This window comes from Euleptes europaea, chromosome 8, assembly GCF_029931775.1.
Source record: "Euleptes europaea isolate rEulEur1 chromosome 8, rEulEur1.hap1, whole genome shotgun sequence".
In the NCBI taxonomy this organism is placed as follows: domain Eukaryota; kingdom Metazoa; phylum Chordata; class Lepidosauria; order Squamata; family Sphaerodactylidae; genus Euleptes; species Euleptes europaea.
In genome coordinates, this window is record NC_079319.1 from 28921151 (window position 1) to 29038125 (window position 116975).

General features: G+C 43.7%; 1 protein-coding gene across 1 annotated transcript; it reads right to left on the reverse strand.

Moving 5' to 3' along the window:
• Positions 1-16183: 16183 nt before the first annotated feature.
• Positions 16184-102097, reverse strand: SLC26A7 (solute carrier family 26 member 7). The gene is made up of 18 exons (XM_056854552.1): positions 101899-102097; positions 87119-87229; positions 79821-79993; positions 67312-67476; positions 53673-53825; positions 49326-49408; positions 44543-44690; positions 43417-43530; positions 38200-38277; positions 36088-36183; positions 30846-30952; positions 29675-29741; positions 28409-28549; positions 26372-26420; positions 21951-22054; positions 19918-19972; positions 19719-19822; positions 16184-16219 (listed from the first exon to the last, which is right to left on the reverse strand). The coding sequence occupies exons 1-18, from the start codon at positions 102089-102091 to the stop codon at positions 16184-16186; spliced, it is 1977 nt and encodes a 658-aa protein (XP_056710530.1). The 5' UTR covers positions 102092-102097.
• Between the last annotated feature and the right edge of the window lie 14878 nt (positions 102098-116975).

Genomic DNA, 116975 nt, shown 5'->3' on the forward strand with positions numbered 1-116975 from the left:
TTCATCCTTTCTGATCTCCACTGTATAGTTTAATGGCCACCCATTCCAACAGGCTCATACTCGTGCTGCAGGGATTGAGAGCCAGGATGGTGTAGTCTGTAGTGGTTAAGAGTGGTGGACTCCAATCTGGAGAACCAGATTTGATTCCCTGCTCCTCCATATGAGTGGCAGACTCTAATCTGGTGAACCGGGTTGGTTTCCCCACTCCTACACATGAAGCCAGCTGGGGGACCTTCGGCTAGTCACAGTTCTCTCCGAACTCTCTCAGCCTCTCCTCCTCCTTCTTCTTAAGGAAAATATAGCATTTGAAAACATATTGCCACCTGCAACACACCCAGAATAGGCCATGGTTGTGTGTCAGAGCTGTCACCACTGCCAGCAACACAGAGAGCCGATGTGCAAAGGCTGCATGTACTAAGAGTGTCTCAAGAACACACAGATGGACACATACACAACTGCTTTTAACATATTACATTGACTGTGGGAGTTTTTAGAGCTGTCATGTGATGTAACATCCAAACATGTCTGCCTGAAGAAGAGCCTAAGGCGCATATGCCGCTGTTTAGCAAAGCCTGCTAGACGGTACTTTTTCCTCAGGGCTTTTTGCTGACTCGGGGTTATTTGATCCGATTTTTGTCCCTGCTGATTTTTGGCTTCTTGGAACTAGTTTTGCAAAAATAAAGCTCCTGTGCTGTAAATTTGTCACTAATTGTGTTGCATTTGATGCAATGTTGCTTGCTGTTGGTGTAACGACCAGTCCAACTATTGCAGTCATCTTCAGGGGCCCTGCTCCAGGTGCCCCTGTCATCTCAGGCTAGATGGATCGCGACCCTCAAAAAGGGCCTTCTCGGTCATGGCACCAATGAAAGCAGAGCTGAGTCTGTGCACAGCAGAATTCTATCGTTTGGCTACTTGAGGAATAAGTTCACACTCAGGCTTATAACTTTAGAAAAGAAATAGAAGTTCTTTATTGTAGGTGAACTCCATACTGGATAGGAAAGACAGAGTAAAGGCTTCTAGCTAACTATCTAAGCTAAGATGGAGAGAGATTGTAGAGCACATGTCCAGGCCTCAAGGTGGACAAAAGGGACAAAGAAGGAAGGAACTGGAAGGAAGAGGAAACCCCTAAGAGTAGCGTTCTGGGTAACAAAGGGACAGCCGTGGAAGTGGTTAAAAGGAAAAAAGGTCCTATCTACCCCTATACTCTCCACTTCCCTCCCCTGTAGCTCTAAGGCCTGTGCTAGCATTAAGCGACACTGCACAGTCCATTCCTTCCAACAACCAAAATGATGGAATTCCCTTCCCAGGGAGATTTGTTTGCTTCCTTCTGTCATTGTTTTCCATCAGTGAGTGCTTTTCTGTTTTGCTTGGCATCCCCTCACCGACACCCCTTCCTGGGCCATGTCTGCGCTTACCATTTGGGGCGGCGGCTTCCGCGGGCTTGCCTTGCATGTTCCCACTGCAACTCACCCGAAGGATTCCGAGGACGTCTCCAGAGCGCAATTTCGCCGCGTTAAGCGCATCCGCTTATACGGCGAATTAAAAATAATAATAAAATGTCCTCCGCACCCGGTGCCTTACAGTGGGAACATGCAAACTGTGTCCGATCCATTTCCTGCTGCCAGCCAAACCCCGCACTCCCCCCCTCGCCTCCCTTACTTATGCTGGACCAATCACCGTCCTTGCTTGGAGAAGCCGACTAGGCATGCGTGGGAGCATGCCGGTCTGGGCTTATCAAAAGCAGCAGACAAAGGCGGCGCGGTGGGAACAGAAATTTAAACTCGTCTTGGATGCTTTCGTACTGGACGCGTGTAAATAGCGAGGTAAGTTGCTGGTGCATTCACGGGCCTGGTTATGTGTTTTAATTGCTTTAATGCTTTGACTGTTCACTGCCTTGGGGACTCTTAAGTCGGGTAAAAAGAAGGCATCAAAGATGTTTCAAATAAATAAATTAAATTAATAATTAAATGGTTTAGTGAGTTTTTGTGTGGTGGATTATCGTGCTTGCCGCTTTACATTGTTCTAAACAAACCTTTTATTAACTTTAGAGGACGACAATTATGCATGGTTTGGAGAGAGTGGACAGGGAGCTTTTCTCCCTCTCTCATAATACTAGAACGTGGGGTCATCTGCTGAAGCTGGAGGGTGAGAGATTCGAGACTGATAAAAGGAAATATTTCTTTACACAATGCATAGTTAAATTGTGGAACTCCCTGCCCCTGGAATGTGGTGATGGCTGCCAACTTGGAAGGCTTTAAGAGGGGAGTGGGCATGTTCATAGAAGAGAGGAGTATTCATGGCTACTAGTTAAAATGGATACTAGTCATGATGCATACCTATTCTCTCCAGGATCAGAGGAGCATGCCAAATATATTAGGTGCCGTGAAACACAGGCAGGATGCTGCTGCTGCAGTTGTCTTGTTTGTGGGCTTCATAGGCTTTTGTGTTGGGACCGGTGCTTTTCAACCTGTTCATCAATGACCTGGAGTTGGGGTTAAACAGTGAAGTAGCCAAGTTTGCAGATGACACCAAATTATTTAGGGTAGTTAAAACAAAATCGCACTATGAAGAGCTCCAGAAGGATCTCTGCGTACTGGAAGAATGGGCATTAAAATGGCAAATGAGATTCAATGTGAGCAAGTGTAAAGTGATGCATATTGGGGCAAAAAATCCCAACTTCACATATACACTGATGGGATCTGTGCTGGCAGCAACAGACCAAGAAAGGGATCTTGGGGTGATAGCGGATAGCTCAATGAAGATGTCAACCCAGTGTGTGGCTGCTGTAAAAAAGGCAAATTCCATGCTGGCCATAATTAGACGAGGAATAGAGAATAAAACTGCTGATATCATACTGCCCTTGTACAAATCTATGGTGAGACCACACTTGGAATACTGTGTACAGTTCTGGTCACCACACCTAAAAAAAAGGATATTACAGAGCTTGAGAAGGTGCAGAAAAGAGCAACCAAAATGATTAAGGGACTAGAGCAACTGTCCTATGGGGAGCGGTTAAGACACTTAGGGTTGTTTAGCTTGGAAAGAAGGTGGCTAAGGGGAGACATGATCGAGGTCTATAAAATTATGCATGGTTTGGAGAGAGTGGACAGGGAGAAGTTTTTCTCCCTCTCCCATAATACTAGAACACGGGGTCATCTGCTAAAGCTGGAGAGCGAGAGATTCAAAACAGATAAAAGGAAATATTTTTTCACACAACGCATAGTTAAATTGTGGAACTCCCTGCCCCAGGATGTGGTGATGGCTGCCAGCTTGGAGGGCTTTAAGAGGGGAGTGGACATATTCATGGAGGAGAGGGGTATTCAGGGTTATTAGTTAGAATGGATACTGGTCATGCTGCATACCTATTCTCTCTAGTATCAGAGGAGCATGCCTATTATTTTGGGTGCGGTGGAACACAGGCAGGATGGTGCTGCTGCAGTCGTCTTGTTTGTGGCTTCCTAAAGGCACCTGGTTGGCCACTGTGTGAACAGACTGCTGGACTTGATGGGCCTTGGTCTGATCCAGCAGGGCCTTTCTTATATTCTTATAGAGGCACCTGGTTGGCCACTGTGTGGACAGACTGCTGGACTTGATGGGCCTTGGTCTGATCCAGCAGAGCTTGTCTTATGTTCTTATGTAAATATTTTCAGTAAATGACATTAAATGCAGTAGTAACTGTTCCTGGTACTTCAGCAACCTTCTTCTGCTCAGCCTGTAGGGGTCTTAAGAACCACAACCATAATCTTGATGAAAGCCAAGTACTCTGTATGCAGCCATGCATTTAGCTCCCCCTCCCACTCTGTAACACCTATTAGAACTTTCATCGTGTTAGAATATCACAGAATTCTTTGTTTCCCCCATTCCTTCCATACATCATTGGTTGCTGGTACAGGGCACATGGAAATAACATCACAATATGGGTAGATAGTATGAGACATTAAGGAAAGAGATGGAAGAAGATGAACAAGCAGATGTTGTTTTAAGGGGCAGCTGTGCATTTTGGCCTGATGATGCTGGTGGCACAAAAGAACTTATATGTGTGTCTTTGCATATGCCCAGGGTCTTGTTTGAACTGAGGAATCACATGCCAAAGAACCATTGCCCAAACGGGTGCTGTTCCGGTGTGCCAACACTGCACATGTGAACCCTTGAAATGCATAGCAGCCCAGTTTAAATGAAACACTAGGCATGTGCAAAGTGACATAGGTAAGTTATTTTGTCCTATGGGCATCAGGCTTAAGCTAGGTCCAAATTTAATGGGTTCACTGGTTCATCAAGGTATAGCATTTTGACAATCTCATTTTCTAATTCTCCCCTCCCTCAGTGTTGAGTTTGTGATGATTTGCATGTCTACAGGTAAGTAAGAATCAGCAAGCACTGAAAGAGTTCTTAAAGGGACACGATGCTAAACTTCGCGGCTGAAGCTGCCGTGTAGTCCCGTTTAAAGAGACGCTTGAGAGCAGGGCACTCACTTGGCAAACAATTACTTCAGCAAGCACTTCAATTCCAATGAAAGTGGAATGACTTATGCAATTAGCCAACTGTGGCACAAGTGGAGTTTAAGGGAAGAGAGTTCCTGGCGTGTAGGATGCACTGCCCAGGATCCCGATCCGCAGGTTGAAACTGACAAGATTCCAGTAAATCTTGTTTTGAACAGTCTTCTTCAGATAAGTTAATGCATTAATCTAGTGGACCATGATTTTCAAAGGCTCCTGAGCTTCGGACTCATATGTCCCTATTTGTATGGAATAGCCAATTTGGCAATTGGACTCTATGGCATTGAAGTTCCTTCCCAAACCCTGCCCTCCTCAGGCTCAGCCCCAAAAACCTGCCACCAGTGGCAAGCCAGGTAAACTGGTACATCCTAGAACTATTCTCTGTCATTTCCAAGGTTTTTCCGGACGGGACACTGTGATGCAGCCAGTCAGCTTTTTAACACACACACACACACCGGTGCTAGTTGCAGCAGTGGTGGGCAGCAGAACTTGGGGGCAAGGCATCCCCTCACCTGTGTTGTGTCTCCACCTGATTGTGAATCCTTCCCCTGCTCACAAGGCCTCCCATTGTCTGCACTGACAGCCCTCTGCGCCACCTTTCCCCGACAGCACAGGCTGGTGCACAGAGCTGGTAGTGCCGCTGCTGTGGCTGCTGGGAGTGCTGCCACTGTGCACCACCTGCATGCCCTTCCCCATCAATGCTGGGAAGCTGGAAGCACGATTGGCAGAGCGCTTGCCAGCAGATAGGCAGAGAATGGCACATGGAAAAGCAGCAAGGAGGTGAATGTGTGTGTGTGGGGGGGAGTCAGTGACGGTAGCTCCTCTAGAAGCCCTGGGCTCTGGCAGCTGCTCCCGCCCCCAGATAGAGTTGCCAGGTCCCTCTTTGCCACCAGCAGGAGGTTTTTGGTACGGAGCCTGAGGAGGGCGGGATTTGGGGAGGGACTTCAATGCCATAGAGTCCAATTGCCAAAGCGGCCATTTTCTCCAGGTGAACTGGTCTCTGTCAGCTGGAGATCAGTTGTAATAGCAGGAGATCTCCAGCTAGTACCTGGGGGTTGGCAACCCTAACCTCAGAGTATGCTGATACCAGCCCTGTGTGCCAATCAATAATTTAGCTGATGCCCAAGAACAGAATTTCAAGCTGAGCAGGCATTTGGAGCTGAGGGTCCTCCATGCAAAACCAACATTCTCGGCCCTGCACCAAAGTAATAGCAGCTTTATATTTCCCCCCAGCTTTCAGCCGGCTGCTCTTTGCAGAAAAGCGATAAACATTAAAGTTCCATAAAGAATGATTATCTTGAGAACACCAACTGGAAGAGCCCTGGAAGGAATGGCGGAAAGGGGGGCTCAAGATATGCAGAATAAATACAAGTTCCTCCTATTTTTATTGGGGCAGACGGTATAATTTGAAGCTTTAGACTAATGGCAATTTCAGCCTATGGATCCTTGCGATGTGGCTGATCGATCATGGGCAATAGCAGCAGATGCTTCTTTCTGACTCAGTTGCTGAAATGCCACGGGAAGCATCCCCAATTAGGAACCGAGGCCATTCACACATCAGCTAAACTGCTAACTGGCAGACATAAAACATCGAGACTCATAATGCACACAGAAGACCTACACGGAAATCAGCAAAACGTCCGCACTGGGTGGGGAGAAAGAAAACGAAACAAAATATTTTGTTAAAAACCACGTGGTCTTTCCTTTAAATGTCAAACGAGTGTGCCAGTTGACTGTCTTGGCCTGCTTGGAAATGCCTCAGAGAACTGAGAGAGGCATTTGGCCTTGGTGGGTCTGTGTCAGAACTTGTATGTCCTGAGGAGAAAAGTGGCTGTTTTGAGAAGCTATAACACAGCAATGAACAGACAAATGCTTGAAATGGCTGAGTTAAATTTTATGGAACAGATGTTGCGTCCCAGAGTTCCATAGCTGCCTCGGGCTTTGTCTGGTGTCAGCCCTTTGGTAAATGGGTTTTCATAATGAATTTAGCTGCTAATTTGCACATAAAAATCTATGTTAATGTTAAGGGACTGCCTTAAACCTACAAAAGCCATACAATTCAGGATAAATGGCTTCACCTGTTTCTGCAATCAATGCGTTTCCCAGGGTATTGTAGAAGGCACTAGCGCAAGGAAAGTTTGGATGGTCTAGGACTCCTTCCCCATGTGAAAATGCTTGAGGTAGCGGCACCGCTGGAAACCTCAGGTTGGTTTCATACACGAGGCTGTGAGAGGTTTTTTGGTTTCGTTGATTTCTAATGCAAATGTAAAACCTACATGGGCCAGAATTCTCTATCTGCATTGCAAATGCCAGCTGCGCTCCTTCATTTATATAAACAGCCAGAAAGACTTACAGCTCAATTAGAGTTGCCAGCCTCCAGGTACTATTTCAAAAAACAGCACGAGGGCTCAATATTGCAATTCAAATTTTTAATATGCCCGTGAACGCACTAGCAACTTACCTCGCAATTTAAACGTGTCCAGTACACAAGCATCCAACACAACTTTAAATTTCTGTTCCCACCCCACCGCCTTTCTCCGCTGCATTTGATAAGCCAGGATCAGATGAAGACCGGTGCGCTCCCACGCATGCCCAGTCGGCGCTTGAAGCAAGGACGCCAGTTGGTCCAGCGTCAGTTAGGGAGGCGGGGGGGAGTGTGGGTGGGTGGGCTGGCAGCAGGAAGTGGGCTGGCAGTAGGAAGTGGATTGAACACAGATTGCATGTTCGCACTTTAAGGCTCTGGGTGAGGAAGACGTTTCATTTTATTAATTAAGCGGATGCTCTTAACGCGGAGAAATTGTGCTCTGGAGACGTCTCCGGAATCCTTCGGTTGAAATGAAGTGCGAACATGCAAGGAAAGCCCGCAGAAATCGGAGCTGCAAACGCGCAGTGCGGCATGGTCTATATCTATTGTAACCACATTCATATAATACTCTATATCAATTCTATCTACTATTAATATCCTACAATGGGACTCACAATAGGACTACAGGAACCCACAGAAGTCTTTAGAGGGATCTATAGGAACCATTGATGGTCAACTAGATAGTTCATTGTGAAGCTTTTACTGTATTACACCTCCGTCATTCAGCTGAAGCTTTAAGCTGGAGCAAGCATGCCGCGGAGAAATTGACAAGCCATCCTTCTGGTGGAAATTTATATTAATAACCAACAAGCTGAAGAAGCCAGCAACAAAACTTGTGCATAATCTAGAGGACATGTACTCAAATTCACAGTTTGAGTGGTAAGGTCCGTTGCGGTGCGGCACTTCCAGGTGTAAAACGCACCGCAATGGGCCGTTTACCATTTGAGTGGTAAACAGCCCCTTGCGATGCAGCGCTTCCGGGTGTAAACTGGAAGTGACATGTCGCCGCGGGCAGGCACGCATGCACACATTGCCCACCGACCCTCAGCTGGTTGGCGGGCAGCCAGGTGGATTGGTGGGGGTTTGCCCGCCACCACCTGGCACTTGGCAACCCTACTTTATACCCACTGAGATCCCTGTCCTCCCCAGGTTCCATCCCCAAATTTCTAGGCGTTTCCTAACTTGAATCTTACACACTAGTCCCCCATCCCCTCCTGGTGCCCAGGGGGGGCCTGGCAACCATAAGATCAGTTATAATTCTGGGAGACCTCCAGGCCCCACCTTGAGGTAGACAACTCAAAAGAAGTGTGATATGGTTTTATTTCAGGGGACATTTGTGGAAGGGTAAACTGTTTTGGCATATCTGGCTTTCTTTTTTAAATGTACATTTGTATCGCTGCTTTGTTAGCCATCTTGGAAGAGATTAAGAGAACGGATGGATGTGATGTAGTGGTCAGAGGGTTGCATTAGGATCTGGGAGAGCCAGGTTTGAACCCCCACTCTGCCACGGGAATTTGCTGGATGACCTTGGGCCATTCACTGTCTCAGCCTAACCTACCGAAAAGGGAGGTTGTTGTGAGGATGAAATGATGTAATCCGCTTTGGGAAGAAAAGTGGATATAAATGAAGTAAATAAATAAATAAGGTAGAATGTAAGTATTTTAAATAAATAAATTGTACAGATTGTTTTATCCCTGGGGCAGGGGCATATACAACTGCCAGACATATCGATGGATATAGTATTACATCATTTTAAAGGGGCATTTGGGAACCTTCCACAGATTGGCGACATTTGGGGGGATTAGTCTAAAGGTCTACAACTTACTGAGAATACTACTAAAAAAACTTTGTCCACAAGAAAGAGAGAAATCTTACAAAATATGTATGATGCCACACAACTATCGTGTCATAGACTGCAGACTTCACAACTGCCACACATTGAGATGGATGTTTGTGTGAACACTCATTTATATATGAAACTCAGACCACTGATACATCCAGCCCTAGACCATCTATTCTGATTAGCAGAATCTTTCAGAGTCAGTGGTGTCCTCTGTGACCTGAGGTGCTTGTAACCAGAGATGATGAACCTGGGCAGTGCTGCAAAACATTGTTACTCTGCCCCCAAGTTACGACCACAGTCACCTTGAAGTGTGCTAAGATTATATAATGATTGTCTATCTAATTTTGAAGTTATATTTATCCAATTTTCTTTATTTTAATTTGGAAAGTGGTTCTTAACGCTGATATTGTGAACATTTTCCCATTTGAGGGGAAAGATAGGGCTGCCAACCTCCAGGTGGGGGAGGGAGATCTCCCGCAACTACAACTGATCTCCAGGCGACAGGGATCAGTTCCCCTGGAGAAGATGGCCACTTTGGACTCTATGGCATTGAAGTCCCTCCCCTCTGCCCACCCTCCTTAGGCTCTACCCCCAAATCTCCAGGTATTTCCCGACCCGCAGCTGGCAACCCTAGAGAAAGATATGTTATAACAATTCGTTTATTTGAGTGGTAAATAAAGGAAATTCTTGAAGTTAATGTTTCAAAATGTTTTGAGCATGCTCCACCACCTAGGCCATATGGATGTGCTTTCCACATGTGACTTAGGAGCAACCATGCTATGTTCACTCAATTGGTCATGTAATGTAGAGCAATTGTATTCATTTTTCCCCTTCAGATAACATATAATTTAGATCCTGCATGGTGGATTCACCGTTTGGATTTTATCAGACCCTATTGAAAAGGAAAAGCCAATTACTTAAACCCTTGCTGGGATTTTGTGCTCCTTTAAAAAGAAGAAGAAGAAATGTTTATGCAAAGTATAGTCTGAAGGCAATCCCATTTTTTTTGTATCTTATTATCACAAAAAAATTATATACTCAAGTTGACAAAGTCGCATGAACACATGAAGCTGCCTTATACTGAATCAGACCTTCAGTCCATCAAAGTCAGTATTGTCTACTCAGACTGGCAGCGGCTCTCCAGGGTCTCAGGCAGAGGTCTTTCACATCACCTACTTGCCTAGTTCCTTTAACTGAAGATGCCGGGGATTGAACCTGGGACCTTCTGCATGCCATGCTAATGCTCTACTACTGAGCCACAGCCCCTCCTTTACTATGAGTGAAATCATATGTGCATTGTATCACTTGCCAATCTAATGTTGGGAAGGAGTTGCCACAAACAGAGAACTCGGCACTGCGACGTCTTGCAGAACTAACCTTTCCAGATCTGCAAGTGGACCAAACCACAAACATGCATTTATTTAAAATATCTACAATCCCTTCTCCTTGACATGAACTTGGGGGTGGCTGGATCATTTAGCACAGAATGTTAAAGGGGGAAAAACTTTAACACAGTACTATCAAAAAGAAAACGACCCATTCTTCCTTCAGTGTGAAAATTACCTCACATTGCAATTTATTTCTGTATAAATTTATTATTATTGCATATGCTAATAACAAACAGGAAAAGAACAAATGAAACACATTGTTAAACATTCAGAAATGAGCTGATAGTCTAATCCTTGCTAAAATCCATTTGAAGGATGAAAGCACCATTTAACAGCCAGTCCAGAACTGTTCCTCTTTATAAGGACATTTTTGGTTGATAGAGAGAGGTATCCTCTCCTAGGGAGTACATTCTTTTCAAACAACTCATTAGTATGTTTTGCAAGCCAGTAAATGTCAAACAATATTCACAAATGCTTTTTGGCACATTAAAGTTTTCATGAAACAAGGAAGGTATCCTAAATTCTAGATTTATACCATCCAACTCTGTCCTGACATCCAATAAATTATAATAAGGTAGCGAAAGCCAGACTTTTTGACACCTAATATACGGATTCGGGGAGAAATAACCTTTAAAAGGAAAAGCACGTGATGAACATTAGGGACATTCAATTTGCATAGCAATGATCTTAGCAGATCTCCCTCATTACATATTTTATGCATTATTTATGATTGTCACCAACTTTGTTCTTTAACACTGTACTTGAGTTCTGTTTTGTGGACTACCTTTTCCTAGTAGATATGTAAAACTTTACAGCTCATGGGTGGTGGATCCAACCAGCTTTTCTGATGATGAAAAGAGGAGTGTTGGATTTCCCTTGATCACCACAAATGCTATGCTGGGGATCACAGAACCTGTAGGGATAAAAGCCATGTGGGATGGCTGCTGTAGTAAAGGGTGAGATGGAGTGAAAATGCTGACTGGATCCAACACTTGGCAGCTAAGGAGGCCACCCTTGATTTCAGTACATCAGCACAGACATGCATATTCGAGCATTTGCTGATTAAGTGAACTGTGGGCTCCTCCCTATGGTTTGAGCCCTTCTTACACTGTCCTCTTGTCTCCCCTAAAGTCTTAGAATAGGTTATGATGGAAAATAAGTATCCAGTTTCCCCACCAGGACAATTACTAGCACTCTCAACTGAGTACTGCGGCAGCTGATAAGGAACCTGTGTACTGGTCGATGGATATTGGAAAGAAAGAAAGAAAGAAAGAAAGAAAGAAAGAAAGAAAGAAAGAAAGAAAGAAAGAAAGAAAGAAAGAAAGAAAGAAAGAAAGAAAGAAAGAAAGAAAGAAAGAAAGAAAGAAAGAAAGAAAGAAAGATGCAATTTATGGGTACTAGAAATAAAGGTGTGTGTCTGTGTGTATGTGCATGCGTGTGTGTGCGTGCACGTGTGGAAAGTGCTGTCAAGTTGCAGTCAACTCATGGCGACCCCAGTAAGGGGCTTTCAAGGAAAGTGAAACGCGGAGGTGGTTTGCCATTGTCTTCCTCTGCAAAGTCTTCCATTCAAGTACTAACCCTGCTTAGCTTCCCAGATCTGAAGAAATCGGGCTATACCATGCCCTCTTCTGTCCGCTGGCGACAACCAGTGTGGTGTAGTGGTTAAGTAGGGTTGCCAGGTCCCTCTTCATCACCGGCAGGAGCTTTTTGGGGTGGAGCCTGAGGAGGGTGGGGTTTGGGGAGGGGAGGGACTTCAATGCCACAGAGTCCAATTGCCAAACCAGCCATTTTCTCCAGGGGAACTGATCTCTATCAGCTGGAGGTCTGTTGTAATAGCAGGAGCTCTCCAGCTAGTACCTGGAGTTTGGCAACCCTATGGTTAAGAGTGGCAGATTCTAATCTGAAGAGCCAGGTTTAATTCTCCACTCCTCCACATGAAGCCTGCTGGGTGACCTCAGGGCAATCATAGTTCTCTCAGAACTCTTTCAACCCCACCTACCTCACAAGGTGTCTGTTGTGGGGAGGGGAAAAGCAAGCCACTCTGAGACTCCTCAAGGTAGAGAAAAGCAGAGTATAAAATTCAACTCTTTATCTCCTCCCATTAGCTTAGATACTCATTCTCAAAAGAATTGCCCAGTTTCGTGGAGATCAGCCAAATCCTTAGAACCTCCTGGCTCAGCAGTCCACCTCCACATTAAAAGCTGGGAGCAAACAGCAGGGACACCTGTCTCCATCACACCCTGGTTATGGGATTCTGCACAGCATCTGTCTCTTCACTTCTGGAGAATGTGCTGGAACTCACAGTTCTACTTTTCTGGTAGTATGAGGTTTGGAATAGATCTCTTAGGAGGTGATAGCAAAATGTGAAATTAATGCAATAGCTGAGAAAGTACACTACTGCTGGAAAGACTATTGCTGGGAAGTAAAACAGACAACTCAGTGCTTTCTTTAAAGTGCCAGATGAAAACAAAAAAAATAATGAGCAATAGTATCGCTGAGTTATACCACATCGAACCAATGGAGAACTCTGTGAAAAGGACAAACACTTCCAAAATTCTCTTCTTCTGAAATCTTCCTTGATTTTGAAGTTTCAAATTATCAGGTCTTGTAACTAAAGCAAACCACTAGGAATTAATTCCCTGTTGCTCTGTTTTTTAATTTCTGAATTTTATACAGAACATCACATGCTATTAGTTTCATCTTCCAGTTCCTTAAACTTTCATCTTCCTTCCAGTTCCAGTGCAAGCACCAGGTCATTCCTGACCCACGGGGTGACGTCACATCCTGACATTTCCTAGGCAGACTTTTGTTTATGGGGTGGTTTGCCAGTGCCTTCCCCAGTCATCTTCCCTTTACCCCCAGAAAGCTGGGTTCTCATTTCACTGACCTCGGAAGGGTGGAAGGCTGAGTCAACCTTGAGCCGGCTACCTGAAACCAACTCCCATCAGGATCAAACTCAGGTCGTGAGCAGAGCTTGGACTGCAGTACTGCAGTTTACCACTGCGCCACGGGACTCCTAAATTCATTAAATTAATTAGCACCCTTTTAAACCTTCTGATGCTGATACACATTGATAAAATACCACAAAAGAGAAACCTTGACCTGATTGTAGGTAGGGTTGTATAAAACCTCTTCCTGTGGTTCCCCCCCACCCGCGCCCCCAACACATATATGTGCATCAGGAAAACACCAACACAGAGAATGTTAATGCAATGGAATGTAAAATTGCAATTTAAAAAGAGAGTGGGAACTTGCAAATTGTTGAGAATGCATGGAGATCAAGCCCCCCACCCCACCCCCAGGCACAAATGAACAAAAAAACACCCCAAAATCTAACTGTACAGACTCCAGTTCTGCAATTTTTTGTAACTTTCTAAATTAAACTAGATTTAAGGAAAGTAGAGCAAAATGCAGAGAATGATTCCAGAGGGGTAGCTATGCTGCAGCAAAAAAACAAAGCAAAAAACAGAAATTTGGTGGCAGCTGAAAAAGTATGCTAGCATCACCTTTCGTGGGCTCCAGTCCACAAATGCTTATGCTGAAATAAAATCTTATTAATCTTTAAAGGGTCACTAGACTTCTTTTTGTTTTTACAACGCCAAGATAAATTTGGAAACAACACGAGAACAGAACCAGGGAAATCTGTTCATATCCAGTAAAAAGAGGCTAACATTAAGTGGTGATCGCTGGCTTCAATCGTTTCAGCTGCGTTGCTCTCTAGGGATTCAAAGACAGCCATCCAATGAACAGTGGTTGTCTTCAATAGGATTCATGTGACCAGTTCACAGAATCAGAATACTAAATGGCCTGAACAAACCTAATGCTAAGAGCTGCTATGCTAACATGGAAGTTCAAGATCGTAACATCCATGCACAGTGACTTGCATGCAGGCCCCACAAGCATTCACACCAGCACAGGTGTCTAAGTAAAGTGCCAGTCTTTCCTTGTTCAACCACCAACACTCACTGTGCCTCCCTTTGAAATTCTTTGAAAGGTTAATTAATGACAACCAAGACTATCACAATTTTGATTCTAAAATAATGCTACCTTTTAGGGATGAGATACACCCCACTCTTGATTTTCGGGTTGAAACTAGTAATCACAGTAGACATTTCTGCCAACGTGGTGCCTCTGTTTCCGCTGCTGTTTCTTTGGTCCCGTTTCCCACCCTGTTCGGGTCTTGTTATCTTTCTTAGAATCATAGAATAGAATCATAGAATTGGAAGGGACCACCAGGGCCATCTAGTCCAACCCCTGCACAATGCAGGAAATGCAAAGCTACCTTCCCCACACACACACACCCAGTGACCCCTACTCCATGCCCAGAAGATGGCAAAAAACAAAAAAACCCTCCAGGATTCCTGGCCAATTTGGCCTGGAGGAAAATTGCTTCCTAACCCCAAAGTGGCGATCAGCATTATCCTGGGCAAGTAAGAAAGGGCCACGAGAGCCAAGCTCTGATACAACCTTTCCTGCCCTCCCTCTCATGATCTGCCTAAGTTCACAGAATCAGCATTGCTGTCAGATGGCCCTCTAGCCTCTGCTTAAACACCTCCAAAGAAGGAGAGCCCACCACCTTATCTGAGTCACGTGACTGGTTACACTAAATCAGGGATCATCTAGTGAATGGAATCATGTACGAATTCTACACAGCCAATCATCTCTGACTGTATGATGCCATTTTACGAGTGATTTACAGGCAAATGTAGAAAATCTGGGGGAAATGTAGTTGTGTATACTTTTCATTTCTTACTTTATTTCTTCATATGTTGCTATAAATGAAGGTCTGGACAATTGAGAACAATCCCGTATTGCTGTACAACTCTGTACCATTTGGCAATGATATAAAGAAACCTGGAGCATGCTTTGTGAAGCTAATTCCTAATGTCTAAATCCATATCAAACTTCTGTGCACAAATCTATGCAAATCTTCCTCTTTGTATGCAAAGTATTTCATAACTGCAGCCGCGCATGCATGCACCCACACACACAAACTGCACACTCCCTCATGCAAATATATTATTTTGTAGCAGATTTCATTATAAATTTGACCTGGAGAACCAGGTTTGTTTGCCCACTCCTCCACATGAAGCCTGCTGGCTAGTCACAGTTCTCTCTGAACTGGCTAGTCACAGTTCTCTCCGAACTCTCTCAACCCCACCTACCTCACAAGGTGTCTGTTGTGGGGAGAGGAAGGGAAGGTGATTGTAAGCTATTTTGAGACTCTTTAAAGGTAGAGAAAATCAGGATATAAAAACCAACGCTTTTTTCTAAATGTAGGGCCTCCCTTTTAAAATCTGCTACACAATAAGATATTACACATTTCAACTCACTGTAAACAAAAACTATCCTGCTGAAGGTAATGTAGCTATCTCAGTTTACATATGTGTGTGCAAAGGTCAAACTGGAGAATCTTGGCATCAAATGCTGAACTGCTTCTACCACTGAGATCGTAGCAGGTGGTGATGGCTATTGGGAACAACCAAACAAAAACAACACTATAAAATCACGAGAAAATAAGCACGAGACAAGTGATACTTGAAACAACCAGTGAATGCAGTGACTTTGACCAAGTGGGACAGTATCAACACACTAGAGTTGTGAGCCCCAGCATGATTTCTCCAATGTGCACTGAAGGTATTTAAGAACTGATCTTATATCACTGTTGGTATGTTCAGATACTATCAATTGGGATCAGATACCATCAGCTGTAGAACAAAATTCAATAACTCTGTATTCTCTCACACACAGAAATGATAACACTAAGTTACAACAGGACAGAGCTAAAGCAATATACATCACTGTAATAAAGTAATATCCTAAATTGTTTTCTATTTTTTTAAAAAAACATAAATGCATACAAAATATGTAACCACTAAAGATCAATCCAGTTTATGGGAAAAAAGTCACTTGTGGTAGTATAGAGGGAACCCCTTCAGCACCTGCGCACCAGTAAACACTGTCGCTACTGGGTTTGATGGATATTTGGCATACAATTCATCACCAACAAATCTTGTGCTTAAAGATCCAGGGAAACACTGGTGTTGATCCGTCTGGAGGTGAGCAGATCAATGTACAAGTCTGGAAGGCATCAGACCTCACTGTGTTCATTAAGCTTGCAGAAATTCTAAAATTGAAAAGACAAAGACACCTTAACCTCATGGATATATATTTCAAGAATATAACACACACAGCATCTGCATTTGCATACGGACCGGTAATAATCCAGGCGCTTAACCTGGAAAACATATGAGAGGGGATATGATAACCATCTTCAAGTACTTGAAGGCCTGTCACACAGAGGAGGGTGCCGAGTTGTTTTCTGTTGCCCCAGATGGTCGGACCAGAAACAATGGGTTGAAATTAAATCAAAAGAGTTTCCGTCTGGATATTAGGAAGAATTTTCTAACAGCTAGAGTGGTTCCTCAGTAGAACAGGCTTGCTCGGGAGGTGGTAAGCGCTCCTTCCCTGGAGGTTTTTAAGAAGAGGCTAGATGGCCATCTGTCAGCAATGCTGATTCTATGACCTTAAGCAGATGATGAGAGGGAGGGCATCTTGGCCATCTTCTGGGCATATAGTGGGGGTCACTGGGTGTGTATGTGTGTGGGGGAGGTAGTTGTAAATTTCCTGCATTGTGCAGGGGGTTGGACTAGATGACCCTGGTGGTCCCTTCCAACTCTATGATTCTATGATTCTATATCTTGTGCCGACAAACACCAGGTCTGGTCATTGAGGATTGTGACCATATGAAGCTACTATATAGTTCACAGAGTCAGAATCAAGCCCGATACTGTCTACTCTGAGTGGCAGCAGCTCTCCATGTTATAAGGAGAAAGTCCGTCTCAGACTTGCCACCTGAGATCTTTTATCTGGAGGTCCCAGGACTGAACCTGGGATAATGTTCTCATATTGAACTATGGCTCCTTTTATGACTGAGATCCAGCTAATAGCATATTGCAATTTGGATTGCATGGATATGTTAATCATCTTCAAGTACTTGAAGGGCTGTCATATAGAGGATGGTGCCGAGTTGTTTTCTGTTGCCCCAGAAGGTCGGACCAGAACTAACGGGTTGAAATTAAATCAAAAGAGTTTCCATCTAGACATTAGGAGGAACTCTCTAACAGATGAAGCGGTTCCTCAGTGGAACAGGCTTCCTCAGAAGGTGGTAAGCGCTCCCGGAGGTTTTTAAGCAGAGGCTAGATGGCCATCTGTCAGCAATGTTGATTCTATGAACTTGGGCAGTTCATGAGAGGGAGGGCATCTTGGCCATCTTCTGAGCACTGGGTGTGTGGGGGGGAGGTAGTTATGAGTTTCCTGCATTGTGCAGGGGGTTGGACTAGATGACCCTGGTGGTCCCTTACAACTCTATAATTCTATGATTAATTTGGGCGGCGGGGGGGAGAGGTATAGACTTGATGGGTTATTGCCCACTTCTGCATTATACGTCTAGGACAGATAGAGACAGCTACAGGATGGGCAAAAGGAAGTACTTCTTTAGTCTATGAGGAATTGAATTTTGGAATTCAGTGCTAATGAACATAGTGATGGCTGCTAGCATTGATGGCTTTGAAAGGGAATTAGATAGGTTCATGGAGGAGAGATCCATCAAACTAGCCATAAAGGAACCTTCCTATTCAAAGGCAGCAAGCCTCTGGATAACAGTGCCAGGAGGCAGCATCCGGGGAAGGGCCTTAGCCTCCTCGCTGTTAGTTGGCCCTTTTGGGTTGGCTGCTGAGTTGAAACAGGATGCTGGACTAGACATAACACTGGCCTGATCTAGCCGGGCTCTTCTGATGTTCTTACGTGCTTTTCCCCCCTGTGCTGCTCAGAGAAGATTCATGAAAATCGTTTGTCTCCAGTGAGTAATTATTTCCGCCAACTCCACATGAAAGGAAGTCTGTGGAATCAGGCTGTTTGAGATGGTCCAAAGATCCCACGGCCACCTCAGTTTGGACCAAGCTGTGAGCCGTTCACTGCCTGAAGTCAGAAGGCAGGGAGATTCATTGCATGTGGGACCGTTGAAACCATGTGGTGATTGTAAAAGTTGAGGGGGAACAAACAAAAACCTCTGGTTGTTCAAAAAGACCAAAGTCTGTAAACAGTGACTCAAACAATGCATATGTTTCAAACAGCTAAATGATTGTGTTTCCTCCTTTCTGCAGCGGAGCTAAGCTCATACCCCCAGCCTTGCCTAGTTCAGTCAATCTGCCTAGAGCAATTTGGGTGGGAAAGAAGGAGGAAGCCTTTCCTAATTGAATTACCCAAAGTGGCTGTTCATGGAAATCGCGGGGAGACAGAAACAGAAAACAACAGCCCATTGACTATTTTGACTTTAATCTGTCTTGGAGGGGATTCTGTCTTGGGCTCTGGCCAAGTCTGTAGTCAGGCATAAAACAATGGAAAGCCAAACGCCATACACTGCCTCAGCATTTGATTTAAGAACCGCTGCAGCTGTATGCAGCCTCCAGTGAAGCGGAGGGGGAATGGCGGAGAGAGCCACAGCTGCCGCAGGTGACCCTCACTGATTCCAGCTATCCATAAGCCCAGATGTGCAGGCTGCCTTTGTTTCCAGATACTGTATGTGGATTCTGCATAAGCAGACTAATTTGCCAGGGTCTTGTGGAGTTGTTTGACTTAGAAGCGAAGAATCATTGAGGGCAGGAGAAAGCCTGATGTAAACTTCGGTTCGCCTGGGCAGTACAAATAAGAACAGAGCTACTCACCTCTCTCAATGTGGAAGTTCTCAGGTCATCCCAAGAAATTAGCAGGCAAGAGAAACCAAAGCGAAATGCTTTATAACATAGCCTATAATTCACCCATGTGCTTCTTTGCTACAGGTCTAAAGGCCACTTACGGCAGAAGTTTTTTTAAAAATACTATCAGTGGCAACGGACCACAAGATGAGGCAGAAATGGCACATTGCACAGCTCTCCAGTACCTGTGCAATGTACTTGAGAATGAACCGTGAGGGGCTGTGGCTCAGTGGTAGGGCATCCGCTTGGCATGCAGAAGGTCCCAGGTTCAATCCCCGGCATCTCCAGTTAAAGGGACTATGCAAGTAGGTGATGTGAAAGAGCTCTACCTGAGACCCTGGAGAGTCGCTGCTGGTCTGAGTAGACAATATTGACTTTGATGGACAGAGGGTCTGATGATTAAGAACATAAGAAAAGCCCTGCTGGATCAGACCAAGGCCCATCTAGTCCAGCAGTCTGTTCACACAGTGGCCAACCAGGTGCCTCTAGGAAGTCCCCTAACAAGACGACTGCAGCAGCACCATCCTGCCTGTGTTCCACAGCACCTAATAGGCATGTTCCTCAGATACTAGAGAGAATAGGTATGCATCATGACTAGTATCCATTTTAACTAGTAGCCGTGAATACCCCTTTCCTCCATGAACATGTCCACTCCCCTCTTAAAGCCTTCCAGGTTGGCAGCCATCACCACATTTGGGGGCAGGGAGTTCCACAATTTAACTATGTGTTGTGCGAAAAAATACTTCCTTTTCAGTATAAGGCAGCTTCACGTGTTCATGTTTTCAACCAAGGTTGGCCGTGGCACCTCTTTTGAATTTCCCAGAGGCATTTGATTTGGCAGTTCTTATCCCTTTATATAGTTAGACTCACCCTGTTTAGTTGAATGGCACCAACAGCTGAAGAAAGGGACTCAAAGAAGACGGGGCTTTCAGACTCTAGTTTTCCACTGAGCTTCATTGCCTTTATCAACGAAGCTGTAATAAGACGTTACATGTGAATGTTTTGACTTTTTCAGCACATCAAAAAGTGCGAGTTGTTAAATTTATATCCGCAGCCAACCGATACTTGCCTTTGCAGTTTGCTAGCAAAACATCAATATTTCTTTTTTTAGAATCCATGCAGATCTAAAAGAGTGCAAATATTAAACATCTTACCAAAGAGAACACAGTATCAAATTCAAATGAAAACATTGTCTCTCCCACCCGCTACTCCCCATAATTGGGTTTTGATATCTGGTGGCTTTTAAATTAATCCAGCCAGATGTACTACACATGAATATACATATGGAAATTAGCAAGGCACATTACCCCTCCTCCCACTGCATTAGAATAAGACACCATTCCTACTTGTAATTAATATGCATTCAAAGGCTAAAACCAATAAGGATTTTTTAGCAAAAATATCCATGCTATATTGAAAGTGGCCACTAGAGAGAGCTGTTCCATAATAGAAGCATTCCACTCTCCAAACCTATTCCAGTTTTGGAGTATCCTGAAACTAATAATGCCACATGGAAAGTGTTTGATGGTGCTAAACTGGCATGTGCTCACTTTGATCTGATCATTCACGATATAGACTGCAGAAGAAAAATCAAAGGTACATCCTATCTGATCAATATTAAAACAAGGGCACACTGCCATGTCCACGGGAAAAACGGACTAATGCTAAGAATGTTTTGCATGCAAGGGTTAAAATCAGGTTTTGCTGAATTTGGTGTATAGTTAGGGTTGCCAGGTCCCTCTTTGCCACTGGTGGAAGATTTTGGGGGAGGAGCCTGAGGAGGGCGGGGTTTGGGGAGAAAAGGGACTTCAATGCCAAAGCGGCCATTTTTCTCCAGGTGATCTGATCTCTATCGGCTGGAGATCAGTTAAATTAGCAGGAGATCTACTACTACCTGGCAGTTGGCAACCCTATGTATAGTGCAAATATTAACAATACATTGACAACAGTACAGTCAGTGGTGTTGGTTAGAATGTGCGTTCATTGTCGATTCCTAACAATCAACATGAATTTTCTAAATGGTGGATAGCATTCTGAGGATGAGGCTTCTAAAATTGTTGCATGGAGCATGGTAACCACTGGATCTTATAGAAGCTGCTTTTTCAGCACATTAAGTTTCTCTACCCCATTATGAATATCTCCATCAGGGAATACATTGGCTTTTCTCTAATAAATACTGGATAAGGGAGAAACATTTTTTTTTAAATGGTGAAAGGCCTTCCTGCCTTTTCTGTCCCATGGTATTCATGTGCTTCGCTTAAACATTTTTTCATGGCTGTAGCATGATGCATCTAGAACTCTTTCACTTCTGTAAAGGGTGAAAAATTAACTGGAAAATGGCAAAGATGATGCATGATTACATTTACTATCCTCTTTTTGTCCCTATCTGGTAATATTGAAGCATCCCAGAGAAACTGCCAAGCTCTGCTTTAGAAGAAGAAGAGTTGGTTTTTATATTCCCCTTTTCTCTACTTTAAGGAGTCTCAATGTTGCTTACAATCACAGTCCCTTCTTCTCCCCACAACAGGCACCTTGTGAGGTAAGTAGGCCGAGAGGTCTGTGAGAACTGTGACTAGCCCAAAGTCACCCAGCAGGCTTCAAGTGTAGGAGTGGGAAAACCAACCTGGTTCACCAGATTAGAGTCCGCTTTGGATTTGCTGCTGTCTAGATGCACATTTTCCCCATCCAAATTCTCAAAACTCAAAAATAAGCCCCCATGCAGAGTTTTGAGAATTCAGATGGGGGAAATGTGCATATAGACAGCGGCAAATCCAAGGCAAAACCTCCCATGCATAAATGGCCCAACTCTTCTTCTCTTTTTCTGATTGCCCTCTGATGGCTATTTCAGACAAGCAAACTATCACTTAATGGTGCAGTCATCTCATGGCAAACGTGCACATAACAACTCGCTCTGAAATTTTAAACGAATTAAGGAATTCTGCAAAGATTGGTAAAACTGATTAAAGAAATGGCTTGGTAAAACTGATGAAAGAAATTATGGTTTATGCCTATAGACTCTTTTTGGAACATATTGAACATATAGTAGGACTGCCCAAATAGCACACCTAAGTGGACAAAAACACATAAAGGGATCATAAATACCTGAGTGAGCGCAGAAAGGCCAGTGTAGTCAAAGAAAGTCAGGCCACTGCAGTCTAATATTAGGGTGAGCCTTTCACTGGGAGGCTGCTGTGCTGAGGACTCACCTATATGATTGGTAAAAAGGTTGTTTTTGGTAAAGCAACACTTGTTTCTCAGATAATTTTCAGATTTTGATATGATCAAGCTTACTTTGGATAATCAGCAAAAAGAAACCCAGATCTTTTCTTCAAGCTCTGCTATATTAATAGGGCTGCTAGTTTCACATGAACACATGAAGCTGTGTTACACTGAATCAGACCCTCGGTCCATCTAAGTCAGTATTGTCTACTCAGACCAGAAGTGGCTCTCCGGGGTCTCAGGTAGAGGTCTTTCACATCACCTACTTGCCTAGTCCTTTTAACTAGAGATTGAACCTGGGACCTTCTGCATGCCAAGCAGATGCTCTACCACTGAGCCACAGCCCCTCCCCTAACTGGCTATCGATCAGTTCCCTGGTTATCACCTGAACAGCATTTCATGGCCTTGGGCCAGCAACAGCCTTGGCTCATCTGGACAACACCCTCTGAAGGTGCCATCCTGCAAATGGGTTACACCAGTAGCTTTCTCTGGTGGGGACCCTGCCTCATGCAATGACATGCCTGATGTGGTCAGGAAGGCGCATGCACTTCTACTGGAGCTGACATCATGTGATCACCCAACAGCACCCCCCATGTCCCCACCCTCATGGACTGCTACCCTTTCAAAGTATGTTAATCAAACTCTTGATGCTCCTTGGAAACTTATCTGGGTTTTTTTCATTGACAAGATTAGAAAGACCATTTGTCCACCACCAGAGCCCATGGATTTCCCCACTGGGTTTAAATTAGACTTGGCCAACATCTACTGGGAGGAGAGATCTTGAAAAAAAAGATAATCTTTCGTCCCCCAAGCCACAGTTTGTAATTAGGTAATGATTTCTGGGGAACCCAGAAGTGACATCACACCATTGAACTGAGGCTGTACAATTCATCAGAAACTATGGCTTTACCATAGAGTTTCCACTGAATCCTAGAGTGTCTTGCCAATGGCAATTTTCGCCTCATTTTTTCTACTGCCACTCTACCAAGTGGCAATGGAAGTCAGGGCTGCCGCTTGGAGGTCTCCCACTATAGCAAGAGACCTGGCATCCCTGTCTGGTTTTGAAACACACGGGCGCACACCTAGGGTTGCCAGCTTTAGACTGGAAAATACCTGGAGATTTTGGGGGTGGAGCCTGAGGATGGTGGGGCTTGGGGGGAGGGACTTCAGTGGAGTATAATGCCATACAGTCCACCTTCCAAAGTGGCCATTTTCTCCAGGTGAACTGATCTCTGTTACCTGGAGATAAGTTGTAATAACAGATCTCCAGCTACCACCTGGAGGCTTGGCAACCCTACACACACCCCTTCTAATTTCAGCATCATTATTCATTAGAGTGAGAAATTTATTTGTATGTGGCCATAGGCCTTCACAAAACATCATCCACAAAGTAATACAATATTTAAAAAAGACGTGTACAAGAAAATAAAATCTAGTAGGGTTAACATGGAACATTACTCATTATTACTGGTCTTCTCTTGAAAAGTGCACCCCAAAAAGAATGTTAGATGTGTTTTAGGTTACATTCTTAGTTAACATGGAACAGTGGGTGAGATCCCTCAAGGCTAACCAGTGCCAGGCATGAATGGATTTAAAGGCCTAGTGTGTAACACACACACACACCGAATCCTCTGCAATATGCAGAGGTTCTTTGGCATTCCAGTTGAACCAGCCCAAAAACACATCCTCACAGAAAAGTTTCAATAGTATATGTAATTGTTTGTAATTTAGCAGTCAATCAAGATGATTAATCACTAATACTATATTTTGATTGTTACATTTTCTAAGTATCTTTAGGAGACCGTGCCAACTGTTGAACCTTAAAAAAGCAGTTTGGTCTCAGGATTGGCTTTCCACTACACTACAAAGATCTCACTCATGGCATTTCAGATAAGTGTGTTTGCTGTCTTCCAACAAATACTGGAAAGAGGTACAGGTGAAATGATCCATTATGTCAGAGCCATTTTTAGGACACTAAAGGCCAGACATGAAGGACATAAGAAAAGCCATGCTGAATCAGACCAAGGCCCATCAAGTCCAGTGGTCTGTTCACACAGTGGCCAACCAGATACCTCTAGGAAGACCACAAACAAGATGACTGCAGCATTATCCTGCCTGTGTTCCACAGCACCTAATATAATGGACATGATCCTATGTCCTCAGGACATACACGTGCAAACCTTTTAACTATTAGAAACAACAAAATACTGAATAAAAGGGTGGCAGTACAAAAGAGAATGGTTTAAACTAAATACTTTTGACAAAGACTATAAAGAGATTTTAAATTCTCCAAGAGACTGAGGTGCCATCCCTATATGGCTTTATATCAGCGGTAATCCTTCTCACAAAGTAGTCAAAAATCCAACACCTTTTGAGTTTGTGGCTCCAGAGATTTATTGGCTTACTTGACGCATAAGCATAAATATATTGCAGGGGGACAAAAAAGAAAAATATCACAGAAAGTAACTTCCAGTCCAGTGGTGACTAAGAACAGACTTAAAAGGAGGGCTAGGTTTTAATACAATCCTCTTGACAGCCAGTACAAAAAGAAAATCCAAGAGAAAAGGAAAATCTTTGCCACACAGAGATTATAAAATGCCAACAATTATAGAAGAGGACATCAAAAGCTTTGAATAGTCCCCCCAATATTTATTCTTCCATCTAGTTATAGATTTACTGAAATAAAACCCATACATAGAAATCACTGTTGACATTGCAAGGTCTCTAAGATTTCTTCCACAGCCTCACAATATTTTATGGGTTTTCTAATCATTTAGAGTAAACAACTGTTACTTTGTGCACAAACACCGTCTTTGGGTATGGAAGTCAAGGGCTTCTTTGGCCCACCAGTTGCTCTGAGCATACTATAGCAGTTGCCCTGCTCACCTAGGGACTTCTAGGCTCAAATCGAGCATCTGTCCCTTGAAAGCCTTCTCCTTTCCCCTGGAGCAACCTGTGTGCCTGATGCATTCCTTGAAGCAACCCCTGCTAGTTGTGCCTTTGATGCAAACAGCATCTCTTCTGCAGCCTGTTCATCCAGGGCATCTGTTTTATCTGTTGGAAGTGGTATGCAAGGCACCACCTCTACCTGCTTTACAAGATATCTGGACTGCTTATGCCTGCTTCTAGAAGAAGGAGGAGAACAGTTGGTTTTTATATGCCGATTTTCTCTACCTTTTAAGGAGACTCAAACTGGCTTACAATCACCTTCCCTTCCTCTCCCCACAACAGACACCTTGTGAGGTAGGTGAGGCTGAGAGTTCAAAGAGAACTTTGATGAGCCCAAGGTTACTCAGCTGGCTTCATGTGTAGGAGTAGGGAAACCAACCTGGTTCACCAGATTAGAGTCTACTGTTCATGTGGAGGAGTAGGGAATCAAACCCAGTTCTCCAGATTAGGGCAACTGGTTGGCTGCTGTGTGAAACAGGATGCTGGTCTACATGGAGCACTAGTCTGATCTAGTAGGGCTTTTCTTATTTTCCTACCCAGTTGGTTTTGAGGGGGAAATGGGGTTGCCAACTCCAAGTTGGGAAATACCTGGAGATTTTTGGGGCAGAGCTAGAGGAGGGTGGGGTTTGGGGAGGGGAGGGACTTCAATGCCATAGAGTCCAGTTGCCAAAGTGGCCATTTTCTCCAGGTGAACTGATCTCTATTGGCTGGAGACCAGTTGTAATAGCAGGAGATCTCCAGCTAGTACCTGGAAGTTGGCAACCCTAGGGGGAAAACATTCTCAAAGCACCAGATAGCCATGAGATGGTTCTTTCCCCACACACTCCAAGTCTGGTTAAAAACAGACCCTGCAATACACATGAATGAGAGGAAGCCTAAATCATGGATCTTGCCATGCCTATTTGACCCTCACTCCCATCAGGCCCTTCATCCCATCCCATCCCATCCCAAACAGGTGATTAAGTAGCTGGCAGAGAGATGCACCATCTGTATTTTATTGGGGGTTACCGCATTATGTATTCCCAGAGATGTATTAAGAGTTTGAAAATGTTATAAAAAACATCGCTTTAAAAGGGTTTTTGGATGCCACAGCTAAAAAATGGTTGGAAGACGTCTTCACAGCTAAAGGGGCCAAACAAAGTGCGAACGGTATTTTTTGTAACATTTTCAAACTCTTAATACATCGGTGGGAATACATAGAAAGTGCTAACAGTATTTTTTATAACATTTTCAAACTCTTAATACATCACTGAGAATACATAATGTGGTAACCCCCATTGTTTAAAATGTATTTTAAAAATATGAATAGGAAAACTGAAGAAAAAGTATATTGATATATTAAGTAGTACACTCACCATGACAATTTCCATTTGGTAATGGATTAAGCAGTGTGTTCTGTTCACACTGAAACAAAAGCAAAAGAATGGTGTTATCTAAGTACAACCTTTCCAATTTAAATGGAGCACAGGATGAAATCTACTGTCTCCCTGCCCATCCATCCATTCATCTTTATCCTGCCTTTCAAACATGTCAGGGTGATCTACCTGGTCCCCCTTCCCCACTTTATCCTCACATCAATCCTGTTACATTACTTATGCAGACAGAAATGACTGGTCCAACTTCATGGGTGAATTGGGATTTGAACCCTGGGTCTTCCAGATCCTACTTTGACACTCTAACCACTACACTTTTCTGGTTCCTTCTCATCATTGGGCATATATTTTGCAGCAAGTAATAATTGGAGGACAAAGGTCCAATACACCCAGCTCAATTTAACTGCTTCCTCTAATACAGTGGTTCATTTTTTTCTCAGGAGGGAGACGTGGGTGTGTCTTTCAAGCCAGGGTCATGCCTCAGTTATCCGCTGGGTAGGAAATATAGGCTGATAATAAGATCCTGTCTAAAAGCTATACATAATTTATTCTGGGATATTTTTTTACATCAAGAAATGTTTCAATCACAGATTAGTATGTCATTTTTTTACTGTTTGTTGTCAAAACTTTAAAAAGAAAAGGTCTGATAACCATCTGTTTTTTTAACTACTTATGACAGAAACAAAAAGGGAAGGGTTATTTATTTTTAATCCTGACCACAAAATTGTTAAGCCCCCAGAACAAAAGAACTCCTATTGTATAGTTAAAAAACAAAACAGAATACAGTGATGGTGAACATTCCCACTTGTGGAGAGAGGGGTTCATTTTTACCCCAGTTCCTTGTTTAGATACTCCTGTGACGACTCCTATCACAATGGAACAGCAGGATATAAAAGTACAACAGCATAGCAGACATTCAAATTATCTAGGCCGTTAAAAGGTCACTCTGGTCCGCTTGACCCATGATCATCTTTGTCTCTGTGCACTGATCACAGAATTGGCCCCCGTGCTGGCTTGCAACATAATTTGTAGAAATCTTGATTTCTTGCGCACCACTCATTTTCTGCTTGTGCCAGGCTTGTCTGTACAGTATCAGGGCTACCTGGCTTTATTTGCTGGCCCATTTTGTATCCTGGTTCCGATCACTGGCATGTGGATTCCTAGCTCAAAACAGGTTTCTGTTTTCTTAAGCCTGTGCCAAGGTTATTAATTTGGACCAATTCCAGAGTGTCAAAGGCTGATCTCCAAAGGGGCTGAGCAATCATATAATCAAGGGCTTTGTATAGAATGATGGATGATCATCTGTACCAACAAATCAAACTCTTGCTTCCTTAACCAACTCTAACCAAAATCAGTAAAAGGGTGCTGCCAGTACAACAGTAGAATTTGTGCTTTTTTTTTTTTTTTGCCAGATCACACACTCTTGCTAAGCAGAGGGAGAACATATATAATTTAGTGTTCCACATTCCCCATTCGAAGTTTCATAGCAATTTACAGAACCAGTTTCCTTAGGAAAGGAGAGAAAGATGAAAATATGTGACATTTCTGTAGAATCAGTTTTTCTGTAAGTGTACAGGATGAGCAGGTAGAAAGCAAATAGACACACAAAGAAAGCCCAAAGCAGCATTCATCCCCAAAGGCAATAGCAGAATCCCTGAAATCACAATTGCCTTGCTCTAGGTCTAGATTTCCTGCACTAAGAGATTGCACTAGTTGTCCTCTTCCAACTCTAGGACTCTAAAAGTTCTGTCAATCTTTATTTCCTGTAGGAAGTCTTAAATCCTGCATCCTAGGGACTCAAGAGCATTTTCTGAAGAGTTATTGCAGAGATCAGATCTGAAATGTCATTTACAGAAAGTGTCCTCTACTCCCAAACTTCTTCCCAACAAGGTTAAAAAAATCCTACTGTAAAACTGGATATTCAGTTTCTTCTTTGTCCCATGATGCAGTGCTATGAAATCCTACGAGTCACGACAACATATGCAAACAATGACCACAATATTATTAAGCACACCGTACCTTGTTCGCATCTTCAGGCAACTGCTGGGCACCTGTGCTCTCCTTCTGGATTATTTCTAATAGGTCAACATGAAACCTCTTCGCGTTCAGAAAGACCAGTGGGTTGTTCACTGACACTATTTTTACCAATTGCGAAGGCTCCTTTGGGTTTAGAAAAACAGTTTGGAAAATAATAATGCTTTTTTAAAACAACCAGACATAGCACCCTGGAAATTTAGCAATTCTGCCTCTAAAAATGCACACACACACTGAGCTCCTAAAAAAAATCCCATAGACAACAGCCTTAGGAAAGCTGAAGGCCAAACCAGCTGAATACCTATTTGGCTGATTTGGCCATTGGCTATCTGGCTTAGGTTTTATTCTCTATTTCAATATTCAGCCCCAAAAGCCAAAATGCCTTTTTTCGGGTTTATTTTCGGGTCGGTAAACCCAATATGCACAATCCTACTGGAGAGCCATTACCCATTTGAGTAGACAATGCTGACCTTGACAGACCAATGCTGTATGAGTCAGTTTCATGAACCCAGCTGTGTCCTCCAGAGCATGTGTAGAAGCTAACACTATGGAGTGTGTAAGGAATGGTCTGATAGAGGTAGAGTTTCCATAGATTCAGGGTAGATGCAAGGGACTCTCCTTGCACGAACCCTGAAGTTTGGGTCAGACTGTCTGACTTTATGGGCCCCAGAAGGGGTCGCTCCCTTCTCCATAGAAAATCGGAACCCCTGACCCAACTTTACCAAACTTCAGGGTTCATGCAAGGAGAGTCCCTTGTAGCTACCCTGAAAATTTGGAAACTCTGCCTCTAAAAATGCCCCCCCACCCGGAACTTCAAAAACCATTCCCATAGACTAAAATGGTCCTGAATTTTTTCAGGAAAACCTTGAAAAAGGCCAGAATACCAATTTTTTTTCAGGAAAACCTTGAAAAAAGCTGGAATGCCCATGGGTCCAATAAACCTGAACCTGAAATTTACCGATTTTTTTATTATTATTATTATTTGCACAGCCCTTCTCTCTCTTAGTCAGAAATCTTTCGCTTCACCAGCTACCAGATCCTTTTGACTGGAGATGGCCAGAAAAAGAACCTGGGACCTTTTGCATGCAAAGCTGATGCTCTATTGCTGAGCCACGGCCCCTCCCTTTCAATGCTCAATGTTCATGTGCCCACAAAGAACAAATGCAGATGGAGAAAAGAACAGGAAATCTCCTCAAACTGAAATTAAGCTTTCTTTTGATATAGCAGAACATAAAAAAACATTAAGCTTACAGAATCTGCTTCTGGCTTGAACCTGCATTCCGCTTCTTTCATCTGTTTCAAACTTAGGGTTGTTGCTCTAGAACAGAAACATGAAAGCAGCAAAAATAACAGCACATATGTTGAATGCAAATAACTAAAAAAAACCTTTCAAAAATCATTTTTCCTCAGGGCATCTGATTAGTCCAGTGCTCCGAATTCTGCAAATAATTAACTTCATGAAGGCATACCACTGAACATTTAAAATTGCAATCATCCTAAGAATGCACCCACACTAACCCTAGGTTCCAGAGTGCTTATCTAATTTTTTTTGCTAATGATGGGAGATGAAGCTTCTTTAGTGGGAGTTTATGTGTACTTTGGAGACAGCATGTCCCCCACCCAGGGAAGTTCTCATTGTTAACCCATTGTTTGCCCTTGAATTGAACTAGAGGAGGATCACGTTGCAGCTCCCACATTCCTGGTCTGGTGCTGCAGGAAGCAAACAGCTACACAGAGTGGACTTGAAAGGGCAGGTACATCCCCTAAAATACCCTCCACACACACCAACAGGGAACATGCTGGGGTTGGGCAATTCCTGGAGAATTGGGGGTGGAGCAAGGGGAGAGAAGGGTTTGGGGAGGGAAGGGACCTCAGCGGTGCATGGTGCCATAGAGTCTATCCTCCAGAGCAGCCATTCTCTCCAAGGGAACTAAGCTTGCCAGGTCCCTCTTCGCCATCGGTGGGAGGTTTTTGGGGTGGAGCCTAAGGAGAGTGGGGTTTGGGGAGGGGAGGGATTTCAATGCCATACAGTCCAATTGCCAAAGCGGCCATTTTCTCCAGGGGAACTGATCTCTATTGGCTGGAGATCCATTGTAATAGCAGGAGATCTCCAGCTAGTACCTGGAGGTTGGCAACCCTAAAGGGAACTGATCTCTGTAGTCTGGAGATCAGCTGTAATTCTGGGAGATCTCCAGGCCCCACATGGAGGTGGCAAACTACACAGCTGGAGCCGGCTGAAGACATTTGGCTGCCCGAGGCCACCCTCAGCCCCACAGCCAGCTCTCCTCCCTAGGAGCTGCGGCAGCTCTTCCTCCGTGCCTTCCCTCCCACTGCTCTCTTAAAAACAACAACAGAAAAGCAGCACAGCAAACCACCAAAGTACAAAACGATTTGCTGCCAGAACTAGTTTCAAATGCCTCACCTTGGAAAACGGAAAACCACGATAAGGATAGTGCAGATGACACCGTATAACAATCCCACATTGGCAGCAAAGCAGATTGTAAATACGTAAGTGCTAACCCATATGCTCTGTAGGGAACAAAACAACCCCAAAAAAGAGAATTAATAGGGGGGAAACCCTGTATTCATTATCCTATTATCCATATAATTGACATTAATATTTTTAACATATGTATGTAAATTCAATTGGAATGATCAGGGATAACACCCAAAGTCACCCAATGGGTTTCATGAGTCCAAGTTCATCGCGTGATCTCCCTCCCCATCGGCAAAGACACAACAGAGCACTAAGTAATCAAGGCTAAAACAGGGCTAGGCAAATTATGACCAGTGGGAGCTTTTCTTCCAGCCCTTGATCTGCATTGTTTTACAATACTATGCGGAGAGCAGGGCTGGTTCTATGTTTTTGTAGGCCCTGAGTAGGAGACTATTATTGGGGGCCCGTTGGGAGACAATGGGAGGTGGTTTGCCGTTGCCTGCCTCCGCATCACCCTGGTGTTCCTTGGAGGTCTCCCATCCAAATACTCGCCAGGGTCAAGGTTGAGAGTGTGTGACTGGTCAAGGTCACCCAGCAAGCTTCCATGGTGCTAGTGGGGATTCGAACCCGGTTTTCCCAGGTCCTATTCCAACACCCTAATCACTACACCACGCTGGTTCAATATTTATGGGCCGCCATTAAAGGTCTATATGCAGATGTAGCCTTTGGGCCAAAAGCATTGCCAGAACTGTGGTCTAAAGTCTATACACCTAAATCCTAGAAGAGGAAAGCTCGGTATTTCAGAACAATGTATTTTTTGTGCAGGCATTCTGTCTTCAAAGAATATAACTTCCCCGCTAGCAATGCTGGCTGGAACGGCTGAAGACCCAAGCCATTTTGACATCTCTGTGACTCCAAGTGGTTTACTCCAGAATGTTAAAGCACTGAATTTTTTAAAAATACACGATTGGAAAATAAAAGGTATCCTTTTACAAATCTGAAATTAAAATGGGTTCTTTTTATTTCTGCAGAAATTTTCAGATGCTTATTTTTTTCATATTCCCAAATTTTATACTCTTGCTTATTATTTCTAAGCACAGAGTTCCGCTACAGTTTGCTACCCTCTAAAGCCAAGATTCAAACTAAGCTGAGAACAATGACTAAAAAATGCACCAAAAAATGCAGGAACAAAACAGAAATTGGAGGACTCAAACCTGATGGGTTGCTTTATCAGAGGACTGAGGCTTCGTCGCAAGCACGCTGGTTGTAAGGAACCCAGAATAATGGAAATTATCCTGAAATGACTAATTCGTATCTGGCTGAAGTGATTTGATTATTTCAGAGGAGAGGAGTTCCTACATTAATCATAGCACAATTCTTATGCTTTAGAATGAATGAGTCAAATTGAACCTCATTCTTTGCAAGAGCCTTTAAGCATACGGCTTGGGCAAACAACTTGCTCAGCACATCCTTTTGAAAAAGATGGAGTCAAATTCCAAGGATAAGGCAAGAACCCAAGAGAGAGGAAGGACAATCCCATTTAAAATCTTGTACTGTAAGAAACAAAGCCGGTATCTGAAATGACAACTATGGATTTTTACAATCCATACAACCAGGCTTTCTTCCAGAAATGGATGGCGCACTTCAGAGCCTTTTCTCAGCTACTGAGAGAACACAGTGGCTTGGATCAGGGGAGCATGCCTATTATTTTGGGTGCGGTGGAACACAGGCAGGATGGTGTTGTTGCAGTCGTCTTGTTTGTGGCTTCCTAGAGGCCCCTGGTTGGCCACTGTGTGAACAGACTGCTGGACTTGATGGGCCTTGGTCTGATCCAGCAGGGCCTTTCTTTATTATCACTTGGAGAATCTCTATGGGGAAAGGGGGCATAATTTTTGCTTATTCCTCCCTCCTGTTGAAGACCTCCAACTCCCCCTAATGCTGTTCCTGTGGGGGTTCCATGTTATTTTGGACTTCAGTGAGAGGAAGAGGTGAGAAAGCCGTGCTCTGTGGATGGAATTCCCTTCTTTCTATTGAAATTCGCAGATCCAGAATTCAGAATCCAAAACTTGGAGCTTATGAACCGACCCTCATGTGTTCAGAAATGTGGCTGCAGTAGTTACCAGCCAGCTGCTGAGGTGGGTACGTGGGCAGATACTGCTGGCAGCAACACTTGTAGTAACATGGCTCTCCAACGGGCTTGAACAATTGTCAGAGCTGATATCTACTACACTTAACTGGAGGCTTTCATACATATGGGGATGGTCCACAAACTCCTGTGTGAACAGCAAGTTTTTAGAATAAAGCAATATGGCATCTTTGCTTCCATATGATATTTGGCCCATAGCTAGGGTTGCCAGGTCCCCCCGTGCCACCGGCAGGAGTTTCATTGGGGTCGGAGGGATCTGTGCCAGTGCAGCGCGTGCAGCACGGTGATGTCACTTCTGGGTATACCCTGCAAGCACTGGCATCATGTGGGCCGCTCTAGCAAATTCCTCCAGAAACTCTATGGAAACCATATGGAGTTTTGGGGGAAAGTGCTAGAGCCTCCCCATCATGATGCCGGTGCTTCTGGGGTAAACCTGGAAGTGATATCATCACACCACGTGAGCTAGGCACACGTGGATCACCCTTCCCCTTCAGCTGGCCTGCTTCTGCCTGCCAGCCAGCTGAGGAGCAGCGGGCAGCCCCGTTAATTGTCGGACAATTGCCCACCATAACCAGGCATTTGGCAATGAAGAACGATATTTAACCATTTCTCTTTACGTAATTCTCAAGTTTTTGGTATATGCATGTTTGATGGCCCTTCCACTATGATTATTATTAAAACAACCAAGGCAGGATTATTGAAAGGACAAAATCAATATTTACCTCAAGCAAGGTGCTGAGTGTTTAAAGGCACCTCCTTTGGCACTATGACATCTTTATTTCAATTATACTCAAGGAAAAAAATATCTAGTTAGCTCTGGCCAAAACAACGATCTCTTAGCCTTTTCATCACCCTCCCAGAAGTTTTCTATGGCCTTCATTCAGATCTTTTGTTAATCAGGATGTCAGGATACTGCCCTGATGTACAGAAAAGCAGTTTGGGCATTTTAAACTCATGGACAAGAACAAGTTTCAGCAACGAGACTGAAGAAATAGAAATAGTACTTTGGAAACATTTATTTTAAAGATGGCAGAGGTACAGATAAAGTCTACTTGTTGGCCTTAGTGTCATCATCATTATCACCATATCACTAAGGAAAGCAGCCTACCCATTACACAGTTCCTCTACTACACTCTTACCAAAATAAGGCTCAGCTGTGTCAGAAGAAATATTAGCAATCAGGAGACAATGAAGTATTTGGCTTGGATCCCACTGATCCACTGTGTTAGTCGAACTACCCAGGGACTGTGTGATTCAGAGAAAAATGCTAAGCAAGTCTACCAACAGCGTGTTCCTGACTTCTAAGGACGAAAGTCCTCAGGAGGCCAGGAAGGGACTGCGCCGGCGTTGGAGCCCCCCATGCTGGCGTCCAGGCTACTTGTGCCGCTGTAAGTGGCCCCAACACCAGCAGCGAGGCCCAGACACCAGTCTCATGGCGCTGCGATACCCTGGGAGGTTGATGGGGCCTTCCGGCAGCTTCCCGCTGGCGTAAAGTCCCGCGCCGGCATTCTGGGGGGCATCCCAGTGTCCCCAGGGCGTGCTGGGGGGAGGAGCTGCCTTTAGGCAGCTCCCTTTCCCCTTTCAGCCCAGCACACCTGCAGCAAGAACAGCGGTGCTGCACCTGTTTTTAGCATGCACAGCCTTACTGTTCTCTATGGGGCGAAAAGCCCCATTTAAAATGTAAAAAGCCTTTTAAAATGCTTTTTTCGAGCTTTCAGCACCTGGGAAATGAGTTAAAGGGCGCCACTGTGGTGCCTACTCCCTGCCGTCCCCTGCCGCCAACAGCTCAGGTATGGGCTGTAAGAATCCTACTCCATTCTGTTCAATTGGGTTTACTCCCAGAAAAGTGTTCTTAAGATTTTACTGTTAGCTAAGCAAGGGCTGAGTCATTTGAATAGAAGTTAGCTAAGAAGGCAAGTCTGTTTTGCTGGGCATCTGGATAAGAGTTTCTGGGCTTCTATCATGATTTATATGGTAATTTTTAAATTATATATGTAAAGGTTAATCAGTAAATAGCATTAATTAGCATAACTGGTAATATTGTTGTAATGATATTTATTATTTCAGGGCTATGCCTTTTAAGCTTCAGGTTGTAGCCTGGATTCTGTATTGTCCACTTGGGTGGCACTGAATTCTTTCCCCAAAAGCATTGGAAGAATCAATACTTTGGTGACTGGAGAAGCTGGACTTAGTTCACCACAATGTTTTTTGCAAGTGAGGACCAATTGTTTAAATGAAAGAGAGACTATTCAGTTGCAAGGTTCTGTTCACTGCTGTATCTATATATTTAAATATATAAATCTTTGTTTTGTATAGCTGAGAGTTTTGGTGAAAGAAATTTTGTTTTATATTAATTTGTCTTGCAAGTTCTGGTCCTGTTTAAATCCCACACATTAAAAGCTCCTCTCAGGAAAATCCAGTTCCAGTCCAAAAAGAGCTCCTGTGTGCAAATGAGCATTTAGGCATAACTTGATTATAACTTTCAGCGTATTTTCAAAGCAGCTGTTAAGTAGTAAACTACTGATAGAGTAACAGTGTTATCATTACCAGACAGCAGACAGATTAAGTGGTAGTCATGAGAACATTCAGGAGAGTGTGAAATCAATGGAGTGATCAAATAAGATCTTATAGAAGAATATAAATCACAGCTGAATAAAAAATGGACAAGTGTTTCTGTCTTTGCCTTTCCACACAGGCAGACTCTCTATTTGATTGGGGTTTTCAAAAATCTGCCAGTTAATTCACTGAGGGGTAAAGCATGTCTGGCCAAGAAGAAACGTCTGTGAAAAGTTGGAATGGTTAAGAATTCAAGATAATCTGGGAGCACTGGAAAAGATGGGGTGCTCTGTCCCCAGAAGGAGGGTGCGCATTTCCTTTTGGCATCACCGCATAGTTCAAGATGGTCCCTTCGTTCTAAGTCTGTGAGTGTTTTATTCATTACTAAAGGGAGGTCTGAGGGAAAACTTGGAAAGGACACCTGTAAACTTGAATGTCTTTCGTCTACTATCTTTGTCCAAGAGGACACAAAAGGATCAAGCTCAGTCCATTCAGGAAAATCTCCTTAGGTTAAGTTTCACTTACCCAATCTATCTTATCCACATTCCAATACTTCTTTAAGTCACGGAACTGTACCAGCATCCCCTTCAGCCCCACCACAATGATGCTTGCTAGAACACACTGAGATGAAAAGAAACATTTGTTAGATGGTGAACTTTTCTCAAAAACAATCAAAAATCATTTTTAAAGGAGTTGGCAAGTTCTCAGTCATCCTGCAGGCACTTCTCCACCACAGCTATTGATGCCTGCAAAAATAAAGCCCATACCCTGCCAGAAATTTCGTTAGTCTTTAAGGTGCCACTGGACTCTTGTTCTTTTCTACTGCAAAACTAAATAATGCCAAATACAAAAGACTGTCACAGGCCTGTCACAGACTGTGGCATAACCCCAAACACAACCCACAATATACCTCGATAGTAGCAACAAGGATAAATTTAAAAAGCCTTTGAGATGTGTAATGCACTGACAGAGAAAATCAATGAAGAATACTGTAATGGGTTGGATCCAACCAGCTTTTTGCTGGTGAGAAAAGCAGCAGTGCTCTCCATTGCCCACGCAAAAAAAATATGCTTGGAATCATGAGACCCGCATGGACAAAAGCCATGTAGAATGGGGGCAGAAGGAAGGAGAGGAATTGGGCAGGATTGAGTGGGAAAGCTGGCTAGATCCAACCCATTGCTCCCAATATGCTCCCTCGCCCTTGTCTAATCTCTCAAACCTCATTCCATGACCAGAGTTGTACAGTATGGATTGTATCCACCAAAAATCAATCTTTGTGTCTACAGCTTCATGCTTTTGCTGAATTCTTTCCAATAGTTCCATGAGGCTTTCAGGGCTGCCATCAATGGAAGTTGACCTAGCATGTTACATTACCTGGCCTGTACTGATAATTCTCTAGGATCAGGCCCTTACGTTCACATTGTTTATAGGCCCATTTCAATGGTACCTTCCCATAGTCTCAACTCAGACCTTTGGCACTAAGGTGGAGACAAAGGAATCGTTCGAGGAAAAAAATCCTAAATGTGCCTTTTCCATGGGCAACCATGAGCTGACACCTGGAAACCAACCCTTTGCCTTGCACAGAACTCTCTATGAATATGTGAAGCTGCTTCATGAGCAGGTCATTGCTCCATCTAGCCTAGTGTCTTCTCTGATTGGCAGCTGCTGTTCTGGGTCTCCAGCAGAGATCTGCTATCCGAGATAGTACAAATGGAGATGCTAGGATTCCTCCTGGGAATTTATGCTTGCAAAACATGTGCTCTGCCACTGAACTATTGGTCCTTTCCCACCCAACCTTTTCAGTCCATCAATACTTGTTTCTTACAATTATGTAATCAATGTTTTCCAAAACATGCATCTGAAAGCATGGGGAAATGGCTGTGAATCTCATTCAGTCTAAACGTGGGCAGTGCTCATCTCTAGCTGCCGCAGGATAAGCAGACAACAGGGAAACTACATCCTTCACTATGTAAGAAAACAGCAATTATGTTAAAAACAGAACCATTCTTGTGGCCTTTAGGGTTCAGCAGTGTAAGTCATGGATGTCAGCTACAAAATTTATTCAGAGTCTCACATGCATGCCCTTGATTCTTGCTGTACCCCTGTTCCTACCCCCTAAATCCCCTTATAGTACCCTTGCTCTATACAAAGGCCCTTTTCAAGGGTACAACAGGAGTAGGGGTCACTGGGGGTGTGTGGGGGAGGTAGTTGTGAATTTTCTGCATTGTGCAGGGGTTGGACTAGATGACCGTGGTGATCCCTTCCAACTCTATGATTCTAGGATGAAGGGTATGAGCTATACCCGTTTACTGATGCTGGAAGCCCCAACTGCAATCCTGTGCCTATTTGCAAAATTATATACTAGGTACAAAGATTCTAAACTTATGCAATAAGTTCCATATAAAACAGGCAACCCAGTTCAGATCCAAGCAAAACAGAAAGAAAACATTTCTTTTGTATTTCTTCCTGGCACATGAAAATGGTGTGTGCTCTCCCTTTCATAAGAGCGTTGCTCCCATTAATAATCATAGATTCCTAATGAAAGGTGGGGCAGTTATTTAAAAAAAAGAAAAGAAAAAAGCTTCGTTTAAAGAAATATGCAATGCAAGTAATCATAATTTTGGAAAAGAACTGTACCATAGGGAGCCAGTATAGCATGGGTCCTATTGCATAGATGACCACAACCACCAATATGCAAGATATCAGACAAGCCACCTAAAAAACAATCGCAAAGGGAAAGCATAAATAAGCACGTTATTGAAATTCTAAAGCCTGTCTCAAGTGAGATGAAAGCACTTGGTTTGTCAAAGTTGCTGAGCATAACAAAACACGACAGACACATAAAAATTCAAGGAGCCAGGCAAAGGGATTTTGGCTCTCACATCATCTGTGGATTGGAAGCGTCTGAGGATAATTTAATATTTGACCTGTGGTGGGTTCTGCCAGCCCACCAAAAGAGCAAATCCACGGATCAAATGCCAATATAAAAAGGTTTAATTTTTGATCTCAGATAGGGAGGCAGAAACTGCTGAAGAGCAAGCGAATGAACTGGGTAATATTTGCTTAAACGACAATGCTTGCTAGCCCTGTACTTGCATTTACACAAGGGGCGCAATCCCAAGGAAGTTACCAAGATCTCTAGGTCTCACTGAAGTAGGGTTGCCTGTCTCCAGGTACTAGCTGGAGATCTCCTGCTATTACAAGTGATCTCCAGCCGATAGAAATCAGTTCATCTGGAGAAAATGGTTGCTTTGGCAATTGGACCCTATGGCATTGAAGTCCCTCCCCTCCCCAAATCCCGCCCTCCTCAGGCTCCACCCCAAAACCTTCCCACCAGTGGCAAAGAGGGATCTGGCAACCCTACACTGAAGTGAGACTGGGGGAGGCACAACAGGTCACATAGGATGCATGAAACAAAAGCCCAACAGCTGTTTTTCTCAGCAATCTGAAGAAGAGGACGAAACAGACAAGTGTCAGGTAGGAAGCACACCCAGTCCCCATTTCTCTGCTCCTTATATCCCTCTTCCAAATGGCTTTCCCATTGGTTGGGCTTTTCTTTCACACATTTTCATGTAACATTGTGTTAGACTCTTCCAAGCCCAACCTTAACAATGCTTACTCAGGAAGTAACATGAAGTAGCACACTTCCAAGCAAGTATGTTTAACACTGCAATCTCTCTGTGAGGAGTTCCCGCTTCATTTTAAAAAACGCAGATTCTAGTTTTTCTGCCCTGCTTAGAGACAGCAGATGCCTTTATATTGTCATTGGACACCTAATGGAAGACCTGCACACTATGGGAGATATATGGCTGCTATCAGCAAGAGCAGCAGATGCAGTAAAAAAAAATAAAAAAGGTGTGTGGAACAAGACATTACTTCTGTCCGAGTTCCGCACCAGCAAATGAAGTGGAGAGAAAGCAGGCAAACTCAGAATATGATGACATCATGTAATTCGTCCTCTTTTACTACTCCTTAGCAAAGGAAAATGGAAGAAGTGTGTTCTCTACAGCAGCCATGTATCTTGCATAACATGGACTTTTTGCTCTTCCTCTTTATTAAGCCAAGATTTGTCTGAATGTGAGAAAAAAATCATTCCAGGTTGTTAGTTTTGTTTTGGTTGTTGTAAGGAAGTTTAAATTTAGCACTCAGGTTCATATTTGTACCAACAGAACTTTTATATATGCTGGAGCGGACTGGGAAATTAAAACAGCCGTGCAGCAAGTCTACAAGCTGTCATTGCAGCTCAGTGGGACCGACAGTGGGCGTGAGTTCACCCATTGCATTAATCCCCCATACTAGAAGCAACACAGGATAGGGTTGTCAACCCAGGTACTAGCTGGAGGTCTTCTGCTATTACAACTGATCTCCAGCCGATAGAGTTCAGTTCACCTGGAGAAAAAGGCCGCTTTGGCAATGCAATTTGGGAGAGGAAAAAAACAACAACACCTTTCTTTCCTGATTCAGTTAATGTATCCTAAGAAACTTTCTCCATTCCTGTTCATGCCTAGCAACGTTCAGAGACATTTATTAAGTGAGAGCTGAAATGACTCGCTACTGATTGGATCACAATGTTCAAAATTGTATTCTTTGAATCTGAATCCACAGTAAACATTATTGTAGTGAAAAGCCTACATGTGATAGGATCTGGGAATCAAAACTCTGAGCATGAAATGCAATTGAGAAAGAAGAACATTTCTGCTCCAAACATTCTCAACTGGCTGAATTATTATTGAGTCTCATCCCTTAACATATTATACTTCGGAATTATTCCTCCCAAGGACATGTTCCTCTTAATTGAATAAATTTCTGTGGCTAGCAATCAAGTGTAAACAACACCGAAGTCTGCACTGAAGAAAGCGGATATGTCAGCCTGTACCACAAGCAAGAAAGGGGTGACATAAGGCAAGGACGGTTTTAGCAATTAGTAGATTAACTGAGACTTATCAGAGAGGCCCTCAAAAGTATTAAACATTAAACATGGCTAAGGCGCCAGCATTGTGGGGTGGCAATAGGTACATTTTTCTGAGGCCCAGGGTTCCAGGTAGGGCTGTTGAAAAAAAAATTTCGGTAAAATTCGGATTTGGCAAAATTCAGCTTATTTTGATTCGGGCCGTGCCGAAGTCCGAACTCCCCCACTTCGGATCCCCGAAATTCAGGCAAGATCCGGAGTTCGGGGGGAAATTTGCCCCCCCCCCGCGCTCCTTCAGGGGGCTTCCCTGAAGGCGCGCGGGGGAAAGGTGGAACAGATTTGTGCCTCCCCGCCGGGAGGCGCAGATCTATTTAAAGGCCCCCCCCCGCACACCTTCATGGAAGCCCCGTGAAGGAGTGCAGGGGGGGAACCCCGAATCTGCTGAATTTATTCGCCGAACCCCCGAAGTCGGCAAATTCGGCTCCCCGGTTTCCCACCTTTTTTGAGTTCAGATCCTCCTGAACCGAAAAACAGCTGAATGGGGGGAAATTCGGCTGTTTTTCGGTTCGGGACGAACCGAATCGACAGCCCTAGTTCCAGGTATGCCTGCTTCAGCTCAAGCCCATTACCATGTTATGGTCTATTTCAGATACAAAACAGAGCTTCCAGTGGGTAGCCACATTGGTCTGCAGTAGAAGATAGGGTTTCCAGGTCCCTCTTTGCCACCAGCGGGAGGTTTTTGGGGCGGAGCTTGAGGAGGGCAGGATTTGGGGAAGGGAGGGACTTCAATGCCATTGAGTCCAATTGCCAAAGCGGCCATTTTCTCCAGATGAACTGAACTCTAGCGGCTGGAGATCAGTTGTAATAGCAGGAGATCTCCAACTAGTACCTGGAGGTTGGCAACCCTATCTACCTTAGAGCATGTTTCCTTTCCTTTTATTAAATATATGAGGTCATGAAAGGAAGATTTGCCATGAAAGTAAGCTTGGAATTTCCATGGTGGTATAAATGGGGATTTTCACATCCTATACATTTTGTTACGCATTAGTTGGTTGTATGAGCTCACGCCAATTATTTTTGTATAGTTTTGTATATGAGGTTGTTGTATATGAAATGGGTTCAACACTAACAACACTAAGGCAGCTCAGCGTTATAATATTACGAAGACCAAGAAAATTAAACACTCCTCTCTGACAGTGTCAAAGCCCTTTAACACAGAAGCATAGAAGAAAGTCATTTTTTTAGAACACTCAATAAAGTCATCTGGAGAAAATTAGTGTTTAAAATTGTATACAAACCCACTCTGCCTGTAGTTAAACTACTATCCTTATTTAAAAGAAAGCATTCTCAAAGGAATTGTGAAGTGCTCAAAGGTTAAAGCGTCGGCTACAAATTTGGATTTCAAAGATTGAGTCTGGAACCAGCAAATTAACGTTGCCGTGGCCCATCCCAGCAGCTGTGAGTCTTTGCACCCTGGCAGCACAGTAGGGTTGCCAGGTCCCTCTTGGCCACCGGCGGGGTTTTTTTGAGGCAGAGCCTGAGGAGGGCGTGGTTTGGAGAGGGGAGGGACTTCAATGCCATAGGGTCCAATTGCCAAAGCGGCCATTTTCTCCAGGTGATCTGATCTCTATCCGCTGGAGATCAGTTGAAATAGCAGAAGATCTCCAACTAATACCTGGAAGTTGGCAACCCTAGAGCACAGACATATGCCACTATGACACCATCAGCCAACACTGGATGATGAAGCATGAAATGTGTACAAGTTGGGGTGGGACCAAGACCGGATACAACTCATGAGCCCTGTCAAGTGCATATACAGACAGTAGTTTACTGCACCTCTAGCTGGGCCTGTGGGAACACAGGAAGTAAGAGCAGATAGCTTTTTTCTCACCCACCCCATGACACTCCCAGATTTACTCAGAACACGTGAAACTGCCTTACACTGAGTCAGTCCATGGGTCTATCAAGGTCAGTATTGGCTGGTCAAACTGTCAGTGGCTCTCTTGGGTCTCAGGAAGAGGTTTTTCATACCTGATCCTTTTAACTGGGCAGGGCGGGGACACGGGGGAGCACCACCACAGTGGTTTTTTCAAGTGGTGGTGGGGGTTAGGCACTTGCAGGCAGGAGGTGGGGAGTGTAGTGAAATGTAATCTTAATGAAGGGGCTGGAATAGGGGAGGAGCAACTAAAAGGAAGTTAGAAGGAGACCAAGGAAGAAAGAGAAGCAGGCACTAGAGAGAATTGTTGACCTTTTCTTTGTGTTATAAAAGTTCGATAAATAGCTTGTTATACCAATAACTGAAGTCTCTGGCACTATTAAGACAGGGAGGACATGGGAGCTGTACTGCTGAGTCAAGGCCCACTCCAGAGAGATCAGCAGACAGGGTTGCCAGGTCCCTCTTCCATCTGTGGAGGTTTTTGGGGAGGAGCCTGAGGAGGGGGGGTTGAGGAGGGGAGGGATTTTAATGCCATAGAGTCCAACTGCCAACGCAGTCATTTTCTCCAGGTGAGCCGATCTCTATCGGTTGGAGATCAGTTGTAATAGCAGGAGATCTCCAGCTAGTACCTGGAGGTTGGCAACCCTATCAGCAGATGAGATGCCACGCATATATGAATGGCAAGTATTGGAGTGCTTCTCTCCATGTTATCAGTCCCTTAAGACTGGGGGTGAGGGCGGGAAAAGCCTTGCTGAAAGAGTGCATCATATAGGTGAGTAGATTGAGAAGAGAGGGTGATGACTGCATGGTGAATACCCATATAATTCTCGCCATGGAAATGCTTCTGATAATACCAGGCACACAAACACACAATATGCATTCATGGGATCACATTAAAAGTAGCAGATCCCATACCTCTTCAGGAGCATGTGAAAGGAGCCCCAAGATGGTAAGAGTAAGTTCAGTATTCCCACTACCACCCAGTCTTATGACAACATGACTAGCTTACCTGTGTTTTTGCTCCGGTGCTGTACAAAAGAGCTGTTCGCCCCATGGCCGCCGCACTCGGTATGCAAAAGAAAAACGAGGGAATCACATTGCTGAGACCATGAGCCAAGAACTCCTGAAAAGTGTTTTAAAAAGAACTGGTGTTTTTTTTTCTGTCATGTTAGCATACCTAGCCAGCAAAGCACTTTGCTGTATAATCTTCTGACAATGGAAATAAGATGGCAATTCTAAAAAGAACAACAACAGGACAACAATCTTCCAGCCTGGCATGCCTGCTAACTTGAACATTCCAGCAGATAAAACAGATTTGTCCATGGCTACAAAGTGGGCACAAATTGCACCTCTGTTTTGAACCATAACCAGTGTTTAGGAGCTTTCCGAACTATTGTTCTTTCATACAATGTGCAGTTGTTACACATTTGTTTCAGGAAATCTGGACATCATCCCTCAGGGAAGTGCTTCTGTTGTGGGAATATCACTTTTCAGCATTCAAGTTGAAGTATTCGTCAAGGGGGAAATTCTATGTTTCTCCCAGCAGTGTATTCACTGGTATTACAAATATCATGTGGCGCATGGATGTCCGAGTATCACTGGAACCCACTGGACAACAATGATCACATCCTTAGTGAGATGTATAACACATGCCCTTCCCTCAGTGCTGCATCCCTTTGTGGTTTTCAATTTTTTTCTTTAAAAAATTTTCGTTTCAAGTTTGCAGGCTCCTTTGCAGAACCAAACTAGTGCCCGAGTGCTCACGTGGCCTTTTCTCAGTGACAGATCAAAACGACCTCATTCCCTGTCATATTTGTACCGCAACAGAATTCAGACTCAGTCATCACCACAAACAACTGCCAAATGCTTTGTAGAATTAAAAAAAAAATCTTCACCTAGCAAGGAAGACTTCTATAAGAGGTCATTATTCAAACAGCAGCAGGGAGGTCATTCTATAGTTGAGGTACCACCACCAAAGAGGCCCTGCCCTTTGCAACTACCTATCTCGTACCTGAGAACAGGGTCACATGGAACACGGCCTCCGATACTGGGGCAGTCATAGTCCATTTTGGACCTCTTAGCAAGGTTATTTCCCTGCCTCCCCCCACCCACTACTTGGGGATGTGAATTTTTACCTGGTTGTCATCCACAGAGTAGTTGAACTTTTTAGCAGAGCCCTGTGCCAGGGCTAGGGATGCTACATAGCCAACTAACGCCACTCCAAATGCTTCCGTAACTACTTCAGGGAGGATATTCATAGGTGGAGGCCTTGGGGGTGATATACTGTAAAAGGAAGTACAATACAAGCCTATGTGATGGTGGATGGTATGCATTAGAATTAGAAGGCAAGTGAGCCTGTAGCGACGAAGTTTCACTGTCCTAAAACTTAACATACTACTGCATTAAATGTGGATGTGAAATGTATACTTTACGTTTGTTTTCATTTTGAAGATTATCGACTACATTTTTTCCAACTGAGAAACGGAGGCATGGGCAAATAAGAAGAAGGGTCTCCGATGTGCTGGAGACTGCGCCAGGGACATGCCCATCTGCACACAAATCCACACTCCTGAAGCTGGATCAGTTAGCCACTTGTGATAGGGGAAAGCATTCTTCAGCTTAGGCTTCTGTCTCCTTCTTACCACAAAAAGGATGTGAATCTACCTCAATAAAAGTAGTTTTTTTGCAATATACTTGCCTGAAATGTATTTGTGGTGCTTGATTCCACGTTTTCCTGACTGCAACTCTGCTATATTAATTAGTGGATGTCTCCAATACAGTGAAATGCAGCCCCGAGTCTCTCAAATCTTTATGAGGGCCTGTTGGCCTACCTTCCTCTACAGGATTTTGTGAGGAATACTGAGCCAATACATGATCAGTGCACAGGGAACTTTTTAGATAGTGTTATATAAATAGCATTGTTATTTATCCTCCCCTTCATGATGATTCAAGAGCTCAGTCAAGTTGTGGCCTGATATCCTAGAGCATTTTTGTTGGACATACCAGTTGGATTGCCAGTCATGACGTGACAACCAGTGGGAGTCCTGGAGGGGGGCAGGAATATGGAGAGTACCATTGGGTAATAGCATAATTTTACTTCCAGGGGAAACCCAAAAGTGATTATCACACCTCTCTACGAATCTCCAGAAACTCTATGGCAAAACCAAACAAATTCTGATGATGCCTAGAGTGGACTGACATTACTTCCAGGTTTCCCCCGAAAGTGACATAACTCTTGTCGAAGGCTTTCACGGTCAGAGTTCATTGGTTCTTGTAGGTTATCCGGGCTGTGTAACCGTGGTCTTGGAATTTTCTTTCCTGACGTTTCGCCAGCAACTGTGGCAGGCATCTTCAGAGGATTAACACTGAAGGACAGTGTCTCTCAGTGTCAAGTGTGTAGGAAGAGTAATATATAGTCAGAAAGGGGTTGGGTTTGAGCTGAGTACTGTCCTGCAAAAGTAATGCGCTAATCATTGTCCTGTAAGTATCAAGATAATGTGCTAATGAGGGTATGGTATGTTAATATGGAACCATTGTATCCTGAATTGATCTGTTAATGTGTGTAATCCAAGGCTAATCTGCATGGCTATTGTTGACTGTTGCCTTTGTTAGTCTGGAGGTTTTCAGAACAGGAAGCCAAGCCTTATTCATTCTTAAACTCTCCTCTTTTCTGTTAAAGTTGTGCTGATGTTTATGAATTTCAATGGCTTCTCTGTGCAATCTGACAAAAGTTGGTAGAATTGTCCAGTCTTTCAGTGTCTTGGAATAAGACCCTGTGTCCTGTTTGTGTCAGTCCATGTTCAGCCACTGCTGATTTCTCAGGTTGGCCAAGTCTGCAGTATCTTTTATGTTCTTTTATCCTTGTTTGTATGCTGCGTTTTGTGGTCCCGATGTAAACTTCTCCACAGCTGCAAGGTATACGATATACTCCTGCAGAGGTGAGGGGGTCTCTTTTGTCTTTTGCTGATCGTAGCATTTGTTGTATTTTCTTGGTGGGTTTAAACACTGTTTGTAGGTTATGTTTTTTCAAAAGTTTCTCCATCCTATCAGTGACTCCTTTAATAAATGGCAGGAATACCTTTCCTATGGGAGACTGTTTTTCCTGAGTTTTCTGATTTTTGTTTGGTTTAATGGCCCTTCTGATTTCATTCTTGGAGTAGCCGTTTGCTTAGCAGTGCGTGATTTAGATGATTAGTTTCTTCCTTGAGAAACTGTGGTTCACAGATCCGTCTTGCACGGTCCATTAATGTTTTGATTATTCCTCTTTTCTGTCGGGGGTGGTGGTTGGAGTTTTTGTGTAAGTAGCGATCTGTGTGAGTTGGTTTCCGGTAGACCTTGTGACCTAACTATATATTACTCTTCCTACACACTTGACACTGAGAGACACTGTCCTTCAGTGTTAATCCTCTGAAGATGCCTGCCACAGTTGCTGGCGAAACGTCAGGAAAGAAAATTCCAAGACCACGGTTACACAGCCCGGATAACCTACAAGAACCAATGACATAACTCTGTTGCCCTTTTTTTAAAGATTATTTTTTAAAGATTATTTTGCTCCCTCAGGCCACAACAGCAACAGTGGGAAAATGACAGCCCTACACAACCAGTTACTGCTCAGAAACTTCTTGGTTCTATGACAAGTCTAGAGAATACAAGCCGGATCCACACTCAACGTTTTTTGGATTCTGACCATTGACAGAAATTATGGCATATGTATCCTAGGCTGAAGAAAGGCAGTTGTTTTTGACAGAGGTAGTATAAGGAAAGCATTTTTATCCTTGGTCTGCAATGGCACTTATTCCATCCTTGCATCTCTTCACGGGTTTTTCAGGTTTCTGTAGCCCTACATAAATGCACAAGACCTTTCAAAAAATGTGATACAAAAGGAATGAGTGTGAACGTCATGGGAAATATATCCTCAGCCACAGCATCTCCAACTCTGTTTAAAATAGTTATCCATCTTGTGTACTTATAGAAAGACAATGTGCATTGTCTTGATTCTCCATACTTTCTTCATTAGCCAAAGCTAGACTTTGATTCTCAGTACTGTTGTTGTTGTTGTTGTTAGGTAGGGAAGCAACAGCAAGGCACCCCTCTATTGTGCCAGGAACCAGTTCTAGTTGACATCTTACAATTGTCGTCTCTGAAACTTTTAGAGGGAAGCGAGCCAGCCAGATCCTCCCTTCTCATCTGTATTTTGTAACTGGCATTTAAAGGCTGTTATATACACAAGTGCTGTCAAGTAGCAACTGACTTATAGTGATCCCAGCAAGGGGATTTAATGGCAAGTGAGGAGCAGAGGTGTTTTGTCATTACCATCCACTGTAGAACCTTCTTTGGTGGTCTCCTATCCAAGTACTAACTCTTCTTATCTTCTGAGATCTGACAAGGTTATACCATCCTGCCTTCCCTCCCTCAAGGGTTTATAGCCAAAATATAAGGAAAGTACAACTAACAAATAAATAAAGCCAGCGTAGTATAGTACTTAGAGTGCTGGTCCACTTTCAAATCCCCCTTGCTGTGAAACTCACTGGGTGACCTCTGATCAGTCATCCTCTCTCAGCTTAACCTGCCTCACAGGTTAAGGGGAGGGGAGAATCACGTATACCACCCTTAGCTCTTTGGAGGAAAAATGGGATAAAAATATAATAAATAAACTACCTATTTGTAGTAGTAACAGTAATATCACATTCAGTGTCACAGACACCCTACACTCGGGAAAAATAATAAAGGGGAATGTGTTTCACCATCATCTAGTGTACTTGTACATCAAATTAAAAATAAAAATAAATGTGTCGATTAAAGCAACTTCACCTTATCAACTGAGTCACAGTTTGAAACCAAAGCAAAGGAAAAAAGAGACTCCCATTTCTAATGGGATTATATAATTTTAGAACAGTGCACTGATCCCTTGGCCTTTTATCAATTAAGGGTATGCATTTAACCACTGTACAACAGCAGCATAAAAGGCCTTTTAAGGATAACCTTGAAAAAGTGTAGAAAAAATGGACCTACCTACAGCTATTTCGAAAGATACTAGCTCTGGCCTTTTGCTAGTACAGCAAAGTGCATAATTTTAGACGCTGTGTGACTCTTGATTCTTATTCTACAAAATAATATTTAAAAGCAGAGGTCAAGGAAATGCCTTTTTCAGTCAGCCCAAACATTGTTATTTTCCCTCTCCAGTGTGGTTTTCATCACCTGTATCAATTCACTGTGAATCATTCTATTTCATTGAAGAAGAAGAAGAAGAAGAAGAAGAAGAAGAAGAAGAAGAAGAAGAAGAAGAAGAAGAAGAAGAAGAAGAGTTGGTTTTTATATGCCAACTTTCTCTCCCACTTAAGGAAGAATCAAATAGGCTTACAATCACCTTTCCTTCCCCAAAACAGACACCCTATGAGGTAGGTGGGGCTGAGAGAGCTCTAACAGAGCTGTGACTAGCCCAAGGTCACCCAGCTGACTTTGTGTGGAGGAGTGAAGAATCAAACCCAGTTCTCCAGATTAAAGTCCAGTGCTCCAAACCACCGCTCTTAACCACTATACCACACTGGCTCTCCACACTGGCTCTTTCTGAAATGGTTCAGAAAGTTGTTTTGGTAAAGGGGTACAAACTGCAAATGTTACTATTGTGTCCCGTCTCTTGCCGTAAGTATGCTCATACAATAGAATTTCTGCATGGTTTGACATGTCATGTTTAAATGCTTATGCTTTGTATCAGGTTTATTTCAGCTCTGTTTGAAATTTTTACTTGTTTTCATATTTCTGCAGCCCAAGCCCCATTGCACTGTTTATCAGATGACACATCCTGTTGATTGTATTTGGCATACACTATGTAATCTGCCTTGAGAGTAAGAAAGGTGGACTATAAATAATGTAAATTTAAAAATTAATATACACATAAGCATATAAAGAACACATTACCCTTTTGGAATATGTCCCACAACTTCCAGGCCATAGTTCAACTCCATATCACCATAGTAGCAAGCAACAGAGGTTGCTATTATCTGTGAGTCAAGTAACAACAAAAAGTTAACATCCTGGAGGGGGGATCATATGTAATAATACCAAGAGTATTCTTGCTTTGGCACTAACTCTCCTACTTTCACTGTGGGGGAGAAACGTACACATGTAATAGAATCAGTCATGACGTGTGTTACAGAAGTGAAATTTTTTTTAGCCAATCTCCAGGTGGGGCCTGGAGATCTCCCAGAATCAGAATTGATCTTCAGATTACTGAGATTAGTTCCTCAGGAGAAGATGGCTGGTTTGGAGGGTGCCACCATGCGGTTTGCCTGCTTATACTTATTATTTGACAACTCCTCATCTTTCTAGAGCCTTCTGTTTAGCTAGACCAGGGGTCGGCAAACTCATTAGTCAAAAGAGCCAAATAGCAACAGTACAATGATTGAGATTTCTTTTGAGAGCCAAATTTCTTAAACTTAAACTATATAGGTAGGTACACTGTTTATTAACTTAATAAACTTTCATTAAAGTTTTAAGTCTTAATTAAAATATAGGTACACCGAATAAAACTTGATATCATACTTAATAGTGATCTTATTTATTGATAAAAATTAAATTGTAAGTCCCTGCCATTTCCCCCTCCCTGCCTGGAGTCCTCGTTTGGAGGCCTGGTCTACCGCCATAAAAGCCTATTGGTAGACCTGGCCTCCGGCTGAGTCCCACTGGGAGGCCATTGGCTTTCTTGGCAGTAGACCTGGCCTCCGGAGGCCCATAGAAGCCAATTGGTAGACCTGGCCTCTGAAGGGGGACTTTTCCCCCTCCTCGGAGTCCAAGTCTACCGCCAAGAAAGCCAGTGGGTAGACATGGCCTCCCAATAGGACTCAGCCGGAGGCCAGGTCTACCAAAGGAAGCCCACCCCGCCCAACAGCTGATAGGTGGGCGGGGGGGCAGGACCCGCCGAGCCGCCCACCCAGCAATCGCGCGGCTAGAGGGGAGGGGAGCCTTTAGCCTCCCAACCATTGAGGGTAAGGGAAAGGGGGACCTGGCCATTCTCCACGAAGGGGGGGGGGAGAGACAGCGCGCCTGCTCGCCTGCTCTTTCGCACTCGCTCTCTCTCTCTCTCTCAGGCACGCCGGCTCCACAGCCCGGCTGCCGGCGCGAGCAGGCACGAGAGCAGGAGCTCCGAACCAAGTTCGGAGAGTGGCACTCAACGGGCCAAAGAGCTGCATGTGGCTCGGGAGCCGCAGTTTGCAGACCCCTGAGCTAGACTGAATGCTAACCCCTCTATGGTTATGCAGGGCAGAATTTTGAATATACCATATCCAGACAGGACCTGTCCTTGCTCTTCTGGCTCTATCCATTCATTAGCTCATGCCCTCTTGGAATGCCGCTTTTACAAGGAACTTCGATCACATTATATCTCTCCCCTTTTAATATATAAATCTAATGTCTCTGTGTCTGACATAATGCCTTTTTTACTAAGTGACAGGGATCCCAAGGCTACATTGTCAGAGACAAGATTTGTCTCAGTCTTTATATCCCTCAAACATTAGGTATATGCTGCTCAAGATCAATGGATCAAGGAGCTTCTAAGGGATAAAAGGAACGGAAAGGTTTGGAGGGTGGACTCTGTGGCATCATATCCCACAGAGGTCCCTCCCCTCCCCAAGCTCTACCTTTAATAGGCTCCACCCCCAAATCACCAGTTATTTGCCAACCCAGAGTTAGCAATCCTATTTAGCACTCAGGGGGCTGCTTCCGAAGGCCTAACTATATATTGTATGGTTTATGAATCCACCCCAGGTCCTGTCAAGTAGACAGATGCTGGGAGTAGTTACCTGTTGAAACTTAAATTTCCAGGTCCCTGTGGGGCCGATTCAAATCAGGACCATGGCTAGGGTTGGCAACTATGTGTTGGGAAATATCTGGTGATCTTTGGGGTGGAAAGGCTTGAGCCCCTCTTCCTAGACTCATAAATAGTATAACATGTAGTTCTGCCCTGAGGTTAGGGGTTCCCTAAACCCAAATATACAGACGAAAAAATGGCAAAGGAAATATGTGCAACCATTATAGGTATGCTTTTGAAAAGGGTCACTTTGCAAGAACTGGGGCTGGGGCTCAGTGGTAGAGCATCTGCTTGGCATGCAGGAGGTCCCAGGTTCAATCCCCGGCATCTCCAGTTAAAGGGACTAGACAGGTAGGTGATGGGAACCCTGCCTGAGACCCTGGAGAGCTGCTGCCGGTCTGAGTAGACAATGTTGACTTTGATGGACCAAAGATTTCTACTAATTTCTACTGATTCAGTAGAAAGCAGCTTCATGTGTTCAAGCCATTTGAGTATTTTAACTTCCCCCATTCCTCCCTCCATTTAATCATGTACACATATTCAACTGTGATTGGGTAGCATTTGATTCATTCCATGATAGACTTCAGTAGTCTCCCTACATTATGGCCTTTTATGCAGCAACGTTTCCCCGCAGTCACCCTCACAGACTGCTTCAGGGTTTCCTTTTGATTATGCATGTCTTATCCACCTGTCAGAGGCTGCTTCGCTCTCCCCATGCATTTTGCCCACATTTTCCAGATTCTGGCTAAAACAGCCCCAAAGCAGTCAGCGGGGGTGACCAAGACGAAACGTCCCTGTATAAAAGGCCTTATGACTATTTCCAATAGCTCAGATACAGAGAAACCAGACTTCAAATATAGCTGGATTTCAAGATGGAGAGTATGCGTGGGTTCTGCAAGACTCAAGTTATGATAGGTGAGGTGGTCAAAATGAAGAATGGAAAACGTGCCAAGACCTTTCCTCCAGTATGATGCACAGACAAAAAATCCCAACACCATCATCTGTGCAGCAGTTTTATCAGTCTAGAAATGACATGACTCAGGGTTTTTTAAATAGAAGAGGCAAGAATTAGAAAAGCACATCCTGGCTGCTTGTCAATGATCATGAACAAAAGTGGAGTATGCATTTGGACTCCATGGGAGCTATAGAGGAATTGAACACATGAATACATGAAGCTGCCTTATACTGAATTAGACCCTTGGTCCATCAAAGTCAGTATTGTCTACTCAGACCGGCAGTGGCTCTCCAGGGTCTCAGGCAGAGGTCTTTCACATCACCTACGGTACTTGCCTAGTCCTTTTAACTGGAGGTGCCGGGAATTGAACCTGGGACCTTCTGCATGCCAAGCAGATGCTCTGCAAACTGAGCCACAGCCCCTCCTGCCCATTCACGTGGTACCCAAAAGCATAGAAAGACGGTACACAAATATTTACATCAACAACTTCCTTGATATATAACAAATGGCAAACAGTTTTTGTCTGATACATACACATTCCGATATAGGCCTTTTATGCAGGGATGTTTCCCTGCGGTCACTCCCGCCGACTGCTTCAGGGCTCCCTTTGGATTATGCATGCCTTTTCCACCCACTTTTCCCCCGGGCTGTTTTAGCCAGAATCTGGAAAACGAGGGCAAAATAACCGAGGAGGAGACCGCTGATGGGCGGGAAAGGCATGCATAATCAAAAGGAAGCCCCGAAGCAGTCAGCAGGGGTGACCGCGGGGAAACATCCCTGCATAAAAGGTCACAGAGTACCTAATGTGGGTTCAAGAATATTATGTGCCTGCACAGGTGCCTTATTTATTTCATTGAAGGGCGAAAACGCATGGTCTCTTTAGCCTCCTTTATTCCCTGTTGCAGCCAGGATTGAACGCATGCGTTTTGCCAAACGTGAGTTCGATCCTGGCTGAATCCTGGCTAAAACGGAATAAAGGAGGCTAAAGCGACCATGCGTTTTTGCCCGAAGACGCCCAGTCTTTCTACTCACAACCATGGAACCATGGAACTTAATGAAGAAACATTTGCACGTGAGAAGCCACAGGTTTTGTGCTTGTAAGAGACCTCTGCACAGAGGACACACTATGCATTTACAGTGTACATACAGAGCATTTTTTGATAGAAAGGGATTAGATTAATGGATCTAAAACCAAATCAGCTGAAGCATCATAATACTGGAAAGCTACAATTAATGGGTATAAATCATGTATTATAAACCTCAGAAATAAGGACATTCCATTGCCTTTCTGCTTCGTGCAGTACTCTTCTAAGTCAAATTGATCTAACTCAAATTCTTGAATCGTTTTTTTCTGAGAAGCAGGACACCGACATTTCTCCAAGATGTTCAAACTAATGTCTGAACTGTACAACTATACAGATTAGCTTGGCACCAAATAAGTGGGAGCCATCACCTGCTCCAGCAGATTAACTAATGTAAAACAGCACTTAATTTTAATACTTACCAATACGAAATCAATGGGAAGAACCACTTTGATTTTTCCTTTAAATTTTTCATTCAGCTCTTTAACAAGAACAAGTAGCACAATGCTCAGCACAGACAGCAGCAAAGCTTCCAGCTGAATGGATTTGATGTTTTCAAAGATGTAGGCATAAATCTATAATGATTATTTTTTTAAAAAGACAGAATATCAGCCATAAACAAGAAATGCTTAATGTTTAATCCCAAGTGCTCTAAACAGTTACAACTTGGGAACCAATTCATGAATATAAAATACATACGTATTGGCATTATATATGAACAAGGGGGAACCCACAAGAAACTTGCGGGGGAGCATTGCCCCATCCTTGCTTCCTTCCCTCTGCCCCCCTTCTCTGTCAAAGTTCTCTCTCTCTCTTTCTGCCCCACTCCTTATCTATCTATCTGTCTGTCTGCCTGCCTGCCTGCCTGTCTGTCTGTCTATCTATCTTATCTATCTTCCCTCACCCAACTTCGCTCCCCATGTCAGTCCATATCAATATTCCCACCATTCCCTTCTCTAGCAATCTTTTCTTAGGTAGGAACGCACACAGGTGGATGAATGGCAAGAGAGGCATGAGAGAGGCTTGGTGGGGTGCATAAGGGGAGCTCTGGGGACTGCCTGCCCAGGGCCTCCCAAAACCTGGAACCAGCGCTGAGGGGAACTTTCCAGACCCTTATGTATTTCTTCCAGAGCCTGGAGAACATTCCCTGAACGTGTCCATGCAGGAAAAGTCCATATGTGTGGTGGGGTGGGCAAGACTCAGGAATTGAGAGAATTCTGGATTTGGGTGACAGACGAAGTTATTGCACACATCTGTCAAAAGAACAGGGATACAGCTCACGGTTTTAAGTTATCTCGTTCATGCTTGGTTTGAAAAAAAATGGTAGATGACTCATACTTTTGGAAGGGTGGGCAACGAAACCACAACCTCTACCCACACGCTGCCCTTATATAATCAAACAATGAAGATGTTATACTAGATGGTTTGGGATTTGGCAGCGAGAACATCATGGCTGCCCAGAACTGTGTGTTGAAGAGAGCATGTGGCTTTGGCTCAGAGCCCCGCCAGGAGCTGTGATTGACTAGGAGAAAAGACAGGAACTTGGACCACCTTGCCAGAATGTCAGCAAAGTCATCCATGGCTCAGAAGCTACCAAAAGGGAGATCCAAAGAGCGACTAGTAAGCAAAAAAGGAAAAGCTGGAGAAAATCCCACCATCAAATATTTAAAGATGACATACTCAACGAATTGCAAGTTTATTCCAAACATCTGGCTTCTGTTGAGGATAGACCACATTTGCCAGTCCATCTGGAGCAACTGGGTTTTTAGGCTTTACTAAGAGTAATTGAGTAATGGAGCGTAATTAGGGCACTTACAGACAATAATTTTTATGAGTTATCATCACCCGTTTTGTTGCTGTTTGCTAGCATTTTTCACATAGCAATACAGATGGAATTTATTTATCGACTTCATTTTATACCCCTCCTTTTTCCCCGATGGGAACGCAAAGTGGCTTAAGTTGGGCTCTTCTCCCCCATTTTATCAACACTATGAGATGTGTTAGTCTGAGAGCGTGTGACTGTCCCAAGGTCACCTACCACGCTTCCATGGCACAATGGGGATTAAAACCTGGGTCTCCCAGATCCTGTCTGAAACTCTAACTGCTTATACCACACTGGCTAGCAGCACTTGTGCTAACTAGTATCATTCCTGTGAAATACTTTTTCCTCACTTCCTGGGTAATGCTACTGTCACCTGCCATGCTGTGTGTGTATATGTGTGCGCGTATGTAGGAGCCACGTGGCCACAGTTTGAGAAATTTTCCATAAAAGAAGAACAAAAAGAGTTGGTTTTTATATGCCAACTTTCTCTACCTTTTTAAGGAGAATCAAACCTGCTTACCATCTTTTTCCCTTCCTCTCCCCACAACAGGCACCTTGTGAGGCAGGTGGGGCTGAGAGAGTTCAGAGAGAACCGTGACTAGCCCAAGGTCACCCAGCTGGCTTCATGTGTAGGAGTGGGGAAACCAGAGTCTGCTGCTAATGTGGATGAGTGGGAAATCAAAAAGAATAGATGGATGTTTTATTCTAGGCAGTCGCCACAGATTGCTGGGATTTTAAAGCACTAATTGGAATGAGAGATTCAATTCAGATAAAAGGAAGTATTTCTTCACACAACACATAGTTAAACGCTTCTTCTTCTTCAGGCTGAGGTCTTTCACGTCACCCACCACCTGATCTTTCTTTTTAACTGGACATGCTAGGAGATTGAGTCTGGGACCTTATGCATGCAAAGCAGATGTGAATTGAAATTAGTAAATGCATGAAAACGGGACTTCTATCCAGGGTTCTACTGTTTTGAGTTGACTCACAGTTCCTTCCCCCAATGTACCTTTATGTTCCCTCACCATAAAATGTCTAGCTATGGATCTCATATAATGTGTGACAATACACTGATTTCAAGGTTACCAAGATATTATCACAGTAGCCATGGTCATTATCATGGGTTCTGCTGATACTCTAAGCAAATTTCCATGTGCAAGATAAGGAAAACACTGGAGAATCATGCAAACCGGCTGCCCACAGGTTGGTGCATTTCTGAGACAAAACTTGCATTCAAGGAACCCTGTGCTACAGAAGATATTTTGAATAACATCTGGAACTTTTGAATAAAGAGAGATGTGAGAGATTCATGGAGGTTACCCGTGGATACCAGCCATGGTACCTAAAAGAACCTGTACATCCAAAGGCAGTAAAGCTCTGAATACTAGTGGTAGGAGGTAACATCAGGGGCAGGCCTTAATTTGGCAATCCAGGGCAACTGGTTGGCCACTGTGTGAAAAACGATGTTGGGCTAGATGAATTATTAGTCCAATATAGCAGTGCTCTTCTTACATTCTTGTAATTATGGCCCAGGACAAAATAGGATTGCTCAGATGGAATGTTCTCTAACATCGGGGGAATGGTATTCATACCAAGTACTTGTACTGAGGGTCTGGAAGCACATTTGAATCCCATGACTATCAGTGTTGCAGCTGTATATACATACAGTGTAGTATACTGATCAAAGAACAGACTTGTTGATGCATTAGCAAGTCAACGCATAACTTGCAAATGCAAGCATATAGGCAGACCATTAAGGTTAGCTCCCCAAACGGGTGCAGCTGTTTAAGCAAACAAATTAGACACAAAACTGGAGCTGTCTCTAACATCAATCCCATTTTACAGGCAAAGGGGTCCCTATTGACACTTTTAAAAGGGCTTTTCTCCAATATTTGGTCGCCAAATTCAACACAGTTTGGGGATAGAGTTGCTTTACAAAAACCATTTAAATCTAAGATCTGAACATTTTAGTTAAGGGACTTGTTCATAAAAATTCAGAGTCCTGTGTCCAAATGAGGACACTGACTTTTTCTGACTTTCTTCTCCTTATTTTCAGAAAACTTGCAACACAGCATTCCAGCTCTCAGGTGGCACCCTGCCACCCCTTGTCCTGAAAACCAGGATTGGGAGTTGTATGATTTATTTTTAATACTTCACTTGCTGCATTTTTCAAGTGTGCGCAGGGAGCCAAGTACAGCTAGAGCTAGCCAATTTGAACACTACATATGGCACGATCCTTTAACGTGTGGGCATATGGGAGGAATCTCCATGGGGAAATAATAGAGCCCTGTTTGCTGCCTGCCCACACTTGGCACATGCACTTGGGCACTCCACACAGCAGGGTCTCCAGGTGATGGGAGAAGTGAGAAAGCTTCCCAGGTTCCCATCTGGTCTCACTCCCTTCTTTGCTCAGTCAAGGAATGTATATTCCACAGAGTTCTGGACAAGGGGAAGAGAGGGGTGTGTGGGTCTCCCTTTCCCTGTAACAACACAGTGCAGAGCATCTATATGTTCTCAGAAAACAGCCATAGGAAGATTTCTCCATACATTGCTCCATGCATAGGTGCTACCCCTTTGAGGAGGAGTCACCATTCTCTCTTGGTGCTGCAGTGTTAATTTATGCATCTTCAATAATATAATAACTAAAACAGAACTGCTTACAATGGGTGTGCCATACAGATGCCAGCCTCCAGGCGAAACTTGAGGATCCTCTGGAATTACAGCTCATCTCCAGCTCATCTCCAGACTACAGAGATCAGTTCCCCTGAAGAAAATGGATGCTTTGGAGGGTGGACTCTGAGGCATTGTAACCCACCAAGTCCCCTGTCCTCCCCAGGCTCCATCCCCAAATCTCCAGGAGTTTCCCAGCCTGGATGTCGCAACCCTACCCCCCCCCCATCCCCTGCCAATGGGAGGTTTTTGGAGCAGAGCCTGAGGAGGGTGGGGTTTGGGGAGGGGAGGGACTTCAATGCCATAGAGTCCAATTGCCAAAGTGGCCATTTTCGCCAGGTGAACTGATCTCTATCGGCTGGAGATCAGTTGCAACAGCAGGAGATCTCCAGATAGTACCTGGAGGTTGGCAACCCTAGCGTGATGTGATGCATACACTATTAGAGGAACCATATGGATGGAAGCTTTTGCACAACCCTAACGTCTGTGAGACTAACCACAGAAGACATGGCAGCCACATCAGATGTAAGGAGAGTCTTAAATACAACAACATGTGTGGTTGAACCAAATTATAGTTTGGTGTAAACTGTGGTTTAAAACCAAGTTCCTTTGAAACATCTGTATCTTATGGGATCTGCATCTTCAAAGTAGATTTGTTTTTGTAATATACATCGTATTTGTTCATAGTGAAATATGATCTCATTCAATTACAAAAATTTTATTGGCTTGTTTTCCTTATCACTTTCCCATTCTCTCTATTAACCATCTTGGTCCCCACTAAGCAGTCCTTTTTGTGCCAAAAAAGAAAGAGGGGCTTAAATAAGTTGCAGCAGTGAAAAGGAACACACAAAAGGAAGAATTAAGCAATATGCTAAGATTAGATTAGGCTGCAATCCTGAAGGGGAGGGTTGAAGCTCTTTAGGAGCTGGTGTGACCCCGCCCTGGCATAGGTGCCACCTTATCATGGAATCAAGTGGCACATACGCCGGCATGGGGGCAAACACACTGGCGTCAGGAAGCCATGCCGCTGCATGGGGCTACGCCGCTGGCGCAGCTATGCCGGCAGCAAAATCCTGGAAACGGGAACCTGCTCCAGCGGGGTGGGGGGGTGTTCCTGGGGGCAGAGCTTCCCTTTGGACCCAGGAATGCCCCCTCGAGCTACAGTATTGCCATGCCACCTTTCTTGATGGCATAGCCCCGCAGTTTGCTATGGGGGTATTTCCCCTTTTTTTAACATTCCCCACTCCCAGCTTCCACAGATCTACCACCAGCACCACCCCAGGAATGGGTTGCCCAAGGAAGAATTTAAAAAGAAAGAAAGAAAGAAAGAAAGAAAGAAAGAAAGAAAGAAAGAAAGAAAGAAAGAAAGAAAGAAAGAAAGAAAGAAAGAAAGAAAGAAAGAAAGAAAGAAAGAAAGAAAACCAATCAATGAAACTGTTTCCAAATTTGCTTTTTGCTATGCAGTTCTGCCTGCTGAGCTGCACATAATTACTTAACTCCATTTTTTCATATAAAAGCTAAAACCATGGCAACTCAAATTACCAAATTTATTCCACAGTACTCAGGATAGTGATGCTGCTCCCCCCTCCAAAGGAGTCCATATGTGCTGACATGCACATGTGATTTTGTCTAATTTTTACCAGCCCCTTTAAGAGGGAGCTGTCTCTTTTAATAAAAATAAAATTACCACATTAAACAAAAATGTCAACTGTAATCCTACATAATAAATCCAGATTTTTTTTTTTAAAAAAAAAAACAGGCTTTGTTTCTGCATCTTTTTTTGCAACCATACTTTAAAAAAATCTAGAATGCAATTGACTAACACAGCAGTTTGCAGGCTGTATTCAGGGGTGGAGAGTGTCTGGAAATCCTCCAAAGCTTATCAGGAATTCCTCCATGAGAAGGTCAATAATGGTGGCTTTCCTCTAAACACCCCTGAAAGAAAGCTTTCCCTAGCACTACTGATAGGGTTGCCAACCTCCAGGTAATAGCAGAAGATCTGCTATTACAACTGATCTCCAGCCGATAGAGATCAGTTCGCCTGGAGGAAATGGCCGCTTTGGCCATTGGACTCTATGGCATTGAAGTCCCTCCCCTCCCCAAAACCCCACCCTCCTCAGACTCCACCCCAAAAACCTCCCACTGGTGCCAAAGAGGGACCTGGCAAACCTAACTACTGACTTTCCCTTGCAACATGTTGCTGCAGGAGATTGTTGAGTGTTCAGAATCCCAAAATGGAAATGTGGTGTAGCGCCGCGGTAAGAGTAGCAGAGTACATCGGGGACCCTTAGGTTTGAATCCTTATTGTGTCCTGAAAGCTTGCTGTGTGACCTTTGGAAGCATCCCTAGTTTTGGAATGACCTCAGCACACTTAGCAAGGACCTGGAAGCCATGGGGAGTTGCAAGCCTTGTGAATTCTTTGCAGTGGAAACTTCTATTGGTAAATCTTCAAGGCCTAACAGAGGTCCAAGGAGAAGCCATTCCCTTCATGACCCTCCCCACATCGCTGCTGCTTGAAGGTAAGTTTTGGAAGAACAGTGACCCAGTGAGTGGTCTGGGTGCACCTGATCTAGGGTTGGCAACCTCCAGGTACTGCAAAACAACAGCACTGATGGCCAAAATTGTATGAATGCAAATTATATTTCCTCCATGTAGTTTGTAAAGTGTACAGTCATTAATATAATGATCTTTTACAACAAGTACGGGTGTCTCACTTCATTTCCAAACAGTGCACAATTGGTTTGTATAATGGAGACAAAAATATTAATGATGACAGTTAAATATTCTCAGATGAGTATCAATTGTCCATATATCCATATATTATCAGAATAATGTCCACAAATTCATGCACAGAAGATGCCACTGAATTCCATGAGATGGGCTTCCGGTATCACACCCATTTCACCTACGCAGGTTTCATTAATCAGGAAGAAATCCTTGGGTGGCTATTAGGCAAGACGCCTATCCAATAGCTGGAGGATGTATCTCCTCTTCAAGTGGACGGCATCTTCTGTGCATAAATTTGTGGGCATTGTTCTGATAATATATGGAACAAACAAATTGTGCACTGTTTGGAAATGAAGTGAGACGCCTATACTTGTTGTAAATGTTCATTATACTAATGACTGTACACTTTACAAACTATATGGAAGAAATATAATTTGCATTAATACAATTTTAGCCATCAATACTGTTGTTTTGCAGTACTAACAATTTGGTTCAGCACGAGGTGTACTTTAACCTCCAGGTACTAGCTGGAGCCCCGTGGCACAGAGTGGTAAGGTGCAGTACTGCAGTCCAAGCTCTGCTCATGACCTGTTCAATCCTGACGGAAGTTGGTTTCAGGTAGCCGGCTCAAGGTTGACTCAGCCTTCCATCCTTCCGAGGTCGGTAAAATGAGTACCCAGCTTGCTGGGCATAAAGGGAAGATGACTGGGGAAGGCACTGGCAAACCAACCTGTAAACAAAGTCTGCCTAGTAAAAGTCGAGATGTAACGTCACCCCATGGGTCAGTAATGACCTGGTGCTTGCACAGGGGACCTTTACCTTTACCTTTACTAGCTGGAGATCTCCCGCTATTACAACTGATTTCCAGCCGATAGAGATTAGTTCACCTAGAGAAAATGGCCGCTTTGGCCATTGGACTCGATGGCATTGAAGTCCCTCCCTTCCCCAAATCCTGCTCTCCTAAGGCTCCGCCCCAAAAAATCTCCCACTGGTGACAAAAAGGGACCTGGCAACCATAACCTGATCCTACAGTCCCTGATCCTGAAAATAAGTAGAAGAACAGCTGTTTTGGGAATCCCATGTAAGATCAAGTTGCATGTGTGTGTGTGCGTTGTACAGGGTGTGATGAAGGGGAGCAGGACCTGCTAGCAAGGGAGCTAGAGGAGGGGTTAGGGAGGTCACAGGCTAGGGTTGCCAACCTCCAGGGGGTAAAACGGACAACACACAAGTGTGACAAAGTGTATCAAAGTGTATCAAGTGTACAAATTAACATATAACAAACACACAATAGAATACAAAACTCTTTCAAAGTCCAAGGTACAAAATGCTAGTTTAAGAACCAAGCATCAAGGAATTCTTCATATAGAAGTTGCTAGGAAGACGATCGTTTCTGTATTCTTCATCAGTTCCATTTCTATATAGGAAAAGATGCTTATATAATTTACATTATTTTTTAAAAAAAATTACTATGATAATAATGAGTGTTACTTACAGTTCACGTTTCTCTTATATGCACATAAGGTTATCCAATGTAAATACAGTCTCTTTCTCAAACTGATAGGAGATCAAGCTGTGTATGGTCTTTCAAATTAAGGTTCCAATACAGGATACAACATTGTCAATACACAGATTGTACAGACAAATTAAACATTTCAACTGTTCCCACTGGGATACTGCAAATAACTGCCTCAGCTGCAAAGTGTGCGGAGTTAAATTAGCCACAGGTGGCATATGCAGTCCCAGTGTCTTAAAGGTACAGGATTAAATAAAGCATGATAAATCTAGATCAGTGGTTCCCAACCTTTTTTTGACCAGGGACCACTAGGACTTTTTTGTTCGGTGCAGGGACCCCAAGGTTCAAAATAAAAATTCCAAGAATTTGAAAATAAACTTTAATCATAACTGTTAGTTAAACATTAAACTTAGAATAATATTTGAATATATATTTTTATAATAGAAAAATTTTAATTGAAAATATTAATTTATTATGGGTTTATAACTTTGTTTCACGGACCTTAATTTAGTTCTCGCGGACCCCTGGGGGTCCATGGACCCCTGGTTGGGAACCAGTGGTCTAGATTCAAACCTTGTGGTTCCATAGATTGAAATAAATGAATAAAATAAGCTTCCTTTTGTCTTAGTAATCTTTCAGTGTTTCTTTTGTCAAATGGTTTACCTTTCAAGCGCCAAAGAACAAAAAAACGGAGTTCATTCTCATTATGAAGTGCTCTGAAAAAATGCTCCACAAAAGGGGCTGAGCAAATGCCCGCCCTTATTCTAGATTTATGTTCAAGTATTCTAGTTTTAATGGGGCGTATGGAGGATCCAATATAATTTTTTTGGCAAGGGCAAATTAAGCAGTAAACACAGAATTTAGTGTTAGATAGTTGGAAAAATCTCTGAGTTTAAAAACAAAATCACTATCTAGCCGTTTAAACTCCTTGACTTCAAGGGCCAAATTGCAGGCTAAGCATTTGTGGAACCAGTAGTGCCCACTGATTTTACTGTGTGTATCATTATCAATAAATGTATCAGTGTGTATTAATTTATCACGGATTGATGTGGTCCTACTGTAGCCTCAGCGTTCGATCCTATAAAAAACCGTCAGACCGCAACGCTCTACTACACTATAGTTTGTACCACCCTAAACATCTTAGGGACAATTTACCCTATAGCCAATTCATAAGACAAAAAAGGAATAACTCCTCTATGAATGACTATATAATGGGAGCACAAACTCTAACGTCATCATTAAGAGACCGAGGCCATCCCAATACTGTCATTCAGAAGGCAAGAAATAGAACAGATACTAGAGATCGAAGCGAATTTCTTTATTATAACAGCACAGAACATAGTACAGCTAATTGCCAACTTACCTTTGCCTTCCGCTTTAATCATCTTTCCTCCCACATTACGGCTATCATACGACGCCACTGGCATCTGCTATCTAACATTCCTGGGTGCCAACATACTCCAAAAATTGGCTACAGTAGCCTGCAATTTGGCCCTTGAAGTCAAGGAGTTTAAACGGCTAGATAGTGATTTTAAACGGCTAGATTGTGCAAAAGCTTCCATCCATATGGTTCCTCTAATAGTGTATGCATCACATCACGCCCGGGAAAAATGGCGTCAGGGGCGGGAAGGGCCGGGGCAGCCTTCCTGCGGCTGCAGGAGGCTGCCCAAGGCCCCTCCCGCCCGAAAAAAATGGCGGCGGGGGGCGGGGGGGCTTGGGCAGCCATCCTGCGGCTGCAGGAGGCTGCCCAAGGCCCCTCCCGCCCGAAAAAATGGCGGCGGGGGCCGGGGGGCCAGGGCAGCCTTCCTGCGGCTGCAGGAGGCTGCCCCAGGCCGCTCCCGGCGGCAGGAAGGCACTGGCCCGGCGGCGGCGGCGGCGGTAAGTTTCCCCCCTCCCTCCTCCTTCCTCCCTCCTCCCTCCCTCCCCCCGTATTGACCCGCGTATAAGCCGAGGCCGGCTTTTTCAGCCCATTTTTGGGGCTGAAAAACTCGGCTTATACGCGAGTATATACGGTAAGCATCTTTTCCTATATAGAAATGGAACTGATGAAGAATACAGAAACGATTGTCTTCCTAGCAACTTCTATATGAAGAATTCCTTGATGCTTGGTTCTTAAACTAGCATTTTGTACCTTGGACTTTGGAAGAGTTTTGTATTCTATTGTGTGTTTGTTATATGTTAATTTGTACACTTGATACACTTTGATACACTTTGTCACACTTGTGTGTTGTCCGTTATATCTCAGCAATTCCAGCAATTCCTGCACTTTTCTTCCTTACCTGTGGTATCAGTGCAGTGGTGTTTATTTTGGTTGCTTAACCTCCAGGGGGTGGCTGGAGATCTCCCGCTTTTACAACTGATCTCCAGATGACAGAGATCAGTTCCCCTGGAGAAAATGGCTGCTTTGGAAGGTGGACTCAATGGCATTATACCCCACTGAAGTCCCTCCACTCCCCAATCCCTGCCTTCCCCAGACTCCACTCCCAAAATCTCCAGGTATTTCCCAACCTGGAATTGGCAACCCTTTATCAGCCCTTGTTAGGAAAGGAAATGTCCGTGACATTTCTGAATCCTTGGAGCAGTCCTGGGGGTGAGGGGGCATAAGTTTTCCTGAGATTCTCTGAAATAGCTTGGAAAGAATAAGCCCAATCCAAACAGATATGGGTGGAGGTTCTCCAGCTGCACTTCCTACCATACACATTTTTTACTTACCGTACTCTGAGCATTCACATTCTTCTCCAAAGTGATTCTGGCAGGACTATTTCTCACCCTTTTCTGCCCTGTCTGTTATCTCTTAGCCTTCCTCTCCTAGCACAGTCCTTATTTCCTTTATCAGGAGGTCTTCCTCTCTCCCTTCAATATTGCCTTGCTTTTCTCACATAGCCTATAAGAATGTTTTTTCCCTGAGGGTGTGGATCATTTTGTTTTAGAATTCAAATCTGATGAAGGAAGCTTTGACTCTCGAAAGCTTATCCCCCCAAAATCCTGTTGGTCTCTAAGGTGCTACTGGACTCAAATCTAGCTATTATAATGCCCTAGTACGACTACAAAGCTCAATAAATTAAAATAATAGCAGCAGTGGTAGGGATTCATTATATAGAGCAAATTCAGACATGGCTGTACCCCTTCAGGGTGGAAGAATTGCATGTTTAAGTGCTCCTACTGTTGCGCTTGAGTAACCTCATTCAGACACGCAAGCTACACGCATACCCACAGAAGCCACTTGTCAGTGTCCCCAACCCCCCCTTCTCTTTGGCATCAAGCAAGTAGGCATACACACACATTCCAAAGGCTGGAATCTTTCCTCTCACATAAGGGAACAGCCTCCCTCCCCCCATCCCTCCCCTCCTTTAAGTTTCGTTTCTCCCTGCAAGGGAACAATAGAGTTCTATTCAGTAATGTAGCAAAACTCCTACCCGCGCTGTAGAAAATAACGACGTTGCATTGACAAGCTAACATCGAATGTTGATTGGAATGTCAAATGTCTATAAAACCTCTTGCATTTCCCCTCCCTCGGTGTGACAGGATTGCAGAGCTCATTGTCTGTGTCTTGGATCACCCGGTTATAACTTCTTGGCCAATAAAGCAAGCCGTAAAGCTCACACCAGTCTCCTTGTCCTCATTACGCCATTGGACTCTATGTTAATGGGGGGACACATCACTACTCAGAAAAAAGGCCCTGTACATTGAATGTGATCCCAGAATCCTTCCCCTGAGGTTTTTCGTTTGTTTGTTAAGATTTTATTCATTTATACACCACCTCTCCAGAGACCTGCTGAAATGCTAGTTTTCCCTGTGGATGGAATATTCAACAGGAGACCCCCTACATCAGCACTCTGAAGTGAAACAGTCCTGTGTGAACTTTATGACATGATATTTTTCTAAACGTACAAGTCAGCTCTCATATTTTTTATGTCCACAGCCATTACACCAAGCAAGTGTAATGCGTTCCCATTTCACCCATGCTCAGTCTCTGGATTCAGGTCTCCACTAAGGGTCTCGTTACACATTATACAGTCCACATGGTTTCTGTCAATGAGTGTCTCCCTTATGGCCCTGTAAAGGCTAAATTACACACGATGTCATCCATGGGTTGGATCTGTGGACGCTGCTGCCATTTTTAAGTGATTTTAAAATGCCACAAGGACTCAATCCTGATTGGGTCTGCAACGTAGCAGGCTGAGGCACTCTGGCTCCCTCCGCACCTTTTCAAGTGCTGAAGCAGCCACAGGGATGGGGAAGTGCGGTCATTTGGGCATTTGAAAAGGCAAGTGGATGGGAAACAAGAGCATCTTAGCTGGCCATGCTGTGGGCACAGTCAGGTTCAGGCCCTCGTAGCCTGACCCTCCAAGCATTTCCGCTCGTGACACTAGTGTATCTCACATGGTTTTTTCTGAGGAACAGTTGTGTGTCACTTCTACAGAGTGAGAGGAACTTAGATGCCGACCCCATCAAGGGCCCATTATGGCCCCCTCAAATTGGATTTCAAAAATGCAAGAATTTGCTACAATGGCAAGACTAACAAATTGGCTTCAAAGAAAAACGATTGATGAACATAAACAAAGATATAAGGTAAAGGTCCCCTGTGCAAGCACCGGGTCATTCTTGACCCATGGGGTGATGTCACATCCCAACATTTTCTAGGCAGACTTTGTTATTGGGGTGGTTTGCCAGTGCCTTCCCCAGTCATCTTCCCCTTACCCCCAGCAAGCTGTATACTCATTTGACCGACCTCAGAAGGATGGAAGGCTGAGTCAACCTTGAGCCGGCTACCTGAACCCGACTTCTGTCGGGATCGAACTCTCAGGTCGTGAGCACAGCTTTGGACTGCAGTACTGCAGTTTACCACTCTGTGCCACAGGGCTCCTTAAACAAAGATGGTAACCATTTTATGACAGATATGCACGAGAGGTTGACTTTTAAAGAAAAAAATATTGAATAAACATGATTGCTTATTAAATGGATGATTAATTAAAGAGAATTAGTATATTGAGGATTGAATAGCATGTAGTATATTACTATATTTAGAAAACATATAGGCCAAAGGGAAAACAGGTTTGGTATTGTGATTTAATGTGTTAGTGAAATTTGCAAGAAAGAAGAATTAGTATGCTAAATTTAATATTTAGTTCAGACTATTGAGTTGCATAAGAGGGAGGTGGGTTGCATGGGACACAGAAAATGATGTATGTTTCCTTCTGTATCCCGAAAAATCAATAAAAAACTATATTAAAAAAGGGCCCATTATGGCCCAACTTCAACCCCACAACATTAGCTAAAATGCAGATGCAAGCAAAGCTACATGGCCAAACTTAACTGATAAACTCACATAAAAGAATCCCAGGGGCCCTGACATATATGGCATTTTCATTCCAAGGAGATACTTCACTTGCGAAGTCACGACATGCGTGGCTGCTCCTGTTGTCATTGCACTTATCACTGGCTCCGTGAGCAAGAAGGTGGCACTGCCCAAGTGAAGCACAAACATTGCTACCTGAGAAACCAGAGACACAGAGATTACATTAGAATGCAGTGGTCGATTGATGCTCAGATTGTAACAACATGAGACAAGATAGCTGTGTGAACTAATCAAACGCTGACATTTTTGAATTATGCATTGCATGTCATGAATAAACTTTCAACACATAATTATTTTCATAGGTTTTTTGTGCATTATCTACCCCAAATCGTTTTTGCAAGGCTCCTCGAAATGAGATTAGTTACAAGAAGAGTTCATTTTGCCAGCGCGTATTTAGTGAGAGCACCTCTCTGGATTCGGCTTATATTGTGATGTATTCTCCGTTGCTTTAATAAGTAAACACAATAAACTGTAATGGGAGGGGGGGAGTTGAGCTGCAAAAATCAGGAAAGTTCATATTCTCACTGTATGGAGGCCAATTTACAGTGCAATCTGAAACACAGTTATCCTTATATCTAACACACAACATGGACCATGTGCGGATATCCACTGATTGAGACCATGCACAGAGAAAAGGGTTATTTCAACAAACATAGAGGAACCTCCAGGGTATGTAGAAAAATCTGAAACATTTTAAAAAATGGTTATATCTCCCCAGAGGAGTATTGTCTGTATTTGTGCAGACAGTGGCCTTCCATTGAGCCAGTGTGGTGTAGTGGTTAAGAGCGGTGGTTTGGAGCGATGGGACTCTGATCAGGAGAACCGGGTTTGATTCCCCACTCCTCCACATGAGCAGCGGAGGCTAATCTGGTGAACTGGATTTGTTTCCCCACTCCTCCACATGAAGCCAGCTGGGTGATCTTGGGCTAGTTACAGCTCTCTTAGAGCTCTCTCAGCCTCACCTACCTCACAGGATGTCTGTTGTAGGGAGGAGGAAGGGAGATGATTGTAAGCCGGTTTGATTCTTCCTTAACTGGTAGAGAAAGTCGGCATATAAAAACCCTTACAGCCCATTCCTGAGCTGGTGGCGTGCGGGGACGGCGGGGAAGAGGCACAGCCGTGCCTCCTCCTAAGCCATTTCACTCACGCCGCAAGAACAAGGCTTTTTTGTTTGTTTTCAATGGGGGTAAAAATCAGACACAGCACCGCCATTCCCAGTGCCGGTGTAATAGCCCGAACAGGGATAGGAAGCCATCTAACTGGCGGCTCCACCACCCGGCTCACCCTGGGAACACCCCCCTGCACCGGCGTGGCCATTCTATGCTGTGGCCTGCACCACGGAGAGGCCGCGCCGGCGGAGGGGTGAGGCACGGCTCCACGGCACTCAGGCACCAGCGGAACTACCCTCGCCGGCAGCATAAGTGCGTCTTAATCCACACTTATGCTGGCGGTGAGGTCACGCCACCTTCTAAGGAAATTCGGTGAAAATCTCAGGAATGCACGGTTTATCTTCTTCATTGGTCAAAAGAGTGGAAGACCTGGGCAGGGCTTAAAAACAAACCAAAGCAGCTCTGAGAGTAGAATCAGGGAGTAGAACCCAGTATGTGTGTGTTTGGTGGGGGGGAGTTTGGGTAAATTTGGTATGAAGCCCACAAGTTTGAGGTGCATCTGTTGATGGATTCTGGCAGTTTGTGATGGGATTGGGCAAAGCCTACTGTTTGGGAGGCAGGGCTGTGGGAAGTCCAACCAAACAATGGGTTGGATCCAGACTAAATTTTCAATCAGTGGACCAGAATTTTCCCGCCTCCCTTTCTCCCACTGCAGTCTATTGATCTCCATGAAATGCTTCTCCTGGGACACAGGGGACCTGAAGGAGCAATAAAAATGGGGAGGGGGTATGCAGCGGGAAAGAGGAATTGGCAGAAATCACCTCTTTTGTTTTGTTATTGAAAAAGTGACTCTGGATCCAATCCAGTATGGGTGTGGCTAGTTTTGCCCCTTGCTTTTCATTCAAATGGTCTGAAAGCAAAACAACAAAAAAAGCCGGTCTGTTGGCAAACCTATTTGAAGGACCTCCCTAAGCACATATGGAATGTTGCTCGCTAGGGCAACCCTGACTGTCCTGTCTAGGAAGCACATACCCCCAGTTTAATAAGAGATCCACCTTAGCAACTCTGCCACAGTTCCTCATCAGACAACTGGGATGACTGTGCCACCTTCATATAATGACAGTGTTATCCTAAGCCAATTGACTTATTGGACTTAGAATGGCACAACTCTGCTGTGGATGGCGCTATGAATGTATTAAAGACTATATGAATCCACTATCACTACCATATCTTATTTTTTAAAAAGACCAACAGACACTATGAGGTAGAATCTCAACCACAGAATCTCTGCCATAGTACCTTCAGGATAGCTGTCATGGGAATACATAACTGAACCCATTCCCCCTATCATGACAGCACGACATACAATTACAATTGTGGTGGAACTGAGGGATGATTCCTGATCACGGCCAGAGTATTCTGAGGAATGAACTTCTTCAAATGGCACTTGTTTTTAGTATTGCATCTGATCATATTTTGAGTTTTACTGAACTGTTTGCTTGAAGAACAACGTCTCCAGCTGCCGGCTGCATCAGAGTCTGTATGTTGAGTTTCAAAGGTGTGTCGTTTTACCATCTCGATCTTTTGCTTGGCATTGACTACATTGCCCCTACGTTATTCTGATGTTTGTTCCACAAAAGAGTTCCAAGGGAGGTCTCCACTTTGTTTTGGTTCTGCACCTGATTAATAAGTGCCTTGTTCAAGTAAATATGAGAAAAATGCTGCATTTGAATCATTAGCCATTGTCCACCAAGACGTCCTGCTGAGCTTTCTTCATTTATTTTTCTAGAAAATTTGTGCTGGAAAGAAACATCTGTTTTCAGTGTCCTTTACTGAGGGGTGGCTGGAGCCCAGGCCGTACCAGCTTTCATTATAAGATGGTAAATGATTCAGTAAAATACAGAGTCCAATCAGAATGTTGTAGCCATCAGTTATAGCAGATTCAAGAATCCACTTAGGTGGTCATTTTTTGCCATTTCTAATAACCATCTAAAGAGGTATGGGCAAATATCTATTTCTCCATTGGTCATGGTGGTGGGTGCATTTTTTTTATTGTCTTCTGATGGGGAAAAGTGTATACTTTTCTTTCTTGTAAGATCTGTAACTATCAACCTTTTTTTCATATAATGGAATGTGACTGATTGAGCTATAATCACCAATCCCACTACTGACTCAGCTCACAGGTACATGAAGTGCTGCAAAGAAATGTGCAAAACCTCATGGGGTTTCAGTAGTCATTAATTCTCAGCCTGATTCATCTCCTAAGGTAGGTTATCTTTCATGTATTGGGACAGTGCAGCACAATACAATGCAATTGGCGGTATTTCACCCATCCGCATTGTCACACAGCCCGACGAGAGTCCTAGTTCCCCACTCTCCCACAGAACTCTTGCTATTGCTCACTGCTTGGCAACCAATTATGTAAAAAAAAAGTGAGCCAATCAATCAGCCAGTGATTTTTAAATAACCACTGTGTTGCTTAAAAACCATTACTATCCGAAGTTTGTTTAAGCCCATGTTACTGTCAAGATGATTTTGAACATATGCATTTTTGCTCAGCCTTATGGGAGTCACAGAACCACGCCCAGCATCATTTAATTACCTGACTCAAGCACGCCCTTGACCTAATCCCAACCCATGACTCTTGAAGAGAACCGATTTCACCCTCTGCGCAGATTTAAAAGAAAGTTGCGAAGCAGAAGGAAATAAAACTGAAACTGTACCGCAACTGCACAGCCATAAACTGCACAGTGGACAGTGGTGAGGCAAACTGTTCCAAGGCTCAGCTCATGAATCACCACAACTGTTGAAAACAGGCCGCTTGCCTGCTGAGCCTGTTCAGCGTGAGGTTCGCAGCATCCCTACTAGGGACGGCTCAACAGCTTGAGCTGGCCCCAGACTCAAGGCATACTTAATGTGATCGTTTCATTCCCAACCTCTCCACATCATTCCTCGTAATTCCAAGGTACATCCAACTTCTGTGCTGATGACCTGACTGCGCTAGCATTGTGCCTCAGCAAGAAGTAGTTGCTTACCAGATAATTCATGTGGTTTTACACTGAATGTTGGGAGCCGAAAGCCGACAGCCCTCTTACTGCAAATGTTTTGTGTTTGACAAGGTGAAGTCTATAACTAGATGCAGATGTATGAAGGCAGAATTGATTTCAGAATACCATTAAAACAGTATTCAGAAAGGACCAACCTGGGCTGGTTCATATGGCCAGCAGCCCCACATGTATACACAGTAACCTCCACACACACGTAGGGCTGTCCAGAACTTCATGTAGGTTTCGATCATATTTAGGGTTACCAACCTTCAGGTGGTGGCTGGAGATCTCCTGCTATTACAATTAATCTCCAGGTGACAGAGGAGGAGGAGGAGGAGAGTTGTTTTTTATATGCCGACTTTCTCTACCACTTATGGAAGAATCAAACCTGCTTACAATCACCTTCCCTTCCCCTCCCCACAAAGAGACACCCTGTGAGGTAGGTGGGGCTGAGAGAGCTCTAAAAGAACTGACTAGCCCAAGGTAATCCAGCTGGCTTCATGTGTAGGAGTGGGGAAACAAATCCAGTTCACCAGATTAGCCTCTGCTGCTCATGTGGAGGAGTGGGGAATCAAACCCAGTTCTCCAGATCAGTGTCTACCACTCCAAGCCACTACACCAAGCTGGTTCAGTTCACCAGGAGAAAATGGCCATTTTGGAAGGTGGAATCTATGGCATTATACCCCACTGAAGTCCCTCCACAATCCCTGCACTCCTCAGGCTCCACCCCCAAAATCTCCAGGTATTTCCCAACCCAGAGCTGGCAATCCCAGTCATATCATGGACTTAATTCAGTTCTGCAGGGCCTGTAAGGTGGAAATGTTCTGCCAGGCCAATGGTTGAGGACAGCAAGGTATATACAAAAGCTGGCCTCCCTTCCCTTCCCCACCTTCTCCTTTTCCCTTCCCATTGCCTTTTCTCCCCCACCCCTTCCCCCACAAACATGGTCCCTGACCAGCCATTTTTTGAATCTCCCGCTTTTATTCTCCACCCTGAAATTTACATCTGACCACAGCATTGGAGGCACCGCATTGCTACAAAGATAGAAAGAACAAAATACTGAGTTTTAATAATAAATGATTTTATTATTTAACCATAAGTAATTTTATCATTATAAATGTAGAACATTGTTAAATTTTGAAATCTTTCTAAGTTATTATGACTGTATTGTCGTTGAAAGCCACCCTGAGCCCAGTTTTTGCTGGGGGAGGGTGGGGTATAAATTCAACAAAATAAAATAAATAAAACATGAACTGGGATGCTTGCGTTGGGGATGTTTGCTGTATACCTAACCATGAAATTTGCACTACTGCAGTATCGTAAGAAAAATGCCACAGTAGATACTACATTATAGTGTACAAAAACAGCCTCTACCGAACATTACGCCTGCAATAAAAGAGGCGAACCCTGTGAATGTATGCTATGCAAGATCCAATGGTGATTTATTGTGCTCAAATGGGAAAGAATATTGCCCTGTTTCAGACAATAAGGAGACATATAATGGGGTGATAATATAGGACAGGCTGGAATAAATTAGTTTCATCAAATATAGAACATCATAAAGAGAAGACCTAAATTCAACTTTGGTTTAATTTACAGGTAAATCCTCTGCATTTTCAGGGGGCAAATAAAGTAACATACTATTAAAGGTAAAGGTAAAGGTCCCCTGTGCAAGCACTGGGTCATTCCTGACTCATAGGGTGACGTCACATCCCGACGTTTCCTAGGCAGACTTTGTTTACGGGGTGGTTTGACAGTGCCTTCTCCAGTCATCTTCCCTTTACCCTCAGCAAGCTGGGTACTCATTTTACTGACCTCGGAAGGATGGAAGGCTGAGTCAACCTTGAGCCGGCTACCTGAAACCAACTTCCATTGGGATCAAACTCAGGCCGTGAGCAGAGCTTGGACTGCAGTACTGCAGCTTACCACTCTGTGCCACGGGGCTCCTAAACATACTATTACCACAGGCATAATGATGGGATTGGGATGCTATGGGCAATGCATACCCAAAATTGAGAAGTGGGGGTGGGAGAGTGGAGATGACTAATTTCATTACCAGCCTGGTTGGAGATGTTGCCATAGTCCAACGCAATAAGTGCCGAAGACTGTTGAAATTAGTGTGTTTAAATATATATGATTATGGCCATCAGTTTTTTTCCCCTCTCAGCAACATTTAGCTCAGAGTTACGGCCAAGGACAAATGGACATTGGGAAATCCATGATGTCCTTCCAACATAAGCAGTGTGAAATAGAAGTGGCTTGTTTAGATGAATCTTTGGCCAAGTACCATCTTGAGAAAGAAAGGGTAGGGCTAATTATCTGAAAATATGCCACGGACTAGGGCGTCACTCTCTTTTTAGAATCCTGATCAACAACACCAATATTTAAATAGCACCGGATGGGCTGTCAAGTGGACACTTCATTGTGAAGGTCAGGAGACAGGGACCACCTCTTGGACACTGCTGTAGTCTGGATGGAGAGAATTTGGTACCAGTCTGTGTTAGCAGTAGAGAACTGCACCAGTTTATATTATGAAACTGTCTTGCTAATAACAATAAACAGAGGTTTAAAGGGATACAATTGGCCCTGAAACTCAATTTTGCAAGCCAGTTTTAAAAAGCAATAGATGTTATACTTTTTTCACAAATTCTTGGGATGGTGGTGTGTGATTGTTTTCAGTTCTCAGTTCAACAAATTAATTATTTTTTCCAAGGGATCAAGACTCAAGTAGCAGTGAGTGAACTTCTAACAACAATTCATAATATCTTGGAGTCCTCTTGGGTGGGGGGGATACTGTCTTTTGCTTGACAGTATTTTTCCAGCTCATAATGTTAACAGATGCATGCTGATGCTCCTTTTCACACTATTATTATTGTCAACTATCTTTTATTCATTCAGTCATTCATTCAGTCATTCATTCAGTTTCTAACCCACCAGCCAAAGCCAGGTTCAGGGCAGGCAACAACACTTAAAACCATACATCAAATAACATCTATACGAATAGACATTTAACAATAAAACCCTATAATTTAAAATAATTAAAATCAGAGATGGCGCCCAATATCCCTTATGCGGGCTGAGACAAACAGGCAGGCCACCCCTTGAAATCCATATAAAATTTAGCACAAAGGAAGGGGGGTAGGGAGGCAAATAAAGATGATACCCGCGACTGCCCTCACCTATAGGCCTGGCAGAAAAGCTCTGTCTTGCAGGCCCTGTGGAACTCTTTAAGGTCCCGCAGGGCCCTGATGTCACCAGACAGCGCATTCCACCAGGGCGGATACAGGGCCAAAAAGGCCCTGACTCTTGTCGAGGACAGCCGCACACTCTTAGGGCCGGGGACCACCAGCAAGTTATTATCAAGAGATTGAAATGACATTTGGGGGGTATAGCAGGGTTTTTAAATCTTTCCATGTTTAGTCTAAGTCCCAGATGCCAATTACAGCTCAGCCCAAGCTATGTAAAAGTCCACAAGGGCTGGTTTTTAAGGCTCCAGGGAAGTGGGCAATCACCAAACTCAGCCTACCAGACATGGCTCAGGGAAAGTTCCGAAGGCTTGGAAGTAAAGAAGCAGTGCAGTCTCAGCGTTTATCTGGACAAGTGAAGGAAGCTTCCCAATTGTTGTCATCAGAGCTACATTTTGGAGCATCTTTCTCTGTTCCTTCCATCCTGTCGCTGAGACCCCCTCCTATGTGCCAATTACATGGGGCACAGAAACAAGTTATGGGCACTCTCCAAGACAAAAGCTGAGAGCCAGCAGAGAGAAGGCAAGATCAGGCATGATCCCACATACTCATCAGATACAATATCAGCCAAGCTTCTACCTTTACTTGATCATTAGATCATCGGTCAGAACCTCTCAGCTATTAATCTGAATACAGATAGTACGACGGAATATTGCTATATTATCACTCAAGAACTAAACCCACATCAACATACCCCACTAAGAGGCTCTCCTTAGTCCAGAGAGATCACATGTGGGCTATTTGAATCTCCCATGAAAACCCCCACTTAATCATATAACTAAAACTGTTTCCAAAGTCCTTCCAACCAGCCCAGAAACTTCTACTCTCTTTCCTTATTTGGGATAATTCCCAGGACCCCAGACATACACCCTCCTCACCTTGGGCCAGTCATGGAGTACATTGGTTTTAACTGAATTATTTTCTCATTTAAAATGTTTTTAATTGTTCAAATGTCTTTATGTGCACCGCCTTGGGGACCCTGATCAGGTGGAAAGGTAGTATACAAATGTCTTCAATAAATAAATAAATAAATCTATTATCTCACCCAAGTCAATTCCTGCCTTCCAAGTAGGAAGATCTCCAGCTACTACCTGGAGGTTGGCAACCCTACTTCCAAGCCTGGAGAGAAAGGTATATCTTGCCCTGTAACTGGAGCCATAATTTGCCCCTAAATTTCTCTTCCAACTGACTTCAAACCACTCCAATTTTAGCAGCTGTGAGTAACCAGTTTGGCACTGTCACATGTCTCTCCTTATCTCTTCGGGTTCTTTTGCTGCCTAGACACTTGGATCCACTTGTCCTGGATGGAGCAGGGCTGGCTTTTTCAGAGCAGGTTAAGAGCTTGGGGACAGTCTTGCTGTTTGAAAAACAGGTGGGCACCTTCTATCAACTGCATCTGCTTTGCCAGTGCTCTCTTTTGTTCGGCGATCTGGTCACACTGACCTATGCTTCTGTAACCTCACAGCGGGATTACTGTTAATGTGCCCTTATGTGCTTGAAAACAACCCTGGAACTGCAGCTGGTTGTCAGGGGCTAGGCAATGAGAGTACATGTTGCCCAGAATTAACAAACTTTTTTAAAAAAAAGAAGAAGAAGGAAGAACAGCTATGCTAATAGTGGAAAAGGAGTGCTACGACAGTGGCTTGGGTTAAAGGCAGAACACTGTATTAGTGAAAATTAGTATATGAAATACATAAGGAGGTCAGTAGCTGATAAAGCAAGGCACCATATGTTTCATGCTAAATGCATGAACATTCACTGAGACAAATATGGGATGAAGCATGGACTTCACCAGTAGGGTTGCCAACCTCCAGGTACTAGCTGGAGGTCTCCTGCTATTACAACTGATCTCCAGCCGATAGAGATGAGTTCCCCTGGAGAAAATGGCTGCTTTGGCCATTGGACTCTATGGCATTGAAGTCCCTCCCATCCCCAAACCCCACCCTCTGCCCCAAAATCCTCCCGCCGGTGGCGAAGAGAGACCTGGCAACCCTATTCACCAGCTACTTATGATCATTTTAGGTACAAAGCATGCACATATTAGCTGTTGGATAGCTAGGTGGGGAAGGTCAGAGTCTGACTGTAACCTTCATTTGATTTATTAGGGTTTAATGTCACATCCTGCCATTTGTAAGTTGAGAAGGAAGGGGGAGAAGGGAGGGATAAAGACAAAAGCACAAAGGGTGAAATCCTGGCTCTGCCGAAAGACAGAACTGAATAAAGCTCAGAAGAGAACAGAAAGAAGGTTTCCCACAATTCAGGCAGCAGCTATTGTGGGTTGGTTCAAAAGCGTTCCTTGCCTCTTCACTAGATAAATATTGATTATACCAGAACAGACTGATTAGCTTTTGTTTCCATGCTGTCTGAGAACAAATGATGTTTTCTTTCTGATAGTGTCTATCGGTAACTAACAAGGTCTTTCAAACATGGCTATTTACAAGACTCCATGCAGAAAATGAGACATTTTCAAAGGGGTATTTTTACTGTAACCTATCAAACGAAAGGTATACTTTGCCCCAAATTCTGAAAGCCACATAACCTGTTATAAAATGTCTTCATGGAGGTCACTTCTACATCAGGAACTGCAAATGTTCCGTGTATTTAGACCAGTGCCGGATTTACGTATAAGCTAAACAAGCTATAGCTTAGGGCCCCACTCTCTTGGGGCCCCCCCAAAAAATTAAAGGAAAAAAAACCTGGACGTACATTTCCAAAATATAAGATAAAAAACAAATAAAATAAAACCTACATACAGCAACAGTGTTTTGTGTTGTGTAGGCTCCTATGATGTAAGTAATGGGCCCCGCCTGCTAGCCTGCTCCCTAAAAGATCACTGGTTTGCTCATTTCTATATATAGGGTGCCTACATTCTGCATGGACTGGTTGCATGGCAACATGTAGCATGCAGCTGCAGACTGCAGTGCAGCACAACTGAATGTAGGTCAAGCTGTTGTACCTGTTATCTGGACATATAAAGGGCCCCATTACCTTCAATAGCTTAGGGCCTCATCAAACCTAAATCCGGCCCTGATTTAGACGCATGCTCCGCTGCTGATGGAACAGGGGGCACTCAAACTCTGACCTTTCCTCCAGAAGTTCTGACCTTTCCTCCAGAAATTCCTTGGTGTGTTCATTTGGACATAGCTCAACAGCTTCTATTGTATACAAGGGTCAGGGCTGGGCTTAGGGCTGGGCTGTACCCATCAGAAGTATCCTGAGACTCTGGCTTACAGTAAAAGCTGCCTAAGAGTGATTTCACACTGTGACATTATCCTGGTCCAAATCTATTTCTACCCCCATTCTTTTGTAAGTGCAGTGGGATCATTTCCTTTCAGAAAGCAAATAAAGCTGTATGCAAAACACATGTGGAACAGTTTACGTATTTCTGATGGTACCACATTTTCCCATGGCACTCGCCTTAAAGTTTTTTGGGAAACAATTCTTACATTATGTGTATGTGTTAAGTGCTGTCAAGTCGCTTCCGACTCAAGGCGGCCCTATGAATCAACGTCCTCCAAAATGTCCTATCTTTGACAGCCTTGCTCAAATCTTGAAAATTGAGGGCTGTGGCTTCCTTTATAGAGTCAATCCATCTCCTTTGGGTCTTCCTCTTTTCCTGTTGCCCTCAACTTTTCTCAGCATGGCTGTCTTTTCTAGTGACTCCTGCCTTCTCACAATGTGACCAAAATACGATAGCCTCAGTTTAGTCATTTTAGCTTCTCAGTTCAGGCTTGATTTGATCTATAACCCACTGATTTGTTTTTTTGGCAGTCCACGGTATCCGTAACACTCTCCTCCAACACCACATTTCAAAGGAGTCTACTTTCTTCCTGTCAGCTTTCTTCATTGTCCAGCTTTCATAGTAATAGGGAATACGATGGCATGAATTAACTTAATCTTGGTGGCCAGTGACACTTCCTTACACTTCTTACATGATATCAACACAGCATTTTTAAAGGGATGAACTGATTGGTTGTTTTCTTGTTACATTGCCTTACTAGCAGGGCTTTTTTTGTGGTAGTGCTCACCAGTACTGAGTACTGGCACCTTTTGGGGTGGGGGGCTCTCCCAAGTCCTGAGGGGGGAATTGGTGGAAATTAGCACAACCTTATATACCTGCCCTTTGTTTTTGTTTTTACATTGTGCTCACATGGGAATCTCAGTCATTTGAATTACTCCCCCCCTTTTTAATAGACTTATGAAAAATAGAAATAATCAACCAAAAAGGCCCATATAATCTATTTATCCTCTTCCTCACTTACCAGAGGAAAAGAAATGAATAACCTGTAAAAGTAAGCAGGCTGCTAGTACAAACAAGATTTATCTATGAATGTATTTACATCCTGCCTTTCCTCTTGATTCAAGGCAGCTAACAATAATAATTAAAACATCCCCAGCTAAAGACAAAGGTAAAATAACAAGCCCCAAATCCCTTCTGTACAAAAAAATACAAAAAAGTAAAGAAAAATCTAACATAAGTAGTATTGAGAAGGATAAATCGTCCTGCAAGACATCAAAAGCCTTGAAAGTCATAAGATAATTGATAGTTTATTTTTGAAAAAAACAAAGTTTGCCCATTAAACTGGTCTCAGGGCTTCACCAGTGTCATTTCTGTATCTAGCTAGCTAGCTATCCTTCATAGGAAACCACTGTAAAGTTTGCAATAGTTTCCAATACAGGATGGGGGTGACCCCTTCAGGGGGCCCTAAAATTGGACCCCACGATCCAAACTTTACCAAACCTCGGTGTTTATGCAAGGAGAGTCCCTCGCAGCTATGCTGTGAATTTGGTGGTTCTACCTTGAAAAATGTCTCCCCCACCCCAGAGCTCCTTGAAAAAAATTCCCATAGAGAAAAACCTTGGGAAAGCCAAAGCTGATAAAAGCCAAATACCTATTCAGCTTTTTCGCCTATCAGCTAGCCAGTTTAGGCTGGATTCCTGGTTTTGATATTCGGCCGAAAAGAAACCTGAAAAAAACCTGAAATTGCTTTTTCTGGGTTCATTTTTGGTTTGGGATACTTTGAAGTACAAAGCACTGAGCATCCACTTTTACATACTGGCTGTTTGGGAATACCTACCTGAATGAGGCCTCCGAAGAAAGAAACTGCTGCTGCAACTCCAATCCTCTGCATTTCGAAATCAGATAGACCCAAGACTACGGAGTGATTGCTTGTTGCAAAACTGCTGTTCACGGGAGGCACAAGACGCTCAACAGCATTTGCAGATATCAAGGAGGTTAAAGCAAAGGTTCCTGTAAAAGAAGAGAGCTATTTTAATTTCCACTGGCTGCAGTCCCTGCTTGTTTTACATTGTAATTTACATTTACTAAGGAAGTGTGATAGAAATTAATGTCTATGGGCGAAAACGCATGGTCGCTTTAGCCTCCTTTATTCCCTGTTTCAGCCAGGATTTAGCCAGGATCAAACGCACGTTTGGTGAAAACTCATGCGTTCGCGTTCGATCCTGGCTGGATCCTGGCTGAAACAGGGAATAAAGGAGGCTAAAGCGACCGTGCGTTTTCGCCCTATGGCTGCCTGTCAGCTCTGACTTCAGGCAGCCCAGCCGCACACCTTCCTGCATTCATTTTCTGCACATACCATGTTCCAGCATTGTCTCTTGATGCACAAATTTTATTTTCATATGCAAAGCCCAACTCATGCATTATGCAAAATGTTAAGTCAAAGGCTGTAACTTTAAATTCTATTTTGTGTGTGAGCAATTCTGAGCAGGTCTATTCAAAGGGGCTTACTCCCAGGAAGGTTCTTTTAGGATCGCACTTTGTGTGTGCATGTGTATGCACCTATATGTGTACACATAAACTCTCAGATGCTTGATGGAAATATTTTTTTTATATTAGTCAGTGATATTACAATAAGTGGCTTCCATCCAACATGAAGAAGTGAGCTGTGATTCACAAAAGCTCATACCCTGCCAGAAATTTTGTTAGTCTTTAAGGTTCTACTGGACTCTTGCTCTTTTCTAATCCAACGTGAAAGATCATCTGCTTTGTACAACAAGGTACTGGATACAGCAGCTCTAGATCACTGGCCTGAGAATAGAGGGAGAAGACAGAAAACCACACAGGGTCTGTTGCATATGCCTCCCCAATCTTCACGCATTGTAACAAGGCCTCTGTGACTAAAACTAGAGATTACAATTCATAACGCAGCTGCCACCAAAACCAGAAGTCACATATTCAGCACTCTAAAGCTACATAAGGTCTACTATAACTTACCTATGGCCGTGACATCCTGATGTTGTGAGTTTTCCTATCTATCCACTGGTGGAAGCCAGTGATATAGTTGATTGATGGGAGAGTGAACAATATTGTAACATCAGGGCATAGGTAAACTGTATTAGATATTACAGAGGGGAAAACAGATCTAGACACATACCTGCCATTTTTGGCAGCAGTAGCAAGTATACCATAACATCAATATCTGGCCTGTGTTCTTGTGCATATTCTAGGCACTATTGTGGAAGTAATATATGTAACCCAGGTTTATTCAGCCAAGTGGGAGTCATTCAATGGAACTAATAGGCCACAGCAACTATAAAGGCAAGTTACATAATCAAATTGGAGAATGTGGGAACTTTGAGCTAAAACTGTCCCAGGAGAAAAATCTGGTGGTTTTGAAAGATAGGTTCCCATGCTTGCTATGACTCTTAAGGGGAAGTTTTAATCTATGGCTTTATTTCCAGATAAAAGTGTTATTTTAGCTCAAAAAACAAACAAACACCGGGGTAAGATCCAAAGTTTCCCTTGTGTTTGCTAAAGGAATCCTCCACTTCTGGAAGGAAATACCATAGGAGCCAACTCTATGGCTCAGCTCTAACTTCTTGGGATCGCCCAGCTCACTCACTTCAAAGAACTGCTGCTTCTTTCGTAATGATCACCACATTCATTTTCATTTATTTCAACTAGATGTTGCCTAGTTGGAACTATCACTCATTTTGAGGGCAAGTTAACATGATGGGTTTGCTCTCTCGTTTTGGACCTTAAAGCTCAAACCAGTAGCATCAGGGCCAAGATACACATTATGTTGGTGATCTGTGATTGGGTACCCATCTTTTTTCTGCAACTTGGGTTAAAAGTTACCCCAGAATGGGGAAACTAAGCTGCTGCACAGGACTGTACTGAGGACAAAACAGGAACAAAGGGTGTTTTCACACCTACTGAATAATCCACTTTCAATGCACTTTAATGATTATTTGCAAGTGGATTTTGCTGTTTCACAGAGTAAAGCCCAGCTGTAAAGTGCATTGAAAGTGCATTATTTGGCATGTGTGAAAAGCACCATAGTAGGCTCATGGGCACTACTCTGAGCACCTTAGAAGAAGAGCAGAAGGATATTCCTTCCCTCGCTTTTACCCCTGGTGGGAAAATCAAGTCATTTATGCATGGGAGTTTTACCTGAGGTTCATTGCTGGCTAGACCACACCCTTTCCAGTTGGGAATCTCTGCACCAAGCTCTCTCCAAGCTCAAATCAAATCCTGCCCCTTTAAATGCTGCTTTGTAATTGGCTTACTTCGCAGTGCTCACTGTAAGAGAAGATTCCCCACCCCACAATCCAATTGCCGCATAAAAAAAGCATTTTAAGAACAAAAAAACAAAGCAATCTGAAAGAAAGAGGGGGGGAGAAATCCAATACTCAGTTTTAAAAAGCCTTTCTTTTGCTCAGAAAGAGACCTGAGGAATCATTTGAATCCCCGCCTCTTTACACGCTGCTTTGTGATTGGCTGTGAGAGAGGCCAATCTTCCTGTGGCCCGTGCTTTGCCTTCTGCATGGAGATTTCAGCCAGGCTGAGCTCAGGGTACAAGGAAGAGGCGGGTTAACAGAGGAATGATAAGACCCGGACCTTGCAAGGGCTGACAGCGAGGTCATTTCTAATGGATGGAAAACAGGTGCAGAACTCCAAGGAACAACTGAGTCACACAGGGGGCGAATGTGAGTTCAAGTATCCATGCATAAATGACCTCAGAGAAGCAAAGAGGGTGCCTCTCCCCCACACATACACACACTAATGCTTACAAGCAGACTGAGGGGTGGCTTCAGTTGGAGTGATGACGTAGAAAAGAGAGCCAACCCCCCTTCCCCAGCCCTACTACCCTTATTTACATAAACCCCACCCCGCACTGCTATTTAAGGCTAAACTACTCACACAACAGGATATCAGACCACAGATCCCCAACATCATGTGTAGTTTGTGTTTCCCTGGTCCACAGCCGCTTTGGGATGGCAAAATTTGCAATGAGCAAATGGCATAGAGAGAAGGGGTTTTAAAAAAAAAAAACCCTTCTCCCTGTACCGTGGCCCAAATTATACTCCTTTCCCCAAGGTTGCTTCACAAACACACAACAAATACAGTTCTCAATTCCTCCTCCAGCCGCAGAATTCTTCTTTAAAGTCTACACTTTCATTTAGGAAACTGTCGAAGTCAAACCAATATCAAATTGTACTGCTCAGATATTCCTTTCCTTAAAATTAAACTGCATCGACTATTTCTCCAAAGTACCAGATGGCCTGAAAGCTTTTCTTGTGAAAACCAATTGTCCAGCTCGTCCCAGTTGGACCATTATTACCCTTTAAATGAAATAACGGCATAACGTCTACTTTGCTGACTCAGAGCCATCCTAGCTTCCAAGGATCTTGCCACAGAATCCAAATCCAGTTTGCCAGTGACTCGCAAGGGCCTCGGACAATATGCTTTGCATACGTTCCGATGCAAATTCTATGTACTTTGGACTGAACATTGTTTTCCCAGCAGACCGCATGGCTCCTACAGAGCTGTTAAATGTAGCACTGAATGCACATTTTGGCACACAGGCCAATTTTCAAAAAACCACGCAATTACTCAAAAGACAATGATTGCTCCAAAGAAAGAATAACAACAACCAAAGGGAATGTGCAGATACTTGGGCTTTTCAAACCCTGTGGGGTTAGCTTTGTGTGTGGCACCACACAATTCTGAGTTTCCAAGGAGAAACTCCTCTCCTTGTGTTTGAAAGGCTCCCACTACTCATTCCCTTCCTCCATCCTTTCCAACACATATTAACACAAGAGAGGCCATGACCCCATAACCAACTCTATTGTTTTCGGCAACTGGGACCAGATGGTCTTCTCTGTGAAAAACCTGCTTCTCAATCTTGGGTGGCCAGTGTCTCAAATTATTATCTTGAAAGGACCTTTCTTAGGTTCATAATAAACATTATTGGAATGTTCATGGGAGCTGGCAAATTATTTAGGCGAATTTTAACACAGCAATGTACAGGGAGCCTGTTGTTTTCTGGTAAGTGTAGTAGAAATGGCCAAAAATCCTATGAACGAGTTTTGCAGCTGTCCTCTCTGGCTAAGTAAATTCTGGGAGATCTGGGGACAGTGTCTTGGGAAGGCAGAGTTTGGGGGGGGGAGAGCAGCAGGGATGTGATGCCATAGACCCCGCCCTCCAAAGATGCCATTTCCTCCAAGGGAACTGATTTCTGTAGTCTGGAGATCAGTTGTAATTCTGAGGGAATGCCAGGTCCCAGCTGGAGGTTGGTAACCCTATCTCGTTTACTAGGTCATGACCAATTAAACCTTTGTTTGTTTGTTTGTTTGTTTGTTTATACAGTGCAATTTATGCACATGGAACTTCCGAGTGGGTTATAATGAATATGAAAGGTTCATGCCTTGGAGAGTGTGCAGTCTCAATGCCAGAAGAGGGAAAGTCGACGTCTGCATTCAGATGTCAAACCAACCAACCACAGATGTCACCGAGCAAACAAGTCTCAACTCCTCAGGGTCAAACCCTTCTTCTCCTCACACACTGAGCTGTAACTGAATTCTACATGGTTTAAGGAGTCATTCAGATTGTAGTTTGTCTGTAACATCAGAACAGAGCTGAAGGGAGTATGTGTGTATGCATGTATATTTGTATAAAATCTTTATAGCCCCACTTTTTCTCTTTAGCCCAAGGTGGCTTACAGTCATGAACCCAGGCCAAATAACATCATTAAAGCGATATAAATTTACACTATGAAACTACAAAGCAACCACAAACCAATCAGATGGCAGAAAAGGTTAGCATACTTTCAGCACAATCCTTTGCAGAGGCCCACTTCCAAGAGAAGGGGCTGTTCAGCTTTTGCCCGGCACCATTCTCCCAAAGTGAAACGGGCCCAGGGAGCTGCTTTTTGACCCGCTGGGGAAACTGACATGTATAGGGTTGCCAGGTCCCTCTTCGCCACCAGCGGGAGGTTTTTGGGGCGGAGCCTGAGGAGGGCAGGGTTTGGGGAGGGGAGGGTCGTCAATGCCCTAGAGTCCAATTGCCAAAGCGGCCATTATCTCCAGGTGAACTGATCTCTATCAGCTGGAGATTTGTTGTAATAGCAGGAGATCTCCAGCTAGTACCTGGAGGTTGGCAACTCTATATTTGTAAGTTCCCCTAGTGGACAAGTCATGGGTCTGTTGGGCCTGGGAGGGGGAAGGCTAGATATCCCTACTTGGACACTAAAGTCCCAGCTCGAATCAGGCCTATGAATTAAGTTTGCAGCTGGGAACTCCCAGACTACACCAACAGGAAGTCCTGAACGGGGCTTATGATGTTTGTAATGTGTCAATTGGCCCTCATTACAATACAATAAATCTGAATCATTCTTTGGGTCAGCAGTACAATTTTGGGGGATGTGAGTGATATAGTGTGAGATCAAGGAGATGCAGCCACAGAATCCCTTGCAGTCCTGCAAGCTACATAATATGTAGGGTTGCCAACCTCCAGGTGGTGTAATAACCTCCTGTTATTACAAGTGATCTCCAGGCGACAGAGATCAGTTCCCCTGGAGAAAATGGCCAGTTTGGCCATTGGACTCTATGGCATTGAAGTCCCTCCCCTCTCCAAACCCCACCCTCCTCAGGCTCCACCTCCAAAATCTCCAGGTAATTCCCAACCCAGAACTGGCAACCCTAATAATCTGAGAGCATAAATCAAGAGCCTGGGGTGAAGATCTCGAATTGCATGCAAGGTTCCCAAGCTGGCCTACAGTTGCCAACCTCCAGGTGGGGCTGGAGCATTTCCAGAATTACAATGGGTATCACAACTACAGAGAGGAATTGACAGCTTCGGAGGGTGGACTCACATCTTTGCTGAGCTCCCTCCCCTCCCCAAATGCCACCCTTCCCAGGTGCAGACCCCAAATTTCCAGAAATTTTGCAGGTCAGAGCTGGCAACCCCAAACTGATCACTTTAGCCGTCCATTTAACAGAAGGAGTAATCAGAGAGCGCAAACAAGTCTCCTGCATCAGCCCGCCTGGCCGATGGTCACCTGTTTCTGGCCTCTCCCCCATCAGGAGCCAGTCATCCTACAGAAGAAGAAGAAAGCCAGAACAAGACCCTTTTCATCGAGCAGCAGCTCTTACGCTGTCGGATCCTGACAATGTAGTTTTATTCTGTTATATGCCTAGTGGGGTTTGTTTTTTTAACTGAGTGTGTGGGCTATAAAATACCTTACATTAATATATGCATAAATAATGGCGAAGAAAGAGAAAAGGGGGCCTTTTGTGTAAAAAACAAAAAAGAGAGCAAGACACAGAGGGAGAGGGAGAGTTGAATTGGAGTAAGCCAAATGGGAAGCAACAATGATCTTTTTACAGTCCTGAAGCAGCCCAACATTATGGTGTGTGTGTTTTATTTGTTTGTTTTTCCACAAAGAGAAATTATCCTTGGCTGAGCCCTGCCTGGTAACATTTTACCCTAGAGCAAATTTATACAGAGTTAAAGTATATTAGTCTCTGGTAAAAGGCATTAATGAAGGAAGTGTGGGGGCAACATTAAATTATAGATGCAGGACCAGTACCAGTTTAATCTTAATAATGCTTCCCCACACCCCAAATAGTTTCCTTAAACAGAAAAACCGTCAATTGCCATGAAGGAAACAAACAACAGACAGTAACGGCCATTTTAGATGTCTCTGAGATGTGAGTCTCTCTCTCTCTTCAGAAGGGTGACCATGGGCTTCAATCCTACGAACACTTTCCTGAGAGTAGAACCTATGGAAGAAAACGGGACTTACATCTGAATAGACCTGCCTAGACTCTTTCCACTGAGGAGACACCCTGCCAAGCACTGCTGTTCCACGGCCTCCATTGGCTTCAACCGAATCGGCATGAAGCTTTTGCACATGAAACGAGATGGAACAACCACAAGGCTGTAGGGCCCTTTCATGCGAGTGCCAAATGGAATTTAATAATGCTCCGCCCTTTTACAGGACAATAGGCCTGGTTTTTTATTTATATTTTGGGACGGTTATTCAATAGAACCGCACAATTTCCAACACAAAGACAGTCATTGAATAGACCTGCTTTTATAACTGGACCGCATGGATTTGAAAACACTTACCTGTGGCGACGTGGCGTCCCATTCCGAACACAGCATAAATAATAGCAGGGAAAAGAGATCCATATAAGCCAAATACAGGATGCACTGAAGACAGTATAGCAAAGGCGAGCCCTGCAGGACAGAGAGTAGGAAATTTGAAACAACATACAAAATTATATACAATACAGAATACTGAATTGTATGATACTGACTTACACTGCGTCAGACCATTGTTTCTTCTGGTTCAATATTTCTCTAACCATTTTATCTCACTCTTCTTCCAAGGATCTCATGGTGGCAACACAGTTCTCCCTCTCCCCATTCTGTCCTCACAACAGAATTGCCAGCCCTGCTGCAGCGAATCCCAGAAGCTTTTGGGGGGCCAATCCTGGAGAAGGAGAAGGGCAGACACTGTGATATCACTTCCAGGGGAATCACCCAAAAGTGACATCACAGCCCCTGTGCCCGTCTAGGAATTTCCCCAAACTCTATGGTCAACGCCACAGAAATTAGGGGAAGTTCCTAGAGCATCATAGATACTGGGCTTTTCCTCATTCTCATTTTCCTCGCTTGTAAGTTCCTGTTTCTTCATGTGTGTGTGTGCGTGGGGGGGTCTGTTCTGCACATGATTTGCTCCCTCTAGTGGATTTGATATCACACAGGTTTATATCCGGCATAAAAATCTACAGTTTAAATCTGCAAGGAAATATGCCAGACATAAACGTGTGTGATATCAAATCGACCACTAGAGGGAGCAAAATACTTGTGGAACAGAACCTACACACACACACACACACACACACACACACACACCTAAGAAACAGGAACTTACAAGCGAGGAAAACAAGAATGCAGAAGAGCACACTTTGATGTTCGTCCCCTCTCATTTTTTCTCCCACTGCTCAATTGATCAAGCATGGGCAATTGGCAGCAGGGCAGGAGTCTCCGCTTGCCATGGGTGGGCAAATGTGAGATGGAAAGAAAATGACTGGAATGTCGCAGACTGCGTATTTGAATACTGGCCTCCCAAGTCCTGAGAGCTTCTTCACACTGGAATAATATTGTCTGTTCTGACCATCTCTGGTCCTCCAGGTTCTCCGGCAGAAAAAGGTCTTCCTCAACATCATCTGTCTGGGATCTTCTAACTAGAGAATCCATTTAAATCATTATATGATTATAAATCTGTTGTTATTATTAAGGCACTTAAGTGCCTTCCTATTCAGCTGCGATCACACCCCATTTTTCAGGCTCCCTTAGGAGTAAAAGGTGATTTTAGAGTTCTGGAGGGTTGTTATTGGTATGTGACTCCTTGCCATAGGAAAAGGTTGTAGGCGATCATTGGAAGGGAGCTCTGGTCAGGAGTTATTGCTGTGACTCAAGATAGAAAGAATCATCTCATTTTCCCAAGACAGCAGGGAAAGGAGAAGTGTGAGCCTGCACCTGAAATCCTTCCACGTCTTCCCAGCCTTTCCTGGCGAGGGAGTGTCCTTCGGGGTTCTGAACAAGCAGAGCTGGCTGCTTCCCACGGGAGCCTCTGGAAGGTGTAGCCGGGCTCTGAGTGCTATTTTCATTATGCTCAAGGACATCTACGTCCTAGCCAAGCCGGCTCAAGCAGCCTTAACGAGTAACAGAGTCATCAAAGCCATCTGAAAACAAATTCTGCCTTAAAATGAATCACAGTCGGACATTTGTTTATGATCAAGATCCTCATGGGAATAAACGGAAAGAACTACACGTTGGGAAAAGAGGGACTACTCTGAACATAAAACACTGCTGAAAAAAGAGCATGCGCTACACACTCCAGGGGTGACGTGCAAAAACCAAAGAGGCGCCAGAAGAAATCTCAACAATGTAATATTAAGTCTGTATTAGGGTTGACAACCTCCAGGTTGGAGATCTCGTGCTATTACAACTGATCTCCAGCCAATAGAGATCAGTTCCCCTGGAGAAAATGGCCACTTTGGCAATTGGACTCTATGGCATTGAAGTCCCTCCTCCAAACCCCGCCCTCCTCAGGCTCCACCCAAAAATCTCCTGCCAGGGGCAAAGAGGGACCTGGCAACACTTTCCATATAAATATTTTGAGGGTTTGAAATTGCTGTTGCAATTTCGGGGCTTATTTACATATGAGGCTCAAGAGCTCATTATGACTTCCCTTCCACAGCATTTAAACGAGCACAGCTTGGGGAAACTGCCGATGAGGTGACAAGGAATGAACAGCCCAACCCTCGTAGGCAAAAGGCACAACCCAGCAATTTTGAAACCCCATCGGTTTCCATGGGTAAGATCTAAGGGCCTGCATCACTCTCCCCTTGAAATCAGTAGGGTTTTATTTATTTATTATTCTCCAAAACAGGGACTCAAACACTGCTTATGACATGACAGCATACACCAGGGGTGGGGAACGTCAGGCCTGGGGGCCGTTTAAGGCACTCGAAATCATTTGGTCTGGCCCTTCGTGGGTCCTGGCAGATCTCTAGCTCAGAAGGATCTAAGACTGGCAATCTGCCCCCTCCTGCGGTCAGGAATAGCCTCTATTCAAGGCAGATGGGAGATTGTTATGCTGAGAAAAAAAAACCTTCTTTCCCCCCTTGCAGAAGAGTCGTTAGCTATGGAGCTGCTAGGACCACCCAAGAACTGTGTTAACCCTTTCCCACCCGGGCCATGGAGAAAGGTATTTCCTCTGTACTACAAGAGGGCTGGGGGTGAAAGTGGCGACAATGGAGGGGTTAAAGGGGGCAGGGCCAAAATGTGCACACCGGGGAGGGGGAGTTCTTAGCCAGTGTGTCCTCATTTCATCCCTGCAGGCAGAGATAGCAGGAGCCGGCTGTAGAATCCAGCCCCAACCATGTGGAGCAGGAGCAACTCCGGCATGTGGCTGGATGGCTATGTCCGGGTGGTGCAACAGACCATCCTGTGCCACCAGGTGGGTGAGTGTGCCACTGGTTGGATGCCTGCCTGATTGCCCGTGCCGGGTGGGGGGGTTGTCCGGGGCACCTGCCTTCTTGGGGCTTGGTCGGCTAATTTTTAAGTTGATAATTTTGTATGGCCCGCAAATGATGTTATAAATATCCAAATGGCCCTTGGTGGAAAAAAGGTTCCCCACCCCTGGCATACACTGACAACCATCGAAGCAAAAAGTAACTCAAAGCAAAACAGCAGCACTACGTTCCAAAATCATTTCTCTTGCCTCCCTCCGAAGCTCTTTCAACAACTTTTCAACAACACCCAATTTCCCCACAAGACAAAGTTTTGATGTTTAGGCTGTATGCATCCAACAAATCTGGCAAAATGAAGCAGCCATCACACAAGGATAAGCAGGATAAGCCTGGGAAGTTATATCTTCTAACACCCCATCATTCTTGCTTTCGAAGGATTTCCTTCTGCCATTGCAATATGTACCAACTTTCCGATGGTACCATGTACTGTTCTTAGGCCAAGAGGCCAGGGCACTTCAGCAGGAAGGGGAAGGTGAGAACAATCAGTTCCATGAAGACAACTGTTTGTAGCTAACCACATATCAGAATTGGGTTCATATTAAAAACAAGCTAATTTCGGGGTTGGGGAGGCATCTTGGATTAGCCAAGTCTCTTAAATGAGCTAAGGAAAATTTATCCCACACCGGAAAAAGCCTTTCAAGTGAAGCAGGTTTGGATGAAAGATTTCCTAAGTACCTTTTTGTTGCTATAAAGATAGTTTTAAAACATAGGCTTCGATCATGCCTAAAATTTCTGAGATATGATTTTCACTGATTCCCACTCCTGGCAGCAGACCTCCAACCTGGTCAACGTATTCCTGGGGATCTTTCGACCCACTCACGAAAAACATTTGGGGGCATTTTGTGCTGCATCAGGAGGGAGGAGGCTAGGAAATTTTAATCCATGAATGGAAATCCCTACCAGCCACAGAAATTTCAGGCAGTATCAGGTCCCAGACCACAGCTGTTGAGTACCAGGGTCCTATTTGGATGAAGTGCCTTCCCTTGGCCTCAGAAAGGGTGGGGGGAGGTTCAGCACCACACTTAGGGTTTTGGAGGAATGTCTCTAGGGTTGCCAGGTCCCTCTTCGCCACCGGCGGGAGATCTGATGTAATAGCATATCTCTAGCTAGTATCTGGAGGTTGGAACCCTAAATGTCTCCCTTGCTGTTCCCCTTTCTCACCCTGAGTGAAGAGCCAGCAGACTGCTGATTGTCAAGTGACTGGCTAAGTGCTAGCTGACTTTAAAAGGTAAGCCCATGGCCCCACTGAGTAAGGTTGACAATCTCCAGGTATTAGCTGGAGATCTCCTGCTATTACAACTGATCTCCAGCCAACAGAGATCAGTTCATCTGGAGAAAATGGTTGCTTTGGCAATTGGACTCTATGGCATTGAAGTCCCTCCCATCCCCAAACCCTGCCCTCCTCAGGCTCCACCCCAAAAACCTCCTGCCGGTGGCAAAGAGGGACCTGGCAATACTACCACTGAGCCTAATGGACACTGGCTCAGACACCATGGAGTGCAAGAAGGAAGAGGGACTGGTGTTATCATTGTGCTCAATGGGTGGAATCCAAGCCATTGTAGAGAAATGAAGTCAAAGGTTTTGTACCAACTAGGGATTGACATTGGCCCTCTTCTGGCAGGAATCCTCCACCAGTACTGCCTGTTTCCCTGCCAGTGCTCAGTGGGACAGTTGGGGGAAACGGGTGGGGGGGGATGGGATGGCATTGCACTATGCTACAAAACTGAAAGCAGCATCCCCACATTGTGCAACATTCTACGAATCCTCCCAATCTCAATGGTAATAGAGATCTCCTGCTGACATCACTTCCATTTTTTGCCCAGAAATGACATTGTGGTGTCATGCAATGCTGTTCCTGCATGTCTCCACCCACCCCACCCCCAATCCTCAGGCCAGGTGCCAGCCAACCCTAGTATCTACAACATAAGTCCTGGTTTCATTTCTGAAGGAAGTAAAACAGGCCTAGGTTTAGGCAGGAGTGGAAAGGGAAACTCCTGGTAGTCTCAGAACTGGGATTTGGAAGCATCTAATAAATGCCTCTGAGATAGTTGAAGAAGGTCAATATACAAATTTAACAAATACATCCAACTGTATCCATCATATTTAAATGCACGCTGAAGCATGTGAGGCCAACTGATTGCAGAAGAATGTCAACAAACCCAACTTTTTCAGGATGACACCTCATGGGACCAGAGAGCCCACATATTTCACTAGAGTGTTAGCGTCTACAACGAACGTTCCTCTTTGAAGCTTAAATTGACACACTTTGCCTTCTGGAGTATCAGAAACTGCTGGATGCAATTCTCATAGAGACGCAATTCATTTCTCCAGTTTTTAAGTATGAGTTTGAAGTATGTGCACCAGCAGCCTGAGAAAGACTGCCAGATTCTAGACTTCTATGCCAACTCATGAAGTCTTAAGTTCCTTGGCTTTTGGCAAAACCCACAAGCCAGGTCCAAGATTTAGAGCTGCCTTAGGTAATAGATGGGCTTCATCCCACAGCCCCAGGCTGGAATCCTTTCCTGAATTTGTTTTAAAAGTGTCGCTCTTCTTTGTTCTTTTTTCGCTCCTTCAGTTATTCTGTGCAACTGAAGTTCGAGGGTCATTTTTATGGCTTCGGAAAAATAAGGAGTTAGCGAAAGTTATATTATTAAAAATCATAAGCCTCATGGGAACCTGAAGATTAAGAACCAGCTTCTCTACCTGGCATGTGTGATTGTGCTCTTGGAGAAAATGATTGTGATATAAGTGGAGTAAAACTTGGAAAGCACTGATCATAATAAAATCTTTCTGTCCTCAAGCCAGCACATCTGGCCCAATGACTGCTTGGGGAATCACAAATGTGTTAGAAGCAGAGCTATGAACTTTAATCGATTGACCTGTTGGACTGCCAACCTCAAGGTGCTCCTGGAGGTCTCCCAGAATTACATCTGATCTCCAGACTACAGAGATCAGTTCCCCTGAAGAAAATGGCTGCTTTGGACGGTGGACTCTATGGCATTATATTTCATTGAAGTCCCTCCACTCCCCAAACCCTGCCCTCCCAAGGCTCCATCCCCAGATCTCTAGGAATTTCCCAACCTGGACTTAGCAGCCCTATCTATGCTTTTCATTTTAACACTTTGATAGCAGGTGAACTGATCTCTATTGGCTGGAGATCAGTCGTAATAGCAGGAGATCTCCAGCTAGTACCTGGTGGTTGGCAACCCTAGGTCTATAGCCTTGGCAAGTTTTTACCAGCATACTAATTAAGCGCATGTTGCTTCCTGGCACAGGTAACAGGCCACTTCAAATAAGGTGCTGAGCGACTGTAAAGTCTATGGTAGCCAAATGCAGCTTTGGAAGCTCCTGGAGATTTAGGGACAGTGTCTGTGAAGAGGGTAAAGAGGGAGCTTAACAGGGATGTAACGCCGTAGATCAGTCCTCCAAAGCTGCCATTGTCTCCATGGGAACAGATCTCTGTAGTCCAGAGATCAGTTGTGATTCTGGGAGAACTCCAGGCCGCAGCTGGAGTCTCAAGGATAAGTGCTTTTGCCTCACCTGCGTCATGTTTGAATCAGGTGCAGCCACCACAGAGAGGCTGTTTCAGAGGCAGCCTTGTAGTATTTCTAACTTGCAGAACAGGTCTAAAGAGTACCTTCCATCCTGGCAATTGTTGGGATTCTAGGTCCTTTTCATAGTACTTATTTTTATTGTTTTAAAATTCTGCCTACAAGCCAAACTGAGCGGGAGGCTAGCCTAAAGGCACGATAGAAACTGTCTGAATCAATACATAAATCAAGGTAAGCCAAAAGCATTTTCAACTTTTCCGTCCTTTATGCCCTTTTGAGTAAGGCCCACTTTTGTCACCACATTCTTAACCCTTCTCTGTCCCACAATGTGACATGCTGTAGGAAGGGTCTACAAGCTACCTGTGAGAGTGCTGGAGCTTGGAAATCAATTTTAGGAAAGAAGACTAACATTTGGAAAGGGTGCTGCTTAGTGGCAGAGCATGTGCTTTGCATGCTGAGGGGTCCAGGTTCAGCCCCTGGCATCTCCAGTTAAAGGGAACTGGGGTAGCTTTCCTAATTGCCCAGGCCTGGTGAGGAATTCCCTGCCCCCAGCCCCAATCTCCCACCCTTGAGAGGGAGCAGGAAAAAGATGGGCCTCCATAGTGAGACTGGTAAAATTAGGATTGCCAGTTCCATCCCCAACAGCATAAGGAATATTTGGGGGATAGAGACTGGCAAAATGGCATACAGCACAATCCCATGATGTCACTTCCGGCTAGGAATCTGGAAGTGATGTCACCACATCACAGAGTTCTCTAGGATTTCCCTCCATCTCTATGGATGGGAGTTTGCAAGATTCCTGGAGTGTTGCACAGCATGAAAATGTCACTTCTAGGTTCCTAGCCAGAAGTGATGCTGCACCCACTCCCATTTTGCCCCTGCCACTTCATTGAATGAATGAATGATTGAATGAATGAATGAATGAATGAATGGTTTATTATGGTCACTCCATTGAGGGCTGGCGGGGTACAGGGAATGCCAGGGGAAATTCCTAGAGTGTCACTTGGAAGTGACATCATAACCTCCCCAAACTCCACCCTCCCCAGGCACCACCTCCAAACTCTCCCAGTATTTACCAAGGTACTTTTGGCAAGTATATGATGTGAATGAATTTTATCTGAGCACTGGAAAAAAGGCAGATTCATGTGGTAATGAAAGCCAAAAATTGGCTTTATGCCTTTCTTGTAGCCAAACGATATGTGATGCATAGTTCCATGTTGCTTAGCTCCAACAACTTTTTGCTTTCATTTGCAGCTGCAAACTAATGCAGAGGCTGTGTTGTGCCATTTTCCCATCAAAAATTGTCCACATTCCTACTGTTTTTGTCACAAAAGGCAAAACCTGAAAACCAGATTGGGGCAGGGTGATTTTTAGCAAGAAAACAGCATGAGAGGAAAACCAACCCCTTCTCCTCCTTATGATGGCCTTCCACTTTAATTTGCAGTGTTCAGAGCTGCATTTTGAAGACCAAACAAGCTCAGAGAGCGATTAGATTATCAATCACATTTTTAAAATATCTTAAAAACATTTCCCTAATCCTGTAAGGGCCCTGACCTGGATGGCCCAGGCTAGCCCAATCTGGTCATATCTCAGAAGCCAAGCCAAGCAGGGTTGGCCCTGGTTAGTACTTGGATGGGAGACCTCCAAGAAATACCAGGGCTGTGACATAGAGGCAGGCAGTGGCAAACCACCTCTGAACATCTCTTGCCTTGAAAACCCTATGGGATCGCCATAACTCAGCTGTGACTTGACGGCTAGTAATAATAATAAATTACATTTATTTACCTGCCACTCATTTGTGATTTGAGTCTCTTGCCTTGAAAACCATACTGGATTGCCATAAGTCAGATGCAACTTGACGGCCCTACACACACACACACACCTGGAAGGAAGTCAGAGCGATATAAAAAAGTCTACCCTCCTCCTTTATATCCTCACAAGAACACAGTGAATGAAGTGAGGTGAAAGAGAGGCTGGCCTGAGGTCATCATGGATTAGCAAAAATCTGAACTCATCTCCCCAGTCCTCACCCGACACTCTAACCACTACTCCCACTGGCTCTCACAGCTGGCTGAACATCCCCATACAGTTTGGCCCTCAGTTTTCTAACTGTTAGAGACCAACATGTCAATCTGAGGACATAGGATCAGCATCACAGGGCCACCAAAGTTTAAATCAGTAGTGCTCGGAGCAGCTCTGGGCATCTCAGAAACACTACCAAAATCTCTCTCCCCATTCCAGAGCACTGCACTGCTAGGGTTTTTCATAGAAGAATCATGGAATCATAGAAACATAGAGTTGGATGACCCACCAGGGTCATCTAGTCTAACCACGAAGGGACAAGGGCGAAGGGTTCGAATCCAGACGTGGGTTCCAATCCAGTGTGTTTCTCAAGCACACTTATTTAAACCATTGGTATTATTCCTCGAGGATCCTAAAGCACTGCTTAGGTAATGTTTGTAGAAGACTACAAATAATAGCTCTTTGCTTGTAGAAGACTACAGCTGCCTTATAATAGAAACAGTCAGAGGTATGTGATTGACTGACTTCGTATGTTGAAGGTTTAAGGTATAAATTGCAAGATGCAATTGCCCGTTGTATAAGGTACATTGAGCCCGGGCAAAACCAATGGGTATTTCCTTCTGTATAATGGCTAATGGCCTATTAAACAAGGAAATAATGGCTAATGGCCTATTAAACAACCAAAAGATATGGTTGAGCAAGCAAGCAACTCTATTTTATGTAATAATGATATGCATTGATGAAATGTACAAAGGTACTGGTATACAATACTACATTCTGGGTCAAAGATATCTGGATTATTGTGGTTTAAGCTTATATGAGAAAATATATAAGAAATGAAATAATGCAAATGTAATGTGTAATTGTTTATATTAGTTATCCCATGAAGGATACAGATGGTTGCAGAAATATCTGCTACTCAATATTCTGTTTCTCAATATGCTATTTTTGAGATTATTGTACACAGGGCAATGTCTGCTACTGCTGGATGGGGCAGCACAACGACCTGGGCATTAAGATCAATTATAGTGGTGTGTTTGTCACTCCTAAAGTTGTAGGAAAGTGGAACGAAAAAAGGCAGAGTGACATGTGGTGTGACTGAACTCCTATGTGTAATACTTACGCTATAATCTAAGTGGCTTTTATACATTATAACTAGTTGAAAATATATGAAGAATTATTGTAAAATGTCTCACTTTCTATCTTCACATAGGTTAAGTGAAGTTAAGGTGTCTAGGAAATTGGCTAAAAAGTTTGGCTTACAATACTCATAAATCAGACATATACATTCTAGATATTAACTTAACAGTAGGTTCAACATGGAATTTGGAGAGACGTCAACTCCAGCTGGAACAAACTGAATATGAATGAATCTGATAAAGCCAATAGTTTGGAAAGAAGATTGCCAATGAATGATATTAGGCATTCCTATGTGACATGAGAAGAGTCTACATGAATAAACTAGATGAATAATGAGATGGATGCTAAGAAGCATGGCACTAAAGCAACATCTTGGAAGATGTAAGTACTTTATCAATTCTGTACCCTACAGATATTTTTATCTTACAGTCCTGGACTGCAAAAATGGACTTAAAGATGGACTTCAGATGGAAACAGAGGCTTTCTGAATCTGTACCAGGCCTAATGAACTCTTGCTTCAAGAGAAGAATTGAAGAAGCAGATGGAACAGTATACAGGAAAAGGAGAATGCAGAGAAGACAATCTGACGTGTCTCTAACCTGAAAGATATCCTATGACTTGGAAAGAAAAGTCTATCCATCTACACAAGAAAAGCAAGTATATTTCTAAGAAGAAATGTTATGCTATTAATATTCTGGGATTCCCAGACTACTGTTCTTATTGAAAAACTACAAGCAAGATTTTTTCCCTAAGATGCTGATAAAATGCTACATCAGTATTATAAATCTGAGACATCAGTGTAGAAAAACTAAACAGGATAATGATGTTCTGACTGAGTGATGCTCTGACTGGAGTAAATGTTATATAATGTCATATGAACTATGATGACTCTTTGAAGAAAATATATTCCTGCAGAAGATACAAGTCTTCCTGTGAAGGTTATGCAAATAATGCATCAAACATATATGGAGGTCTTCAGCAAATGCAAATATGGAGGTTTACAGTGTTACTAAAGAAAATGCACTGCATCATTACTTCAAGGAAAAGTACTGAAGAAACAAGTTATGAGAAGTTATATAATGGCTTGTAATCTACTATTATGATGAAGTTGCTGACTGAGAAGAAATGCTACACGTAACTGCGGCAACACGTAACTACAATCTCATTCCTACTGAATAATAGCCAAAAGAAGCTGCAAGGTCGACTAGAACGGGACAATAACACATGAAGCTCTTTTTAGTTTCAAAGGCTAGAACGGGACAATAACACATGAAGCTCTTTTTAGTTTCAAAGGAAGATATGCAGACTCATTTTGGGAACACATAAAGAGGTCTGAGTTTTGTAAGTTCAAAACATATACACTTAGTGTATACAGTTCCTTAATTTTAATGATACCTTGAAGAGTGAAGATGAAATTGATATATTGGTAAGGAAATTATTTGTATCATGTATTTTGTACAAGAATTGAATGAAAATCCTCATGCACTTCAATGTACTGTATGAGAATGTTATGGTACTCACAATCTGTAAATTGTGTGGTCAAAATAGCAAGGAAGGCTGTTTTGCCATCCTATATCTCTATAGTGGGAAGAATACCCTCTGAATACATCTCTAATGGAGGGGGAAACTCATGCATAACTCCAAGGAACAACCGAGACAGAAGGGGGTGAATGTGTGTGAAATTACCCATGCATAAACTACCAGGGTGTCCGGCTCAATTCCCTACGGGGAATTCCCCCTACGGGGGAAGATGAGGAATAGGGAGGCTCAAAGCAGAAACAGCATTTCACAGTGGATCTAATTAACAAGGAGTACAATCAGTGAAAATGTCATCCTAATTGGCTGGAAAACAAAGAAATTACAGTGTATCTGCATGTGTTGCTTACTGAAATGTGTTTCCCATTGAAACCAATGCAAAGGACATGAAATGAGTGAGCAACGTAACGAAATGAGAACAAAATTACACACTTAATAGCAGGGATGCTTAAGCTAGTGAAAACGGAAAAGCTACTTGAAGAGCAAATATTGGCATGTGGGAACAGGATTGGGATGATGGGAAATTGAAAGTTGAGGGGTATTCAGTCCAGGGGAGGGAATTAGTGACTGAAGACAGCAATTATGTTGGTGATGGGATTTTGGCAGAAAGATGCAGCAAGGTGGCACACTGGGGTTGAATGGTAAGGGTTTTAGAATTGAGCCACCAGTCCTATCAATCACATGAACACATAAACCTGCTTTATACTGAATCAGACCATTGGTCTATCAAAGTCACTGATGTCTATGCTGACTCACAGGGTCTCAGGCAAAGGTCTTTTGCATCATCTACTCCTTGATCCTTTTAACTGTAGATGCCGGGAATTAAACCTGGGACCTTCTGCCTGTCAAACATATGATCTGTCACTGAGCCCCATATCAATTACATTAGATCCCTCCTCCCCATAAAAGCCATATCCTGAGGGAAATGGCCTGAGATGATCATTTGAATGTATTTCTCTACTGGTTTTAGCCCAGAGTATGCTGCTATTGCAACAGCCAAGAAGCCAAGAAGAAGCACTCTTTTACACTGTGAAGAACTGACTTGTGAATTCATTGCCAGAAGATGCAATGAGATGGCCATTAGTTTAGATGGTTTAGGCAGATGCCTGGAGGTCTAGCTATAGTATTGGCTGGGATGGCCGAACAGAATGGCACTGCTCAGATTCAGTAGACCACTTTCATGCCCCGTTTGTAAGCTTCCCAGAAGCCTCTGGCTGCCCACTGTTGGATGCCAAGGACCTTTGGTCTGAACTAGCCCAGTTTCTTGTTCTCTTGGTGTCTTTCAACACAATGCAGCAAGCCATGCATACCCAACAGATCTTCCCAGAGTCTTGTGAGGGAAATTTTGTGAGGAAAGGGGCAGTGGGTGAAGCAGTGGGGCATCCCCTCCCCTTAAAATCTGCTACTTGAGGCCACTACCTAGGGTTGCTAACCTCCAGGTGGTGGCTTGAGATCTCCTGCTATTACAACCGATCTCCAGCCGATAGAGATTAGTTCACCTGGAGAAAATGATAAAATGGAAATTATCAAGTGAAAGAGAACATCACCTGAATTTTTTAAAAATGTAACTGGGAATAATCTAAGACATCGTTTGTGGAGAGTCACAAAAAAGGCTGGAGAGAAGGCCAATCAAGGCTTTAGTTCAATGTTTTTCCCCTGGATTATAAAATACCATTATTAGTAGGCTTTTAATTGCAATTATTGTTTGCAAGTATACCAGTAAAACAAGATCCTTTACAATACTACAGTATTAAGGAGTTTAAAGTCAAATCATGCCAATGCAGATGTTCCTAATTACTCCAAAGGCACAAATACTTACACAAACCGGTTGGTTCCAGCTGCAGAATAATTCAATTAAAGGAGTGCTTATAATGTTCGATGCATGAATGAGAACTGGGGCTAGCTATTAAGAGAATCTGCTGCAGAGCGCTTCCGAATGATGTAGAATCCATTTTGGATGGGGCATTTTACTTGGGGTTTCCAGACGCAAGTCACAATAATGTGGCAGAAATCACTATTTCTCCGCAAAAAAGAAAACTATTTAATGACTTTGTACTTTTCACCTGCTTCCAGATATATAAGCTGGTAATAGTTTCTTCTTACCTGCAGCAGCCAAACCAGATTGGAGTTTCTCTTGGTTTGTATTACAGTTTTTCAAAACAAATAGGTAAAGGGATACAGCGCATCTCAGGGGACAAGAAACTGGAAGAAAAGGCTTTGGTGTCAGATGGCAACGTAAGTCCCACTGAGGCACCCAAATCTGTGTGCTTCGCTAGCTGTAGCAAGTAGCCAAAGAGGTAACACCAGCATTTGTCCTTCCTTGCACCAGAACGGCATTCATTTCTTGAGATCTTTCTACCCTGCCTTTCTCCCCAATGGGGACCCAAAGCAGCTCACGCCAGCCTTCTCTCCTGGATTTTGTCCTCACAGCAACCCTGTGAGGTAGGTGTGTAACTAGCCCAAGCGGTTACCCTGTGAGCTTCTATGGCTGAATGGGGATTCGGACACAGGTCTCCCAACTCCTAGTCCAACACTCTAACCACTATAGCACACTGGCTTTCCTTTTGATGAGGAAAGGAGAAAGGCTCTCTGGAAAGGCAAAGGCAGGCATGGAGCTCTTTAGAGTTTATATAGCACAGGTGATTTGAGGAGTCCTTTTACTGACCCGGTAACGGAAATGAGCACAACTGTGCTATCCTCTTGCTGCTGTTGCACGGCCTGACAACTGCTGCCAGATCTGTCAAAGCAACTCAATTCATACAAGGTTCTGTTTCACTTAATTAACAAGTAAAGCCTCTCAACATAGCTATATCTAGGGGTGGGGAGGAGAAGAAGAAGAAGAAAAGGAGGAGGAGGAGGAGGAGAAGAGGAGGAGGAGGTTTTTATATGCCGACTTTCTCTGCCATTTAAGGAAGAATCAGACCGGTTTACAATCACCTTCCCCTATCCACAACAGACACCCTGTGAGGTAGGTGGGGCTGAGAGAGCTCTAACAGAGCTGTAACTTGCCCAAGGTCACCCAGCTGGCTTGGTGTGTAAGAGTGGGGAAACAAATCCAGTTCACCAGATTAGCCTCCGCCACTCATGTGGAGGAGCTGGGAATCAAATCTGGTTCTCCAGATCAGAGTCCACCGCTCCAAACCACCGCTCTTAACCACAACACCACGCTGTAGTAATAAAATAGTAATTCTCTTACATACAGTGATAGATGGGGCCCAATTTATATGCTGGGTCTATACACATACACATGCACAAATACAAATCAGTCAGATTAGCCGTTGCTGCCTGTTGCATGTTCAAGGTGATCAGTATCGTCCCACCCCCTGCTGACACAGCTTACATAGGAGAAAGTCTGCTATCTTCCAGCAAGCTTTATATTCAAATCCTATGCATGCTTACTAGGGGGTTCTCCTCATTGGCTTCACTGGGACTTGATTTCAGGTAAGCATACATAGGGGTTGAAGCCTAAGTTGCAGAGCGTGTCCCCAGGATCAGGGTGACCACCTCCCTCAGTACTCAATGCAAGCAAGCAAAAGCATCATCAAAACAGTACCTTGCGTCACCTGTTGGACAGCCAGCATCATCCCAGAAATCGTATCAGGGACCAGGTCTGTTTTCCAGTTGTATTTGGGAGCCCACTCCAACAGAGGCAGCCTCCGAAGACCCCACACTTTGAAATCTTTACAGCGAAGGGCATGGATCTTCCTCCAGATGGCATTTTTCTTTTTTCTCTTTGATCCTGTCATGCTTATTCCAGAATGTCCCCCCCCTTCCCTTGATAAAAAATCCTTCTTCTGTAGAAGCAGACAGGGGGAAACCCCGCAGTAGAAATACACCAGGTTGGTATCAGTTCCCACTTATTCTTCTGTTAGGTCACAGCTTTAGATCTATTTTTTTTAAAGAAAGAAATAGGAGCACTTGAGCTCTCTCCCTCCCTCCCTCCCTCTCTCTTTCTCTCTAGTTTCAATGTCAAAGGCTCACTAAGTATGTTTGCTTTCACCCATGCAAATGGCTAAAGGTTCCTCATGTTCAGCATAATATTTTTCTGCCCTTGTCAGAAATGTGGTCTCAACCTTAGGACAGTTTATGATTCTCTTTGCCGTCATTCTCCTCCTTATATTCACTGAAGTGCTTGTTCTTTTGGCCGGGGTCCAGCATCAAAAAATGAGGTAGTGTTGGGCGTCTGTTCGATGTGGGATGGACTATGCTAATACAATCAGGAAGTGCCCAGCTAGACAAGAGTCTCCTTGCCAGCCATTCTTTTCGAAAATGTTTTCTGTGTCTGCAGAAACATGACACAGAAACTCTTTCCCCCTCCGTCCAGGAAGAAGGGCGACCGAGGCATTTAAAAAGTGCTCTGAATTCCTGAGGCTGGCAAGCACGTTCTGTGCAGTGAGCTGGATCTACCTCCTCTGGCTTTTGCTTTGTTTCATTTGCAATGTAAGACTTTAATGAGAGCGTTCCCTTTGGAACGAAGAGCTGAAGAACTAGGCTGCCCACTCTTGGCACGGTTGAAACCCGCTGAAAACAAAGAGGCAGATCTTTTCAGGTATGCTGCCTCAGCGAGCCAAATTAAGATACCCGTTGTTACTTTTTTGACAAAGTGAATGCCCAAGATTTTTAAAAGGTGCACTTGGAAACGTAAACTATGAATGTGGAAAACAGGTATTTGAAATCATACGTATTAAACACGATGGGTAGCAGTGTTAGTCCGTCAATAGCAGTAGAAAAGAGCAAGAGTCCAGTAGCACCTTAAAGAACAACAAAATTTCTGGCAGGGTATGAGCTTCCATGAGCCACAGCTCACTTCTTACACATACACATACCTTTATTGGCATAATCACAGCTCACTTCTTCACTTCTATCTGAAGAAGTGAGCTGTGGCTCACAGAAGCTCATACCCTGCCAGAAATTTTGTTAGTCTTTAAGGTGCTACTGGACTCTTGCTCTTTTCTACTATTAAACAGATAGTCTTGCCAGAGGGCCAGAAGTAGCTGCAGCCCCCTGTTGAATGTATGATCAATGAACATGTGAAGCTGCTTTCTATTGAGTCAGACCACTGACTCATCTAACTCATTGTCTCCACTGACAGCGGCGTTCCAGGGTCTCAAGTAGCCAAAGACCTTTCCAATAGATCTTTTTAAAAGGAAGATGATGGGGTTACACTGGGGAACTTCTGCATGCAAAGCATATGTTCTCCTTCTGAATCACTGCCCCTTCTCACAAAAATAATGGGGGTGGGGAATGGCTTTGTTACTGTTTAATACATGAAATGGTTCTTCATGGGCTGTATGCAATAAAGATCATGTGCCATAAAAGGAAAGGGGTCAAAATGAAGCACATGTGGCCCATATTCCAGTTCCCTACAGCTCTGATCATGATCTTTGCCACAACAACTCCATGTTGTTTTTTTCAAGGCATGTTCACTAAGGGGATTTCTGTGGGTCAAGTGCACTATGTGAGTGTGCCCCACAAATATGATAGCACTTATGCATAGCCTGCAGAGACCTCCCATGTCTGCACATGCCAGATTCCACGAGTCCTGGAGAGATGCTTAAATACCAGCCAGGTCAATTTGCATCATGTTCACTGGTTGTGAGCAGAGTACTGGTGTTTCAACAATCAGATTGATAGTTCATTGATTTGTGCACAGATGTTTGGCTCCAGGATCAGAGGAGCATGCTGAATATATTAGGTGCTTTGGAACACAGGCAAGACAATGCTGCTGCTGTCGTCTTGTTTGTGGGCTTTCTAGAGGCACCTGGTTGGCCACTGTGTGAACAGACTGCTGGACCTGCTGGAACTTGGTCTGATCCAGCATGGCCTTTCTTATGTTCTTAATTTGTTTCACTGTATTTCTTACTAACCATGCAGTATAGCACAATTGTCTTTTTTTGTGCATGCACATTCCTTCTTGCTGTGTAAACTGCTCAGCTCAGCAGGCAATTGTTTAAATAGACAATTAGATCAATCGCAAATCATATAAATCAGTCATTAATAAATAAAGGATCTAGTCATCAACTAAATCCTACCCTGCTGAATTACAACTAATAATGAAGTTCAAGACAATGCATTCTCCTGGATTGAATAGAGATCTGGGATTCCTGTCTCATTACCAATGCTATTTTCTCCACACCTACCACCCCTCTGCATATCACACCTAATCCAATCATGCCTGGAAATGTCATTTACTTGCTTTTGACATTTACATTGCCACTGTGTGTCTTATTCACTCTGCTCTGCTTAAGGATGGACTCATATTCTAGTTGTATCTGAAGTGAGCTGTGGCTCATCAAAGCTCATACCCTGCCAGAAAGTTTGTTAGTCTTTAAGGTGCTACTGGACTCTTGCTCCTTTTATCTACCCTTTGGTGTTAGCATTTAAGTATTCCTTCGTGATACTAGTGGTCACCCATCAGTTTGAATCAGCAGCATCTTTGCGCTGATTTGTGGACTCTGGTCTGGAGAACAGGGTTTGATTCCCCACTCCTCCACATGAGCAGCAGAGGCTAATCTGGTGAACTGGATTTGTTTTTCCACTCCTACATATAAAGCCAGCTGGATGACTTTGGGCTAGTCACAGCTCTCTTAGCTCTCTCTCAGTGCCACCTCCCTCACAGGGTGTCTGTTGGGGGAGGGAGGGAAGGTGAATGTAAGCCGGTTTGATTCGTCCTTAAGTGGTAGAGAAAGTTGGCATATAAAAACCAAGTCTTCTTAATGTTGGGAAAACTTGAGGCAGTGCAAACCAATTCAGCAGGGATTTGTGGCAGCTCAGCACGAACCAAACAGATTGAGCGACCAGCTCGCATCTGATTGCCACCTTAGAACAGAGTAAGTCCAACAGTCAAATGTATTTGCGGTGAAATCTGCAGCATCATTGGAGCAGATAACACAAAGCACTTAGGGGAAAGGAGCATTCTCTGGCTTCTCCACTAAACCACGGCTCAAAATAGCAAGAAGCCCTAAGCAGGGTCTCTTCTGTTTACCAGCATGCAGATACAGTCATGGACTTTGGTAACAGTTCTTTTTCTGGTTGCATCTTCACATATAATTGTCACAACATGACTGTTACTGGATGAACTGTGCCCAGGGCCAGAAAAGAGATATTTGAAATTCCTGTGAGATAACAGATAATTTTTAGGTGGGAGCAGCCAGTTTTTTTACATTTCTGTCTTGAACAAAGCTGAAGTTTCCTTCGGGTTCCTAACTGCCAGAATCAGATGTTGAAACTCCCTGGCGATTTTTCAGGCCCTCCAAGTATGCAACTATGGGGTGCACCTAAGAAGGAACTGTGTTACAGAGAACGAAGCCAGTGCTACTGATGCCTTAGAGATAGCAATGTCATTCATTTGCAACAGACTTTATTCTTCCCCTTGGGGACCCCAAGTGACTTACAACACCATTCTTCCTTCATTTGATCCTTACAACAACTACCCTGTGAGGTAGGCAGAAAGAGTGACCGGCCCAAGATCATCTTGTGAGCATCCATGGCAGACCCAAGTCCTAGTCTACCACTTTAACCACTACACCACAAACTCAGTTGACCAATTGCATTGAAGGTACACTGAAATGAAAGAGGAGGGAAACAGCACACCATGGGGAAACTGCACCCACACAAGGGATCCCTTCAGAATGCAGAGAGGCCAGCCTGCACTGCTCGGATGCACGAAAAAGGGAGAGTCCAGATGTAGTATGCAGCAGAGATCTGATATGGGACATCTGGTTCCCACAAAAGACCCAGATAGATGCCACTGATCTCTCCAATTATTTGCATGCCCACAGGCATGACATGTCACACCTATGCTCATTGCTCTCAGTGGCCTTAGATGCACCTAACTCGAATTGGGCTGCTAGTATACAAGGGACCCACATCTTGGTACAAATGCAAATATGGCTCCTGGACGCACCAACACAACCTCCCTTATTACAGTCTACCCCTTCCTGCCATATCTCTACATGTGGCGGGGCAGAGTACAATTTTCTGCCTAATATTAACCAGGCAAATTAAATCCGAAGTGAAAGGTCAGCCACTAGAGGTCTCCGCAGCAGCGCCCTGAATGATACCAATTTGCCTCCCTGTTGCCAACTAGAGGCCAGAGGAGTGAAGAAAGTAAAATTAATGGCAGAAGTTGCTGACAGGTTGCCTTTGCTAAACAGATGAAGCTGAGTCAAACCATTGGTCTGTCAAGATCAGTACTATCTACGTTGACTGGCAGCAGCTCTCCAGGGTAGAGGTCTTCCTCATCACCTGCTACCTGATCATTTAAATTGGGGATGTCAGGGACTGAACTTGGGACCTTCTGCATGCCAAGCAGATGTTCTACCACTGCGCCAAAGGGAGGCACTACCCGCCCCTCATTTGCTTCTCAAAGCAGCTGTCTAGGAAACACAGTCAATCAATCAATCAATCAATCAAAACCTTTAATGGCATATAATATCAGGCCAACACAGTTGCTGAGCATGGTCCTAAATTCTCCTTCCACTGGAGATATGGACACTGCTCCCCTGCATTTTTGTAGAAAGGATGTTCACAACCATGTGCTAAAATACAGGGAACTTTAAAGTAACCCAACAAGAGAGCAAGAGAGCTGGCCACACTGGAAAACTGGAGAACCACAGTGGATAGAATGGTACATAGGATGGTATTTAACCTAATCTGATTTTTAAATAACGGCTAAATCTCTCTGCAATTTGTAATGTAGAGTTTGTGCCCATCACTCCTTCTTTCTACTGTCTTTTAGTGCTGCTATTGGCAATTTGCACAGCTCCATGGAGACTCTTTTGAAAATGTCTTTAATGCCTAGTGACTTCTTAATGTCCCTCTACTTGTATTTCTTCTTCCAGACACTCAGAAGCTATCTTACTCCTGTGACTCCAGTATAAATGCCTAGACATTTAAATATCATGCAATTTTATAATGGCATCAAAACAGCACGGAAATAATGGCACTTCTATTTAAAAAAAAATATACACTATGCATTTATGAGTCCTGGAAACCATTAGGCAACAAGGTGCCAGCCATGTAAAACATAGCATATAAAAACTCATTAAGGGTTGTTTTTTTCCCATCTCAGTGGGTAACGAACAACATTCAAACTAATCTCTGCAGCATAACAGATTCATTCATCTCTCTCTAAAATAGGGTCTCTAATTTTGACAACAAACCTTGATGTGTTAAACGGAGAAAGAATGACACCCTGAAGCCCACGTCATGTTTTGTAGAGGTTTGTTAAGTTATGCATATGTGGAGAAAATGGGGAAAGAACCCGTTTTCTCTTTGATCCATCATAGTCGAACTTGGGAGCAGCAGATGCAGGGCAGAGAAACTAAGCTCTTCACACAGGCATCATCAACTGGTGGAATTCACTGCCTCAAGATGTAGTTGTTTGAAACAACCTGAGCATGGATTAGAGAAGCCCCACAAACATACCTTGAGAGATCGTGAGAAATCCAGGGTTTATTGTTCAGTGTGGGCTGAGCCCCGGGAACTGTTTCAAATGTCACCCCTAAAACATGTGACATTATATTAAAAAGTGCCTCTGAGTAGGGGCACAGTGCATTTCTTCTCCACTAAACTTGCAACAACCACCTGCATGCATCTGATATTTGCAAAACGGGTACTTTCCTTTTCCGTTTTCAGGACAGCCATACTGTGATCACAAAAGAACATGAGTGGCAATTCATCCTGATGAGGTAATCATCACGACGTCTTGTGGGACCTATTATGTGGCTTGTAGCTATGTTAACCATTTTGGATCCCCAAAACTTCCACAGGGGGTTTTCCTATATGCCTTACTGAAGAAATTCCAACAGGGGGCACCATAGCACAACAAATTCTGCAAGATTGAGCGTTTTACTGGGATTCCAAGGTCCATAAATAACATTATAACCTTTTGAATTCTACCTTCTGAGTGTAAATCAGCTTACTCCATTTGACAATGGGACAAGCAAACACGATCTGGCTTCTAACACAGAAGTTCTTATAATCACTATTTCACAATAGAAAAATTAAGAGACCAGTACCACCTTAAAGAATAACAAAATTTCTGGCAGAATATGAGCTTTTGTGAGTCACAGTTCACTTCTTCACTTCTGAATCAGTGAGCTGTGGCTCACAAAAGGTCACCCTGCCAGAAATTTTGTTAGTCTTTAAGGTGCTACTGGACTCTTGCTCTTTTCTACTGCTGCAGACGGTCTAACCCGGCTACCCATCGTAATCTATTGCACCATGTTATTTTGTTTATCCAAACTCTGTGCTTTGTTACCTGTGCTGTTAATCCCTGTATCAAACCTGCAGATTCTGTACCAGTTCAAATCTTCAGGACTTTTGTCTCATCTGCTTCCCAATTCAATGAGTCAGTTTCAGTCTGTCTTTTGAAAGCTACAACCAAACTATTATCAGCACTGTTGCATCAACCTGCAAGACTATTGGCATAACCAGTTGGTGTTTTTGCTTAACAAAAAAGATTTTTCCTCCCTGCCTAGTATAATTGATAAAGATGAACACAGATGATCAGAATCCTCTCTGGTGAGCTAAGTTGCCAAAATCTGAGAAATAAAAGGCCATCAGAGCATTTTCTGAAATATATGACTCCAAGGAATAATCAAGACAGACCGTGGGGGGGTGGGGGGATGAACGTGAGTGAAAGTATCCATGCAAAAATGACCCATCAGAGCATTTACTACTAAATAACCAAACCTACCAATGTAAGAACTACAGAGAGTAGGTGATACGATCAACCAATCCAATTGATCCACTGTCTCTCCATTTCTTTAAGAAAAGGACCCTCTAGGAAAGTACTGTGGCTGATTACAAAGACATGTTTTTGTTTTGTTTTTTTAAGGAACAGGAGTGTCACAGAGTTATTTGTTTAAGGCCTGGTTTCACAGCTCATAAGTTTTTTTTTGGGTAAGGAGAACTATGTTCTGTGCTTCGCTGCCAATCTTGAAACAGTCAGATCTGTACAAGGTACCACTCCAGCAGGGGTGCTCCTAAAGATCAGAGTGGCGAAGCTTATCATTTGGTGACCTTGCATTTTGGATTTGGAAGGTTATGTGTTGCTGTAACTTAAGGCAATCTGAAAAAATGTTTGTATGACTTCTTTTTAAAATGTGTCTCTCAGAACTCTTTCAGCCCATGTGGAAGCAAGCAATGGCAAACCACCTCCAAACATCTCTTTGCCTTGAAACCCTATGGGGCCGCCCTAAGTCAGCTGTGACTTGACGGCACTCTCCACCACCACCATTCAGCACACTCCCCTTTTTAAAATACATATATGAGCAGCTCTCTAGTGTTTTAGTGTTACATTAAATAACCCAGAAAACACTTTCACTACTGGCTCATGGTTCTTCATCAGCAACACAAGAAATATTGTATCCTATATAAACATGTAAACACTGCCTTCCAGGGCAAACATAATGGCCTGCTATTATCATAATTACACTGCAAGGCAGAGGGGGAGAACTTGCTGGATCATATTGACGTCTTCTGAATCTGAAGAGGCCTATAGGGATGTCAGGCAGCATCCCAGAATTCCCAGGAGCTTTAGGGGTGGGGAAAAGGGGCAGTTTCAGAGGGCAGACTCTATGGTATACTACAGATTCTAGGTGAAACCCCTCCCCAAATTCCATCCTCCACAGACACCAAATCCAAATCTCCAGGGATTTCCCAGGCCAGAGTTGGCACCCTACCCACAGAGTTTGGCCTTGTAAACAGCAGGAATGGGAGACTGCTTAGCAATCACACATGTAATTCTACTTTTTCTTACCAACCCCAGTTGAGAAACAAAATTATGGGTTATGGGCTGGTTACTGAAATGGGGTGAAGGGGAAAAATAGCACTGTCTCCAGCCAACTGGTTTCTGTTTATCTTCAACCCCTGGATCAGGATTCTCAAATAGGCCTCACCTACTTTGCTAGGAGCCCTTATAGAGCCTCCTCTCCTTTTCTACCTTTTGTAATAACCTGTTGCTAGTGCTCATGCATAGATAGGGTTGCCAACCTCCAGGTACTAGCTGGAGATCTCCTGCTATTACAACTGATCTCCAGCCAATAGAGATCAATTCCCCTGGAGAAAATGGCTGCTTTGTCAATTGGACTCTATGGCATTGGACTCCCCTTCCCAAACCCCGCTCTCCTCAGGCTCTGCCCCAAAAACCTCCCACCCTGCTCTGGAAACCCTGCTCTCCTAGCCTCGACACTGGTACGGTCATGACACTGCCACCTCTTCCTGTCGCATGACTTTCTGTCACATCCGTGCAGCTCAGTGGCCCCCAAGCTCAGTGGGTCATGGCTGGGTCTGGAAAGGTTGAACAGCCACTGCTGTAATAAACATTTACCCTTCATAAAATGCACTTAGAATACAAACAGGGTTTATTTAACAAACCAGAGGAGACATCGATGTAGGAAAGGTATGTATACAGATTCAATTGTGGGCAACACATTGGAAGCTCTCTCTCGCTCTCGCCCATCCAAACAATTTTCATGGTTTTTCTTGCAGGTTGGCTGGCTTTCTGTGGTGCTGCTGCCATAGCTCTCCAAAGCCTACCGTTCTCGTTGATGCTTCTCAAAGTGAACACTGTCCTTTAGCCAGCCTTCTTTTTCCCCTCAGAAATCTGTGTTCTCTCCTTCTCCTCGGAAATCTCTCATTTTTCTCAGCAACCTCCCACAGGTCCCCTTCAGGGATAGAAACCCTTTCCCTGCGAATCAAAGGGCTAATCCTATTTAGCTACACATGTAAGGTATGCTGGGCTCTGTGAAGGAAGTGTGGTACACAAGTGAAATACCAACTGCATATATAAATTTGCAACAGGAGTATGCCTACAAATCTGCATGAATGGCAACCTCTCAGGGTCACTTTTTACAATACATTTGGTATCCAGGTTCTGATTACTTTACTATTTCCTTTCTTTTAAAAAACTTATTTTACGAGATGTTTAGGAAACAACTAGGCAAAGCTGTCACCTTCAAGCCCTACTAGTGACATCCTCAGAGACACCAGGATGGCTGTTGTTGGAATCCAAACAATGAATTCAATAGACCTTGGCTTGATCAAGCAAAACAATTCTCCTGTTTTTCTGACCAGCTCTGGCCATTCTATTTTCATAAAGCCTACACGACTCTTTTTGCATCCTTGCCAGTATCAGCTCAGCTTATGACTCTTTTTTATGCTGAATCAAAACTGGATCAACATCCTGAATATGACTTGAAAATGCTTTTCCACGACCTAGGTCCTAGACCCATTATAAAGTACTGGAAGACTGAAATGGAATCATAAATAAACCTTCTAGCATGAACATCAACTGATTCAGAAATGTAGTAGCAGCATATTAACACCTGCCTTTCTGCTTTTCATACAAGGGATGAGCTGACATTTATCTGTCCAGTTTCTTTTATCCTCTTTCCTCCAAGGAGAGCAGGATATACAGTACTTGTCAATTCAGCTTTACTTCTCTTTGAGGTAGTAAACCAGAAACCTGTGTCTGGGCCAGACCACTTCAGATTACCTGGGGGACTCACATGATTGAAGTTTCCTAATACAAAAATTCCTTCAACATAGAAAATGATATATCAGAGAGAAGAGTTTTAGCCTGTCTAGCTATGCTTTCTATGTGCTGGAATTATTATTATTATTGTACAATGAAGCATTCAGTCACATGAGCACCCACTTGTTGCCTGAAATGGTATAGCCAGACACCCATTTACCACTCAGTGACCACAACAACTAATTTGTAAGAATTGAACAGATGAAATATTCCAATATGACCAGAAAACAAGGTTTTGTTTGTTCTTATAACTGTTCCCAGACAGTAAGTGTGAGTGTCCCATTGTTTTTGAAAAGCCATATGACCAATTTAGTGATGGAAGTGCAGTGAAGATGATGTCAACATGTCAACAGGTGTTACAAAAGCACCAGCATTTGGGAAGGACTGTGGTATGGCATATATTCCACACATGAAAGACCCCAGGTTCTACCCCTGCAGTCTCTGTTAAAGGAGAGCAGGTGAAGAGAGAAAGATATCTCTGACCGAAATCATGGAGTTACTGGCAAGCAGAACTGAACTCGAAAGACAAGTGGTCTGACTCAGTAGAAGATATCTCCTTCGATGCTGAGATATTTGATCACATTGACAATTACAACACAAGACATACTGGGCGGGGGGAGACAGATCATCCTGCCAAATACTGACAGGCCTTCCTCATTGTGGTGCCACTCTGGAATGCCAGTGCAATGTTTGCTACTTTGATGATGGTGAAAAGTACTATAAAGTCGCAGCTGAATATGAAGAAGAAGAGTTGGTTTTTATACCCCACTTTTCTCTACTGAAAGGAGTCTCAAAGCAGCTTGCAATCACCTTCCACCTCCCTCCCCCAACAGGCACTTTGTGAGGTAGGTGAGGTTAAGAGAGTTCTGAGAGAACTGTGACTAGCCCAAGGTCACCCATCAAGCTTCATGTGGAATAATGGGGAATCAAACCCAGTTCTCCAGATTAGAGTCCACCACTCATGTGGGGGAGCGGGGAATCAAACCAGGTTCTCCAGATTAGAGTCTGCTGTTCTTAACCACTATACCATGCTGGCTCTCCTGGCCATTCCCTTTGGTTTTCAAGGCAAGAGATGTTCAGACATGGTTGGCCATTGCCTCCCTCTGTGTAGCAACACTGGACCTGGTCTCTTATTGAAGTACTAATCAGGACTTACACTGCATAGCTTCCAAGATCTGATGAGATCAAGCTAGCCTTGGCTATTACGGTCAGGGACCCTAAAGTGGGTGGAAAGGGCAGCATAGAAATATTTTAAATAAATAAATAGTTATTAGAATACTGGATTAGTAACAGGTAAAAATCTTGGGTACAAATTCCCTTTCACTGGGCTAGTAGCTGTCTCTCAGCCTATCCTACTTCACAGGGTTTTCAAGACAAAACGGGGGCGGAGGGAGTACATCACCCTGAGTTCCATGGAGGAAAGGCAGCATAAAAGTTGATAGATGCCATAGAAAAAAGATTATATCAATCATCAATAAGAGGTTAGATGGCCATCTGTCAGCAATGCTGATTCTGTGACCTTAGGCAGATGATGAGAGGGAGGGCATCTTGGCCATCATCTGGTCACTAGGGGTGTGGAGGGGAGAGGTAGTTGTGAATCTCCTGCATTGTGCAGGGGGTTGGACTTGATGGCCCTGGTGGTCCCTTCCAGCTCTATGATTCTATCCCTCTGTTAACCATGTTATCCCCAGAAGTAATGAAGCTTGAAAAATAAAAGTAACCACCACAACTAATCTGGGAATGAAAATGGTGTTCAGCCCAAATTCAACTCAGTTCTCGGCCATACATCTAAATTATTTTGCACATTTTTCCCATTACTGCACATACGCCATACACAACGCTCACTGCTTAGAGTCAGCGTGGTGTAGTGGTTAAGAGCAGTGGTTTGGAGTGGTGGAGTTTGATCTGGAGAACCGGGTTTGATTCCCCAATCCTCCACATGAGTGGCGGAGGCTAATCTGGTGAACTGGATTTGTTTCCCCACTCCTCCACACAAAGCCAGCTGGGGGACCTTGGGCAAGTTACAGTTCTACTAAGAGCTCTCTCAGACCCACCTACCTCACAGGGTGTCTGTTGTGGGGAGGGGAAGGGAAGGTGATTGTAACCCAGTTTGAGTCTCCCTAAAGTGGTAGAGAAAGTCGGCATATAAAAACCAACTCTTCTTCTTTTTCTTCTTCTTACCAACATGCTGACAGAAAAAAAGTTGAAGATTGAAACCAAGGAATTGCAAATTTCTCCATCCCCATCTTAATCACATACACTTAACCAAACAGTTCTACAGGGACACACATATTGTTCACCCAGTGCTCTGTTCGTAGGCCACAGAGCCACAAAAAACAATGGAGGATTGGCTATTTACTTACACAAGTGTAGTTATGATATCAAAATGTACACAGCATTCCATTAATGCAGTAAATAAGGACACACCATCTGTGAACGCTAGTCTTGCAAACTTATTTGTTCAACTCTAATAGGAGAAACTGATTTCCGATAATGAAGTATGTGATAAGGGATTACGCTGAATCTAATTTCACTTCTGAAAAAGATGACAATTGGATTTAAAACTGTACAGACCAGTCTTAAACAATGAGACCAGAGGCACGTGCTGACAGAAAATACATGAGTACTAGAATATGTGGTTCATCTGCCATTTGAATTACTTAGCTGAAAATGAACTTTTCTCTATCCCTGGAATGTTTATGAGTTTCCACAAGAGGTATGCAAAGCAACAGTGACATCCAGTGGTATCTATAGGTAAATGGCTCCTTATTGTTCCTTGGATCACAATGGACAGCATCCAGCTTTCTCAGTCAGGAGGAGGAGGAGGAGGAGGAGGAAGAGGAAGAAGAGTTGGTTTTTCTATGCCGACTTTCTCTACCACTTGAGGGAGAATCAAACCAGCTTGTTTGGAGGTCATTAATTCATTGTATCACCATGATGCAACTTGAAGGCACATAATACACACACATACACAAGATAATGTGCGTGTTTAAATTTGTTAGTCACTGTGAGGGCAGAAAGGTGGGATATACATTTTATAAAATAAATGAATATGTTTTAAAGGAATGTGTTTTAAAGGAATCCTAGGAAAGAAGCCATATAACATACATACTGAACAAAGGAACCTATGTTGATTCTAGACCCTTCCCCCCCTGTAGCAAACATTATTTTTCTTCTAATATATTGGTTAAAGGGGGGCTTGTTAGAAACATATACATGCAAGTATTCTTTAAATTATATCAGATGTAAAAAATTAAAAATCTCAAAAATAAGGATTTACATGATTGTCAAATTAACTGCCATCAGAACAGTAACCATTTTAGCACTTTAGCATTTATGTTCTTTAACTACATTATGTAGTTAGAATCATGACTGTGTAAAATCCTTTCTAATAACAAACAAGGTGTCTTTTGGCACCATAAAGAACAGATTTTTATTCTAGCATATGTGGACTAGGGCCTACTTTGGTATGACAAAGTGGGCTCTAGTCTACCAACAATTCTGCTAAATTATAAACCTTTAAGGGTCCACAGGACTCCTGTTTATTTTTGCTACAACAGCCTAACAACAGCTACCCCTCTTGAATTATTCCTAATACAGTTCTTATTGGAAATGCCTATGACATACAGTTGATAGCAGTGTCCTATTTATACCTTACAAACTTTAAGTTATTTCTAAACTATGCATTTTGCATGGGATTCTACTATCGTTCACTGAGAGGTAGTAGAATCCCTTTATGCTAAGTTCATCGTTTAGTCAAATTACATGTAAGATAATTACCCTAAGTCATGCCAGCATCAGTTGCTTGAGAATTCTTTCTTCCAGTTTCTTGCAGTCTTCTCAGCGGGGAAAGAAAGCTTAACTTAAAGAACACTTGCTTTGAACTTTGAAAATCGCACTGTCAACTCCTGCTGCATTAGTCATTTCTCTCATTGCATTAGGAATGGAAAGCCATATAGCATACATACTGAATAAGGTTGCCAGGTCCCTCTTCGCCACCGGCGGGAGATTTTTGGGGCAGAGCCTGAGGAGGGTGGGGTTTGGGGAGGGGAGAGACTTCAATGCCATACAGTCCAATTGCCAAAGCAGCCATTTTCTCCTGGTGAACTGAACTCTATTGGCTGGAGATCAGTTGTAATAGCATGAGATCTCCTGCCATCACCTGGAGGTTGGTAAACCTAATACTGAACAAAAATGTTGATTTTAGACACTTTTTTCCTATTACAAGCATTATTTTTGAACTAATAAATTGATTAAAGGGGGGCTTGTTAGAAATACATAACATGCATACTCTAGTTTTGTACACATCCAGTCAGCTTGTCGGATCCTTTAATCTTCCATGAAACTAAAGTTGGTTCACAAAAGAATAAGGACTAAACTGAGAATTTTGCATTCAACCTCATATTGTTAACATCCTTTTTTAAAAAGCTCCTGCAGTTTAGTTAGAAAACTGGTTACATTTTGAACTTCATGAAACTGTTGCCCATAAAACTGATTACGAAGGAGCACCACTGCAAAACTTAAGCAACCATAAATCAACGTGAAAGCCCCGTTCCAAGTTGTTTCTGGTCTTTGCAAAAGTATGGGTTAAAAGCATACAGCCAGCACTTTAGTGTAGGCAACTGAGATGGCTGTTAAGAGTTCTCATCAGCATGTATCGACATTTGCAGAGCAGGATATTTCTACTTCCCCCTCCTCCTGCAGCTCACTGAGCCCCCCAAAATTTGTTCTTGGGTGTCAGTAAACACTCGGGAACAGCATAGAGGTGGCTGCAGTGGGAGCGGGAGTTGGTAGAAATAGCCTTCCCCCTCTTCTGAAAACAGAAAGGCTCTGTTGTAGGAGCGGTGTGGTTGGACACATGCTGTAACTTAGTCAAAAGCCAGGCCAGTGTATGTTAGTTAGTCAACACTAGTATCTTTTTGGCACAACAAAGTATCGTGGAAAGTTACAAGATGGGAGATATTTGCATGTTGCAGGCCGTGGAGATTCAAAGCCACTCTGAGCCCCATTTGGATGGGGGCAGGGCTGGATAGAAATATAATTAAATAAATAGTTCCTTTGAAGATCACTTTTGTTGAATCAGCTAC

What these genes read in the sequence shown, in the direction of transcription:
- SLC26A7 (XM_056854552.1), bottom strand. Translation starts at nt 102,091, where the DNA reads ATGACAGGATCAAAGAGAAAAAAGAAAAATGCCATCTGGAGGAAGATC. An exon ending in ACTCTGTGGATGACAACCAG is followed by an intron (nt 43,531 to 44,542) that starts GTAAAAATTCAC and finishes AACACTTTTCAG; the next exon opens with GAGTTCTTGGCTCATGGTCT. An exon ending in ATGTGGATAAGATAGATTGG is followed by an intron (nt 30,953 to 36,087) that starts GTAAGTGAAACT and finishes TGTTCCCTACAG; the next exon opens with AGCATATGGGTTAGCACTTA.